Raw genomic sequence first — 144179 nt, 5'->3', positions numbered from 1 at the left:
AGGGTAAGATGAGGTTCTAGCAGGAGTGCGTGCACTTTCGCAACGTTTTCGTCATGAACAGCTGTCGACAGCCTCCCGCTTCGTTTGTCCTCATCCAACTACTTTCTACCGTCTTTAAACCGCTTCCACCAGGTGTTTGTTGTAGTAAGAGATGTGGCTTCATCACCCAATGCTTGCTGTATCGTAGAATAAGTTTCAACGAAAGATTTTTGAAGTCGAGCACAAAATTTTATCGCGCTTCTCTGTTCCATGTCGCGAGAAGTGATTATGATTGTAAAAGCAGTCGGCGGAACGGTGACTGCACTGCCGATGGGCGTGGCATGCCATGCAGCCGTGAGGTGTAGCGGCGTTTTGACGAGAGCAGATTAGAATGAGCAAGCGACACTGTCGGCGGGATGGCGACAGCACTGCCGAGGGCATGGAATACTATGCAGCCGTGATGAGTAGCGGCATTTCGACGATGGTTTATGACGTGAATGTCACGCGGTACTCTGCGATGGAGCCGAGTGGGACTAGAAGGTTTGTCCACCTCTCCCTAGTGGACCAGACCGGAGTCCGTAATTTTAACCTAAGTCTGGGGTTTGAACTAAAGTTGAGTTCACTAAGGGAAATAGGAATAAATTTCGTTGTTGCGATTAACATTTTTGGTGGTATGTGGTGTTTAATTTTCCTCGAATTACGAGACATTCACGAAATTGGCTTATAATAAGTAGAACTAGGCGCGGGGTTCGCGCTTCCGCGAGCTTGGTTAGCTAGTTAGAGGGATACGATGTAGGACATTCAAGATGTCCGGACGAGGCTTACAGCAAAGGCAAAAGCTGATTTATTAAATCACCGATGCAAATGTCTACTGAGGCATTTACATCGGCAGCATCCCAACAAAGCCAGGCTTATTAAAATGAGGTGTAAAAAGTCAGAGGGCGATAGACGACTCCCGTTAAAGCCCAACAGGGCTATTAACGGGGGGGGGGGGAGAGGTGGCGACCGGAACGTCACTAGGCTGGTGTCTACCCCTAAGGGATTGCGATGTTTCATGTCGCGAGCTCGCACAAGGTCACATGAACACAACGTACGCGGCCGAATATAACTCAAGGCTGGAGTGACGAAACGTGATGAAATTTTGTACACACACTCGTCAGAGGTCGTATTAAATAGTTCCTTAGTTGTCCGAGGATGGCGCTACTAGTATCGACTACAGAAATTAAGTTGGGAACTTTTCAGACCTACTGTGTAAACAGTATATGATGATGCAGAGGATAATTAATTCGGTCAAGCATCAGTAAACCCATCAAAATACACAAAGTGGGACACTGTAGATATGTATATATCTATATATATTGTCGCCAAATAGCTTCGACGGCACGTGGCATTTACTAACCTCACTGTGCTCTGAAAAGGGCCGTTTTTTGCGTTAGCTCTGAGAAGAGCTGTAGGGTCCGGAAGCTGGTCTCCGGCGAGGTCGGGGAGTTGCGGCTCGTCCATTGAAGTCCGACCGGGCTTTCCCTCGGCGGCAGTTGGGTCCGCACTACAGCGTGGCAGTCGTAGCCCCAGAGCCCCGCAGTGACGGGTAGGCGTTGGTCGTCCGTCGCCGGCGCGGCCGAGGCGGTTCTCCCCGTGCGATTCCATGCTGGACCGGCTCCTGCGGCTGAGTACACCGGCCAGGGTGATTGAAGCCCGGTGAGCTGGAGCGGGAAGGTAGCGTCCGCATCCGCTGATTCCCTCTGTGGGCCGGCCAGGCCTGCTGCTCCGGCGGAGATGTTTGCATCCGCCGAGAGGTCCCACGTCGAGCCGGCCAGGGAACTTCTTCTGTCTTATTCCATTTTCTTCTTCTTCTTCTTGGTCTTCTCCAGGTAGTGGTCGACGATAATTGCCATTTCACTCGTGCACCCTCTTTTAATGGAGCCTGAGAGAGGTAGGGCTGCAGCGCCGCTGTGGTGGGAGTGATGCTTGTACCCGTACGTCCGTATACTGTGCGCCCCTCTCGCATCGTTGCTACCATTATCGCCCGCCGATATTAAATTAGACATATATGTGGTAACATATATATACATATGTTGTACGTAATATATATATAGAGGTATTTTTTAAAGGTATTGAAAGCCTTTAACGAAGGTTTTAAAAACTGAAAATTTCCACCTTCTAGCATTTATAGAAAGAAAATGGCGGCTTTCAAATAAATACATTAATTTCAGATAAGCTACATTTTTTATTTACACATTAGCTGGTAAAAATAATTAAAAACAGACGATGCTACACTTAACAGCTGTTCAAATTGAATAATACAGGTTAATAATTAGTCATAACCATGTCTAATTATCTGTTTTAATTATTCTAGTTGTAATTATCATCCGTTTTTAATCATTTTTACAAGATATTTTGTAATGAATAAAAAATGTTTATCTGAAATTGACGTTTTGATTTGAAAGCCGCCATTTTGTTTCTATAAATCCTAGAAAGTTTAAATTTTCACAGAACATTTTTAGAATCTTCGTTAAACTGTCTGTAAAGTTAGTAATAGAATCGGTGGGGGAATGAGTGAGTGATACTAAATTCAAAACTTATACCTCTCTCTCTCTCTCTCTCTCTCTCTATATATATATAATGTTATCATCACAACTTTAAAACAAAATTTCCTAGAACAGATTGAACTAAGGTACTCAAAAATTGTTATTGTCAGTGACTAGCAAAAATTTTTGACATGTTGCATAAACACCTGGTATGAAGAATAAATACTGAAGATGAATAAATTTTCATATTTTGTAAACAGTTCTTGAGCATTTCCGGTTTGTATAACACAAACATATTCTTTTTAAAAAAAAACAACACTGTAATAAAGAATAAACACAATGTAATACAGATTTTTAATGTAATAGATTTTTTTTTGTTAATGAATTAATTCACCACAGAAGTTTAGAGAAAAGCTTGTATTTGCAAATATGAAAGTGGAATTTTGTAGCTTAAAAAAAATGCCATGCTTGACCTGGATTCAAACCTGGGACCCCTAGATAAAAGGTTAAGTTGCTACCACTCTACCAGTTTTTTTTTTATTTAAAGTTTTATTTTTAATTGCTAAATTTTCTTATAAGTACCATTCTGGTAGCTTTAGAGAGTGGTTTGTCATTCCAGTATCCAAACACATTGGTAGATTAATATCTAGAAATAATTTAATTATGTATTTTACCAAAATTTTGGTAAAATATTGGCAAAACATCCTTGTTAGATTTAAAGTTTTTCTGTTACTTTATATGTTTTCCTAATACTGCAAATTTCAAAAAAAGTGATATTTCACACGTTCATAAATGGATAAATCTTAAGTAAATGATGGAAGTAAAAAAAATTGTCATTGCCAAGCACATTGTATTTTTTGTTAGTAACATAAAATACAGAAACACAGTATTTTATGTCCATTAACTGTAAACTTCAAATTTTAGAACATTTTGAATAAAACAATTTTTCAATATTGTTTATATAAAATCAAATAAATTAATGTCAATGTATGTGGAACATATGTAGCAATAAATACAAAAAAGAAAATTACAGTATTGTAATATACTTTAACCATCTGATTCAATGCACTAAGTGAAAGTTTTCAAGTAAAAATATTATTATTCTTTACACCTTTGAGTGCTGTTATTATTAAAAATAAAATTTTTAGTAATATTTATGAATTTATATTCTTCAATATAAGTTCTAAATTATTAAAACTATTACACTTTTTTTATTTTACTGACTGAATTTTCTTCTTGAAGTACTGTTCTATATTACACAGATTTCTAATGAGCTTTAATAACAGACTCATGGAAAAATCAAACATATTCAGACAAGCTAGTAACTTCAAAAACAAGTACTAAAGTACGCGGGGTGTTTCTAATGATATGCTGAAAAATATTTATGTGATAGAGTCCAGGGAAGTGTGTGTCATCTTTATTTCCTTATTTGAAATTGTTATACATTTATATCATTTTTCAACATAATTATGGTCTGCAAGCAAATACATTAATGTTCCTAATAAAAATTACTTTCTTTTAGCTGGATTGACTGGAAATGAAGATATTAAATAATCAAATTAAAAATAAAGATTTTGTCAACATTAGTTTGTCTCACTGAGAAAGTGTTTTAATATTTTACTGGAGAATGTCATTACCTAGTTAACAAATTTATGGAAAATAATACATTTGATAAAAAATAGTTTGTATCATGATGTATTTTTATCATTTATTTATACATTGTTTTTATAGCAAGTCTCTAATATGTTAAATCGTGTGATTTATTTTGTATGTATATGACAAGATAATTTTTCTATTTTTCTGCAATAATGTACACTACAAAGTTACAGTCAAATAACTGACTACAGCAATCATTTCAACCTTTAGAAAAAACTTTTTAAAATATCAGTTGTAAAAATAATTAGTAAAAATGCACATCACACAAGGTACAATTCTTGCAAAATTGGTTGGGTTGAATCCTACACATATGTTTATGGTAACACAAAAATAACTATTTCTGTTAACACAAATTTCAGTAAATCAAGAAATTACCAAATATTTTTTGTAAATGTGTGTGACCAGTGAGTAGATTTTATAATTTAATGCAGAGCTATTTTAAGTAAGTAACAAAGATTTTATTTTTCAGGACCCTTTGGTGATTTAAAAGCAATGCATATGATTTCATCTTCATTGTCATCTACTAAGTTATTACACAATTTAATTGGAAGTTCATCACTTGATGATATATCTATAACACCAAGCCCTTCTCCTACAGAAATATTTCATATTTGTACAAAATCATCTGATATACAACAGTCTATTAGAGAAGCATCAGCAATAAATGATTGTGAAACTAAACCTGGTACTGTTGCAATTGCTTCATCTGCAGATGTAGTTAATGATAAAAAACAATCAGAAGTAGTTAATCATGATTCTAAACTGGATGAAAGTTGTGTTAGCTACAATAAATCTGTGTCGCCTAATTCAGTGACTACTGGGGATTGTAATGTTGAAGATGGTTCGACTTCAAAGAATTTGTTATTTCAAAGTCTTGAGCCTGGTTTGGCATCTAAACCTCCATTACCACCAACACCAGATTTAAAAAATTCAAAAATTAATGCATTAAATCAACCTTATAATAATAATAATAACAGTAATAATATTAATAATAATGATAATACTATGGATGAAGATGAAATTGTAAATTTTAAATTTCAGCGATGGTTTCCAGACTCTGTAATGAACTATAATAAGGGTTATAATGAAACAAAAGTAAATAAGAGAGAAGACATTAATAAACTAATGAAATCACAGATAGCTACGGGTAATAAAACTGAAATCAGAGAATTAGATGTGTTGTCTCCACTAGGTGGATCTTTCTGTTACAGTATTAATGATATAAATAAGGCATTTGGTGGTTACGATGAAGTATCATCTGATGATATGCAGTTAGAAAGTGTAAAAGATAGTGATCATCTGAATAAAGAAAATAGATGTTTTAAAGATGAAAGTATTAGTAGATTTCAATATGGTAATGTAATTTCAGATTGTAAATTATCATTAGAATCTAATAATGATAATATGATTACAAGAGAAAAAGATAGTGGTAAAGAATCACTGGAATCAGATAATGCTAAATATGACTGGTTATCTCCATCGTCGTTCAAAAGTAATCATGATGATAACAAATCTTTGTCGATACCATCAAAGAATGTCACTCAAAATTCAAAAATAGTTTCTCAAACTATTAATAATAGCCATAAGATAAAAAAGAAACCAAAAGGTTCAATAATTAAAACAAATGAACGACAATATTTTAAGAAAAAAACAACCACTTTACAAGTTCCAACAGAAGGTAAAGTAATTAGTGATAAAAAACAGCGATTTAAAAAACATATAAATGCAGAAGATTTGATACAAAGTAATAATAATAATAATAATAATACAATATCAAATGATTCTGGCCCTGTTGATGTCAATTATGGTACAACACTGAATTTTGATAATTGTAAAATAAATAATAATCGTAAAACAAACGATTTAAATTTTACGGAAGATAATCTTTATAATAGTGTTGTTGAGTCAAAAGCTTCGTCTTTATCTATTAACAAACATTTACATAATAAAAATAATTCAACACTATTAGAACTAGAATCAAAATTACAACAGTCAATTGAAACAACTAACAAGTATGTTAATCTGATATCCGATATACATCATAACAGAATAACAAATCATAAATCTGATATAACAACCGATTATTGCACTTCTGATTATGATTATATCGTAAATGGAATGATAAATAATAATGAAGACAATTTTGTTCATAATTTTTCTGATTCTTCTTCTACATTAATGAATAAAGGAGAACATGAAAATATTACTGATAATAATAGCAATAGTCATGAACTTGATGAAAGTAAAAATGAAGAAGCAAATGTAGCATCATCTGTCAATTTAAAAACATTACCAAGTATAACTATTACTGATGAATCTGAGAGTGCAACAAAAGAAGGACAAATTGAATATAATAACGATAACTCTAGTACAAATAATTTACTACCAAATATTGATATAGATAATAATTCTGAAAATGTTATTAGTCCTTCAAATAACCAGAACAGAGAATCTACTACAGAATTTAATACTGTTGAATGTTTTCGTAATACTGTTCCAACAGAAAATGATAGTACTGTTAGTGAAGATGAAAGTATTTATTCCAAAATGAATGTTCATAAAGAAGACAATAATAGTTGTGTTAAGAAATTAATTAAAACTAGATTAGCATTAAGTAGTGAGTATATTATACAAACTATTAATCCAAATAATACTTATGCTAAACTGAATTATTCTAATGATCCTAATGTAATTATAAATACTGATTTTATGGAGTTTGCTAGTGGAAATAGTAAAGTGTCTGATGATTGTAAGTTGGCATTGACCAATAATTCTGAAAATAATAATGGTGCTAGTAACAACAACAGTTTAATTAGAGATGATAAAAAGATGATGGAAATTCATAATCTTCTACCTTTACCACAAATGTCTAATCAACTTCCTGTTGTAAGTTTAATTTTTATTTATATATATTTAATTAACCAAACTTAATTAAATTTTACAATAGTATTATTAATATTATAAATAGTTTAAAGATTTTTTGTGTTTTTCACTCACTTTACATGGATTTTCTCCGATGAATGTCTTTGTTCTAGTTCTAGTGCCTCCATTTTATCATAAGATCCTTTGTAACATATTCAACTACTATTGTTTCACCATAGAATAGATCTACTACTGTTGATAATACATAGTGGTAAAAGTCAGTTTTCCCTGCATGCAAATTTAAATTCTGTAGCAAGTAGGACATTTTAGATTAATTGTTGACAGCTGATATAATTATAATTCAGTTCATTTTTGCATCTGCATTTAAAATAATGACATTTAAGTACATAAAACAAGATAAGTCTTTATGCTTCAATATTGGTGGACTGCTGCCATCGACAAAGAATTACATGTGAAATTTCCTAATTCTTCACTAATTTATTGTATGGACATACATGAATTTTACAGTTTTTCCATAAAAACTCTAAAATAATTAATTTTAGATTTTTTTTTCATTTTTTTTTTTTTTTGTGTAATGTTTTTATTTTTACTATATATTGTATTTTTATCGATTAGATATTCTTGTAGATCTAAATGTAAATTAGATGACTGCTAAGCCATGTCAGTATTCTTAGGTTGAAAATTTATTTAGTCTAAACATTTTCTATAATCTTTATAAAGTTTAATTTTCGGCAACTGTTGTTCTCATCCTGGTGACAGCTGATATTTATTTTTTATTAGGAAAACACATATTTTTGGAATGTGGTTGAAAATGTCTTGGATTTTAATTGTCTATTCATTTGGTATATTTTTTTATCGATGGTTGGCAAATGTTGGTATGGGAGGGCTTTTAAATGTTTTTATATCTTTGTTTGAGGGTGCATCCCATATGACCAATGCAGAACAATGTGTTACTGGAACAGTTGTTTTGTATTTTAGGGCAATTATGTTTGTGTGATTGTTTTTCTTAGTGTAATGATTTAATTTTTTTTCTCTGCAGGTTACATTTTATCTAGATTTTTTTAATCTGTGAATTATTTTCAATGAATCTTTGTTATATTTTGTTTTGACTTTATTTATTACTTTTTTTGGGTGGAGATTATCAGTGTGAGTGTGCTGTTACATCAGTTTGTGTCTGTAGATACTTTATATTGCTGTGTTCATCTGAATAACCTTCAAATGACATGGATGGGTTGACTTTGTGGTTATATTTCTACAAGCAACAGTTTATATGAAATCAAGTGGTTATGAATGGAGAATGCTTTGTCGTTAAGATACTAGTGATTGCCAAACTACATTGAGATGTACATCTGAATATTGTTATGGAGTTATAATACCATAGAAATTCAAAATCAAACATTTTAATTTAATAAATTTTAATTAATTTATTTTAAGTTTGAAAGTATGTTTTTGTTTTTATTTAGCTATGTATTTAATTTATGATGTATTTTGTAATAAGTTATTAAAAACATTCATGAAATACTTTTATATTAATTATCAAAATTATGCTGGTAAAAATTTTAATTACCAATTGTGTGCTACAAAACACAACACAGAAGCCTTGATAACAGAAAAGCCTTGATTATAAAGTTTTAAGTCTTTTAAAGTCAGTTTAACAAACCAGTTATTTTTAAATTATTAAATCCTACTGTAAAATTGTTCACACCTAAAAATACTTTGAGAGATATAAAATACAGTGAAAGGAAAATTGTTAACGCAATATATTAGCATTCAGCATTCATCAGAAGGAAGGAATAAGTTTTTTGAGTCAAGAGATGGTAAAAATAATATTTTGTGACTTTTTTCTTTGTGACATATCAATAGCTTATTAAAGAGTTCACTATTACTTAGTTATAGAGAGCAATCAGAGGTTTTTAAGTACACACAGTACATTTAAAAAAGCATAAAAACTTCTTTCGATTTGCTTTAAAATTAATTAATGGCAGTATCTTTTATCAAAAGCCTAATTAGTAATTATAAATCTTCAGAAGACATTACTAATGAAATTGTTATATTCTTAAGAATTCATTACACTGATGAAAAGAATGTGAGTACCCTAAATTAAAAAAGGAATTTGTATTGCATTGAAGTATTATAATGAAGTAATGAATCACAGAATGTAAAATAACATACAGTTATTGCTTAATTAACCATTAATAGATTGTGTATAGTTAATGGAATATTAAATTTCACCATAATGTTAGATATCAGTTTAGTTTATAAAACATTATACAACAGCATCATTTACATTTTTTATTTAATTTTTAAAACTTGATATTTAAAACTACATTAGTAATAATAGTTTCTGGAAAACAAGCTAATTGTTACTGACAAAATATAACTCTTAAGAAACAAATATTTTTTTACCATATTATGCAATTATTCTAATCCACTAAAATTTATAATAATGAAAATAATTAGTATCATCATCATTAATAAGAAGCTTTAAAAAAAATAAGAATATAATATTGCTAAATTTGTGATTAATAAATAAAAATTGTATCATTTAATTGGTGAGGAAAGGGAAAAATTAAGTACTATTTAAGCAAATTGATACCATATCAACAACATAATAAAGTTTATGTATTAATAATAAAGAGAAAGACATACTGAATTTTGAATATTTTAATTCATTAATATTTCTGGGAATTTTACTGTAAAAGGTGTTACTCCTTGACATTTTAAATGTAAATTTAATTCCAAATTGAACTTTTGTAATGACACACTGAACCAATGCAATCAATTTTTTTTATTAATTTAGTATAAATCATACATTTATTTGCTATTCTAGTAGAATATTAGCGGCAATTCAGCTTCTTTTCTAGGAAGAAATAGAACAGGAAGAATATAGAGTTTATCAAAAAAATCCCTAACTGGAAATCTGTTGTTTACTTCCTTAATTATTATGATAATTTTTTTCAGAATGAAAATTTCTGTATCATATTACATTGAGTGACTCCAGTAGAATTGGAAAACTAAATAAAAAGTTTATAGGGTGGGCAGGAAAAGAAACAGAGACAAAACCTGGAACCAAAATTCAACCTCAAAAGGTCTTTTTTTTAAATAAGAGCATACATACATAAAAATAATTGTTATTCTTTTATATTGTAGGAAGTTCCAGAAAGAGACAAATGTGGTGACAGATTGGATGTAGTTAATTCCACTAGAGATTTCTATAATAATGTCGACTTTAATTCTTCAACGTATGATGATATTGTAAATATATTGAAAATTCTGGAAAGGGAAGAACAAGCTGACTCTAATCGTTAGTAATAATTAACTGCATGCTATTATTCAGTTTTTATTAAATATTTATGTGAGTGTACATGTAATTAAATAAAACTGAAACAGAAATTAATTTTTATCTGTTGAAAACTATTTCTTTCTGTTTGATATTTTAGAGTATGAAAAAAAATTGATTACACCTATTTATTTTATTGATTTCATAATAACTCTCAATTTAAGTATTTATGATTATATAAAAGAGTGAGTCAGATATTATCTACACTTTCACCATAACTCACCTTCAAGGTTGACAAACTGCCTTCTGCACAAGCATGCTTAGAGTTGGTATAATTGCAGTTATGAAATTTTGCAGTGTGAAATTTGATTGTTGTCATTTTCCTTATGGCTATTAAAGAGTAAATATGCAGTTTACACCACTCTCTGCTCTGCTATTAGTTTGCACCAAGTAGGAACAACAAGCAGTGATCTAATTTATCTGGTCGGAGGGTGTGAAGGGGCTGAAATTCATGGTAGACAATTATCACAATATTTTATCACGTAAAAGTGTTTTTTACATGGATTAAGAAGTTGTAAAGTGGCCGGACAAGTGTGATTCATGAAGAGGTTCATTGATGCCCATCAATGAACCAACGTGATTCAGCGAGCTAAACAGACTGTTTTGGAAAATAGGCGAGTTACCATCAATGAGGAACTGTTCTTTAAACATCAGTCATGGTCCTGCCCATCAAATCATCTACGATGAGTTCGGCTTCTGAATGTCTGTGGGTACCAAGACAGCTTACTGCAAAACACAAGCTCAAATGTGTTGACTTCGGCTCGCTACACAGTTCATACCATCAACAAGTTGAATTTTGAGGTACTGGAACACCCTCCCTACAGTCCAGATGTTGCTCCCTCTGACTGTCATATGTTTGGTTACTGGCAAGGAACAGAGGGGGTGGTGTAGCGACCTGACACGCTACGAGGTGGGATCTTCTCCCCTCAGGGGGGAATCGAGATGTCATGTTTGGGCCACTCAAGGATGCTTTGTGAAGTTTCCAAGACTTTGATTTTCCAAAGACTTAGATGTGCAGGAAGTGGTGCAAAAGTGGCTTTACAACCAACTGAAAACCTTCTTCTTGAAAGGAATATGCAAGCCTGTGAACAGCTGAACAATGTACATTGACAAGGGAGATGACTATGTAGAAAAATGATGTACATGTTGAACCGCTACCTTTATGTAAATAAATTGTAGAACAAAAAGTGCAGATAATTTTTGACTGGCCCTTGTATATAAATGGCATCGTCGTGGCTTCGCCCAAGCTATATGGTTACATGCGTTTTCCATCATGGTCAGGTGATGTTCAGCCAGTCAGGGCTCACTTCACTCGCTCTTTCCTTCTACCAAGTGGCTTTGCTCCCTGTACTCTTTGTGTTCATTAAACTCATGCTTGTTAGAATAATAATGATAAATAAAAATTAAAGCCTCTTCAATTTACAAAAACTATCACTGTATTGTAATTTCTTCAGAGTAGTAGTTTGGTCAGTACAGGGCCAAAACTTGAAATGATCTGAAAAAATATGGGTTCTTTAAAGTAGTAGTTACAGACAGTTACACTTCCTTTGTACGGTAAAAGTTTATTTTTACTGTTTTTTTTAGAATTACCAGACAAACACCACTAGAAAGTGGATCGTACTTCATTTCTCATTTTTAAACTTTTTTTTTATATATTTTTTATTCAAGTAACCAGATGCAGGTGCAGCCAGTTGCGTTGCAATTATAGTAAACAAAAGGCAGTGTCTGTGTTGGTTGAGCCACTGGTATGACAGTGAGTACACTATTGTACCCTTTAAATAATCAAAATTAAACAAAACTGAAAATGGTTTTTAGATGTTTATCTGAAGAGTATTTTCAAGCAAAAATCTGTTGAACATCTTGTATAGTGTAGTCTGAAATGGGAAAGATCTCTGTAATGATTATTCAAAATTTTTTGAACTATCTTGTCCCTTTCAAAGTCGAATTTCAAAAAATTTAGAAATTTGTTTTTAAATATTCAAATCAAGATTAAACTCAGTAAAAATGAAGTTGATATCTTCAGAGAAATTCAAAAAAAATATTAAATTTAATTGTTACTTCATTTTAACCTTTGATTATGAAACGCTCACGATATGTTCTTTTATAAATATAGATTAATGTATTTCAATTCACAGAGTAGCCTTTTTTAATAAATGATGGAACAGTTGTTTCTGTTACCAAAAAGAAATTAAATACTGATGATATAAACACTTAGTGTAACTGAGTTTGCTTGAGGCAGATGATATTGTAAATTATTGCCAAAAGTTTTGATGTTAGGCATTGTATATCAAGTTTTGATGTTATTTCTAACATCAAAACTTAAGTTAAGGCATTGTATATAATATTTTGTTTTTCACATGTATTAATTCTTTACAAAATCTGTCTTGTCTTTTCTGATGACTATATTGATACATGTACAACTTGCAAGATACACATGGCAGTAGTCATCATGGCTTTCTCTGAGAGTAATGATGTTATCTATGAAGTTAGTCCATATGATAAATAAAGTAATTAGTTGTAATGATAAATATTACCTGTATCTTAATGGGCCTGACTTGCCTGCACAAGCATGTTTGGCTCAGTGAAGAAGGGTAACAGCAAACCACTTCACTATTCATATTTTGCAAATGCCTGACATGGAAACCTTTTAGTCTTCAGAATGGCTACAATTTTGAGTTTTCATGTCAGTTCACTTTTAACCACAATTCTGTTAATCATTTTTAAAAAAGGAAATTCAATCTTTTTTTTGTGTACAAGTTTTATTATTTTTTTTAAACTTGTAGAGGAGGTTTCTCTGAATATTTCCACTTAGGTTTTATCCAGATTTCTTGAGAGGAGATGTGTGAGTATGTATATATATATATATATATATATATATATTTTCAGAGGAAAATTCTAGAAAATTAGTTGAAAACATATTGTTTAAAAAAATAATGCATATTCATGCATTACATTGTCTGACATTTTTCTGCATTCTTTTTTGTATCTTTACCAGTAGATTTGTGACCAATTTCAAAATAATTTTTCTTACATATTGCTTTTATTTGAATGGTCAGTATTTTGGGTTTGCCTATACATATTACAGATAAAAATAAAATTAAAAAACAATACTTTTTTAGTTATTCTTTACATTTTTACTTTTAAAGTTATTAAATAAATTTTGAAATTTTTATAATTTTTTTGCATTTAAAAAAATCTCTGCAAAATTAAAATTGTAAAAAAAAATTAAAATTGTAAAAAAAAAATTAAAAAATACACCTTCAGAACTTAAAATTTCAATGTACTGGTAAATAATTTTTTAATTTTATTTATATATATGGAGTTGTGCACACTGTATCTGTAACTATATTAATTGAGAAATATTATGTTTATAATCTATTGTTGAAGATATCTGAAGAAAATTAATGTTCATCTATTTTTTAAATCTATTTTACTAATCAACATAGTTTAAATTGGTATGGGTTTACATGGGAGATTGCTTTTCCATCCTTTGATCAATCAATCGCTCATCAATTTGCTCTTGAGGAGTTCAGCATCAGCAAGTAAAATAAACTTCATTTAACATTTTTAGAATGAAGTTGATTTGAAGGTCTGTAAATAAAGTAATGAGACTAGTTTTTTATGGCAGCCAAAGTGGCAATACTGTAAAGTTACTAGTAATATGGTTATATGAACAGCTAATTTATATTAGGTATTAATATTTTTAGTCAATTGTTGCCACTTTTCGTGAAACGAGTTTTTGTTGTGCGTTACAAAAATGAGTGAATTGATTATGAGCAACGTTGTGCTATCAAGTTTTGTATGCTCTGAAACTTTTTCAAAATTGAAAAGGGCGTGTGGAGATGACACTTTGTTACGAGCCCAAGTTTTTAGGTGGTTTAAAGCATTTTCAGGTGGCTGGGAATCAGTTGTGGATGTTCCATGCTCTGGAAAACCGTTAACGTCAAAAAATGACGACAATGTTGAGCGAATCAGAGACTTAGTATGGTACAACCGGCGATTAACTGTCAAAATGATTGCAGAACAATTGAATGTGAACTATACTACAGTCCATCAAATTTTGACAAACGAATTTCACATGAAAAAATTTGTTAAAGTTGGTCCCAAAAAACCTCACTGTTGAACAGAAAAACAACAGGGTGGAACACCATGTCCCAAAATAGCAAAAATGAGCAAATCAGAAATCAAAACCATGCTAATCTTCAATAGTAATGGCACTTTCCATAAAGGAGTTTCTGCCTACAGGACAGACTGTAAATGAATATATTTACAGAGAAATTCTTGAAAGACTGCAGAAAAGAATGGCTCGCGTGAGACCAGCCATCAGAGACAACTGGATGCTGCATCATGACAGAAAATGCACGTTGTCATACTGCACTCTCAATTAATAAGTTTTTGGCAACTAAAGGCATTCCTGTAGTTCCTCAACCACCTTATTCACCTAACTTGAGTCTCTGCGACTTTTTCCTGTTCTCAACTTTAAAAAAACACCTCAAAGGACACCATTTTGGAACAGTAGAAAACATTTTTAAAAAATGTAATGACCATCTAAAAGATATTCCAGTTTCTGAATTCCAACACTGCTATGAAGAGTGGGAAACCCCATTTGAACTGTTGCGTGGCTTCCCAAGGGAACTATTCAAAGGTCACCAATCCTATTTGGATTGTAAATAAAAAGTTTTCCTAAACCAGTCTCATTACTTTATTTACAGACCTCATAAATTGTATGGGCTTCACTGTTCTTCTTTCTATTTATTTTTTGATAAAATATATAATGAGCAAGATAATAGTAAAAAATATTTAATCTGTAGAGGTTCAAAGTCCTGACTTGTGGTTTCAAAAAATTGTTTGTTACATTCTGCATTCCTACATTAATTAAAATTAGTGAGATTGACAGAAACAGTTTTCACTTAGAAAGGGATAGATATTTTGTACAAGATTTTAAAAAAATATTTTAGATAAAAGTTATTAATCATACATCATTTAATGTTTGTCATCAGAGAACCTTTTTTTTTGCAGAATAAATTCTATGTAGTTATCTTCCTTCAGGCAATAAAAACTTCCCAACAGAAATGGTTTTATTCAGATTGTAGACACAGTTATTGTCTCAATGTAGTACACAAAAATTTTTAAATTGATGAAAACCCTTTCTGGGTGATAAGCTTTTAAAAAAAATAAAACAATCCACCCACAGAACTTAAATTCAATATACTGGTAAATAATTAAATTTTATAAATATACGTATATATGAAATTGTGCACACTTTATCTTCCTAATCTTCTTTTGAAACTATACTAATTAATATTATGTTTGTAATTTATTGTTGAAGAAAATCTAGAAAATTTATTATTTTTTTGAAAATTCTGATTATGATATGTTTAGTGACAAAGGGAATTTTTTTCTGATAGATAATACGTCTGATAGTGATAGTTGCAAGTTTTTATCTGTTAATGGTAAGTAAAATATTGGAATAAGTATGGAAAATAGTGTTATAAGCAAAGATACCAAAAAAGCAGGATGTTTATGAAATGATTAAAGCAAAGTAAATTTCTGATACGCATTTTGTGCGTATTTACAATAATTTGTCTTAAAAATGATATCACTCAAGTTCTTCTCCCCCCCACCCTCTGCAAATGGCTTTAAAATCTCTACTTTTTTTCATCTTAATATCGCCACAACAGTATTAGTTATTTAACAATAACTTAATATATATTACATATATATATTTATCTCATGTGTGAGAAAGTTAGTAATAATACTATGTACAACTGACAATGGAACCTCTTGCTCTGACATGACACTACTGACCAGAGAGATTTGAATGCTGAAGTGGTCTGAAGCATTTATCCCTTTTCTCCATATCACCACCATCAATCCCTCTTCATCAGCCCATTCATAATTGCACTAGAGCTGTGAAGACAAAAATTCAGTTTATATTTGACTGACCCTAGTATAAAAAAAATTTCATCCTAAATAATGACATTTACCTCGAACATAAAATTGAGATTCCTTTATGTACATATGAAATTCACAAAAGCTTAGTACATGGATTTAGTATATAATATGTTTGAAAGTTTTGATTTGATGTATTTTATAATTGTATAACATAGTATGATTTAAAATGAATATTTTTTCCAATTGCAGTTATGGAATTATACAACACTGAAAAAGGAGTAAATGGTATTGATGTTCAACATTCAACGAGTACAGAACTGTCAACCAGTTCTGTTGAAAATGGGTATTACATTAATAAAAGGAATAATGTAAGGTAATCATTTTACATTAAATATGTTTTACATTTATCATCCAACAAAACATCTTTTATTTTCTTATGCTGTCATCAGCTGCAATATTAAATCTAGACACCACTATACTAAATATACTAAGCTAATAATTAAGTGTCAGTCCCCCTTTTCCATGTTAGAACCATGTATTATTAACTTGCTAATAAGTGATATGTCATTGCGAGATTAAAATATTCACTCATCACCATCTTGTTTTAAGCGGCAAATATATGAGTTTTAACAAACTCATTTTAATTGCAAGTATTAAAATAAAGACATGAAAAAAAATAGTAGATTTAGTATTGACATTTTAAAAAAATCTGTGAGAAAGGTGTAGTAAAAGATAACAAAAGTATTATTTTTAACATTGCAGTGCAATCTATTTTTTAATTTCACTTTTTTATTTTTTTACTATTCCAGGATGCCTTAGTATGTGGCCTATAAGTCTGTCTCTTCTTTTAACTATATTTTTCCAAATGCTTCTTTCTTCATCTATTTGCCGCAATACCTCTTCATTTGTCACTTTATCCACCCATCTGATTTTTAACATTCTCCTATAGCACCACATTTCAAAAGCTTCTAATCTTTTCTTCTCAGATACTCCGATCGTCCAAGTTTCACTTCCATATAAAGCGACACTCCAAACATACACTTTCAAATATCTTTTCCTGACATTTAAATTAATTTTTGATGTAAACAAATTATATTTCTGACTGAAGGCTCGTTTCGCTTGTGCTATTTGGCATTTTATATCGCTCCTGCTTCGTCCATCTTTAGTAATTCTACTTCCCAAATAAAATAATTCTTCTACCTCCATAATCTTTTCTCCGCCTATTTTCACATTCAGTGGTCCATCTTTGTTATTTCTACTACATTTCATTACTTTTGTTTTGTTCTTGTTTATTTTCATGCGATAGTTCTTGCGTAGGACTTCATCTATGCCGTTCATTGTTTCTTCTAAATCCTTTTTACTCTCGGCTAGAATTACTATATCATCAGCAAATCGTAGCATCTTTATCTTTTCACCTTGTACTGTTACTCCGAATCTAAATTGTTAACATCATTAACAAACATCATTAACTGCTAGTTCCATGTAAAGATTAAAAAGTAACTGAGATAGGGAACATCCTTGTTGGACTCCCTTTCTTATTATGGCTTCTTTCTTATGTTCAATTATTACTGTTGCTGTTTGGTTCCTGTACATGTTAGCAATTGTTCTTCTATCTCTGTATTGAACCCTAATTTTTTTTAAATGCTGAACATTTTATTCCAGTCTACGTTATCGAGAATGCCTTTTCTAGGTCTATCAACACCAAGTATGTTGGTTTGTTTTTCTTTAATCTTCCTTCTACTATTAATCTGAGGCCTAAAATTGCTTCCCTTGTCCCTATACTTTTCCTGAAACCAAATTGGTCTTCTCCTACCACTCTCCTCTCAATTCTTCTGTATAGAATTATAGTTAAGATTTTTGATGCATGACTAGTTAAACTAATTAATTGCTCTGTATTCTTCACATTTATCTGCCCCTGCTTTCTTTGGTATCATGACTATAACACTTTTTTTGAAGTCTGACGGAAATTCCCCTTCATAAATATTACACACCAGTTTGTATAATCTATCAATCGCTTCCTCACCTGCACTGTGCAGTAATTCTACAGGTATTCCGTCTATTCCAGGAGCCTTTCTGCCATTTAAATCTTTTAATGCTCTCTTAAATTCAGATCTCAGTATTGTTTCTCCCATTTCATCCTCCTCAACTTCTTCTTCTTCCTCTATAACACCAATTCATTTCCTCCGTATAACTCTTCAATATATTCCACCCATCTATCGACTTTACATTTTGTATTATATATTGGTGTATCATCTTTGTTTAACACATTATTAGATTTTAATTTATGTACCACAAAATTTTCCTATATGCTCTGTCTATTTTACCAATGTTCATTTCTCTTTCCACTTCTGAACACTTTTCTTTAATCCACTCTTCTTTTGCTAGTTTGCACTTCCTGTTTATAATATTTCTTATTTGTCGATAGTTCCTTTTACTTTCTTGATCACTAGCATTCTTATATTTTCTACATAAGAAATGTATTCTCTGACATCCAAGGTTTTCTACCAATTCTCTTTGTTCACCTAAGTTTGCTTCTGCTGATTTAAGAATTTCCTTTTTAACATTCTCCCATTCTTCTTCTACATTTTCTACCTTATCTTTTTTACTCAGACCTCTTGTGATGTCCTCCTCAAAAATCTTCTTTACCTCCTCTTCCTCAAGCTTCTCTAAATTCCACCGATTCATCTGACACCTTTTCTTCAGGTTTTTAAACCCCAATCTACATTTCATTATCACCAAATTATGGTCGCTATCAATGTCTGCTCCAGGGTAAGTTTTGCAGTCAACGAGTTGATTTCTAAATCTTTGCTTAACCATGATATAATCTATCTGATACCTTGCAGTATCACCTGGCTTTTTCCAAGTGTATATTCTTCTATTATGATTTTTAAATTGGGTGTTGGCAATTACTAAATTATACTTCGTGCAAAACTCTATAAGTCGGCCCCCTCTTTCATTCCTTTTGCCCAGCCTGTATTCACCCACTATATTTCCTGCCTTGCCTTTTCCAATGCTTGTATTCCAATCTCCAACTATTATTAAATTTTCATCTCCTTTTACGTGTTTCATTGCTTCATCAACCTCTTCGTATACACACTCTACCTCATCATCATCATGGGCGCTTGTAGGCATATAGACGTTAACAATCGTTGTCGGTTTAGGCTTTGATTTTATCCTTATTACAATGATTCTATCGCTATGCGTTTTGAAATACTCTACTCTCTTCCCTATCTTCTTGTTCATTATGAAACCTACTCCTGCCTGCCCATTATTTGAAGATGAGTTAATTATTCTAAAATCACCTGACCAAAAGTCGCCTTCCTCTTCCCACCGAACCTCACTAATTCCTACTACATCCACATTTATCCTATCCATTTCCCTTTTTAAATTTTCTAGCCTACCAAACTTTTTTAAACTTCTAACATTCCACGCTCCGACTAGTAGATTGTTATTTTTTCACTTTTTATAAAAAGTTTATTATACAATTATAATTTTATTTAAAAATAGAGATAGGCTTTAAAACAACCCCCTACTAAATAATAATGATGACAAAAAATAAAAATGTACTCAGATATCTATGCAGACAATGTGATAGTTTAATCTTCCTCTTGCTGCATGAAAAAATTGCAGTGGGACTACCAGAGTAAAACATTAACAAATGAGTTAACCAAATTAGTCTTATTTGATGAAGTAAGGTTTGAATGTAAAGTAATACAATCATATTGTACTGAATACATATATTACATAGTATTCTATAAATTATTAAAAAATATGTAACTGCTTAAACTGTAAATATTAGAAATTTGGATGAAAAGCCAAAAGATGGATCATGTTACCACATATATAACTAATTTAATATCGGCGGGCGAACACGGTAGCAACGATGTGAGCTGCTGCGCAGTATACGTACGCGCTGATACAAGCATCACTTCCACCGCGTAGATGACCGCGCAGTTCTCCCACCATAGCGGCGCTGCAGCCCCACCACAAAGCCCCACCATAAAGAGTGGTATCACTCTGGGAGAACCGCCTCGGCCGCGCCGGCGAAGGACGACTGACACTGCGGACCTTTGGGGGATACCACTCTCACGCTGTAGTGGGGACCCAACTGCCGCTGAGGAAAAGCCTGGTCTGACTTCAATGGACGAGCCGCAACTCCCCGACTTCGCCGGAGATCAGCCTCCGGACCTAACAGCTCTTCTCATAGCTAACGCAAAAAACGCCCCTTTTCAGGGCCACAACAAGGTTATGAATTACGAGCCGTCGAAAGGATTCGACAACACCCCTTCTCAGGGCTACTACCATAGGTTTAGTAAGTGCCATGTGCCGTCGAAGCCATTCGGCGACAATAAAAAATTTTTTAAGCCTACTTCTAGGCATATGACTTTTTGATCTAGGCAATAACTGGATTCAAATTTGCTTTGTGGGCATTGTTTGTCTAGAGTTGAAAGTATTCAAAATTCATAACCATGGAGCAGAGGAATTGCGGGGCAAATTTTTTGTTTCTAATACACCTGCCGCATACAGTCAACATAAATAAAAACATTTTATTAAAGTCTGGGTGGGTAGCTTTCTTTTCTTTTAACATACATGACTATACCTATTTAAATTTTATATTCCAGGAATTATGTTATTATAGCCTAATTTACTGTATATACAGATTCAGTGTATTTTTTTTCAAGTATCAAATTTTATTTTTTCTTTTAAATTTCGTAATAATGTGTATCAAACTGTTTCAGAATGGCAATACTGAATTTTTTGGATGAATCTGATCAAAAATGTGATTCTGCTTTAAATATTAAAACTGCTACAGTGTGTACAGCATCTCCGTCACTAATGAATACTAACAGGTTTCTTTTTTATAACTAGGATAATTTGTTTAATATCAGGTTTAAGTGTGATAACACTTAAACATAAATTAAAAATGATAAATGATTTAACATTACATGAAAATTGTTTCTCTAAAAGATTTTCAGAATTAATTATGTAATTCCTTCTTCAATGAGTGTGCTGATAACACTTCTGAAGAAAGAACTATATCTTTGAAAGGTTCTTTGGCCATTCGTGTAATTAAACAAGTAGTTAAGAATAATCATTAAATGGTTGACAAAACTACTGGTAGATTTTTGTTGATTTTTGACAATGTAGAAAGATTTAAGAAAAACATTTTTTAAGTACCAAATAAATTTTTTTAATGATGTTTTAAATTTCACATCCCAAATTAAAAAAATGTAAGGGACAATAAAAATTAGAATATTATAAGCCAGATATAGTAGTTAATGTTGAAATCAGAAGAGTAATGGTTAATCAAAAGAATAGCCATAACAAGAAAGTGGAAAAAACATGAATTAAATAAGATTTTTAGATTAAATAAACTGACAAGTCATTCATAATTCAGAAATGAAAAAAGATAGTCAAATGAAATGCATAAAAACACATTTTATTTGTCACAAAACTTACATTTATTTTTCCACATAGTCTCTATTATCCCAGTAGTGAACCAGTTCTCTCATTCCATCAATGATGAATGCTATTGGTCTTTCCTTGTTCTATGACCTCTGTTCTTCAGTCCATCATTTGTGCTGAAATAGATATTCTTAAATGTCAATCTTTAATTTCAAAAACAAGAGAAAATCCCAGGAACCTATTCTGGTAAGTATAGAGTGTGAAATAGTTCAAATTTCAACTTCACAAGAGCCTTGGCAGTAGCACATAATTTGTGTAGCTGAACATTATTGTGTAAAAGAATAATTGGCTCTATGAATTCTTGAACACTACATGCATGTCTCCTAAAGTATTTTAACATCTATATGAATCGCACAGAATTTACAATCAACCTGGCTTCCAGGTAGTCAGTTACAAATCTGTGTTTGGAACCCAGAACACAATCAAGAGAATTTTTTTCATAGGATTCTGATTTGAATATTTTTTACCGTGGCAAACCATAGTGCCGCTATTCCATGCTCTGCCAATTTTCTTCTGAGTTATAATAATGCACCCAGGTCTCCATTATAAAATTGAAAAGGAATTTCTTGTCTTCATTATGATAACATTTCAGAAGCTGTACACAACATTCATTTGTTGTTTGTTCTTTTCTGAGTTTGAGCTCCCACTGTGAATAGATTTTAGAGTAATCCAGTTATGCAATAATGTATCCCACTTGTTCTTTTGATACACTTATCTGGGAGGCAGCATGTTGTGTGATGCGATTGTTACTTTGAATAAATTCATCCACCTCCTTTTGGTGCTTATCAGTCACAGAAACAAGTTGACACTGTGAGGTTCAACCATAACATTCACTTTACCAGCTTATGATGCACAAAATTTTATTCCCCACCAACTAACATTAATTCAATCAAAAGTTTTGCCATAAATGGCTTTGGTTAGATGATGATAAATGTCATTAGCATTCATTTTTTTGCTGTTAAAAATTCACTGCACATTGTTTTTTAAGTGTTAACATAACAGGTGACTCAATAACACTAGCAACAGACAGAAAAATGAGAGGGCATGGGTCATTGAGTTTTAGAATGTTGTTAGTAGGGCAATGAAACTGCAAGATGGCACCATCTGTCGCTTTGTACAGAGTGGGCGGGAAGTCCCTTTACACTAGTTATCGAATTATTAGGATAGGTGCACCTTACCTTCTATGGATCTAAAACATCTGCGTGGGTTCCACCATGTTCAAAGCACAGCTGTATGCACCTCCATGTCCAGTTGTTCATTCACGACAGCACATTAGGGGTTATCATTTCAAATGCTGACTGAACATTGTCTTTGAGCTGCTTGTTGTTGACATATCTGCGTTTTCAGATATCTTTTTTTACAAAACTCCAGAGTGCATTGTTAGGTGTGGTGCGGGTCAGCGCTTCTTGTTGACAATGGAACCGGTAAGTCGGTAATGAAGTCTGGCATGGAGCCGTCAATCTTATGACCCACATTCGAAAAATGTCATTGAGGCATCTACAGACATTCAAAGCAAAATGCGCTTGAGCACCATCTTAGTGAAACGTAATGATGTCAGCAATCCTTTTTGCTGTTAATTCTGGAAGCAACCACTCGTCGATGGTGTTCAATTTCATCAAAAAAGGGAGTATTATCTTTCTCTCAGAAAAAAAATGTTGGTTGCGATAGCTTCAAGGAACACTCGTCTGAGAACATGATGTTCTTCTTTTTTTCATTTGCTCTCGGAAAGTACTCAAGCAATAACTGACATACACAAGTACATCGATCAAGGTCATTGTCATTCAACTCATTAACTATGGCTAGACGAAAACATTTAACTTTCATGTCCTTCCACATGTGATCTTGCATTGTCGATCTTGGAATGCATAACTCTGCAAAATGTTTGCGCATTGATTTCATTGGTGGTCGTTGAATGGTTGCCTCCACAGCAGCACAGGTCTCAGATCGATTGCTTGATCACCCACTGTGTAGTGCATCAACAACACATCCCTTTGCAAAAGTCTTCTTCTCCCATGTCAGTAACATTTGCCGCGATGGTGAAGATTTCCCAAAACGCACAAAGAATTCCTTTATAATGTTGTCCAATGTTTTACCATTGTGTGGATGTTCGTGGACCCACACACAAGTTAGTTAACAAATGCTCTTCGACAATGAACGTACTCATACATGCCATTGTTCCACACTGAACTATATCTAAGGTTATCTCACCATGAATGAAAACACCAGACGATCCCCACTACAGCTTATCCTCCCCACCTTTTTTAGCAGCAGTGAGCAACATAAGTGATAAGAAATGGCAGCAGTAGAGCCCGATTAAGCTGGATTTATTACACTGTAAAGGGACTTTCCCCCACTTCATATGACATTTTGTCCTGTTAGGTTCCAGTGTAGATTTCATTTCAGCTGCCTTTCATAGTAAAATATAATTTTGTTTATATATATATATATATATATATATATATATATATATATATATATATATATATATATATATAAATATATAATTATCATTTTGTTGGATTTGTGAAAATTTCAGATTATCTATGGACACATCATTACCAGTTAAAGCGGATCTAGACAGTACTAAAATCAATTTCATAAATTGTAATGGAAATCGATTGGCAGAACTGATGTTATTATCAGCTCCTGAGCTTGCACAACAGGTTGTATCTTTACAAATTGTTATTGAACAAAAGAATGCTGAACATAGCACCTTAAATGAAGAATTGGAAAATATTAAGAAGTTTTTTGAAATTCATAAAAAAGACACAAAGGCTGCTATACAGAGGCACCAATCTTTCATTGATCAGGTAATGAATTCTAAGAATAATAACCTTAACTAAATGAATGAAAAATTCATAGAACATGCATATGAATAATTATAGTTATGAAATTAGGGCCCTAAATAAGAAATTGATCCTAAATAAGAAATTGATAAATAAGAATTGGATCCTTACAACCTAATAATTCTGTAGGATGGTTTTGTAGGATGTGAAATACAATACGTTAACACTAGCAAAAACCATGACCATTCATCATTAATCATCATTTATTGTTGATCTATGGTTCCCTTAGATCAATGGAATTTTCAGTGATTACACACTTCACTTCATGCTATTTATATTACTAAAATTTAGACCAATTGATATTAATTTTTCAGATGTTTGAATAAAATTAGATATAATAATGTGACATACTACCTAAAATTACTACAAACCAGAACAGAAATCATTTTATCAACAAATTATATATAAAAGTATACTGCTGTTTAAAAAAAAAATTGATATAAAGTAATAGAAAACAACTAGGTGTTTATTACTACTTAAATGAATTGAATATATTAATTAATTATATATTTGATTATGATCGCATAGTAATTATAAGTAGTAGAGTTCTACAGAATTAAATCTATGAGTTTATAAGAATAAATATAATGAGTTTATAAGAATTACAGAAGGGAAGATCCCAGTAAACCATATTAATGTATTTTGTATATTAAGACATCAGCTATTTGGTTTGGTAAGGAGCAAGATTAGTAAACTAACAAAATTGGAGGCAGTCCCTCAAAAGGTAATTGTTTCTTCTCTCCAATCTTGTTCCACTGTTACTCTTGGTCGCCCTCTTTCCTTGATAGATCTACCTGTGGGCTTGTCTGGGGTCTGCCCTACTGCTAGGCGAAATAAGAGTGATTCAGAAAAATATCATTCAGTGAAGGTTTCTTTGCACTTTATCACAATAAAAAAAAATTAATGCGGAAACTAACAGTAACGTAGATTTACAGGAGAAAAAGAAAGCTTCATGTATAGTTTTGTTTGTTATGATTGTTCTTTACATGTATATCTTTTGTATTGTAATTAAAATATATATTAAATATTTATCACATAAATTTTTGTTACTGATTCCAGCTGTTAAATGAAAAGAAAAGATTAACTGATCAGTGTTCATCCATTGTTAAAGAAATGGATGAAAAACATAAGAATATAATAAAGACATTAGAAGAAAAACATAAAGTGGAATTGAAAAAAGCGTGTGATAAAACAGCCGCTGCTGAAAAAGTGAAGAGAGAAAAATGGATTGATATGAAAACTAAAAGGATTAAAGTAAGTAATCTTTTTGTAAAAACATTTTGCTACCAATGTAGTTACAATTAACATGATAGAAAATTGAGTGTTTTCAATAATTTGATATGCTAAATAAAAAATTAAAAAAATTAGATATCTGAAAAAGGAAAAGCATTGAAGACTGCAGATGGGGTAAAACACCAAATATGTATTTTTCTTTAAAAAAAAAACAAATCAAGGAAAAGTAGATAAGCTGTGGCTTTTAAAAAAATTAAAATACATTTGTGTTTTATATCCTGACCCCCAAAGGGGAAGATCCCGCCATGTGATGATTCTGGTCACCATGCCACCCCCTGTGCACCTAGCCCTGATGGGCTTTACCGGAGGTCATCTTCTGAACCCACAGACTGACGACTAACATCTCTCAGTTAACAGCTTGGTCTCCATCAGGATATCACCAATGTAAATGCCACAAATGACGTTTCCATCGGTGTAAGAACATATTATCAATAAACACAAGACAAAACCAAAAAAAAACTACTTGAACAGAACCGAGTAGAAATAGAATATTTAAATTTTGAGCTGTAGCCCTACCAACGAAATAAAACTTAACAAAATCATGAACTAACAGAACATAAACAAAACTACTATATGTGTTATATACTGAATATTTTATAAAAGTTCCACAACCATAATGGTTGCAGGCAGCTAACATGAGAGTATCAAATCACTCTCAAAAAAGACATAGCTATGTTCAAAAATAAGAATACAACAGATTTATTAGGAATTGTAAAGAAATGAAAAAAGAGATAAAATAAACAATTTAAAGACATCTCACTTTTTAAATACATAGAATTGTATTTTTTATATTTTTGGAAGTGATATGGCTTCTTTGACCATGTTGTAAGTAATACTGTTGTTAATATTACTTAAGAATCTGGAGAAATTGATCTATGTTGAGATCTTTTTAATTTTGTTACATATTTTATTTTATGTAATACATAAATAAGGGTGGGTGAGTAATTATTAATCTGTATCAAATACTTTGCAAAATTCTTTATGGTAGTTATAAGGTGACAAGGGATGTTGTCAGATAGTTATGGATCTAATATGTAAGAAAGATCTGCATGTTTGTGCTGTTTAACATAGATGAGTTGGGGATCAGTGTTGTCATTTGTACATATTTTGATAATATGGTTGTTGTGTATTTAATATATGGTGCAATGAAGAAAGTGTTTAAATCAATTTAGTTTTTAATTTCTCCATTCACTTTCAAGTTATTTTGAACTTAATATGTCATAACATATTCTTGTTTATATTTTTTTTTAATTTTTATTTTTATTTATAGGAACTGACTGTTAAAGGTCTAGAACCAGAATTAACTCGTATGGCTAGTATTCATCAGGATGAGTTGGCTGAAATGAGACGAGCTCATCAAAGACAACTAGAAGAAATAGAAGCAGCATGTAATAGGCGTCTAGCTTCAGCCAGAACAGAAGCAGATACTGAAAGAGAACGTGCTGTTTCACAGGAAAGAGATACAGCTAGAACCAGGTGAAATTTAATGGTTTGTTTGCCCAAAAAAAAAGTATGTCTGATAATCTGCAATAACAGACTACTTTTTTTGGTATATCTAAAAACAAATAATTTATTTTCTATAATTCACACTTTTTTTTAGATTTGATATGTAGCAGTTCATTTTTCATTATTCTTATAACATTTTTGCCATACTCATTTAATAACTTTGATACTCTTCTCATAATTTTTTACCCCACACTAAGATATTTTTCATAAAATTCTGCCACATCTCTCTTTATTTTTAAGATTTTTTTCAATTGATTTGTCATTACTCCATCTAATTTCATGACTGAAAATTAATATTCTTTTTTAACACTGCAAATCGTCACTTCCTTTACAGTTCTTTTTTTTTATTGTACAGAAATTCACTACCATAGTGATACACTTTCAAAAATTACAAGAAAAATTTTTTATGGGGGTTTCATGTTAAATTTACTATCAATTTGTTCTCAGATTAAGGAAACTACATGAATATATGAGTATATTAGTAGTCAGCTGTTGAGTTTACAATACAGTTGAATTATTGCAAGGTGCTCAATATGATCAGTTTATAATGAGTACTGAAGGTCAAACTTAATTTGGTTTTTCATGGTAAGAAAATTCTTCTACAGAAAATCACAGAAGAAATTCACCATCAGTGCTTATATAAAACTTTGACATGCTATTTTAAACAAAAAGTACAGGTTGCTATCCTGTAGGGTTGTATTTTTGCTTTTCACATTCTGCTTACCACATTCAGCAAAATGAATAGTTTTAAGAACTGCAATGAATTTTCTGGGAAATTCCTTGAACTCAAAACTTACTCTTTACGATCATTTTCAGCAACCAAATAAATATTGGTTTCTACATCAAAGGGGTGAAACTGTTGAAGAATTGAAAAACACTATAAAAGAATGATTAAACATACTGGTATGGGAAGTTTTTTAGATGGGATTAAAAGCTAGTGTAGAAATAAGAAAAAGTATTGAGGTCAGTAATCTGTGTGGAAAGATGATATATTATATATAAAGACTAAAAGTAAAACTCAACAATCCACCACAGTACAGAATCTAATATATTTCTTACCTTATTATTACTTCTTCACTTGTACATCAAAAGTGCTTTTGACGATTTTCCCCTCATCATCAGCTGATCAAAAATTTATCACATATTTTATACAAAGAAAAAAAATCAAAAATTAAACGTTCCTAATTTTTTTAAATTATGAATTTTTAATTTTAAAAAAAATTATAGAAATTTTTTTTAATTTCTATACATGCCTTTGGCCAGCCACTACATTGACAGTAGTCAGTACATTACATTAAAGTAACATTGACAGTACTGTATGTAATGGCTGACCACAGGCATTTATAGAAATGTTAAAAAATTGAAAAAAAATTTGATGTTATTAGAATGTTTAATTTTAATATTTAATTTTAATTTTGACTTTTACTTTTAGTCTTTTAATTAGTACAGAGGAAGAAATGGACAACAATAAAGGAAGAATTGATTTTACACACACACACACACACACACATACACAACACACACAACAAAATATATATATAATATATTAATATATATATATATATATAATATATTAATATATATATATATATATATATATATATATATATATATATATATATATTATATTAACATATTGACTACTGTGTTAATAAAATATAATATTATATGAAATATAAACAAATTATATATACAATATTTTATAAATATTATAAAAATAATATTTTATTTTAATATAATATTATAATATTTTAACACAATATTTTTCTAAATATTATCCAACCCATAGAGTTGAAAATGGTTAAACGTCAAGAATGTAGTATCCTGTACATCTACCTAGAGGCAGTAGGAAAAAAACAAGATTTTAACACTTTTTACCTATAGTTATCAAGTCAACAAATTTGATTAAATCATCTACAACATTGCAACAGCAGCAGAATATAATTATTTCATCAGAATTAATTATACTAGTATTTTTTGTCTTACAACATTTAAATAATTATACAATTTTTTTTTAAAACAATAATTAAATATAACAAAAACTATATTAAACAAACTCTTTCAAGAACATTTAAAAGTGAATAGGTACAAACAAAAAATATTAATATGCTTATTGCATTTGCGAAAATAATCAAATCTAAGAAATGATTTAAATATTAGAAAAAGTAATAAGTTTAAATTCTTTATACTTGTACTTGAAAAACTTACATAATAGAGAAAAGCCCTGAAAATAATTAATAAATGTATAAAATTCTAACAATGATTGATTTAGAGAAATAATATATTGAATTTAAATCCTTAAAAAAGTAATGACTATTAACAATTAGAAACAAATTATATGGTATCGTAACATTTGTTTCATTACTTACCATTAGATTGTAATAGCTGCATAATGGTTCATTTTATTTTAGTGACAGGTAGTAAACAAAGCAAGTCTTTGTAATTTTTAATTTTTACAGTGACAACTGTATAAGGAGGGTGGAAACAACAAACTGTTAAATATTGTTGATTATCTTGATATTGCAGTCATAAGTTGAGTGCTTCTCACTTGAGTTACTGCATTCAAAGGTTTAAAAAGTGCTTGTACAAATTAATATTTTTTCTTTAATAAGTGGAACCAACTACTATGTTCATATTCATCAATAAAAGCTAGCAGCATGAAGTGAAACTAGAGTATGTGTTTTTAATGTTGGTGATTAGAAAAACAAGGGGACAAAGGAGAATGATTAGGACTGGGCTGGATAGAGACAGTAAGAACATCACCTGCCACCAGGCAGGTCATGATGATAAGAACCAGTTCATTAAACAAGACTTCCCCATTCTTGTAGATGTGTGAAGTGTGATATTTTATATTCACTTCTGCTGTTGCAGAATCATATGTAGTTCATATAACCCAAAACATTTTTAGATGATAATTAGTATGAGAAGGTGAGTTACCTCTCTAATTCATCCATAAAAATATTTTCTTAAAAAAATAAAAATAAAGATTTTCAGCATTCAACAATCTGTTGCTGTTTTTATTACAAATATTGCCAGCCAGATAGAAAAAAAACAGAGTATGTTAACGAAGAACAAAATCTTATCAATGAGCTTAACAAAATCTAATGTAATATCGTTTGCTAAATGATCATAAGCTGCAAAATGCCAACAACACGCAGTGTACTGAGCTTATTCCCAATGAATCATGCAGAAACTTATTCACATCTTTCTTTTTTTTTATGATCAATTTTCCTCATCAGCTTGATGCTTATGCCATGAGAATAAGAAATCAAAATTTTGTATTACATGAAAAATGCCATACTGACCAGGATTCAAATCCAGGACCTCCAGATGAAAGACTAAGACATTGCCACTACACCACGGAGATATACAGATATGTACTTTTAATAAATGGTGGATTTGGTTACATATTTTTGGCCAGTGCTGTTTTATTTTACTTCACATATTCAGTTTCCAGGATGTTATCTTCTAAGAATGTTATAGTAAAATTGCCCGAATGTAAGGAATGCAGTTACCATCTTACCCAGCACCTGAGTTAGAAATCAATCTTGTTTTACTTCTAAGATCATTTATTATTTGATTATTTCTAATAAGATATTTTTGTATGATCTCAAAAAAATTTAATTATTTATTTTTTGTTACTTAAGGTTAGAACAAGAGATAATGCAGTTAGAAAAAAGTTATCAAGAACAGCGTAGAAGACTATTAGCTGAAGTAAGATCAGAAAGAGAACAACTTCAAAAAGAAAACAGTATGAGTATTGCTGAAAAAGAATCACAGTTACAACATAAACTTGATAAAATATCACAGGACACTCATGAGAAACTAGGGCAACAGGAGAAACAATTTCAGGTGTTAAGTTGTAATTGCTTGTTTATCCATATTTACACATGTGCGTTTAATTTAAAAGGGTGTGTTTATATACTTATATTTACATGTATTTCTTGAATATAAGCTGTTAAAATTAAAAACAAAAATGAAATAAACTACATTACAATGAAGCGCATTACTGTTTTAACTGCATTCTCAAAAAAATAGATGTAGATTCACATGTGTTACACAAATAGACCAATGAATTTTCAAATTTTGAATAGAAAACTTGTTAGATTGTTTAGGAACAGTTTAAAGTTCACTGAATAAATTTTATACTTAATTTGAGAATAAAGTAGTTAGTTGAAAAACATAGAATACAATTAATTTTGAACAGATATGGAATTAAGGTGCCACATACTAAGAAACTGGGTAATGTTAAAAACTATTGATGATTGTAGTTTGCATTTATTGATGTTAATAATATATATTCAATCTATGTAAAATTAAAAAATTATAGACTTGAAAAGTAAAAAATTTACTTATAAATTAACCTTCAGTTAATCGAAGCAAGATAGCGTATTTGCAGTAGACATCAGCTAAGCTTAAATGTCGTCACACATACAGACTGTTGCCATTTCATTCTAAACTGCTAGAGTAGTGTAAGGTAAAATACGGAGATGATTGTTGAAGCTCCTGCTAGTTGCAAGGTGTGTAGCGTCGTTTGTTATTTACAAGCAGAAGGAACATCTGCAGCCAAGATTCATTGTCGACTGTCCATATTTTACAGTAATAATATAATGAGTGATGGTTCTGTGAGAGAATGGAACAGGAAATTTGGGATAGGGTGATCTAATATGCATGACAAGGAAGGAAGAGGGTAACATTCTTTGTGAATGATGAATTTGGTGAAAAATTGATCATGCTGTTTTGATAAACACTGTTACACAGTTACTGAACTTAGTGAAAATTTCAAGGTCGTTTCTTTATGGAATTGTTAAAGACAGATTGGGTTTTTATAATATGTACTGTGTATGATTGATACTGAAACAACTTAGATGCCCACAAAGCAAAAAGAATGAGAGTAACATTGACTTCCTTGACAGTATTGTTAGTAGGGATGAGAAATGGATTTGGTTCAAAGATATATAGACAAAAGAAAAGGCCAAACAGTGGATGCACATACACTCAACAAACAAGTCCTAAAATTAAAAAAAAAATAATTATGGGAATTGTGTTTTTTCTTCATGAAGGAATTTTGTTGGCAGAATTTATGAAGCAAGGCACAACAATAATTACAGATTCTTATTGTGAAACATCAACAGAGCTTAGAAGAGTGATAATGAATAATCTGCAAGGGAAGCTTATGAAGGGGACTGTGTTTTTTGCATGACAAGGTAGCACTAAGAGTGTACAAAACAAGTTTAAGTGGCAGATTTTTATCATCCACTTACAGCCCTAATTTGGCTTCATCTGATTTTTATTTTTTTTTACAAAATTGAAGGATTGGCTGGCTACTCAACATTTCAAAGCAGTGATGAACTCATGGATGATCTCATTGACTTGGGCATTGAATGGATGGGTACTCTGGCAGTAGTTTTCTTTGAAGAGGGAATAGGCAAGCCAGTTTCACAATAAAAGTAATTGAATTTGGGTGGGAACTATGTCAAGAAGGAATATAAATAAGTATTTATGTAATTCTTTTAGATTTTAGAAATTCTTGTAAATTTAAACTTCACCTTAATTTTTTTATAAAAATTGTAGCTTATACAGAGTGATTCAAAGAAACGGGAAATTAAAAAAATTAAATAACGTTAATGAACAATTTTTTTTAGAAAATGAATTTTATTTCATGTAATTGTACAAATGTTGCCATTTTAGGATACGTACATTTTAGTTTATTTTTTAAAGATGACATCTTGCAGGTGACCTCCTCTTCTACGAGTGACTTCCTCACTCACGAAGTCTCTTCGTTAGATTGTTCATGGTTTGACGTAACATCTCAACTGGAATTTCCGCAATTGCTTCTCGGATCTTTGCCTTCAGTTCTTCCGTTGTAGCAGGTCTACTGTGGAACACTTTGCTTTTAAGGTGACCCCACAAAAAGTAATTGCAAGCTGAGAGATCAGGCGATCTGGGAGGCCATCTAATGTCACCATTTCGTGAAATGACACGTTGTCCAAACAATCGGCGTACAGCTGCCATCGATATTCGTGCAGTATGTGACGTTGCTCCGTCTTGTTGAAACCAGGCTGTGTTAAGAATTGGTGGAAATCTCCACCAATGCTTGGTTTCAAGCATGGCTGCGTAACAAGCCGACGTCACTGTAATCGCAAGACCGTTGTCATCCTCAAAAAAATAAGGGCCTGTAACACCATAAGATGACATAGCACACCACACGGTCACTTTCTGGCTGAGCAACGGACGCTGGTGTAGCTACGTAGGATTTTCTTGTGCCCAGTATCTGAAATTTTGCTTGTTAACAAATCCACTGAGGTGGAAATGCACTTCGTCTGACATTCACAGTTCGTGAACAAACTCCAAACTCTTCGTTATCATTTATCTTCTGAAGCATTACATTACAGAATTGTGCTCACACAACTGCATCGTTCGGTTTCAGTTACTGGAGTGTCTGCAACTTGTATGGATGGTATTGCAATTGTAAAGATGCTGAGAGACGACGGATTGACTGATGTGGGCTTCGTGTGACAGCATCTTGTAAAGTTTGAACATTCTGTGGTGTACGGACGGTTCGCTCACGGCCTGGAGGTTTCTTTTTCATTGCAGAACCAGTTTCCTCAAAATTAGATATCCATGTTTTAATTGCATGTGCTGATGGAACACGGTCGTGCCGTCCCAGATTAAAATGACGGCGAAATTCTCTACGCGCTCCCTCCACACTGTCATTCTTTTTGTAAAACGCTTTGATAGCAAATGCACGTTGCGCACCACTCCAAGGATCCATGACAACTAAATGGCAGGTTAGGTTAGAGAGGCTGGCGCCACTTATCAAGTGGTACCAATCGCCCACGGCTACCAACACAACTTTCAAAATTTCCCATTTCTTTGAATCACCTGTACTTGGGGCAATGTAGTTATTAGATCAGATGACAAATGACATGACAGTCTTCTTAGTATTTTTAAAAATTATTCAGGAAAGAACTCCTTCTTCATATTTGTAATTGATGCATGACATCTATAAATTTATTTAGTTTAATCAACAATAGGTTAACTATCCAAAAAATATTAAAAATTTTTCTATTTTCCAACTATCTCTTAGCCATTAATTCTGTGTGCTAATTGAAAGTTTTACCATAATACCCCATAATTTACATAATCCTTGAAGGATCTAACGAACATTAGTTGGCAATTATCTAGTTGGCAAAATTTAGAATCACATGTATGAAGAATCTAACAAATGCAAATAACAAACCATTACTTCTTTGTGCACACTGTTTTAGACTGATAGCTATCTTAGCATAGAACATCTTGCTTTTTTTGTTACATAAAATTATTGTTATACTGTTGGCACTGTTATTTAGTAGAGTTATTGTTGGCATTGTTGTTAATGGGGGCCCATCTTAAGGCTAGGAAATCCCTTAAATATGAAATAAAATAATATATTTAATCTATGTTGTGATTGTTGATTAAATTTTTTTTCAAATTTAGCATGATAATTCATTTCAAATTATTCAGTTGTGTTAGATCTTAGGTTTTATGTATTACAGTAAAATAAGCTAATCTAAAATATTAGCTATATTAAAATATTAGATTAAATATAAAATACATCTAATTACACCACACAGCATAAAAATGCAGCTTTTGTAGGCATTTTACACTTCCTAATACATACATTATTGTCAGCTGATAACTATACCAAGATCTACAGAAAATAAAATAATTAGTACAAGTTTAATGACTAACTGACTACACTCATTGACAACATACTATATAAATAACATCTCAAAATCAAAAACACATTGGTGACAGAAAATGCATAACACTAAAACACAATCTCAGTGGTAATCAGATATGAGCCTCACATACTACTGCCTAGATTCGAAGCCAATTTTATTAAAAACTTTGTTTGTATGTAGTAATTAATAATTATATACAAAATCATGCATCAAAAATCTTAACTAGAATTCTATACAGAAGAATTGAGAGGAGAGTGGAAGAAGTGTTAGGAGAAGACCAATTTGGTTTCAGGAAAAGTATAGGGACAAGGGAAGCAATTTTAGGCCTCAGATTAATAGTAGAAGGAAGATTAAAGAAAAACAAACCAACATACTTGGCGTTTATAGCCCTAGAAAAGGCATTCGATAACGTAGACTGGAATAAAATGTTCAGCATTTTAAAAAAATTAGGATTCAAATACAGAGATAGAAGAACAATTGCTAACAACAGGAACCAAACAGCAACAGTAATAATTGAAGAACATAAGAAAGAAGTCATAATAAGAAAGGGAGTCTGACAAGGATGTTCCCTATCCCAGTTATGTTTTAATCTTTACATGGAACTAGCAGTTAATGATGTTAAAGAACAATTTAGATTCAGAGTAGCAGTACAAGGTAAAAAGATAAAGATGCTACGATTTGCTGATGATATAGTAATTCTAGCCGAGAGTAAAAAGCATTTAGAAGAAACAATGAATGGCATAGATGAAGTCACTATCACATGAAAATAAACAAGAACAAAACAAAAGTAATGAAATGTAGTAGAAATAACAAAGATGGACCACTGAATGTGAAAATAGGAGGAGAAAACATTATGGAGGTAGAAGAATTTTGTTATTTGGGAAGTAGAATTACTAAAGATGGACGAAGCAGGAGTGATATAAAATGCCGAATAGCACAAGCGAAATGAGCCTTCAGTCAGAAATATAATTTGTTTACATCAAAAATTAATTTAAATGTCAGGAAAAAGTTTTTGAAAGTATATGTTTGGAGTGTTGCTTTATATGGAAGTGAAACTTGGACAATCAGAGTATCTGAGAAGAAAAGATTAGAAGCTTTTGAAATGTGGTGCTATAGGAGAATGTTAAAAATCATATGGGTGGATAAAGTGACAAATGAAGAGGTACTGCGGCAAATAGATGAAGAAAGAAGCATTTGGAAAAATATAGTTAAAAGAAGAGACAGACTTATAGGCCACATACTAAGGCATCCTGGAATAGTTGCTTTAATATTGGAAGGACAGGTAGAAGGAAAAAATTGTGTAGGCAGGCCACATTTGGAATATGTAAAACAAATTGTAAGGGATGTAGGATGTAGGGGGTATACTGAAATGAAACGACTAGCACTAGATAGGGAATCTTGGAGAGATTCAGTCAAATGACTGAAGAAAAAAAAAATACAAAATCAACCACATGTTAATATCTTGGGTAATAAAATATTAATACCAGTACCTCAGATAATGGTACTATGGCATTACCTGATATAATAATGTAATAAGACCGGTATAATGGACCTAAGTAACAAATTCCTGCCAATTAGTAGAAAATATAATAAGGGTGGAATCCAGTAGGGGATTAAACTGAAGGCTAACAGGTCCGTTTAATAACAATCATTCTTAGTAATACTGCCCAATGACACACCTACCACAGATGTTGTTGCATGAGAAGAAATATCATACCAAGGTAGGAATGTATGGGAAAATGTCTCTGAAGAACATTCTTACGCCTCAACTTGGGTCTGGTTCTGCAGGTAAAGGGGGTAGGAATATAAATACTCCAGGGAAGATGAGCGAGTTCTTTTTTTTATGAAGCAAGTATTACGTCAGGAGTTTGAAGCGGCATTGTGCATGTTTGTATAGCGGCTGGTGTATAAGCTGTGCACATTGTGTGTGAGAGTGATAGACTGATAGGACGGGTGGAATAGTTAGATGGTCATTCCTTTACAAAAACATCTCATATAGCTCCGTATACTTAACATAGTATGTAGTACATTGTCAGAATTGTTGAATAGTTAATATCGTGGTAAAGTCAGCCGTCAGCATATGTGCACAGCAATATGCCACCCGCTATACAACATGTAAGGTGACGTCACAAGTAATTCCAGTGAGGACAGTGGGGGACTACAGGGGGTTGTTTGGTGAAAGAGATAAAGTGCTAAACTTATTCATAAATTGTAGAATAATCTTATATTTGTAGTAACACCATACCAGCTGTAGAGATGTAAATATGGTTAGCAGTCATTATAATGTCTTTGGTCAATTGAACTGAATTCTGGTTTCTATGATTTACTACTTGAAAGTAATTCCTGACCTTATTATAATTCTATTTTTAAGTAATCATTGTTTATTATTATTATTATTATTGTGGTTGTGATCACTATTATTATTGTTATTGTCACTTTTATTATTATTGATTTATCTTATTTTATTTATGTTCTGTATTATTAAACTAATAAATTGTAATTATATAAATATTTCAATTATCTCTCTGAATATACTGATCAAGCTGCGAACACGCGACAATATTTTAATAATTTATGATGAATCAATGGGATTCAATTTCTTTTTATAGATGCTCATTAAGTTTGCTATTTTGTTTAATCATTGTTGATTTTTGTTAATAATTATTTACTGACTATATATATATATATATATATATATATATATATATATATATATATATATATATATATATAATTTTTTAAAAATAATTTTCATTACTGACTGTGATGGGCAAAACATAAAAAAAGCAAGAATTGGTATTGCCAAGGTTATTACCAGTCCAGAACATGTTTATTTTAAATATTTCTTTTTTATTTTCAATTAATTTTTTCAAATGAATCATTACACCAGTTTTGTTCGTTGTTTCTCTTTATGGTGGGATCCCTTTGAGAATGTTTTTTTTTTTTTTTATTTTGTACATCACTGCAAAATTTTGTTGTTTTCGTAAGTTAACAAGTTATAGCTATTTACTTTTAGATGAATTTTTTTAAAAATTAAACATTTAATGAAAAACAATGTCTACTATACTTTTGGTAACATTCCATGATGATTTTTAAATTCAAAATAACTCTCCCACTCTTGTCTCAAAAATGAAAATTAAATTATTCTTTTTTTACAAAAATGCAGCTTACAATAAAAATAGTACAAGACTGAAGATTTAATTGCATAGTATTTGATAAGGAATTATATTAGCATTTAAATTAGGAGAAATTGTTCAAAAAATAGGTAGTTTTGCAATTCCGTGTTTCATTACAAAAACTGCAAAAGATCTGTCTGGAATAAATTTTAAACCTCTCAATGCTAAATTAGTTGTAATTTAAATAATTTAGTGATATTGTGCAATTATTTTCTTTACTTCTTAAGAAAGATACGTATTAAACAAAAAAAAAATTGTTTAAAAAAAATCATCTTTTATTAAATGTTTTATACATACATTTTTCAGAGCTGTGAATAATCTTTTGCTTGTAGACTGAAATAAAGAGATTTTATTTGTATTTCTGCATGAATTTTGCACATGTAACATAATTCAACTAAAACTTCTAAATCATAGCCACATTAGTTAAATTTTAGCAGTATTATTGAGTTAAAAGTGCACAGAAAAAGTAAGCTGAGAGTTATAGCTAAAATGACCAGTTCTTTTTCTTCTCTCTTAAGCAAACATATTCAAATAATGATTTGTAAGACCAAAATTTTCATACAAAACTTAATACAAATTAACCATAAACTGATAAAAAAAAGAGATTTTTTTAAAAACACTACACCTTACTTATGTTTGCTATCTCATTTGATATAGTGAAAAACATCCAAAAATTCTAACAATTTTAATTCAAAATTCACAAATTCATATGTTACGTATTTTTCATAGGCTGAACTGGAACGAATGAAAGGTGTACTTGAGGCTGAAAAGGAAGCATGGATGTCTAGACAAAAGGGAGAATTCAGTGAACATGAGAAAGTTTTTAGAGAAGAATGTAAAAAAGAAAGAGATAGGCATATAGATATTCTAATTAAAAAATTTGAAGCTGAGGCATCTAGTCGAGAACAAATGGCTCAAAGTAAATTAAGGTACTGTAATAGTATAAAAAATACTTGATGTGTAGTGTTAAATTAATGAAATTAATTTATACATAGCACAGAAAAACAACACAGTCAGATATTAACATACTCTTACTTGAACGATGTGAAATATACTTTTTCATTAAATCTGAAAAAAACAAAATATATTAACAAAATAAAAATATATTTCAAAGCTATCAGAGCATCAACAATAAAGAAGCAAAGACCTGTAAATCTACCTAATAAAGAAAGACCTGTAAATCTTTCATTATTTCAGGTAATGTATCCTCACCCGGTTTATTATAATAATGCTGTACATAATACTGCTGGAACATCTGATTACGAACGAGCACGGTATAGCGGAATAATTAATAGACGACCCAGTCACCGTACCAGTTAGCCACCTCGTCACAGGGGTTATCTAAATGTAATTTGGTTGGAATCATAGGATTCTCGACGAATAGGTATACTTACAGTTTACACCCTGATAACGGTATTGCCAAGCCCGTAACCAACGCCCACCAACATAAATTGTTCACTATTAGCGTTCGTTATTTGAGCACCGTTTGTAATATAAGGTAAACGAAACCCGATAGGGCTTACACTGCACTGCACTCTACGTACCTCCGATGTTATAGGAAGATTCTTGAATTCGGCAGGTGACAGGTACCACGGTATGATGTCCACAGGAACGTAGGCCAGCGGCGTTGTAACGTAGCCGACGTCCATGAAGGTCGGAGCTAGGGCCGATTGTTTGTCATGCGCCGGTTCAGCCGGCGTCCACTGCATCTTACCGGTCAGGAATTTATACTAGTAACCGCAGGACCACATGAAACGACTATGATTGAATTTCAGCCTGCCGGTTTTGAAATTAGAAATTGGTTTATGCACGAAGTCCGCCGCGTTGTGGACCACCTTAGTGTCAAGCTTGGCTACCTTTGACGATGGTTCATCAAACATCTCCATGTCCTCAGCCCTACTTCCTGACATTGTTGGATATAATACTCCAACAACTGATTCCACGCCGTATTTGATTGAAAGACTTGCGGCACCAACAAGGCTGTGCCAATTCCCCGTCCTAGCGAAATCCCCGGCAAAATCGCCGATCGCCTGTCTATCAACTGCACGTAGATGATAATGTTCTGTGGCCGATTCGTATCTGAGGTCGTGCTCAAGCGCGATCTGATCATCGATGTCGACCGGGGGCCCGTTATCGATTGGGTTTCCAGGGCCGAGATAGTTATGACCGAGAAAATTCATACAATAAGACTGACCCCAGCGGTCCGAGCGACCGTCTTATATACCGGTCTCCCCGCCATAACGCGGCCGCCATCCCCACCGCCCGAATGCTAGCAAACTGGTCACCTGTTCGGATCTTTACCCCGAAAGGGAAAAGATCCAGCCTCGCGCCGAGTGACCGAGCCGCACGGACTAAATGTACCGGAAGTCTATTCTTTTGACTGCCTCTATTACTTATCTTTTTTGATTGCCATCTCCGTAGGTTACATGGACCTTTTGTGTAGTCTTATGTGCCAGCTTCAAACCACAAAGTTTTACTATTCTATTTACAACTACCACTTTATATTCAATCACTTTAAAATAAGTTATTTTGCTACAGAGACATACGTTATGATATTTACTTCATTACCTGAGCCTTGGTTCAAATGAAATTTTTTTTATGGTTTTGTTAAATTCAGCTTTTTGATACAATTTGGCTAATAAAAGTACGTTTTGTTAAGTACACTATAGTTAAAGTACTCTAAAGTATTAAATTATTATTATTAAAAACATATTTCAATTAATTTTATCAACAGGATACAAATCTTGTCTAATGTAACAATTTCTTATGGAGAAAATAATTTAATTATTCATGCACAGGAATAAATTATAGTTTTCATACAAGGAGTGGATGAAATGTAATGCACCCTAGAATGTAACAAGAGAACAAAATGTCACACAAAGCAACAGTTGTTTGCCATCTTGTAGTTTCATTACCCTAATACTAAAATTGCAAAACTCGTTGACGCGTACCCTCTCATCATCTGTCAGTTGCCATCGTTATGAAGCCAAGTGCACCTGCTATGTCAACGCGTTAATAACATGCAATGATTAAATTTTTAACAGTGGAAAAAGTGAATGTTACAGACATTCATAGTTGAAAAACAATTTATGATGATGAAGCTGTTGATCAAACTACTGTGGGAAGATGAACAATAAAATTGTGTGCATCATACGTTGATAAAACAAATATTGAACCTCACAATGGTCAACCGGTTCCATGACAGATAAGCACCAGAAGGGAAAGGTAAATTGATTCAACATCACCATATTGCCACCAGATGTGTATATCAAACAATGAGGATTACCATAAAATTTGTTTACAGTGGATACACAAATTCATGGAAAAGAACAAACAGTAATGAAATTAATGTTGTGAACAGCTTCTGAAAAATGTCATCATGATGAAAGAGATGACTTCTTTTTCAATATTGTGAAGGAGGTAAAACTTGGATGTATCATTACAACCCAAAAGAAAAACGGCAGAGGATGGAATACCAGCACGTAGTTCGCCACAAAAAAATTTAAAGACAACTACTTAGAAGTGGGGTCAACTATAAATTCTTATGATACGTAGAGATGTTAAAACACCTTAGAAGAAGTCTGTTTGACTCATGTTCGACAATCACAAAGCCAGTAACTCTGCAATATGGTAATGTTCGTGGCCATTGCATGCAACCGTCAAAGCTATTATAAAGTTGAAAGTTGAACTTATTTTATTCACTTCATAATCACTACATTTGTAAATAATTTATTCTTTGAAATAATAATAATAATTACAGACAAAACAAATGGTTCAGTATTTGAATCTATTTGAGACATCATTTAGACCAAACATATATGGGCATTGAGCCTTGGCAATCGGTCAGAATGATTATTATTCTTACAATACTATGTGCTGATCCTGCCAATAATTTACCATCCTATAGCCTAGCTACTATATAAGGAGCATGCTTGCTGTTAGGTGAGAGCACTGTCAATGGAAACACAGACATCACCTCAGCATGAAGAAATGTTGTACTAGATCTTCACACAAAGAACCTCTGCTGCTTTACTATCGTTGGCTTCTGCAAAAATTCTGCCACATGCTGATTACCACAACAGTTCATCTTAGTACCATTTTAAGGTTGAAGCTGACAACCTTGGTAAGCCTTTCGACTTCATCTGATAGCAACCCAACTCTTGGATCTAAACTCTTCAAATCTTGGATCTTAATAAACAACTTGCTCTTCTCAGATCTAAATTATTATTAACACAGGTGCCACCCTTAATAGTACCAGCTTAGTAAACAGAACTTTTTAATTCAAGTATTTTGAATATATATAATTATAATTACTTTGTTTAAAAATAATAAGTTGCATAAAACACAAACAATTAGGAACTTTCCATATAGGGTTAAAGTAAAATATAGCCTATAAATCTATATGAAATTATATTAAGTCATATCACTCATAAATGAACAAAGCAAGGTTTTACAATCTCATTATGCTATGGAGGTAGCACACAGCAGCATATATTCAATTACAGCAGCATATTTTGTACTGTCCAATTTCTAAATATGAGACATAAATCTGTCTTATATTTGACTGATGCTGTAGTTAAATTCTTAACATACATATGTATTTAGTCTAATTGATCTGAATCAAGTTTTTATGATAGAGGTAGAATTTATGATATATTTTGCATATAAACGAATATTTTACTTTTTTGAGTTTTTATTGATTTTTGAATTTCATTTTCATTGACAGGAAAGAAAAGGAACAGTTTGAATCGGAAATTAAAGATATGGAAAATGTTCAAAGAGAAATGAGACAAAAATTGAAAGATGCAAGAACAGAAGCCAATCTTTCAGAGGAGAAGAATGTACAGTTACTTTCACAAATTAATAAATTACAGACTGAATATGACTGTCTAAAACAGGTGTAGTTTTTCATATTGTTTTGTCTATAAGAATAATTAATAGTATTTATTAGGTAAGGGTATAAAATTAGTGTTTTTTCACACTTTCTTAATTTATATTTAATACATATGAATCTCTTCTTTCAAAAGATTCACTTCATTTCTCATCTTATAAATTCTTCTTTTCAGTATTGATAACAAATTAATATTCAGACTCTTTTGTTTTGTCTGATCAGCTTTACCTGAAACAACGCAATCATCAAGAATAATCATCAAGGCATACTGAATAAATAGAGGAGTGAAATGGTTTTCTGTTGCTTTCTTTACTGAGCCAAATATATTGATTCATATCAGGAGCTCAAGCCCACCAAAATGTAGGTATATACAGGCCTACTAGTGATACCTTTTACAATATTTATTTATACCTTTTACAATATTACTCTCAGAGAAAGCAACCTTGACTAGTACATCTTGTACTTAATTGCTTTACAAACATATTTACATACAGCCATAACATAATATAAGACAGATAGTGTAAATCAACAAATTAATGTAGTAACATTTTCCATTGTAAAACAATGAGTTGCATACTGTGGGACATCATACGGTGGGACATCAACTAGAAATAACTTTTATTTTAAAGATAATAACATTTTATAAAAAAATCTTTCTTTATTCAGGCAGTACAACGACTGATGGATGAAAAACATGAAATCAGACAAAATATGGAAGATGAAATGAAACAACAGTTGGAAATATTGAAACGAGAGTTGGCACAGACGCGTTTGTCTATGCGTGAACAAATTATTAATGTGCAGACAGATAAAGAGAAGGAATTGCAGCAAGTTTATTCCAGGTATTAAAAAGAATTTATATTGTAATTATTTTGTTTAATTTTGCTTTATATTTTATGTTGACTGGACCACAAATAACTTTCACTATAGAATAACTAAATAAGAGAGCTGATGAGTTTAAGAGAGCTTAGGAAAGTGGAAGAAGTCAAAGATTATCAAAATTTGATATTCTCTGCAACAATCATAACACTGTTTTTTTTATTTAGATATTAAACATATCCTTTAATTTTTTTGTCTAATTAATTTGTTTTAATTTGATTTACTATAACGTTTATTATCATTAAAAGACAATGACATTAAATTTAGTAAAACACATCTAATTTGTCTGAAGAAGTCATGATTGTTATCAAAATTTGATTTTCTATGAGATAGAAAAACATTGTTTAGTTTTTAAATAATTGTGATATCCTTGTATTTTTTTTTTTATAAAAATAATCTGGTTTGTTTTTTTTTGTAAATTATGATAACAGTAGTTTATCATTAATAGATAACATTACGTTTATTAAATAACATCTATGTGGTCTGAAGTAGATAAATTCTAATATATCAGCATTCAAGCAGATTATCAGTTTTTTAATAAATTTAGATTTAGTATACTGTATACATCTATTGCAAATGCCAGAAGTTAAGTATCACTAATTATGTATAGTTATAAGCAAGTTAGACTTTTTGTAGTTCTTTTTTTGTAATCGGTCATTTGACTGGTTTGATTGTATTCTCCATTCCTCCAGACATCTGAAGTCTGGTACAGGCTCCATACCAAACATAATATCTTGCACAGAAATCTGGTGTATAAAACACCTGCTTCTTTTAAAACTAGTTGAATATGACATGAAATACAATGAGAGTAAATTAAATAAAAATAATGGAGTTGTACTCTATAATAAAAATGAGACACTGTTGTTAAATCAATAGGTAATTTAAAAATAGTACCACTGTTAAAAAATGATAGTATAAAGATAAGTTCACTATATAGAAGTCATGATATAAAGAAAAAAGAATTTATAGATTGTTAAAATTACATCTAAGATTCAAATGCAAGTATTAAAAATCATATAATTGCTGTTCATTTTAATATAGACATTTTAAAACTGGACACACATGCTGATAACTATTTTAATAATTATCTTGAAAAAGATAAAAGATTACCTACAATAAAAGATATTACATCACTTAATGATCTAGTTTCTGGAACGTGAATATTTTTATGAAAATATCAAATCTTAACTATCAAACATACAAACTGCAATATAAAATTACTGATCATACCCACTATTTATGAATATAAACTGTGAAATACAGCAAGAACTAATTCTGAATATTTATACATTAATAATAATAAGTCATAGTGCTGCGTCCATTGAAGAACTGGAATATTTATGTTTCTGATATTGATGAAGCAGTAAATATTTTATAATAAAAGTAATCAAAAAAGGAAACCATGGATCATAGATGGAACTGTAGTTCAAAAAAAAATTTCAATATAATAAAAAAAATATTGATAACATTGAACTAATTTATCTTAAGTATGCAAATAAATTGAATAATCTCAATCAAGTATGTAAAAGAACACTATTAACTAAATCTTGTATCTAAAATCCAAAATAATAATTTAAGAATCTGAATCTTATGTAAATTCAAAAAAAGGCAAGCAAAAAAATACTAATAATACACCAAACAAATTCATCCTGATGGTCAAAGTACAGAAACTGAGATTTCAAACCAATTTAAAATAAATTTTTTAGCAAAATAGGGGAAAATTTAACCAAAAAGATCAAAAGAAATAAACTGAATACTGAATTCTAATAGCAATAACAAAATCAGATCAATTAAGGATTCTTCTATTTTTTTTTTTTTTTTTTATGTCTACTTTGTTTTGTATGATTGTGACAAGATTTTGTATAAAATAAAAAACTGAAAAAATAAAAATGGTGGGGTGGATAACATCATTTAAACATCCTTTAAAAAATCAACTGTTTAATTTGTTTTCCACTAGCTTATATAGTAGTACATTTATAGACATAAGGCAAATGTCCAACTCACTTTAAAACTGCAGAAATAGTTCAATATACAAACCAGGTAGTAAAATTAATATCACAAATTATAGACTAATTGCAATAGTATCGAACCTAGCTGAAATATTTGTAAAATATCATGATCAGTGATCCCTCCTCTTAGGTCTCAGAGCTGGTGACCCAATTCATATCTAGCTGACAATTTCCTGCCATAGCTCACGGTCCTCTGCTGTTCGAGTCAATGTGCCTAACATTTCTCCTGTCGCCTCTTCAGTTTAGTCCAACCATCCTTTCAGTGGTCTTCCACATGACCTAGTGCCCTTGATTTTTCCTGTACAATTACAGGATTTTTGCTGGGCTTAAGTATTGTATAGCAAAAAAAGCGGAGGATGCGTACTGTGGACAACCTTCTCTGTATACCCCGCTTGTTTATAATAGAGTTGTTCGTCCTCTTTTCTGTCCATGCAATGAGGAGCATTCTTCTGTAGGCCCACATTTTGAATACATCAATTCTCCTCCAGTCTTCCACCTAGATGGTCCAGGTCTCAGTGCTGTATATTGTATTTCAGCCTATGAGTCCCCATCTTTATCTATTGTGGATCCTAATTACTACAAAATGGGATCCACCTTTTCAAAATCACACAGTGCATCACTGAGTAGAAGATTGTTGGCTCTCTCTACAGTCTTAACTTTTGTTTTTCCAATCTTTAATTTCAGCCCTAGTGCCTCTCTTTCTTGCTGAACACAGTCGAGGGAACACAGTCGAGGATCTCAATTTCAACTTCAGAGCCTGCGAACAGGATCATATTGTCAGCAAACCTTAATTTGGTTATATGCCGGCCTCCTATTTGTATACTACCATGCCAGTTTTTCAGGTTCTTCTGCATAATATATCTGCTGTAAATGTTGAATAAAATCAGAGAAAGAAATTCATCCCTGTCATACTCCTCTCAATAGGTAAAAGGCTCTATTATATAATTTTCCAATCTAATCACCACGCTGTTCTTTACATAAAGGTTCCAAATGAGGGTAACAAAATCAGGAATGCCCATCTTTGCCACAGATCTTTCCACCTGAGCTATGGAAAGCCTTGGCGTAATCTAGGAAGCATATTACAAGAGTTCCACCTGACTGATGGCAAGCTTGGTATAATCTAGGAAGCATATTACATGAGGATTGTTGAATTCTGTGGCTTTCTTTATCAGCTACTTAATATTTAGAATTTACTCACTCATACTCCTTTCTTTTGACAAATCTGGCTTGTTCTGCAGGAATTTCTCTGTCCAGATAGTATCATAGACACTCATGGAGTATATACAGCAAAATTTTACTCACATATTAAATCGGAGAAATAGTTCTATAATTTTTGCAATGCTACATGTGGCCTTTTTTTATGTAGGGGTATGAACGCAGAGGTTGCCCAGTTATCAGGCCATTTCCCAGTTAACCATATGTGTTTACAGATCTGGTGTATTGTCGTAATACCCAATTCATCGATAGCTTTGGTTATTTCCACTGTGATGCTATCTGGGCCTGGTGACTTGTCTGTCAATTTCTTTATTCCTTCCATACCTCCTCTTTGAGAATTTCTGGTTCTCTCTCTAAATTTACATCTGTGATCTCTACTTAGTCATCATGATGTAGGTTGCTGCATTTCTGAAGTTCTCTTTCCATCTTCCTCCAACCTCCCAATAGTCAGTAAGAAGTTCACGATCTGCATCTTCTACAATTATAACCCAAGATTTTGGTTTGAAGGTGTTTGTAAGTTTCCTTATTTCTTTAAACATGGGTAGAGTTTCATTATTCCTATGCAACTCTTCAATTTTATTGCAGGTTTCTTGAATACACAAATTTTTACCACAACACAATCTTTGGATTTCAGTCGACAATCTCCGATAATGTAGTAAGGACTTACCAGTGATACATTTCACTCTTCTTTATTCCTCTACAAGTCAGACTGTTTGATGGGACAACCAGTTTTACATAATAGGTTAATAAACTTTTGAAAAATTAATACGGTTTCCAGAAAGGTACAGGTACCACTTTGGCTTTGGCTAGAGTTACAAATTTTAATTTGAAAAACTTAACAACAGTAAATTAATTATAACAATAACCAGTTATTATAATAATAATCTTGCTAAGGCTTTCAACACATTCAATCTCAAAAAGCTTTCTAAAAATCTGTTTGCTTATATAAAAAAAAACTATATGAGCTTGGTCACTCCGTGGCAAAGCTCACGATTTGTTAGTGTAATATTTGAAAAATACTCCAATCAGTCAAATAAAAAAAACTAGAAGTGATTCTCAAATATTAAATATTGGGACCCCACAGAGAACAATTTTAGGATTTCTTTTATTTTTAATATTTATCAATGACCTTTTAGATCTTCTACCTCATGAATGTATAGTAGCATTTGCTTATGATACTGCCTTATTTTGTTCTGAAGGCATAAGGAAACAAACATATAATAAAATAGAATATTACTTAGACACAGCTGCAGATTGGCTTGAAGATAATTTACTTTCTCTGAATGTTTATTAGAATATATATATATATATATATATATATATATATATATATATATATATATATATATATATATAGCATTTACAAACCAAAAAAACAACACGAATACATTTTCTTTAAAAATAAATGAAAGGAGTGACTAGTACTTAGTACTCAGGGATAGCTATTGATTGATATGCATATGAAATGGAAGCAACAGATGGAAAAATAACACAGAAACTAAGATTTTTACTCAGTCTTTTTACAAATTTACTAAATTTTTAAATGTTAAGACTTTATTATCCATACATTATGAACTATTGTAGAGCAAACTAGGAAAAATATAAAACAAACAAAGAAAGAACCACTCAACCTACACCAAACTTATTTTAGCACTTCTTCCGCATGTTCTATAACTGCAGTTATAAAATAAATATAAAAATTCATGTCATATTGTTTTAACATTCAAATTAAAACATTTGAATGTTTTAATTTTCACTTTTATTTTGATTATGATTTGAGTATGACTTTATTCTACTGGTTTATAAATCTTTTTCAGGATAAAAGAGGTTATGACAAAAAAGGATGAAACAATTGCGTTAATTGAAAAACAGAGAGATGCTGCTTTAGATCAGTGTAACCAGCTTGAGAAACTTTTACAAATGCAACATCAAAATAAAAAAGTAGTTTCAGTGCACAATCAAAGGAAAGGAATGTGAAGTTAACTTTGATAGTGTATTATTTGAATCAAGTTTTGTCTGTTTGAAAATGTATACCTGCATTATATTGTCCCTTTAAAAGCAATCCCCAAGAAATAGACCATACTTAAGCATGTGATTTTTCCAATGTCAAAATATTTCTGATAACTGTTAGAAGTAACTGCTTCAGTTCACTCAGCATTTGTTTAATATTCTCAATGATTGCAAATTGTCTCCCTTTCACAGGTGTTCTCATAAGAAGAGATAAAGTACTCACAGCATCATATCTTCGGTAGATATAGCGAGTATAGTGAATGTAGCATGATTATGATGTTATTTTTGCTAAAAATGCCTAATTGTGTCAAGTGGTGCAATCTCTGTAAACCTTTCTAATATATATCTTAATTTATTTAAATTAAATTTTTTTGTAGTCCGTATCTCCTCTGTACACAAAATCTTGCTAATTATACAATATAAAACTTAATCAGCCACTCCACAAAGTACAGAATTAAAGAACATTCGTACACCTTACTGTTTTTTTTCACATTACAGTGCTTTTGGGCAAAAGCCAATCTTCATTAATGTTTTTTTTTTACCCATTAGATAACATGATACGTTAAAATTTATAGAACAAATTTGTTGTCAATAAATTTTTCTTTTTTTAATTTAAAACATTAAATATTAAAATTTCCTAACATGCCATCTAAATGTTAATACAGTACTGTACCCTGATTACAGGAAATTTAAAAATAAATTGTTTTTTTAATGACCGAACAAATTTGTTATATAAATGTTAACGTATCATGTTATCTAATCTGTAAATGTAAAAAAGTAAAATTTTAATAAAAAAAAAATAATAATAATAGTAATGAAGATGGGCTTTTGCCCGAAAGCGCTGTAATGTGAAAAAAAAAACAGTAAGGTGTAAGAATGTTCTTTAATTCTGTACTTTGTGGAGTGGCTGTATAAGTTTTATATTATATAATTAGCTGTACATATGTATCATGTACATTGTATTCTATTTCCATTAAACTGCATGCAAAAAATTTCAGATTTATGTTAGAAAAATTTACAGAGATTTCAACACTTGACACAAATCATTTATATATGACAAAAAAGGCATTATAAGGCATGCCTTATAGTGACATAAAGATATTATATGACAATCATGCATTTGTATATTTATTATAAAATCAAATTTTCATTTTATCATATCATAATATTATAGAATTTTAATTTTATCAAATTATCATTTTCTGTATAATACCCCATTTGTAACTTTTAAAAAGACTGGCAGGTATATATTCATTGCTTGTCTACATCTATTCTGACTTTAAAAATTTGCATTGTGTTATTGATTAACACAGGCAAAGTTTCTAACTGGTAGGTAATACCATTACCAGTTGAGAGACTGCCCCATTACCAGTGGTGTTCACTTGCTTCTATCTTAAGTATATAAAGACTTGTATATATGATAGTTTAACATTAAATAGTGCTATTAGTACATTACTCTTATTCAGATTTTAATCACTGCCCAGTAAAGTACTCTAATGTATCCTGAAAGTAAATTTAATTTATTAAATACTCTAATTGTGAAATGTTGTGCTAACACATGATTATTGTTGTAAAGGTATCAAAAAATATTCCAAACAGTACTTAATACATTTTTATTTGAACAAAATTTTAAGCAAAACAACAAAATCGAAGTTGTTCATTGTTGTTCAATATATTTAATCTCTATAACCTTTTGTTTCAGTATTTCTGATTAAATACTGTACTATATTTTGAGTAATTTTAAACAATTTTGTAACATTCATTAAACACTTAATGAACACACAGCAGTTAAAGGAATAGTTTTATTTTTAATTTATTTTATCATTAATGATTTACTTTATTTAGTTAGTAATAAGAATGTCATATAACTTTCATATATTGTCCTGACATGTATTAAAAAAGAAGGGTTTTATTTCTGTGTGAAATTTATACCTTTCATATTTCACATAATACATTCTGGTGTATAAAAATGCAAATACGCTCTGGTCTGGGCCCTTTACAATAATTTATGTAAAAACAAATGGTTACTTTTAATTAAAAATAAGGTATGAAGGAAATCAGAAAATAATATAGATAAATAGACTGCAGTTTGAGATACATGACCTTGCATCATATTTCAGTTAGATAAGCGTATGCTGTGACTAAAGTGCAATTACATCACTAACAGATGCATTTATATGCATACAGTAATTTTGGACTTACATGGTTCTGTCTGTTTTTTAGTACTACATTATTCCCAATTAATGAGCAAGAACCAATGTAGCTGTCATTTATTTTTCAGTTAATTGTGTCTTTTATTTTGCAGTTATTTAATCGGTTTTGTTTGAACATGCTTTATGATTTGTCAATTGAGAGCAGTGTGATACAGCAAATTGTTTGTTATTGTGTCAATAATTTGAGACACATGATCGGATACTATATTGCTGTGCTGTGCTCTAGAAATCTCAAAACAAAATTGTCAGTGTAGAACTTGTCCTTATTGTTTGCATTAAGGGTACATGGTAGATTTATTACGATGTTACATCCTGCCTCTTAGATAAGTTATTTAACAACAGTCATATCATATCTTTCTAATTGTATACATCACATGGTATTAAAGTGAATTATAGTAACTCCCAAACATGGGATATATTTTCAGAAATTATATATCCAAAACAGACAGTATTATTTTTTCTTCCATTCAAGCAAAAGCAATTTTACACTCCTCCCTGAATTGTATTTAAAAGGAGTGTCAGAACTTCAGCCATTAGGTTTATTTTTTGTGCAGTCACAGAGGAAAATGGTCCCTAAATTGTTTACGACAGCCTCCAATTAGATACAAAGAATGAATGGCTCTTCAGGTTCCAGCATTCTCAGCATGGAGACTAGCAGGATCAGAAAACAATTGAACTGATGACACAGAAGAATGGATTAAAGAAGGAGAAAAATATAGGTGTTAAAAAAAGATGGCCTGTGCTTGGAGGAAAACACCAAGCTTCATAAACTGGAGCAACTTCAAACTTATAATAAATTTTTTAAGGAAAATTTTTCATTGCGTTTTGGGAGACTTCAAATTGATACGTGCAGTATATGCGAGACACTAGATGTCAAAATCAAAAGCCCTTATTTGGCTGATAATGTCAAAAGGCAAGCATTTGCAGAACTTTTAGTACACTAGTCACTAAGCAAAAACAAGAAGTAACAATTCAATGCAGCAATAAAGAAAATAAACATATAGTAGTCAAAGTTTTGATTTCATGCGGTAACATATTTACCTAATATCCCAATTCAAGATTATTTCTATTTCAGCAATCTGGTATGAATATTTTTGGCATTAAAGATCTTAAATTGTACAATTCAAAATTTATTTTACTTGTACCTTGAAGGCATAACATGCAGATCACTTGATGAAGTGTACTCATTTGTATATAATTGCATTTCTACAGAGATAACCTCCTAGTGGTCACTGAACTCTTGTGTTTTTAATGACAGCTGTAGCAGTAAAATCGTAATCATGCTATCATATAAATTTTTCTACTTTTGACACATGAGAAATTTAAGAAAATATTTCACAATTTCCCAGTACATGGGTATTTTTATCTGCAACCGGGAATTTGAGATCATCAAATTATAATGCAGGATTAAATTTTGTTAAAGAAGTTGAAAATAAGATTATTTTAGACTTTAAGTGTTGGTGGCCAGACTATTATTATAAGAAAGTTTATGTTTCAAATGAAACCTTTAGATAGTATGTGCCGGAGAACAAAAATTTCTTCTGCTTCCAAATGGGCAGTAGTGGAGAGTTTTATAGCTTACTTTGCAAAGGAAAGGAATGCTGAGGTGATCTAGAGCCCTGCTTGGATTTTTTCTCTTGTATTCTATTTTTGTTGATGTTTTGATTTATAAATTATGTTTTTGTTCCGTGTAATATCTTTATGTTTCATGTTGTGTGTTGAACTCACTTTTACCTTCTACAGGTAGGTAGTTCAGTTCCTTTGTTTTGTTAAGCCCAACTGATGTATTTTGTTTTTGGTTCATTAAATAGTAGTCCACTGATGGGAATTTCACTTGTGGCATTTGCATTGGTGGTATCCTGGCCGAGGCGACTGGAATATGTCAAAAGTCAAGGTTTCGAAGATGACCTATGGTAAAGCCCATAAGAGCTCTTATGGGTAAAGCCCATAAGAGCTAGGAAAGGGAGGTTGTGGAGGGTGCCCTTCCCTATGGGAGTCAGGATGCTCATTAATTAACAAGAAACTACATCAATGGACACTGTGTAATTATAATTTTTTTAAATAATGAATCTGTAAAACTTCTACTATCTGGACCTGCATATGATTGGAGAAAAGTTTCAATTACAGAAGAAAAATTAGATGATATAAGGAAATTAATTCTGTATATTCTGCTGAACACATGCCATTCTAAAAAAAATCTTGAAATTGCCTGCCTACTCACAAGAAAGAAGAAAAGAAAACTACTGAATTCAATGAAGATATAGAGCTTCAAAAACAAATGTAATAAAAAAATGCCTAATGTCAGTTAAAGAAAATTAAAAAATGTATTGTTCAATATGTAATAAATTAATATTTACTTAAATAGATTTATATTTAAGTTGATAATGCTATATAGCAGGTGAGAAAAAGAATAGATAAATTCAACTTAACTTATGGTACGCATAACAAAGTTATGTAAGCTTACTGGTTAAAATATAATATTTATCTGATAAAATTAGGTTTAACTATCCAAGACATTCCATTCTACCCAGCGAGTTATCTATCGCTCTCATTTCCGGCATTTTTAGCATTCCCAGCACCTTAGATGTAGTATACGTATATTTTAACAAAAGTTATGTGGTAAATAACAAAATGTCAGTCACTTGTCTGGAACTACACCTGAGATCAGCCAGTTTAGAAGCCATTGTATTGACAACAAAAACTGGAAGGAAAATATAAATTTAGGGCTTCCTTAACTTCGTAACTACATACATTTGCTTCTGCATCCCTCTTCACTGCATAATACATCCTTAACAGTATATATTTTTCCTGGAAGGCAATAAATTCATTAAAGCTTAACCATAAGGAAGTTATTGGATAGACACTGATAATCTTTAATTAAAAAAAAAGAAAGAAATCTAATAGATGCTGAAAATTAAATGTTAAAATAAAAAGATGCTGACATTAAACTGTCTGTGTTTATTTTGTTAGAAAACAAAAGGAAGTTTTTTAAATGAAGATGTCCTTTTTAGCGATGTTCAAAAACATGTTGTAGTCAGCGATACCTTTTCATCTCCAAGAAGCCCTCATCATCACTAAATATGAGGAGGTGTGTGGAATAAAAATATGATGAAAATTTATTATGCAAACCATCCACTAAAGAGAAATAATAACTAAAACCATCAATGCAGATTTGACTGAGAGCACTCAACAAAACTAAACATAATCTCAATGTTTACAGGGCTAAGAAAAAGGGCACATAAAAATTTGTTAAATATGAAAAAACTCAAGAGAATTGCTTAAACTGTATTCTTGGATACCAATTGCCTTCTTTTTTTTAACAATACATACACCCAAACAGTATTTCCTTCACTGTAACTGGTCTAATAAGATTACAACTACAATAATAATGATAGCTGGTGAAAAAAGTTAATTTTTATCAGCATTGATACAGAAAGCTACTGACTTTGTATGACAGTAGATTAAAACACAGATCTGCTAAATTACACCCACAGAAAGGGCTAAATTACAAAAAAAAAAATGTTTGATGGCAAAATCAGGCATTTACAGCATCTACATCTTATCCCGGTTCATAAATTTAAAAAATAAGTATCATTAGTTTTTCAACTATTAGAGATGTTACCACTCTGCCACAGAGATCGGCAGAGTGGCAATAATTATATTACTTATATAATTATTATAATTAAATATTATTATTATTTATGTTATGTAATGGTCTCATTGTTTACTCATAAATATATCTCTAATAACATATTAAGTAGAAATAATGTTGTCAGATAGTACCCACAAGACATATCTATACTCTACATAGGAATGTACAACACATATTCTGTTTAAAAAAATATGCAATTCGTTATGCAAGACACAACACTATTACAAAATGTTTAAGTGAACCAAAATATTTATTTTCATTTCAATACTGTTATGATTGATTGTGATAATTGGTGAACGTAGATTTTAAATCTACAGCTAGTTTCATAGGCTGATAAATCACTTGCTCTAGCAAATAAAGCTACATAATTACTCAAAAGTAATTTCCAATTGAGAAATACAACAATCCAATATTATTAAAGGTCCCCCGACCGTTGCAGAAAATACCTTCAAACTAAATACCAGGTAAAAAATTCTAAAATTCTCAGGTAAAAGTTATTTACTAGAGTAAATTAAATAAGCTACAGTCTATATAAAATAATATCCTACCCAAAATATCTGAGACTTAAAAACTGACATATTTCAGATAATTAATCAATTTTGTCCTACAGGGATTAGTTTATAGTATTAACAGTATGTGAGAACATGAACCGGTCAATATACAAATATATAAAAAAAGCGTATGAAGCAGCAGCAGCTGCCTAAGTATATATATGTGTGATTCATCATGTATTCCTTAATGCAATAACAGCTGCTACTGGACCTAAGCGCGTTAATCCCCACCGCCAGCTCAGAAGCCAGCCAAAATTAAACTGGCCACTGTTAAGGTGGTTCTGGAAAATCCTGGTCCAGGGCCTGATCTGCAATGACGGAGTTGACCCTGAAAAAGTTCCTGGACCTGAGGAGAGAAAAGTTCCAGGTCACAAGAACAAGAGACCATGGCGTCATGTTGGAGGTGGTAAGAGAGCAGCAAGCGACGGTTGCTGGAGGCTGATGTTCTGAAAAAGAATGGGCTGAAGCCTCAGTTTCTGGCCGAGCAGAAACCACAGATATTGATTTGAGATGCCAAAGGCAACAAGGGTTGAGGGCCTGAAATCCTCAAGGCCATACATGGCCAAAATCCACCTTTGGAAATGGCTGTCGATGATTTCCTCAGGGAAACCAAGGTGGTTTGGCAGCTGGGGAAGAAGAAAGTCCTGAAGATTCACTGGGTACTGGAGACTTCGCTAAAGATTCAGCAGGTCTTTGTGGCCTTGGTGTTAATTGGGTGGACTTATTGTAAGGTGGTCGACCATGTTGAAGTAGCCCATTGCTTCAAACATCAGCTTTGGTCACACCTCTCTCCGCTGCAGAGATGTGTGGTCACTGCGCCCTTCGTGGGCATAGAGTGGCTAACTGCACCAGCAAAGTGCATTGGATGTGTCTCAGTGAAAGGCTTTGATACTGGACATTGAGTGGGTAGCAAGCTTTGCAGGTCGCACGACTTAGCTCGGACGAGAGCTGTTAATAACACAGCGTATGGAGACGCCTGAAGGGGGAAGCTCGCAGGGACAGCCACCGCCATGTTGAACACTTGGGCCTTTGGCAGTTGAACTTTTATCACTCTTGGGCGACCACCATAGATGCCCATGAGGATTCTCGAGGAGTACAACCTTGAGATCCTTTTGATACAGGACCCGTACACGATTGGGGGTTGGGGTGGTCGGCTTCCGCGGGGTTGATGTCATTCATTCTCGTGGGGGACGGCCGCTCTCTGCGGTCGTGGTGGGTTTGGATTCTTTGGGTGTCTTTTGGATGTCTTGCTTGTCTGGTGAGCAGTTCACCGTCGTGCGAGTCACGAGGGGTACGCTCGATATCGTACTGGTGTCGGGATACTTCCAGCTTGGATGGAGTACAGATTACTTGCTGGCGAAGTTGGGGTTGGATTCTGGACAGTCTCCCGGGCACCAGAGTCTCTGGCTGCTAACGCCAAGTCTTCCGCCTGGGGTTTACCACTCACTGACTCCAGAGGCGCTGGTCTCGAACAGTTCATAGAAGCCAGGAACCTCTACTTGGTCAGTGATGCAGAATAGCCGTCAACTTTCTCTTCTGAACTGGGGAAAAGTTACACCAACGTCAGTTACACTTGCAACTGTATGGCCCGAGGCCAGTATAAGCGATCATAGGCTTACAATCTATAATCTAACCGCTTACGAAAGCAATCTAACAGCACCAGGTTCGGGTCGCTACCCGAACCTAGGGTCATAACCTAAGGGGTCCGGATCGAGACAGGCTGCGGCTCGAGTGCGCAGCTGCACTACAGGGGTTGGAGTGGCGCATCGAGTAGTGGAATTGGTGGCCGAGCGGTTCGACCGGGCCAGCAAGACTGGTTGCGACATAGTCCTACGGCGACCTAGGCCAATGGACGGAGTATTGTACGGCGGCTATTCTGTTGATCTAAGAGTGCCTAGAGCTGTCATGACCGCTGCTTCTGAGCTGCGGAAACTCTGAAAAATGTGGTGGTCCTCTGACCTTATCGTGCTGCGCGCAAGTTACATCTGCTAGGAAACTGTGCCAGCGCTGCAATAGCATCGATGATGCGGGCGTGAAATAACTCCAGATGTACCGGCGCGTTCGTGCCATCAAGGAAGCCAAGCTCAGATGCTGGCAGGACTCCATGCGCGAGGTGCAGAGCAACTCCTGGTAGCTCGCAGAAATATATTGCCGGCCAAGGTACTGTCGAATAATTTGCTGCCTTAGTTTAATACCTTAGTTGGGTTAAAATTATTATTTTAAGTAATATTATTTTATTATTTATATTATTTTATTTGATTATTATTTAAGTATTATTTTATTCGTTGGTTCATTGAAATAATTAGAAATCTTAATTATATAAATAGAAGTTTTAATTATATCCCAAATTATTTTTATCATAATATTCAAACTTATGCTTGATATATGTAACATTATAAATTAATTATACATGACTGTTAAATACATGAAGCCATTCTAGTGGGAGCGAGAGTAAAGTAAAGCTTTGCTTTTACCGTGGAGGGAGCCGAGGGCAGCCACCCAAACCCGATGCGGGTTTGGTGGTCGAAATCATACTTTAACACCTGAGGCGACTTACCTTGATACTCTGTTCCCGTTCCTGGATACTCTATTTCCAGGTGCTCCGGAGGGTAAAGCAAACGTCGGCGTTCGGGTGGGTGATACAGCCTTCCCTGGCGTAAGGGCTGTGGACCCCGTAGATATCGACCGGTAGTCTAGAATGGCACTGAGAAAAACACTAGTGGTTGACCAACTTGACCCGGATATTATTACTGGGATGTCGTTACGACTTGTTGGAAGATTGCATTTGTGAGAGTGCTCTCAAAACCTGAAAAGGATCAGAGTGAGGTCGGCAGTTATCGACCCATCAGCCTCTTGCCGTTTTTCGGTAAGTTGCTGGAAAGGCTAGTGGTGGAACGGCTCCAGGAAAGCATTGAGATGAAAGGTTTTCTAAATCGAGGCCAATATGGCTTCATGAAAGGGGTTGGCACCAGTAAGTATATTTCATGACTTAATCATATAAAATTTATTTTGTTACTCAAAGGGGTTGAGTAATGAAGCCATCAAAACCCCTAAAACACCGTTCTTCAACCGTGAACAATGTATCCAAAAAATTCACAGAATGTATTTTTTCAGATGATGTAGGCGTACATACAAAATATTTTGATACGTCTGTAATGAGATAGCTTATATTCTAGATAGTTTGTTACTTGTAAATGTAAACATTGGAAAAGGCTCAATTACTGTTTTGATTTCAATGTGATATGCACTAGCAACAATACAACATATCACACTACTGTGGGTTTTTTATATATATCTGTAGTTTCCCCGCCCCCCGGAGCCGGACACGCAATTAAGCATAAACTCAGCTCCGGGGGGGTGCCTTCGCCTCAAACTACCTCGCAAGGACGTTAGGCCCCGCACAGGCAGCCGGGACTCGGTCTTTTTGCATGCCATGCCTCAAAAGAGGAAGTTCCCAAAAGGGAAAACTCCACCAGGACTCCGGTCTTGACGCCTCGCCTCTAGTGGGGAACCCCCCACCGGGTCTACAGTTTTACATTCCCCCAATGGCATCTCAAAGGAGTCAATATAGTTCGGCATTTCAATACGCAGCAAGCTGTCGTACGCTGCATTCCAAAGGTCTGGTCCAAGCACAGAGTCTTACGCCGCTCTCAAAGAAATGATCTTCACCTTCTATTACGAAGATAGCCCTGAATAATCGCAAGCAAGTATGCAGGAACTCTAAAGTATGTTAAAGAGCCGACAATATATATATCTGCCCACCAAGCAGAATTAAACGTGTTTTTTACATCAAGTGTCACCAGAAGCACTAGTGGCCTTACTGTATGGTACGCCAAATCCGCCCGATTTACAGCATGCATCATTCTGTTACTCTGTGAGTAGTGTCCTACTCGTTTACATTGAAGATCTCGAAATTTCAGTTTTAAAAAAAACATCCTCTACTCGTCCACCACCAAAGGCTTTTCGTACAAAAGCTTGATTAGAATATTATATCTTATAATTCCTTAACGAACTGTCTATACGGACAGCAACAATCCGTTTTCCCTCTTCATCGCTTCTAAAAGCGGCCAGATATCCCTGCATACTTCATTGTCATTCTTGTAGTAAAACTTACTTAATTTGCAGTTGAATGCATTTTCGATAAGGGCGAATCGATTGCTTGAGTCTCGCCATTTTGTAGTGGGTTTCCCCGGACATTAACAACAAATTAACTTAACAGCTTTTAACAACAATTTTGAATTAAAAGGTGAAAATTATTAACGATTACAAAGTAACCACGAAACCTACGTATCCACTTCAGGTTACGTAGCATTAAGAGTAGCCAAAACTGCCGCTCGTTAAGTTGTGGTCGTTCATCGCCGAGGTCTCTAAACAGTCGATTCTAGATAATGCACATCCATAGCCAGTAGAATTCTCTGTAATAAAAATAAAGGAATCTCTAAATATAACGAAGATATAATTACCGACCTACCAGTAAGTATTCCCGCTTCCAATTTTTTCGGCTGTGTAGCGAGTAGTATATTTCGGAAAACAGAATGGGTTCTCACGTTTCCACTCTTATTTGAACGGGTGTATTGTCTCCGACATACTCGGGACAACCGTTCACAAACGTTGCCTTACGATCGGGAAGTAAAAGATACAATTTTAGAGCAGCTGCTGTGGACAAGTGTTATCATTCGGCATCAGTTACCACATGTACATATACATTCGGGACCGATATTACAACATACTTAACACGGCTCGTCCAGCACTTCGTCATACGTGACGTCGACGTCATGTCATTCACATCCAATCAAATTCTTTTTGTACACCCATTCTTGTTTTGATTTTAACGGAGTCAGTGGAGATGCAGTTATGACGATGGGGTCGGTGTTGCGGTAGCGACGGACGAGGCCGCTGGGCAGTGATCTTTACTTAAATGTCTGCTGCTGTCGGTCATGGCTACAATCCTGCAACCAAATTGAGACAAAGTTAATAATTGTATAATAAGAGCAAATATAGATCGGTATTGCTTTTTTTGTAAAGAGCGAGTATTATTTAAATCTAAGTGTCTAATTTTTTTTAATTTTAGTCATGTAACGTTTAGAGGCAACTCGGCTCACCTAATCGATGCGGTTGTCGTATCAGACTCTGACAAACAGAACTTAACAAAACAAATTCGTTTTCACGATAAAATAAAATTAACCATAACTACAAAGTATACGGTTAGGAGAACGGCCTAGTGGGAGTGTTACTGAGCAGAGAGAGGTCATCTACCAAAACCGCTCTATAGTCTCTATAGATCAGAATATCTGAATATTTGGCCAGTACATCAAAAAGGGATTCTTGGCATTCTTTTGTTTGAGAGCAAGGAAATAACAATCCTTGGGGTGTTCTGTATAGTCGTAGGGATAAGCGTAAGAAAGATATTCTTTTGTCGGCTCTCTCCATCCAGCAAGGTATTGTAATAAAGTTTGTTGATCCTTGTTATTTCTGGTATTAAGCCTATAGACATCCTTGCGACTGAGCGCCAGTTACGTTATGATGCCAAGAAGGTAGGCCAACTTACCTCTAGACGCATAAAAGAAACAGACAACCACGGTTTACATATATAGCAGGTCAGCTGGACTGAATCGTTCGATGGCCATTACACGCATAGTATTTTTCCTGATGTGAGAAGTGTGCAAGTTGTTAGATGGATTTCGCCCAATAAGTAGATTATTTTCTTTCTGGAAATGGTGCTTTTCGATAGGCTGAGCAGATTTAGTTTAATTCAGGATTTTATGCGGAATGTTGGGCTATTGATGATGTGCGCCATGAATGATCTTGTCTGAATGTACCAAAATAGTTTGTGAGGATCAATTCTGGATTTGATCTGCGATTTAACTGAAAAACCAAAAGGGAATGGAACATAGTTGCTGGCTTCCTGAGATTCTTAGTCCTGCGGAGGTTGCTGTTATGGATTTAGATAGAATAGCAACCCGAGCGACTAGGGGCCCACCTCGGTGCTTACGGGTAGCTCTGGTTAGCCGAGATATTCGCTGTCAGTTTGAGAATAGATGTGTGGAGAACTGTGAGCTGCAGTGTGAGAGGGTGTAAGCATTAACCTCGTTCCGGAAAACGGACCAACGCTGAAATAGGGTGTTTTTATTAGCTTATTAAATTTGTGAATGTTTCTCGATCTTTGAGTAAATCAAGTACTTGAGTAAATTGAATTGTAGGACAAAATTGTCGTTATTGCGATCAAGACTTGTTTTGTTATGAGAATAGTATATTTGGTGTTAGACATAATAAAGCAACGATCCGAGTGTAGTCTAATTGAAGTTTGATAAGGGAAGAGAAAACTGTGAAACCGTCGGTGCTAGAAGGCGCGGTGATCGCGCTTCCGCGAATCGGTTAAGAGGGATCCGAATGCTTATCCTTCCCCATGTTAACATTTGACTTATTTTCTCAGCAACCTTAAAACTTATCAACTTCAATTTTTTTCTATACTTAATTTTTTCCTTTTTAACTTTTTTAACGCAGCCATTTTTTGATTCATCAATTTTGAAGTTAGAAAAAAATTTATATTTCACAATGACAATCCCTTGTGTCTATCCGTAAAAGTTTCAACTTAACATGTATATTGTTTACTAACAAAACGGGTCGTTTACGTGTTAAAATATGGTTTTCAGAAATCTGCAATTAAAAAAATACATTACATATATATTAAATTTACCTAATACACGGCAGCTCCATAAGAGGGGCATTCGGAATCTTCTTTTTCTAACTCAGTTTGTAGTTTAAATAAGAGAGAAATTTCCCTCAATAAAAGTGAAATTTCCCGATTCAACAAAGTTTTCCCAGTGACAAACATTTCTTCAAAAAAAGATTTCTAGACCACACATTTTCACAAATAAGGTCTTAAAGCTAAAATTCAAAATCGAAAAAATTTGATTTTTTTCATTCGGACCTCCCTTAATTTGATAGTTGAGGATTGGGTTGTAAGTTATGGTAGGTGGTCATAGATGGAAGAAGCCAGATGAAGTCGATAGTAAGTTGTGTAAATACACTGATGGAAATTTCTGCCGAGGCATTGCTTCGGTGGCATCCTGACACAGGCCAAACTAATGTTATCAGGGCTATGAACGATGGTGTGGGGACCGGAATTGTCAGGAGGCGGGTGTCTTCCACTATGCAGGTTCTAACCATAACCTCCAACCTTGTTTTTTGACCTTGACCTATGGTCTTTACCTATATATGACCTTGACTTGCAGCAGGATGACTTCATGGCATCACAGCATACATACATGAAGAAAAATATTGTAAGCTAAGGTAATAATTTTAACAGAGGTAAAAAATGTAATTATTTTTCTGAAAATTATCAATATTCCTTTTTCACAGTTTAACTTTAAAAAGACCTTTTTTCTATTTAGCCTCTGGGAATCACCGTCAGATATTAACTTCAGAGGATGAATGAGGATGATATGTGTAAGTGTAGTCTTGTACAGTCTTAGGTAGACTCTTCCTGAGATGTGTAATTAATTAAAACCCAACCACCAATGAACACCGGTATCCACGATCTAGTACTCAAATCCGTGTAAAAGTAACTACCTTTATTAGGATTAGAACGTTGGAATTGTCGACTTCAAAATCAGCTGATTTGTAAACACGAGTTCACCACTAGACCAACCCAGTGGGTAACTTAAAAAGACCTGGAAAAACCTTATTGTTTTGCCTATAATGCACTTTATAAAAGGTGCAAAACAAAATATTTTTAACCTAAATACAAGAGTAAAAAGTAATAATAACTGTTCTGGCTAAAGATAATTCATATCTTCAAGAAAATACTAGTAGAGAGTAAGTTAAGTAAGGTTGTGTTACTCTTTGGATGTATGTTCCTGGATTATCACTAGATATAACAAAAGAAATGGCATTAATTAAATAAATGCAGCATATCAATATATATATTTATTTATTTATTATTGTGCAAACATGGTACAAAATTCTATAATTACAATCAAAACTACATACATACTTGTATCTACTTCTATATCTCTTTCTATACAAACATATTCGTTATTTTTAATTACCCAATAAATCAACATTAAATTAACCATCAGTAAAAAATCAGTTCATATATTTTTTAATGTTATTTAACTTTTTCATATCTTGAATATGTTTTAAAACAATACTTAATAAAACATTGGCTAACAATATTGAAGCCAACAAAAAGGTTAAAGTAGATGAAAATAAATATGTGTAATGCCCTCATTGACATCTAGTATTAATTATATGTACAATAAATATATTCTTTAAATTTGTAGTCAAATTATAAAGAGAAAAGTTATGTTCATTGACCATCTAAAGTTTACCACTTAATACCTGGAAGCACAATACTGCAAACTAGAAAATAACCTTTATAATTAAAATGGTAATTTATCAGTCACACAAAGTACATTTTTCACTAACCTACTAACTATTTCTACTTTGGTTATGGATTTACAGTTTTCATATAGCTTTTTAATTTTATTTAAAATCCCTTTATAAATGGATTATTATAAACACACCCTCCCCATTTCCTTAAAAATTGTCAACAAGTTGCCCAAGGGTACTTTTTCAACTTTTAACATGATTGGTTATTAGTTAAGAAAAACTATGCTTCATTTAGGATATATAACAATCTCTGGTAACAGACATGACTATGAAAAAGTAACAGAATATATAAATAAGCTGAAAAAATTTCAATCCCCTATCACAAGTGAATATCAAAATTTAAACACTATTAATACATTAAATATTATAACTAATATCAGGTTTATTTTGTTTATCAAGAATGCATAGACAGAGAGAAAACAGGAAACTGCACAGATTGGTCAATCTGTGTATAAATTTGAAATTAAACATAATAAATATAAAAGTTCAAGACACATCAAAGATTTTGTTGTAATATTACTGTTGTTTATCTATTGTTGTAATAGAATACTTTTTTATGTCTGGAATCACTCTATGTATAAAATAATATACTGATGCAGTATCATAACATGAAAACCTTTTGAATACCTGAGAGCAATTCAATATATTTTATTTTCTGGAGTGAACAAATCAATTTTTTCATCAATATCTTGAAATATTATTACAAAATAAAACACTAATAACAATCCTAACAACTGTGTGTTAACATAATGTAGTTAAGTGACTGTAAACAACAGCTGTGGGTTCATATAACTTTCCTGGCTTTGTGCTAAACAGATTTTTACTTAAAATATGCCGTATTTTTTCAAGAACAACTGCAAAAAACATTGATATACTACTGTATTAGGAGTATAATTGCTAAGAAAAATAATAAAAATATATATATTTTTAGTAAAACTGCTTATATTTTAAACATTTTAAACGCCAAATGTTGTATAGACAAAAACATCCAACCTCATAAGACTAGAATCATTTTTCAGTTGGGTTTAATCCCATTATTAAAACACAAAATAAACATACTTATAAAAAAACACACACACATGATGGTGTCATAAATCCAAAGTTTATTATTATGTTCAGCATCTACTTTAACCTCTGTGTGCTTCATCATGATCAGTAGTATTAAGGTTAAATTAGTAATAACAGTTGGATGACTAAGTAGTATTAAGGTTAAATTAGTAATAATAGTTGGATGACTAATCATGTAATTATTATACCTCGCTGAAAACATACCTTGAAAACGTACCTAACTGAACCTACAGTTTACTGCTCTCAAAATGATTATGATTATTTGGTGACATATAATTTATTTCTTAATATTTTTATTAAGTTGGATATAAAATATTAATAAATTAACATAATTTGAACTATCACATATTTTATATATGACATATTTTGAACTATCACTAATTTTAAAAACATTGCAAATTTGTACTTTGTGAATGACAACACTGCTACTGCTTAATAACAAATGTGAAAAATAAACTAGTTTAATATTATAGTTTTAAATATATTAAATAGGTGAAAAATATCAATTTTAGCAATTATTGTGCAGACAATTAAGTGAAAAAAAACTATGAATACATAAATATATAATAAATGTAATCTTTCATTGACAATAACTGAAATGTACAGTTAAATACAATAAGTTATCTGAAATTGAACAATAGATAACATTCTTTCCTTATAGACAAACTAGAAATGTATCTGAGACATTTTTAAAACTATGTAATGGATGTAAAAATTGTTTGCATACATTAACACAAACATATAGGATTAATTTAATTTAAATATATACATTTTTTTTTTAATTTTAAACATAAGATCTATTTAATAACATTTGCCATGTAAATCAGATAAATAGCTAACATATAAGATAACTGTCGGCTTTGTTGTATTATCTATTGTAATAGATTACTTTTTTTACATCTAGAATCACTCACTCTAGAAAATAATACACTGATAACCTTTGATAAACCTAACCTAACCTTAGTTCTGGATAACCTTTGATTGTTGTTTTTTAATACCTCACAGAGCAATTTTTCTATATATTTTATTCTCTAGTGTATAAAGCTAATGACAGCCTTCATAAAACAACAGCAATATCTGAGCGATTTTTTTTTATATGTTCTTTCAATGGATTTCACAATACAGAAGTAAAACAAATCAAAATGACACAGTTTTAAAAACTCTTGCATAACAGGTTAAATATTCAAATACTGAACCTATAGATAAAATAACTGTTTATAGTCAATAGTCAATAATCCAAATTTTCATTGTTTTTTGAGTCCAATTTAAAGGGTTTGTAATATTTTAATAAAATACTAGTAGGTTTAATCCATCCACCTCAAAATATAATAGTAAATAATAACAGTAAAAAAGTAGTAGTTATCTAAAACATGGATGGTAAATCTAAGAATAGGAAACATTTGTGTCTTTATATTACATAATACAAATAACTACCACTAAGTCAAATATAACAAGATGTGAACGATTCAGTACTAGCATGGATAAGTAATTCATGAAACCAAAATAAATCTAATGAAAAAAGTGAAGATATATGATCTTAAAGTTGTTTTAATAAACATACATGCATATTAAGTCATTAATGATTCATCTTAACTAATTTTATTACAAGTCATAATAGAAATTGAAATATTATATTTTGATTGTTTTATTCCTTTTATGTATAAGAATACTGTATGTTATAAATAGGAAACCAAGCCTCAGTCACATATAGGAACCTCACTTCCCCAGGTTGTGGATAGGGAAAGATCATGGTTAAATGGTTAGCTACAAATAAAAGTACAATTCAAATAAGTAGTCATGGATAAGCAGTATCAGTACCTGAGGTGTGGTGGGATTAAAGGGAAAGACAGTAGCCTTAAAAAAAGCCACAAATTTGATAAGAATACTGTGTCACAGGTGATAATCAGCCACCAGAAAATAAGCTGACAAAACTTGCATACCTTTGAGAAAGCAGAGGTCATGGGATAGGTGCTACTACATCTTGAAAGGCCAAGTAAAGAAATAGTTGTTGCAAAAAGTAAGCCCTTTCAATAATGTTCGAGAGCCAACTAACTAACTGATGGTTGACATAGCCTGAACAATAAATAAATTTAAAGCTCACCTATTTTAGTATTTCAATAGTGAAATCAGTGAACAATTAAAGCTATATATTGATAAAAAAAATTTTTTCTCATTTTTAGTTTTTATTAAATCCTTATGATAACTTACTCTTGCACAAAACATTCCAGAGGTATTACAATTTCACAGCAGATCTCTTGACAAGGACTATTCAAGAGGCAATATAGCAACACATTTAAGTACCATGACAGTCTTTAATTCACAGTATAGAATATCACAGGTTTAAATAAAAGTGGTAAGCTAGACAATTTAAAACATAAAAAAGATACGTTTGTATATGTAATGTAACATAAAGCTAAATATTGAAAGGGATTAGTGAGGTGATAACTAGGAACATACTGTGTAAAAACACACTTTAATTCCTAATGAAGATGACAGAGCAATGACAGAATGAATTTTTACAAAAACATTTCTAAGATGGATTCGGCCGATTTTACAAGTGTTTTTAACAGTGAAAAGTGAGCATCATTGTTGTGCTGCATAGTCTACTAGTACACAGAATAGCTTAAACCTGTAATGTTCCTGGATTTCTAAAATATAATGGAAAATTTTTAAATAACTATGAGTAACACAAAATATTATTTATGTTCGGATTGATATTAGTGGTGTTTTATAGTAATAATTTGTTTGGATAATATAAGTTTTATCTGAGAAATATCAGTTAAAATGAAACTGTTTTATTGCCGATGTACATGCTGCAGCTGTTTAAATAAATTTTTATATATATAAAACACACATGCATGTACACGTGTACATGCGCAAATTTTTAGATGTGAAGCCATTCTTTCTCCAAGAAAGAAAAAGAGAAACAGAAATAGTAGTAGTATAAGTAATTGAGACCACATATTATTATCTATACTGTATTAGCAGTACAGAAGACAAACATTGCATTTGAGTCAACGAGTTAATTGCATCAGTGCAGATTCACAACGTGGCCATATCTATGTACAACATTATAATTATTACTCATATATAATCACCATATAATTAATCTGGTCAATGTAATAAAAAGTTTATATAACATTATGTCTTCTCAGTTCTACTAAAACCCTTGATCTTTTCACATGATCACTCTTTTGTTCTCATGTTCAATTTTTGTGTTTCTGTTACTTATCTACTCTAATGTTATCTAAAGTTAATATAATGCAAATTCTTTTAAGTATACTGGAATGTGAGTGTAGTGTATTTCAACACTGGTGTCTGTACAACTTGAGTCATACCATTCTTTTGACACCATGTTTGATACTGATTCAATCGATAATAGTGCACAATTACTGATATCCCCTCTGAAAAAAGCCCTTAAGTTAAATGGAAAAACATACCATTTTAAATGCTTACAAAAGTGAATTATAGTGATTCAACGGCGTTGATTTCAGATGTCGTTAATTAATTGTTAACATAAGTGGAACTTGTGCTGTTTCAGTGTAAAATGTGATTGATGAGTGTGAATCTACTAATGAATTACAGTTTCCTAAAAAACAAAACCTCGCAGATCAATTACAGAAAAAGTTAGCGATTTTGATAAAAACACGATTTATAAAAATAAACATAAATTTTATTTATTGAGAAATGATTTAGCGATGTTACCTTCTCTGGAAGATAATTCGGTTATTATATTAGATAATGCCCCTTATCATTCATGTAAAAAGGAAAGAATATCAGCCGGATCTTGGAAAAAGAATGATATCAAAATGTGACTTAGTTCAAAAGGAGTGATTTTGAAGAGGATTAACTTAAGGTCTGATTATTGCAAAGGGTTTCGTGTATTAAAAGTAATTTTCATGTGTATGAAATGTGTATGAAGCATATAATGGATACTATTGAACCAAATTACTGGGAATTGAATAATATAATAGAAAACAAAATTGAGCCTCCCATTGCATCCCTTAATACTGACAGCAATACGATTTCTTTCTATCAAATGACAAAAACTGAATTATTTTTTTATCATAAGACATTAGTAAAATTTTACTGTTAATGCACAACTGACAATTTCATAACTCTTAAAAAACTCAAATAAAATGCTTAATTTATTTAAATTAAAAATATATATAATAATTTAAAATATAATAGTGCATGGTTACTGAGTACTTAACATCGTGTAGTTTCTTTTATATGCATCAGGATTTACAGATGCTTGTGAATCGGCCGCCTGAACACTCGTATGTGCAGTTTCTTTACTTGAACTCTATAAGATAACTGAATAAGACACCCTTCCTATGAAGTTACCCAAGAGAAACCAGCAATTTTCTCTTATTTATTTCTCTTAAGATATAGTTCCTTAATGTAACTGTGGCTCATTCACTCCCAAAGAACTACTTTAAATATTCATCCATTTATACAGAACTACTTGCCATTTTGAGGCATTAAAGATAACATTAATGTTTTGTAAGCTTGATTTTTTTTTAATAACTGTGGAATCATATGAAATTTAAGTTTTCACATTTATCAGACTCTTTTCAAGTTTAGTAATTCAATGACTTGAAGTCATTGAAATTACTAAATTTGAAGAAAATGAAATTAATCTAAATCTTTCTAAAATGTCTCTTCACATGTCAATTGTATTAAAATGTTTTAACCAAAACTGAGTGCACGACTAACTTCTACAGATCCAATATTAACAGCAACAGTGAAAACAAAACAGGAACTGGTTTATGTCTTCTACCACTGGCATTTTATCCTTACTTTAAAGCTTTTAATTTTCAGGATGCTAATTCCTGAGACATTTCAGGTGGTGTAGCAAATCTATCAGGTTGTAAGGTTTTGAACCATGTTGACTAATATATATATATTCAGATTAAATAAGTTAATTACATTAATAAATTGAAATAAGTTGTTAAAAATAATGTTTAGTTTTAAATAAAATAAAATTTAGAGGCACTTTTAAAAGAAAACGTTTTAAGATCAAAACTAAACCAGAAAAATAAATAATCTTTTTTAAGTAATTACACACTAAATATATATTTATTACATTATTTTGCAATATAATTCAGTTTATTAATGGCCTACATGTTTTTTCTCTCTTACTCCATCTACCTATCAACCAATTTCTCGTATTTTATATCACACTTTGAAATTTTTTCTCTCTCCTAGTCGCTTTCACACAAAATTAGGTTAACATGAAAAAAATTCATCTGCTTCAGTTCAGTTTGTCTTAAATATTTTCACTGTATTTCAGAAAAGATGCTACAGAACTTACTGCAACCTAACCTACAGAAATGACAATAGTAGTTTTGGAAAAAAAACAAATTCCACCAAAATGAAAATCGTAATCATTCTATTGATAAGTGCTATCAAGACCTACATCTGCAATAATGATCAACATACTAACAGTAGCATTTAGCATTTAAACCATTCCAAAAATATAAATACACAAACAAAAGAATAAATAAAAGATATGCAAAACATTTTATTTAACAAATGTGCTCTATTTAACAAGACCCTCATTACAAGATATAAAAATTCATAAGCATATAAATATGTAAAAGTACTTACATAATTTTTTACAATGTTTATCATAATAACATGAGCAAGATTGTCAGGTAAAGTAACAAAATATCAAAGATCAATATACAAATGTAGTTAACAGCCATAATATTGCTCACGTGTTGGCTAGAGGTACATGCAACAATAAAATGTTCATCCAAATACAAATACAAAAACCTTCTATTTAGTTATTACCATAAGAACAATAGAGATGTAATCTTGGATACTAAAGCATATACTGTCATGACCAGCAAAACTGTTCACGTTATACAAATAATTTCATTAGTTAACACAATAATTACTAGCACATTTTTATACCTTGTTACTTTAAGAATACTTTATCATTTAAACAATTACTTATGTAAAAATAGCCCAACTTCAATGAATGAATATAAAAAACTTCATATATAAAGATTATTTTTTATATATAAAGTACTTTATTTTTTGTAGTCTTGTTTGTAATAAGAAAACATACCAGGAATACCATAAAACTGTCACCTGCAAAAAAACATCATAGAACATCCACAATAAAATGAGCGCATTGTGCATATACAAAAAAATATTTTTTAAATGGTTATATATAAATTTTTCATTCATATAAACAATCAACCAACATAATGAATTTATATACATTGCTTTTTATTAAAATAACTAACAGAATAAATCAATTTTTGGCTGCAAAAAAATTATTTGTATTATTTGAGATACATGAAGCAAGACAAGATCTGTCAACACTGAATGCTTAAAAGAAATTACTAAGCCTAGATAGAATTGACTATTAAATGACAATGGAATAATATTTGCAACCTTGAAGTCATTGTTTGGGACCATTGTACGGTTAAGCTTATAAAAAAGAAGCAAAACCGTAATTATTATATTAATAATAAATAAAAGTTTTTATAACAATTCTTCAATATGTTAACTGGAATAATATCTGGAAACTGGACGTTCAGACCGAAAATAAATTAAAAATCCTAAATAAATACAAGCAAATAAATTAAAGCAAACATGGTTTTTACCTAAAATATTTTATTACGAAGTACTTACAATACACGCACAGTAAAACATTAACAGAATCAGCATATTATATTATCATTTAGGGAACAATGGAAACCAGACTCTAACCTGTAAAATATTAACTATAAATAAATTCCATAATGAATGATATTTCAAATAAATATGGACAAAAAATTAGTCAACAAAACAGAGAAGTGATGCTTTTGGAAAAAATGTAGCATCAAGAGGGTAGGATTGTTTTTAACACGGAAACTCTGAAAGTGGTTGGTTAATGTGATACAAGATCTTTGAAAGTGGTTAATAGTGACAAAAAAGATCTCAAAAACAACTAAAAAAAAAAAGGGTAACCCTATCAAGCATTTGGTATGGACAAGGAAGGTACCAGAAAAGATCAAAGTTGAAGTATATAAAGTTTATTATCTACTGATAACATATGAAAAAAATCACCGAATAACAGAATGAGAATGGTACAGAATTAAAAGCATGAAAATTGAATTATTCAAACCAGTAAATGGAAGTGAAGAAGTTATAAATGAGACATCAGTAAAATTTTAAGATTTATAATGATTAATTTTCATTATTTTTATAGATTTATAAAACCGCAATAAAAAGTTTAAATTGGTTCATCCCAGTTAATACAAACAATCTTACTCTAATAACATACAATAAATTCCAACTTTTCTGAGTAAAAAAAAAATGTAATAATTTTGCTTTTCCTTGAAGTTGAAAGTTTAATTTTTCTTAAGTGTACAATAAAATAAGATTATATCAATGCAATTATATTTTATTACAATAAAATATCATAAATAATAAATAAAAGTTATCAACTGTCACTTGGACAAAAATTAACAGCAATAAAATATGTTAAAAACTTTTTCTAATATTTATCACTGCACAAACTAACAAATAATCAAGGAAAGAGCAATAACAACCTCAAAAAATCTCTTAAGTAATCTTCATAAACTTTTATAAATAATCATAAATAATAAATAAAAAAAGGCTAAATTTAATACAAAATATCATTAAAAATCTATCAACTTATCTGTGTATCTTTGCAATAACAATAACACAGAATATAAAAAATTATTTTAGGAATACATATTAGTCTAAACTAGAAAAAAATGTTAACAATTAAATTGTAACAACAACAACAACAACAACAACAATAATAAACTGACAGCTTTAGTAATACACTAAGTACAACTAAATACTAATGAATAACATTACTTTCCTAACAAAATGCAAATTCATTAAAATGTAATAATAAACAAATTAACCCTTTCATTAGTGAAAATATTTCAGCTTTGTAAAATACCTTGTCATGCATGACAATGATTAATAATGACTGAAATAAACTGCTATATTATTTGGAAAAAATATTACTGTCCTAAAAAAATAAGACAAGCCTAAAAATATGCCAGGACAATTCATGATGCACTCTTCTCTTCTGCCATGTATAAAAGAAATTAAGACTTAACTTAACACTTTATTTAAGAAAAAAAATGTTTTTTAAGCTGTAACGTAAAAATAAAGGTTATAAAATTTATAACTTCCTGATATGAACTGTGCCGTTCTTTTAAAATGAATGAATATTCTAATATAATTAGTACAGAAAAATTCTTGTGGTTGTTATATTTGGATGAGGATAAATTTACAAATTATTATATAATTACTGTTATGAAAGGGTATCAGGAACACATGCCCAACATACATAAATCACACGGCTTACTGTGTACTTCCAGAAGACTAGCGTAATCTGTCCAGTTCTTTCGTATCTAATGTCTGCCAGAACCCCGTCCTCAGCAAGTCAATAAATAAGTCACATCTCTATACAGGAAGATTACAGAGGTGGTAATGCTTCTACAAAGAGGCTCAACATTCTAGAATAGTGTGTTCTATTTTGCAATCACATTGAAAAAACTACACTGCACGCTAGTTTCTAAAATGGCACAAATCCAGTGATGAAAAAATGGAATCCAGTTAAAGTATATCATACCCATCTGGATCAGAAAATCTAACAGAGGACATATAAGATTAAAAATTAACATCTTCCAAAGTATACATAAGCCAACTTCAACAGTAGTTGGTTCCCAATATGTGCTCCATGTGCACAGGGACTCTGCAGCTGCTTCAGGAAAATAAAATAAATATAAAATGAATGAAATTAAAGAATAACAAACAAACAGGAGAATCAAAATAAGCAAATTAGAAATTACATTTTGAACAGAAACCTGCCAATTTGAATTTTATATCTCCTCTAGAATCTCAAAGACACATGCTGATTCTGCTGTCACTAACTGTGAGGTCAATTGTAACGTGAGGCATAATGAAATACTGCGGTAAACTCAATACAATTTCATTGAATGACATTGTAAAATTTCTAGATATCTCTTTATTTTAAATTCCCTTATCCTTCCTCCTTTTAAATCTACTCTTACCCTTCCGCACTACATAACACTACTTCTAATCATTAACTTGGTAAGCCTAAGGAGCTCCACCATAGAAATCGATTTTAAAACTGCCTTCCAGAGTCAAAAAGGTTGGGAACCACTTTCTAGTGTTCATTTTTGCCCCACTTAAAAATCATAGTTCTAGTTTCAGTTGAAGTTGTACAGATGATGAAACTATACAAGGACAAAATATTCATTTTTAGATAGTAAGTTATCACTCTCAAATTTGAAATAGTATCACACAATTAGTTTTAAATTAACTATAATTATACATTAAACTGTCTGTTTATTTTGTTACAAAACAAAAGAAAGTTTTTGTTAAAGATTTTGTAAAAGATGACCTTTTTAGTGATGTTCAAAAACACATGGTAGTCAACAGTACCTTTTCATCTCCAAGAAGCCAGATCATCACTAAATATAAGGCTGTATAGAAATAAAAATATGACAAAAGATGCGAACCATCAAGACAGATTTGATTGAGAGAACTCAGCAAAGCTGAACATCAACTCTATGTTTACAGAGCTAAGTAACAGGCACATAAATAAGTATATTAAAGAGTAAATAAAGAAATATAAATTTTAAATAAAATTCACTTTTAAAAGGATTAAAAATATACCACAACAGTGTATTTAAATAAAAAATAAAATTTCAATATAATATCTAACACTAATACTACTTCTTTTAATTTTTCATTAATTGTCTAACAATTTTGTTTGATTATAACAAGATTTCTGAATAAACTTTACTTTTCAGAAATAACAATAAAATAGAATTAATAATTATTTAATATAGTTGCCCCAGCGAATGTACAACTTGTGATGTCATGTGCTGATATCTCATTATATTGTTTTCCAAAACATTATTTTTGCGCATAATTATTATTTTTATTTTTAGTCCAGTTTATATTGTGTTCAGTGAAGGTATTCAGATAGCATTTTTTGTGCGATCATATTATTTTATCATTACATATTTTTTCACAAATTTTTTGTAATATATTATTTTTTGTTTTATTTTTGTTCATGTGTTATTAGTGCGATTTGTTGTGGCAAAATTTAGATCCGTAGTTAAGAAAAAAAATTTAGGATCAAGCACATGAGATTATCAATAAAGTTTTTTTATGAAAAAAGAAACTCTAAAAGTACGTAAATTAATTGTCGACAAACATATATAATTGGCATTCAAAAATGCAAAGAAAGAACTGCAGCAGCTTGTGGGATATCAAGAATACAAGTTCAAAAACTCAGAAGACATAAAAAAGACATGATTGTTCAATCAACATCCAATGTTCTTTCAGCACGCCGAAAAAGTATAAACGACGTTTGAAACCTGTCACTGGACTAGAATTTTGATTTAGGTGTAGTTAAAAGAACAGTTAATGAATTTCATTCAAAGAAGAATGAATTACCTACTTTAAAAAAAATAAGGCAAGAACTTCAGTCATCTATTGATTTTAAAGTGAATCAACTTTGCTGTTATTTTGAAAGAGTTAGGTTTCAAATGGCATACTGTAAATAACAGAGAATTTTTTATTTGAGAAATCTGAATCATGTGGAAGAGATTGAATATTCGTAGGCAATGGCGAAGTACAGACAAAGCTACAATTGTTTATTTGGATGAAGCATGCATTTTAAATATGCATTTTTCGACAAAGTCGTGGTCTGATGGTATTGTTGAGGAACTTCATGTGCTGATTAATAAAGGTGACAGTTTAATAATAAATCATGCTGGAGGAGAAGTCAGTTTTATTCTGAACACATTACTAACTTGGAAAGCCAGTTCGAAAAGTGGTGACTACAATGACAACATGAATATAGACAATTTCATGAAATTGGTGCGTGAAAAATTGATTCCAAATCTTCCACCAATGTCGGTAGTAGTTGTTGATAACACTACTTATCACTATACAGGTATTGATAAAACACAAAATTCTAACTCCATAAGAAAAGATATGACCGACTGGCTGGAGAAACCCATATTCTGTTCAGTTCAAAAATACTGAAACCACAGTTATAAGAATTAGAAAAGTTACATAAAACAAAAATATCACTTGGATGAACTTTTTAAAAAACATGCGCATTGTATTCTTAGACTCCCACCGTACCATCCTGATTTGAATCCGATCGAGACGGTATGGTCAGCCGTAAGAAGACGTGTGGTGAGTCATAACACAAAATTTTCTTTCACAAATGTTGAAAAATTAACTATGGAGAAAATTAATTCCATGAATGAAGATGACTGAAAACCATCCCTATTGTGAAGAAGTAAAAAAATATCGATAATGAAAACTGGAACCACTGACAGATGAAATGACAGAACGTTATATCATATGTGTAGACTCTGATAGTGAAAGTGAAAATGAAAGTAACAGTGACAGTAATTGGTTTAGCGAGGATGATGAACTTGCTAGAAGTTTGAATTAGATACATGAAGAAAATTCAAGTAAGCTTTTGTTTATTATTAAAAATTAATAATTTAGTACAAATAAAGGTTATAAAAGAATTAATTATGTATTTTTTATAATTAGTAAAATGTAAATATGATAGTTATAACCACATACAATATGATAATAAGTAATACTTTGATTTGATATGCAGAGTTGATATTTTCAAGCCGAGTAGTAATATCCAGTCTGCTTGTGAGACGTCACAAGCTTATACATTGGCTGGGCCTAGTATAATTAAATAGTTATTTCAATTATCATATAATAATTAACTTATTTAATTATTACACAAATAAATTATTTATATAATTATAATTAAATAAAATAATTATTTATGTATGTAATGGTTTCATCATTTACTCATAAATAATGTACAACTAATAACATATATTCAGTAAAAATAATGTTTTTTTCAGATAGTAGCAAGATACATCCATATTCTACATAGAAAGGGCAGAGCACATATTCTGTTAAAAAAATATACAACTCCAGTACGCAAGGCACAACACTATTACAAAATCTATAAGTGAACCAAAATATTTGTTTTCATTTTAATATTGTTACTTAATGATTGGTCGTGATATTTGATGAACATAAATTTTAAATCTTAAGCTGATAAATCACTTCCTCTAGCAAATAAAGCTACATAATTACTCAAAGTAATTTCTGATTACGAAATACAAAAATCACAATATTATTCGTAAGGTCCCTGACCAATGCATAAAATACCTTCAAAGTAATGTTAAGAAATTCTTTAAAGTTAATGGTAATTTTTTTAAAAGTAAAGGTAATGGTAAAAACCTTTTAGAGTTATTTACTAGAGTAAGTGAAATAAGCAAGAGTCTGTATAAAACAATATTCTACCCAAAATAGCCGAGACTTAAAAGCTGTAACATATTTCAGATAATTAAATAATTTTATCCTACAGAAATTAATTTATAATATTAATCTGTTAGAACATGCATTATTGGCAATATACAAATATATATTAAAAAAACATACACAGGTATCCCTGTATAATATATATGGACCCAAAATATGTTATATACCTAACTATTACCATACTAACCAACTTTTTAAATTACAATTTAATTTTCTTAATGAAACTTCAATTTTTTTTAATCTCTAAAACCATAATAAATTTTACAAATAAATGAAAATTTCATTAACATGTAAACAAGTATTTTAACACTAAATATTGCACTTTTATATAAAGTTGGGGAAATAACACACTATACTGAAACTATATGGTCAGACATAGTAAAATAAAATTAAAATAACAACATAATTTTATCAAGAAAAAATTCTGCGTTTTACAAAAAATGAAAATGATGTCATGAATTGAATATTGTACTATCCTTTTCGCACGACATGTGACTTTGACTGTACAATTATCCTTTATGGAAAAGATACTTGAGTGAACTATTTTAATTAGGAACGATCACTTAAATTTTTTGTTGAAATGTTTATGAAATCAATACCTTCATTTATTGTTAAATGTTTTATATTAATCAACTACGATTTGAATCATTAAAAAATAACTCAGGATATTAAAGTAGTTTTTTCATGGTTCAAATTCTGTTATTTATAAGTGAAATTAGAATTAATAAATGTGTGTGTGTTACTGTGCATTTAGTAATTTTAAAACTCTGAATTTTAGTAATGATATACATAAATTTATCTATGTTTATATTATCTACATCTTTCACAATAAGTAGTTAAACAATTAACATGAATATACATGTATTATATAATTTTTTTATGAAAGAGCAGGCATCAACAGCTATGGTCATTAGCTTGGTGAAAATTGGTAGTGAATGAAAAGATGCCGTGTCTGACTGGGCTTCGAACCCGGACCGCTGCACAAAATTCTGAAACACTACCTTCTCAGGCATAGTAATGGAGGTTAACCTCTGTTATTAAATTATATTCATATAAACAATTAATTTTTTATCACATTCTATAATTTTGCATTAAGTTTTCTGTATTATAAAATATGTAAATAATTCTCATACACAAAGATTCATCACAAACAGAATAGTTGTTACAGAATAACTTTTTACTTAATAAGATTGTTTCAGAATAATTTATGTCTATATTATTGTTTACAAACATTTAGTTTCTACTTTTCGCCCTTCTTTGCAGAGCATTTCCAAAGGTGATATCCCAAATTTCTATGCGTCTAATTTTTTTATATTTTTTGTCATCTGATCTTTCTCTTCTACAACCAGGACAATAAAATTCCTTTTAAATTTGTCAAATACTTCAAAGCACATTTTAATAATCATTCCATGAATCTTGAAAGTAATTTTAAACAATAAAAAAATGTCTGAGTATTTTTGGAAAAATTTTAAATATTTTAAATTTTCTGTAAGAAAAACTGGAAAAGTTGGCAATTATGTTAGTCAATAACATCTTACTAGAAAAAAAATTAAGAAAAAAATATATAAATTCACAACTATTTTAAATTATAAAATCATAAAATACTTTTCTATCAATTGTCATTAATTAATGCTAATGTATAAAATTATTGCTAAAATATTTGTAATTACAAGGGCTAATCAATACACATTTGTTAAAATACATATTAATAATAATTGACCCCCAAACAAAATATATTGCTAGTTAAAAAATATGTATTTTAAAATTTAAAAAAAATTATAATTCAAAGGCGTAAAGTGACTATTTTTATAAACAGCTTTTGTGAAGGTAATTTTTAAGTAATAAGTAAATAAAATTTAATTTAATAATTGACAAGTATAAGGCTAAATAATGCAAAGAGAAGTTTGATAATATTAAAAAAGCAGCTCATATCTTAAAGCAGACTGTGCTTTTTTTCTCATTAAAAATACATTAAAATTGTTTAAAATTAAATATTTAAAAAAAAAATCTAAGACTACTATTATCTTTTAAGAGGCTGTACTGTATAACAAGAATAATATCAGACATACTTACTTGCAACCATTTTTTTAAATAATAAACAAATGCAAAACAATATGCTATAAATGAATTTCCCAGTACAATGATTCTCTGGTGTGAAATATCTCTATTCATAAGACCAATTAGGTTTACATATATTATGTACAGTTTAGTATGTTCTAGCAAAAACAAAATTAATAAATAATATAAAAGTAGAAATTATATTTGAATTAAAAAATATATACTTCATGTAACTTGATTTTTTTACATTTATATTTTATTTATTAACTTAACTTAGTAGATAATTTTAAATAATTAAGAAGCAGGAAAACAATAATGGCAAAAATGGTGAACTGAAAATTAAAAATTAAGAATGTCACCAGATAAATGAGAAAGATATTTTTATATGAAACTAATAAAAAAATTATACATTCACTGAAATCTGAAATATGGACTAGTTCAACATAGAGCCATCATTTTGTTTACATCATTACAACCAGAATGATGGCTTTTAATAAGCAACTATTCGGCCTTTTTAATAGTAGAAAAGAATTTTTTTTTTAATTATCTTTCATAATATAACTGATAGCATATAAACTGATTAGTAACCCTTTAAGATACATGTTTTCAACTTATAAAATGCTTTCTACAATTTGTTTTATTTTATATCATTAACATAAATAAATCATTTTAAAAAACTTACTCTAGAAATTTATAGAAGAGTTTTGCACATATCTGTCTGCATAATAACCACTCAAATGAATGATATTTACATTTATAATTTTCTTCTACAGTTACTAAAATATGACAATTCTTTATCCATGTTAAGGTTCAAATACAAATTATAGATTATACACGAACATTAATTTATACGGAAAATAGAGTGTTTTGTAATCAGAATAATATGAAAATTACACAAAATTCAAAAGGAAATGCTGGTACACTTATTCTAAAGACAATTAAAGAAATACATATAAACATGATTTAAAAAACAAGTCTGCTTTTTTTATTGACCAACCCTTGTATACAGTCTCACGCTTACATACTAAAAGCACATAACCTATTCCTGACATAGATGTGCTAGTATTTATTTATGAAAAATAATTACGAATGAATAATATTAACAGTGCTTTATCAACTAACCCACACATACTATAACACAAATACAGTTAACCTACAGTAAATACATCATTACTACATTTTACACATATCTGTTAATAATTAGTTCTATGTAATATCACAAATTAAATATTATTGCTAATCTATACAGTAAAATCTCCTTTTTTATCCAAAGCAGCTGAATAAGTGGATGATTCCAATACTAGAAATTTCAGTCAAATATCTTGACTTAACAATTCAAATGGATTTAATTATGTCAAAATAGAGATATTTTAATACTAAAATAAAATATATTTTAAAAATTATTCAAAATAAATTGTAAATATAATGGAAGTTTTCTTACTTGCATCATAACATTTTCATCTACACACACGAGTATCATTTATCAGTGACTAATACTTTTGTCTTTGTATTATTATTATTAATTCTGGCTGTAAGTTATTGCAGATATTTTTTTAAATAAGAAAACAAATAATAGTTTAAGACAACTGTTTAAGAGACATCACATGTGAAGTGTTGGCTAGTTTAGTATAATTATAGAAACAGTTTTCTATCTGTAAAAAAATTCCACCAATAACTTGAAGAATTACAACACAAATTAAATTTCTTAGTAGATTTCACCCAAGCAGCAGAATGTAATTATTTTGTTTAAATTAATTACTTCACTCTTTGATTTTTATTTTATCTCTCTATTAAGTGCTTTTGTATAAAGCTTTGCTTTTTAGAATATACTTTATTAAAAAAGATGATATATTGAAGTAGATGTTATATTGAAGTAAAATAATTACTCTTATGAACCAGAGATCAGTGAAACAGAGCTTAAAATTAATAATAAAAAAAAGATTTAATTAACTAATAAGTAAAACTATGGTTGAAGCTATCTAGATATAGCTGGAAATGTTTTAAAATTAGTAAAAAAACTGTTACATTTCAAATATTGTCAAAAATATGACAATAATGTTAATGAAATTTCATAAACTATCAAGGAAATCAAAAATCAGTGGGAAGGAAAACAAATAACCAAATTGTAACCACAGATAACTATTTCTATTGAGTTTAAATCAAATTAAATTTTTAAATTTTCTTTAGCAAATTTAACTTTTTTCTTTAGTCCACTTTGAAATATGCAGAAATTTTATCAACATTCTTTTTACTTTTTCTGAAAAACAGTATAATAATTTGTATGTATTATAGGCCTTAAATATTGAAAAGGGAAAAAATTATATACACAGAAACATAATAAAAAACTTTTCTATAAAAAATGTTGTTTTACAAATACAATAACAAGAAAACAGAATAACAAGATCCTTATTTCTGTTCTTAAATCATCTATCTGTTAAGGATTGATAGATAAGACATTTTTTGCCCTAATTTACAAGGCAACTGACTTGCAAATTATAGTTTGCATAGCAGACAGGAAACATACAAGAAGATAAATGTAACCAAAAGAATAACAGAAATCACAGTAGCATGCAAGTTCAAGTTAGACGCTACAACAGTGCATTTTTCACTAGGAAAGTGTGATATTAGCTTAGAGAAGAACAGCAATCTGAAACACAAGATTTTAGTTACTAGATTCGTTAATTGCTTTCACAAGAAACAGAAATTAATATTAGAAAAGCTGACGAATGAGAAAGAGAAGAAAACATTTAAACAGAGTTTCAATATTTTTGGTTGATATATTTTTTTTATAAGACTTTTTCTTAGTTTCAAATCTAATTTTATGTAATTTGGAAGGAAGAGAAGTACTACAGAATCTGGAATCTGTTGCATAAAGAAAATAAAAAAAGTTTTATTTTACTCCTTTTTATTTTATACTACCTTCTTATAATACAAAAGACAAACAAAATCTAAAACTATAATTTACAGTTTACAAACAATTACATCAAGTATGTCACTTATTTGATCTCGGGTAGTAGTCTACCAGTTAAATGAAAGCATTATTCACAATCTTTGGAGAAAATGTTCAGAGAATCACTATTTTTATTGTTATGTCACAACAGATACTAAATTAAATATAAATTTACTTATTTCTTACTTGCTTTTATGCCAACTACTGTACATCTATTTTTTGGTTTTCATTTTCTATCAGTTCATTTCAGTAAATTTAGATCGGAATACATATCTACAACTTTTGTAGTTCATCATATTCTACATTAAAATTTAAATCACTGATCCTCCTGTATATGTAATTCACCTCCCTTGTTTGTCTACTCTGAAAAACAAAACAAATAATTTCTCTCTCCTTGTTTACCAAATTCATTCTTTCTTTCATAACAACATAATACAATATGACTAAAAAATAAATTTTGCATTTGTAAAATACTTAGGAATCTGAACATAACTAACTTGTAAACAATGGATTAATACAAAAATATTGGCATACCATATTTCTGAAATAAAACAATGAAAATCCATAATACAGTAATAACAACTGATAAAGCATTTCACCTATGCATATACAGTTGCATATATAGTTTATTACTATTTTAACTGCTAATCACACAAATATGGGTAATTATATACAATTAGGAACTCACCTCCGATCTTGATGAAACTTATACCTTATTTAGGACCTAAGTTATTCATTACAACTGAATTATTAGTCAAAAATGTTTTTCACAGAGTTAAGTCCCTTGTAAATTAAAAAGTACAGTCACCATACATTTTGTAATTCAGCACTGTGTAAGTGTAATATACATTATTTTTGGACTAAATAATTGGTTACTATATATAATCATGGCCTAACAATCTGCCAATTTAATATTTAAGGTTAATATTAAAACTATAATTTACAGTTTACAAACAATTACATCAAGTATGTCACTTATTTGATCTCGGGTAGTAGTCTACCAGTTAAATGAAAGCATTATTCACAATCTTTGGAGAAAATGTTCAGAGAATCACTATTTTTATTGTTATGTCACAACAGATACTAAATTAAATATAAATTTACTTATTTCTTACTTGCTTTTATGCCAAAGGTTAGTGAGCCAAGTGATCATTAGGTTATGAATTAACATGGTTCGGTACACGGTACATGGAATTGTTAGTTACCTCCACAGTACATTATTCAGTACACGGAATTGTTAGTTACCTCCTAACCTAACATAACCTTAACGTAAACCTAACTAAACTCAATTGAATTTCACTTAAAGCAAAGTTATTTACTGTGTAAATATATATTGTACTTAACCTAACTTGCACCTCTAAGCTTAACCTAATTTAATTTAGCCTTTTAACTTAATTTAATTTAGTCTTCTCATTCTTAATTAACAAACTTAACCAAATTATTTGGTCCAAAAATAACATATATTACAATTGTATGGTGCTGAATTACAAAATTTTTGGTGAGGGTACCATGTAAATTACGAGTGACATAACTCAGGTAAAAGGAGTTTCAACAAATATTTCAATTGTAATGAATAACTAGGTCCTAAATAAGGTATATTCCAAATTTCATCAAATTTGGATGTGAATTCCTAATTGTGCATAATTATACAGATCTATTATGTATAGTCTTATTTGAATGCTCTGCATATTTATTAAAATCTAATCCGTACAAAAGTTAATGGAGTTAAGTTAATCTTTAAAAAACAACTCCTAACTTTCAGAAAAATGAAATTTTTTTTTAAACTGATCTAATTTATATTTATTGTTAAAAATGCATAGAGCAAAAATGATAAAACTGTGCAACAAAACTTGTCAACTGTGCACATCAAAAAACTGATAGATTGAAATTTTAATTAAGTAAAATTTATCATTATATGCACCATAAGTAATCATATGGAACAAATATAATTTCCAGAAGTGGGAAAAATGATTCCAGTAGTTTCTCTTATCATGTCACTTTTTACCACTCATTTGCAGCTAAATTGATATGTGGCTCTGTTAAGAGACCTTGGATATAGGAGACCTACTGCATACATTTTTATAAAACGCAATACAGTGCAAACATAAACATTTTATTGTTATCTCTGACAATAATAAAATATAATAGTAATTACTAATAAGTGCAAAATTATTACAATTACAATATATAGAGAAATTTATTAAATATATTCATGTATACCAAGTATGTTACCAATAATCTGTATACTTAACAAATAAGTTTTTACATCATACATAATTTTCAAAAATCCGTTAAAACTTCTGAACCTCAAAAAAAATTTTAAAAAATACTACAGTAAAGTAATACAAGTAGATCCTTATATTTCTCTAGATGAAAAAACTTCAGACATAACAATCCTTCCACTTTATTTCCTGAACCATGAAGGGCGTATAATAATTTAACTCCCTTACTTAGCACATAGAAGAAACTATGAGAATAATAATTCAATACACTTAAATCAATTTATTTATGTATACAAGAACATTATAATTCAAGTACATTATAATTCAGTCCAAGATAAAAGATACCTTATCTGTAGTTACTATTCAAAGTTTAGAGAGCTCAGTTGATGCACAGTGTGGGGGTGGATTGCTGGACTACCAGCTGGCTCTTGCTACCTACAATGTTTAGATGGGGCTCATTATCCTCTCTAATGTTATAATTAGCAATGCCAAGACTGCTTCAGATACTCCAGAGAATACTATTTAAAATCTATGTGTTTATTTTTTCTAAACATTGACAAGTAAAACCTTTAGGTATAATAAGTTGTAGACCTATCCCAAAGTTTTGGTCTTTAATTATATAAGACAAAATAATAAGTATAACAAAACTATATTTATAAGCTTCAAATAAAATCAGGTTTCCGTTTTTAAACCTGAATTTATTATTATAACTGACTGCTAATAGAATAAAATTAATTGTTAATATTTATTTATATCCTGGAAAGTAACACATCCATTTAAGTTAAAAGGTGTGTCTTGGCTAAATAGAATAGGATTAGCAGGATAGTAACTACCTTTAATAAAACAAAAAGTTTTTAAATATCATTTGTATAAAATTTATTTATTTTTTAATATTTTAATACCAAAAGCACTTGTTAAGCAGTCTTAAATAAAATACATGATATAAAATTTTAATTATATGATCATTTTTAATCATAAAAACAATTTTTTTTTAAGAAACCTAATGTAAGTGTTTAAATACAATTATTTTCATTTTAAATATTAATCAAATCGTAATGGATGTATATTAATTAGACAGAATATAAAAACACTTTATCTGGAAATGTTCCAAATACTAGTCAGCAGTTATGCTGCTGGATATAAAAAGAACTGGCTATACTTGAAACAATTGACCAAATATACTTTTATAGTACTGCCTAGGTGTTACATATATCTACAAAAGCCACTATTAGAGATAAAAAACCTACATTTGTTCCAATGACAATATATATTAAATATAAATTATATACTGCTCATTACTACTGCTCAAATTCAAAATAAAGAAAACTACAAACAAGTATTAAATTTATTCACAATAAAGAACATTTTTATAATCGATTCAGAAATGCTTTTATTTTACTGAGAAAGATGAGAAGATGTGAAAAAGAGCAGAACCCTGTTAAGAATTGAACTAATGTATTTAATTGATTAATGTATTTACTCTTAGAACAACAGGGTGACAATGCATTTTTTAGCATGTGAAAAATGTCACGTCTGACCAGGATTCATGCCTGCACTCTTCAAATGAGACAGAAACACTAGTTAGATTATAAAATAATATTCACACTAATCAAATATGAAATGTGACAATGCAGGCTATAATAAAACATGCAGGTTTACTACCTGAGGGCACAAAATTATTAAAACAAAGAATAATTTAATTTTTTTTCCAAACTAATAATGAGGTATATTTTTAAATATTGCAAACTGCTACATCTTTTACAAATGACTAGGCTGCACACAAATTTATATGAATAATATAATAATTCCTCACTATTCTTTACAAAGGAGAGAGAGAGAGAGAGAGAGAGGAGTCAAAAAAAATTTTCTGAACTATATACTAAACATAAAAAAAATGAATTTTAAAAAGGAGGTTTTATTACTAAATGAAATGGTACGACAAAATTACTTTATTTAAGATATAAGGTAAATAATCTCTTTAAGATTAACACCCCAATAGCTTGGAAAGATGCAAAGCAGAATTTGACTGGAATCTTATGAGGGATTAAATAAACATAATTTTTTATACATGTTTTAACCTAGCACAAGCACAAATCTTCATTTAATAGATGGTTACTGTAAAAAACTATAAAGATTTATTGTATAAAGTTTGGTTTAAAAATGAGTGTCACAAATTTAGAACTCAAAATTTTGCATGAAAATTGTGAAAAGTCAAGTGTCTTTGAGTGGAATAAGAATTCAAAGACAGACAAAAATATATAAACTCCAAAAGTGGACAGCCAAAATAAAAAATGACAAATGGAAATGTAAATACAATGTAAGATTTGGTACTGTCAGATAGATGATCAAGTGTGCAATTAATGATACTGATGAAAAGATTAATGGTGCTGAAAACATTATAAAATTCTGTATGGACTAAACAACAAAGAACAAAAATTCTGCACTAAAACAACAAAGATTTTCTGACATTACTGATATCCAGTATAAAATAAAATGATAAAGGAACTCTATAATATTCTGAAAAAATGTTTCAGGCATGTTTTCAAAAACAAGACTGAATAAAAGCACAAGAGGAGAGCTTCAAAGATGAAAGTGAGCAACATAAGGATTAAATTGTTGTATCATGTTTATTATTTTGAGGAGTAAATTTCAGTCAACAACAAATATTCTTTTAACTAAGATTCTACAAAGTTAATATTACTAGAACAGTTATAATTGTTTTTTTCATTTAGACATTCATTTATTACAGTTCCATTTTTGTTAATAAAACGTTTCTGAGCTTAGTTTATTTACTTATGTTATATTTTGAAAAGGTTCTAAATAGTTTCTCAATCACAGTTAAAAAACAAGAAAGTGCTCTGAGAAATCAGAGATTAGTCTTATTCAAAAGTATATGGCTTTACTACAATTAAATGGTGATTTTTTTTTTTTTTTTTTTTTTTTTTTTTTTTTTTTTTTTTTTTTTTTATTCGTATGACAATTTGTTTATCAATGACAAAAATATATATAATTAATTATCTCAATTTTGTTAAATGTTTAAATCGACATTTGTGTAAATATTTGTAAATTACAAGTGTAATGATAATCTTAATAGTCCGGGAGGCCGTGACAGTCAAAAGTGACTCATTTCGCACCGCTTCATCTTTTGCCTATTGAATGCTTTTTATACACATACATTATTAGTGCCAGTCTGCCGGCGCGCCTGTACAACAACAAGCGACAGGAATTTTGCAAAACTCGCAAAATTTTGTAAAATTTGACTTATTTCGCCCTTGATGAAACTTTGTATACATTTTGTCTAGATCATATACGAAGATATTTTGACAGTCTGCCAATCATTGTGTACAACATAAGCAGTCTGCCACCCCTTTGAATACGAAAAAATTAAGCAAAATATAAACTTATTCCGCACCACTTGTAATTTTGATATTTTGTATTTGAATATATTTGAAAGCGTATGATAACAGTCTGCCAAGATTTTTGTACAACAAAACCCGTCTGCCAAGCCGATAAAGGTGTGATGCAGCAGCAGCGTTTCAGCATACATAAGTAGCGGCGCTTCACCTTTATCTAGCTGACAGATTGCTTTTATTGTATTGGATTTTTGGCAGACTGGCATATTAGTTTTTCACATTCATTGAATAATTGTTTATAATAATTTGACCGATAGCATTATGAGCCTACGTAAATTTTCATTGAAATAACTGTTGAAAAATTTTGAGTCGTTAAACTCGATCTAAAATTACCGTTGCTCTTGCATCTTTTAATTAATTTGAATAATTATAAAAATTTCATAAGCATTGATTATTATATTGAATATAACTTTCAAATGTGGCGCTAGCTGTGCGCTTGGTCTAGCATATAGATTTTCTACGCGCCTGCGTGAATTGGACCCTTCGTATACCTGGCGGACTTACCTGGGTCTCTATTGTGTTTGAAATAGGCAGCTGACGCGGCCGCTTACCTGTACCGACGCCCGACCGTCTGGCAGTTGGCATTTGGAAGTTTCCAAGCGAACACGTGTTTACGAAAGCAAAAATTCAAAAATGTCAGTGTGCGTATTTTGTAGTAAAAAAAGTGGTGCTTTGAAAGATTTTAGTGATCAAACATTGGAGAAAGCACATTTTATTCTGAAAGTTTGCAAAAATCATGGTTTGCAATATACCGAAGTTATTCTTCCTTCTGTTGCGAATGATAGTCAAAAATATCACGTACCATGCTACCGTCAGTTTACCGCAGTGAAAAAAAAATATACTAATTCAGATAAGTTATCTGGAAGTGATTCGGCATCGAATTCTTCAACATAGTAAGTTCACACGAATCAATTTATGCATTACTTTTAGCTTTTTTTCTTCTCCCCCTCGCTCTGTCTCATTCATACTCTCTTCCTCGCTTTCCCTGCCGCGTCCCTTAGCTTTCTCTTTTTCACTTTCTCTCTCACTCTTCCTTATTCTCCATCTTTCTTCCTCACTCTGGTTCGTATCTTAACTAGAATTACCAAATGGCATGAAGGCATGAATTAGTTTTGCAAACTAATCTCATCGCTTTTTTGCGCTCTTTCTCACTAATAGTTCATGACTCTTAATTATTTTTTCAGTGATAGCAAAATTGAATCAAGTGAACATGCGTCCGTCGAGTGTATACCATCAACTTCAGCAGAGTAAGTTCAATATCAATTTAATCTTAGCGTTATTGACTATATAATTTACAAAGGCCTGTGCTACAGGTTGAATGGTATTCAGTAATTTCTATCACTCTCTGTAATTGTTCCTCTGTACAAAATTCTTTTCTTATGACTAATTGCAATATTCTGATTTTTCACTATCTTTTATTTTCAGTAATACTGTTGAGTGTGAGCAAATAGTGGAAGAGGGAGAAAATGTGGATAAATCATGTATGGAAAATCCAAGCCAAGAAAATTCTGAAAACGTATGTATAATTTGCGATAAACATCGTAAGTTTCATAAAGGTCACTGGCAGAATTTGAGTTTGTTTACTTCATGAGAGGTGATAAATGATTTGATATTGACAGCTAAGAATTTAGATGATCAGGCTTTGGTAAATAAGATAGATTCGGCTCTTTCAGAAGATGAAATGATTTTAGAAATTTATTATCATAAGATCTGTAAAAGGAATTATGAACACAATTTAGAAAAATTGCATAAAAAAGAGACTGAAAGAACGATTTGGCATTTTAAACGCGATGCCCACAACATTGCTTTTGAAGTTTGTGATTTTGTTGAAGATAATATCATTCAAAAGAAAGTTAGTTATTTACTCGATGCTCTAGAAACAATATACAAAGATAGCTACAGCCGAGCCTTAAATAATGAGGGAATCGAAAATGAATTGGAACTAGATGATAAAATAGCGCGTTCTCACCTTGAAGATAAATTGTTGAAAAAATTTCCGAAGAAAGTATCTATTGTAAAAATGAATACTCGCAAGATAATTAAGCCTTATATAGGGATTCTTATCAAAGAATGTGACTTGAATTCACTTGAGAAACAAAATATATTGCAGAAAGCTGCACTCATTTTACGAGATGAAATCAAACGTATAAAGCATAGAAAGTTGCCAAATCCATTAAATGTATTAGATCTGATGAACGGAGAATGTGACATCCCTAAGTGCTTAGATAACTTCTATAATATTATTTTAAGCGGTCCATCGTATTGTAGAAAAAGTAGTTCAAAAACGAAGCGAATATCCAAATCTTTATCATCAGATCTTATACACGCAGTTACAAATGGTAATGTAAAACCATCTAAACATATTTCATTTGGTTTGGCATTGAAAAGCTTAACTAATAGTAAAAAGATAGTAAATTTATGTAATAGATACGGCCACTGTTGTAGCTATACAGTATTAGAAGAATTAGAAACGGAAGCTGCATTTACATCGACTCGTCAAGAATCAGTTTGTCCCGAAGATATTTTACAAACATCATCTTTGTGCACAGGTGTGGCATTCAACAACTTTGATAGATTTGTTGATACTAGAACAGGAAAGGACACTCTTCATGATACGGTTGGGATAATTTTTCAAAATGTTTGTGCTTCTGTTGAAATCAATGCAGAAAATAGAAGGAATGAAATCGGAATTGAAACTGATTCTTCATCGAATAAGAGAAGAAGGAGAACTTTTGATGCAATTACACCTGAATTTGAGCCGTATACGAAAAAACCCAAGTTGATTGAACCTCTGTATCCTATTTATCACCCTCTTCATGTTATAAGAGCAAGTAATTTACCAACTCTGCAACAATTGAATTTTTCTTGGCTTATTTCTCATATTTTAAAAGTGCCAAAGACTCCAATGTGGGTAGGGTATAATAGTTTAATTCATCAAGATTCATCTGTCATGCAAAGAGTATCATATTTAACATCGATCAATAAGTCACCAACAGAAAATACTGTAGTACTAGAAACAATGAAACAAGCCTTGAAAATCGCTGAAGAATGTGGAGAAAAGTATATGCAAGTTACGTATGATTTAGCAATAGCAAAAGTAGCTCTTCAAATTCAGAGTACTGAAAAGGGAGATTATAAAAATTTATTCATACACATTGGTTCATCATTTCACGTAATGCTTGCATATTTCAAAACAACTGGTAAATTTATCAACAATTGTGGAATAAGCACTATAATGATTAATTCCGAATTATTAGCTAGTGGATCTATGAATGGTTTCATTGAGGGTAAACATTTTAATAGATGCAAAAGATTATATCCAATTGTATATTTAGCAATGAAAATTTTGCATTTTGAAAGCTTTTCTCAGAAATATAGTATTGAAATACCAAATGCAGTTAAATTATACTTGAGAAGAATTTATGATGTCCAAATCTGAAAAGCCAAAAATAAGTAACAGCAGACTAGAAAATTTATTCAGTGAATATCAGCAGTATACACAACAAACAATCGAAGGCGAGCATGGTAAAACTCCACAGTTTTACATGATATTCTGTCAACTTATTGAGTATTATTTCATGTTGAATTGGTCTATCCGAATGCGGGATTTAGAATTATTTATCTATGTATTACCCAAGCTTGCCAACTTATTTTTCATATTTAATCAACATAATTATTCAAGATATTTAGTTAGATATTACGATAATCTTATAAAAGTAGATGAAACTCATCCTGGTTTACGAATGGATTTAGAGAAAGGATCATTTGGCATCAAAAGAACAGAAAAAGATTTTTCCGCTCAACCAATCGATTTAACATTGGAACAGACGATAAACGCCGATGCTGCTAATAAACTTACCGGTATTATTAATTTAACCAATTCAGCTTCAGCTAGACAGCGATGGTGTAAAAGTCACAGCCTTCGAACAACGATCATTAGTCACGTCTTAGATGAAGTTGGTTTGAAATGTCGACAAGATATTACTGCAGATCTTCAGCCAGAAAGAATTAAAATTAGTGAAAGGCAACTTGAAAAACTTCTGAATAATATACGTCAGAATATAAATCCATTTTCTCCAGGTATTAATGAAAATTATCTGTATAATATTTCTACTGGACAAGCGGCAAATGAAGATATAGCAGATTTTCTCATTAATATTGAAATAAAAGGAAACGAGCAAAGAGAAAACTTCATTCAAGAATGTTTTGAAAATGAACAGAGATTTGAACTGCCTATAAAAAAAAATAAGATTCTCAATTTTGCTAGTTGTGTTCCCAAAAAAAAAATTGCTGTCACGGGAAAAGTTGTCGAAGTTCGCATGCAACGTGATTTGTTTGGACAATTATTGAGAATATCTTTGGAAAAATCCTTAGATATTGATAAGGTTTTAATGTATCCTCTTACTCCAATGCCTTTTTCATTATGTCACGCAGATGGATCAATTTGCAAGACTGATAAATCTATTCTAGTTAAAATTTTAGAAAAACGTGTGGCTCATGATCAACCACAGAATGTTGATACGTATATCTATGATGGTTTCTTTATGCTTCATTTAATGAGGGAAATTCCCTTAATCTTTGGTCATATATCAGAAAAATTTTTCAAGATGTGTGCATCAAAAAATGCTAGTACGGTAATAATTAACTTCGATCAGTATTTTTCACCATCCATCAAGGATACTGAACATTTGTTGAGAGGTTCGAAAGATCATGTTTTTCACATAACTGGATCGGATCAAAGAGCGCCGTCGAATTTCCACGCTGAGCTTAAAAATATCAACTTCAAAAAAGCTATAGTAGAATTTTTCATACAAGATTGGGAAAATGATCATTATGCGCCTTTTCTAGGTGTTAAAAATGTTTATATAAATTATGACAAATGCTACAAATATGAAGTTATAAATGGAAAAATTGTAAAGTCGCTTTGTAGTAAATATACTTGTTCATTGCATGAAGAAGCAGACACAAAAATTTTCCATAATTTATGTGCAATAGACTATGATTCTAATGTAGTTATTCGATGTTCCGATACCGATATTTTAATAATTTTATTGGGCAATATGGAGTATCTCAAAAACAAATTACAAATATTGATGCATTTAGGAGTTGGAAATCATCAAAGGTTCATCAATGTAACCAAATTATACAATAAACTAGGAGAGAAGTTGAGCAAAGCACTGCCAGCATTTCACGCATTCACTGGTTGCGATTATAACCCTGCATTTTACCGCAAAGGCAAGAAAAGACCGCTTACAATCTTAGAGAAATCAGAAAAATATATTGATGCTTTCATCAAAATTAGTGATCTAAACAACGTTTTTGAAGATAATTTTGAAATTATACAAGAATATACTTGTGAGATTTACGGTTTCAAAAAAATTCAGGATGTGAATGAGGCTCGTGTAGCCGCATTCAATAAGACTTACAAATTTGATAATAAAGAACAGTTTCCAACTGTTATCAAGAACATTGATGGATCAACGCTGCCACCTTGTCAGTCAGAATTAGAACAGCATTTGAAAAGAACAGGGTACATTTCACATCTTTGGAGGCACTCTCATTTATCAGTACCTATACAGTTCTCTCCAGTTGAATATGGTTGGGAAGAAGTTGACAATAAGTACATTTTCAAATGGTTTGAAGGAGATGAAGTTCCTCAAACAGTCAGCGAAGTAAGCATTCAGAATGAGTTGGACGAACCTGAAGGTGAGAAAACTACTGTGCATACAATATCAATTCATATCCTTTTTTCATTTTTCATGTTAAAATTGATAATTATATTTTACTGTTTAGTTCCAATGAGTCAAGAGCTTACTAAATATTCAGATGACGAGGATGAAGATGATAATGAAAGTAATCTGGAAGAAGAAGAAGAACAACAAGACATCTGTGAAGAAACGTCAGAATATGACACAGATACTTCATCTGTTTTTTAATTCCATTTCAGAAATGTTTTTATAAATAAATTGTAATATTAATAAAGTTTAATGTCTTATTATTAAAAAAATCCTAGATATAATTCATAATAATGCTATGCTTCTTCAAACATAGTTAATTCATTACTATCAAATACAAGATAGAGCAACGGAAATTTTAAATCGAGTTCAACGACTCAAGTTATTTCAATGAAAATCTACGTACACTCATAATGCTATGGGTCAAATTATTATAAACAATTATTCAATGAATGTGAAAAACTAATATGCCAGTCTGCCAAAAATCCAATACAATAAAAGCAATCTGTCAGCTAGATAAAGGTGAATCGCCGCTACTCATGTATGCTGAAACGCTGCTGCTGCATCACACCTTTATCGGCTTGGCAGACGGGTTTTGTTGTACAAAAATCTTGGCAGACTGTTATCATACGCTTTCAAATATATTCAAATACAAAATATCAAAATTACAAGTGGTGCGGAATAAGTTTATATTTTGCTTAATTTTTTTGTATTCAAAGGGGTGGCAGACTGCTTATGTTGTACACAATGATTGGCAGACTGTCAAAATATCTTCGTATATGATCTAGACAAAATGTATACAAAGTTTTATCAAGGGCGAAATAAGTCAAATTTTCCAAAATTTTGCGAGTTTCCCAATTTTCCTTGTTGGGGTTTTCGGATGGCAGACTGTTGTTTTGATCATGTATACTAGTAGTAAAATGAGAAAAAAATAATTCGAAGTGGGGCGAAGATCAGTCACGAAAACTGTCACGGCCTACCGGACTATAACATATACAACTTTACTTCTAATTACCACAGAACAAATATAAACATGCCTTTGTAAATACATACTTCTTATTTATCTAATTTTTAATTACACTTCTAGACAACTTGCATTTTATATTTTTTAAATAAACAAACCAATGTTTTTCTGGTTTTTTTAATGGCAAACACCAAGATATGTTATAATCTGGAAAACAAGCAACGGAAGTATAATGAAATGAGATAACACTATACTGGAAAATGAATTATTAATTAAGCAGGAGAACTGAAATTTCAATATTAAGACTGACAATTTACTCTACCTAAACTCTAGCTTTCAAAAAATTCTGCAATAAAAAGACAATGCTCAATAATATTTTCTAGAAGATAAAATATATGTGTCTTAATGAAATTTCATACTTTTTAAAATGATTTTGATATTCTAGATATAATACTCGCATGAGAACACAGCCATATATTGTAACAGCTTTAAAAAATGACAGTCAAATGTGGTCAAAATTGCATTTGTTATCATGCAACTATACAGGACACATGTAATATATGTAAGTACACAGTATTTGATTCACCTTATTTAATTAATGAAAGATTACTAAATAAAACTAATAACTTACCAAACTTGAATTTACTAGCATACTTTTGATCAATTTTAAATAAAATGGCACAAATATATCTTTCAAATGATTGATTATCAACCAATCATCTCACAAACTTTTATCTTTTAAACATTATTAACCAACCATGGCTTGTTCTCAATAGTAGTATAAAAATTTACTGAAAAGAAGTTTTGAGCAGCAGTAGCTAATATGTCTTTACTAATACGTAATAATGTACATATATATGTATAATATGTATTATTACATGTCTACTAATATGTAATTTATTAATGAACTAAATTTATTATTTTAATTTATTGCAGCAATATAAGTCATACCGAACAATTTGATAACAGGTATACAATAAAAGTTAAAAGCACCTTATTCACAAAATCTGGAAATTTTAATGCCCTAACTACATTGAACCTATTGAATAACTCATTAATAAAGTGAGTATTTTACCAGTATGTAAATTCTTTGTAATTATATATCAGATTAACAGATTTATATTTGTTTGGACCGATATTACCTTTAGCAAGAAACAGCACTGCACAAATACATACATATTTTGGCACAACCTATGCATTCATTCTAAATTATTGTTCCAATAATAATAATAGTAAATATATTTAATTATAATATTTCACTTTATCATCACTAAGAATTTAGCAAAATTCTTTTATGTATTTTTGGCATATTCATACAATTATTAAAGAATAATTATATTAAAGAGAAAATTCTACTAGTGTTTAAATTTATTCCATATAAATTTAATAATGATAACTCAAAGCAATAAATCTGATCATATTAAGGAGACTTATATGACAAGTACATAACTACATTTAAAAGTGAAGACCAAAAAATGATTAAAATAATTATAACAATTGCATAGTTGTGTAACAATAAACTTTTACTTTACATAGTTTTTTATCATGTCACATATAACTTTTAAATTATCTTCTACATTTTATAGTGTACATTACAGTTTTGTCTTAGTTTTTGTCAGTCACAATGTTCATGAGTAGTCATATTGTCATTTGAACATTAAATGACAGAATAGCATTATTAAAATAAGACAACAATAAAATTAAAATAAGATCAATATAGTAATAAAGAACAAAAAATATTTCAATCATATGCGAGGGGAAGGTCAGTATAGTACAGTGGAAAAGCACTAGGCTTTCTCAATCCAAGGGTTGCTGATTAGAATGAGTCAAACATAGATTAAATATTGTAGTCTAATCTAATTAAATGTTTCAATCTGAACAACTAATTAGTTTATTAGATTACATTTTTGTCTGTATTTACCTCAGCACAATTTCATCTTTTTGTGCAACCACTGAATGGATAAAATACATTTCTAAACAAATCATATGATACCACAAATGATACATTTTTACAATAAATGATACCAGTGCTCCCAACCTGCTTATATACCAAAGGCTGTGAGATGATATGGCTTTATCAGCCTCATTTTACTCCAACAACTTATTATGCGTTTTAGTAGTGCATTCAGTGCATGAGATACCTAGCAATCCTGTGTAGACAAATCTCATCATAACAAGGATGACCGATTAAAAATTAATAAGCATAATATATGCTTTAAGTTATTATTACATAATGTAACACAGAACATACATAATTAGTTTTCCTTCTTTTTTTTTTTTTACTGCTAGTTCAAAAATTATTACATCTTAATGTCAGCACAACCTTTTTTTGTTATATATTTAATAAAATATATATAATTTTAACTTAAAAATATATTGTGCTGAAACAATGACATGCTTCTAAAGTATGAAGTTAACAACCAAATTTCTTCAAGATCAAGATGCATTCTAACTATATATGACCTAAAAACTTAAAATTCCTAATTAAGTAAAACCAGTTCTAAGAGAATCCTGTTGCATTAATTTTATCACTATACTTAGTATATCAAGCTTTTGTATCTTGAAAACTCAACAAAATTTTTTATTAGAAAAAGCTCTAAGCAAAATTTTTACAAGAAATTCAAAAAAATAGAAAAAAAGTTCAATAAAGCAAAAAAATTAAGTATAAAAGTCTCCAAATTACATAAAATAGCACAAATCATTCTACTATTATATTACAGAACAACAAGTAAGGTATATAACAATCAGGAAAACTTCAGGTTATTTGGTAAGACTGTATTTAATTGAGATTCATAGTACTGCATCCTTTACCCACAAAGTGACAGGATAAGCAGTAGTGCTATAACCAGGGTTCACCAAACTAATATTTGTTGTTAACTGGAACAAATATCAAGTAATACCTAACAGATTAAACTAGTAAACTTAAAATTGAAAGAATAAGACTAGGCATTAATCTACCAATCTTCAACAGATGTTTAACTACCACTGTACTACACTAACACAAAATCTAAAACAAATATTCCTTATGCAAGTCTAGATTGTGAATCACACTACAAAAAATGGTTGTCATATTTTTTTATAAGATATACATATGACTGAAGACAGAAAAGGAAGATCAAAATGACAGATATAAATAATGAGATTTAGATAAATTTCAATTTTAGTAACTTAAGATGGCTTTTAATTTTAAAATGTAACCAAACAAAAACACATATTTTTTTTAATAATTTATAATATTTTATTTTTATATAATTTCTGATAATGATGTTATTTTCTAAAATTTTGAAAAACAATGTCAAAGTTAGGACTGTAACAATTAAAATAATAATTTAATAAAAACAATGTGTAGCCTACTTTAAAAAAATTAAAACTTGAATGTGAAACACTGACTGAAGAATATAAATAATACTAAAACAATAAAAAATTACTGCAAATCACTGAACGTTAAAATTTATAAAAACATATTATACTCCAGCACAATGTGCTTATAATGATAAATGGAACAGACATATGGATTTAATGTGAATATGATCTAATTAAAAACAAAACAAAAAAATACTAAAAAACTAAAGTACATATTTAACAAAATGTCATTCTTTATATTTCTTAACTCTAATAATAATTTCCCTACTGGTAACATAAATTTGATTATAAATAAAAACAGGTACCATTAACAGGCTATGTGTATAATGAACATTATTTCTTATGCTATAATAATAATAAATTATCACAGGTGTGCAAAAGGAAGATTTACAATTTTGATGCAGCCAAAGCAGCTCCCCATGCTGCATCACCACCTTGTACAAATACAACAGGTAACTGGTAACACTGTCTTACTTCATTTTGCAGTACTTCATTTCTCAGCAAAGCAGAGCCAATGCCTAATATACGAGATATATTTGCATCCAATAACATCTCTCTTGGTATAAAGCTGTAACAAAATCAACATATTATAAATTATTTACTTAATACAAGGACAGTTAAATAAAAAAATTAGATAATTACAAGGCATATGTTCAGAATCAATCATACAAAATAGCTTCAATAGGTTCATTAAACAGCTATTGGTATTTTGTCAGTAGTCTGTGGTCATTTGCTGACCCATAATAGCAAAATAATGTTAGCTACAACAAAAAATAATTCCACTAGCAGTAAAGTACAGCCTTTGATTCAAGCCATATTCACAGTTTTAATGCTGGCAAAAGTTTTCATGTACCATGTGAAATTTATGGGAATACATTAACAGTTTTTTATAGGTAAGGTAAGAGGATTTTGTAAATTACAGCAATAACAATAATATTTTTAATCAAATAAATTATTTAAATTCATGATCAAGGGAAAAGAGGAGGTACAGTGTTCAAAAAAATGATTTTTGTGAATAAAAAGTGAATAAAAAAAATTCAGGGAAAAGTGATTGTAACAGAGTTCTTCCCATACAATTCCCAGATATTTCATACAATAAAGTGTACAAAACTGTTACTGAAAAGCTAGGCAATCATAAGCTATGTGCATGGACAATCCCAAGATTGGACTGCTACAAGTGCGAGGTGGTAAGGGGTAGGCAGAAGGAATGAGAGGGGGCAATTTCTGTCCCATACTGGAGATGAGATATGGATCCCTTATGACAAGATAACAAATCAAAACAATAATCCATGCAGTGAAATCATTCAAGTTAATCAAAGGAAAAATGTAAACAAACCCAGTTAGCAGACAAGAAAACCATAATTGTAGTTTTTAGGGTCTAAAAGGTATCTTCTTAATAAATTTCATGATCTGGAACAATCATAGTATAAGGCATACCATTAAATACTTTCAACACTAGGGGTGCAATTTAGAACTGAGGTATGCAGAAGGTATATGAAGCTTGTTACTTACATTAAAAGTACTTAAATCACAATGATGATCATGTAGAAAAATAAAATAATGTATGTAAATACTAAATACATAATAATTTTTTACTCTTTTACCTTCCCAGCGAATATAGCTAAATAGCTGTATTAAAGGAGAAAGTATGGTGATCATGTCAAAAATCGGATTTTTTGCAAATCTTTATATTTTAGAATCCAACTATTTCATCTACAGGAAAGGACATATGTATGTAAGTAGTAAGTAGCATGCAAATTAATCTAAACACAGGGAATATTTTGTTTTTTCTAAGTTGTTGGCTACACTGCTTAACCACATCCATTCTTTAAGTTGTCTATGTAATGTGAGGTTATTGTTCTTTGATTATTTACCAATTTTCATGTTATAATAATATTATTTTGTGAAAGTTTATTCTATTTTTTATTAAAATAATATTTTTTGTTCTTTGTGCCTTGGACATGTAATAATGTACATAACTAAAAGAACTGTTCAAAAACTGTTTTTTTTTTTTAGTACACCGGTAGACACAACAACAAATAGCTTCTGTGGGTGGTGTTAGACTTAGACTAGGGACAGTAAATGCTATTTTAAAACAATTTAAAGAGACTAGTTCCTTTTCACTTCAAAGGAAGGAAAGGCAAATGTGGTCGTAAAAGAAAGACTACTCAAAAACATGATCGGTTATTAGTGAAAAAAAGTAAACCTGGTCCAAAATTATCTGCTGTGGATTTAAATTGAGAATTAGCAGCCAATGGAACAGAACATGTGAAAACTGTTAGACACAGACCTCTTGCAGCTTGACGGAATGCTTGTCGGCCAGCTAAAAAACATTTTTTAACACCAGTAATGTCAACAAAAAAAAAAGAGGCTGTTGTGGCCCAAAGAACACTGGAAAAATGTTATGTTTTCTAACGAGTCACATTTTTATGTTCAGGGGCAAAGGTATCCATATGTTAGAAAAGCATCAGATGAAAATACATCATCGGCTCATATGTAACCATCAGTTACATCCCCAGAAAAAAAATGTTTTGGGATTGTTTCACATTTGAAGGGCCTTGTCGTTACGTCCAGCAGATGGTACATTGTAAAGTGATGGATACATCCCACAATCAGAAGGAAAGAGTTGTGACACAATTTCAAAACAAATTCCCACAAGGCAACGGAGGGTTTAAACAAGATTTGGTGCTATGCCACACCGCCAAAAGAGTGGAAAAATTTTTCGAAGAATGAAACTTTAAAGTGTATCCATGATCAGCTAACTTCTCAGACTTAAACCAAACTGAAAATCTTTGGGCAACAGTCAAAAAACGACTCTCAAAAATTACTTGTACCACAAAAATTTACCTTTTTAAAGCAATATCTATATGGTTTTATGAAGTAACCAAAACAATATGTAGTACACTTGTTGAATCGATGTAAAATCATGTGCATGAAGTGATTAAGGAGGTCATATAAATAACTAGATATTCACAAATTGTACAGATGATTTAATTTCTTATTAAGTAACATCTGTGTTCAAATTAATTTGCATGCTACTATAGGTATGTGCATATGTGTCGCACTGCTTTTGGCCTTATATCTTAGAATTCACCGAACTGATTTTCTTTAAATTTGACTCAAATATTTCTGTACATGGGGCAGTGATCATATTAATTCTTTTAAAATTTATTAAGAGGATGGGGTATATCGCAAAAAGCAATTGTGATTTTTTCAGTAGGAGTTTAGAGAAAACTATGTTTATTACATTGTAGTTGTTTTAATAAAAAAGATTTTCAAAAAATCAATCCCCACATCTTAAAAGTGAAATATGTTTTCTTGTTCTTTTGCTCAATTTCCCTTTGGTTTAACTATTTTTTTAATTTTGAAAGTTTATACTCCATACATAGAGCTATCAAGAAATGTCTACAACTTTTTAAAATTATAACCTAAAATGAAGAGAAGTTTTTTGAAAATTTTATTTTTTGTTTTGGCCTTTATTAAGAGGGTGTTAGGTTTAGAAGAAAACTTTAAAGCAAATTTGTTTAGCTTAACCTACATAACTTTTTTTTTTAATTTTTCTTAAAATTGATTGCCCACCTATAAAAATTATATATTCTGCTTTTTTGTTTTTTTATTGCATTACTTCCCCACCTCAGCATTACAAATGGCGAATTCAAATCTTAACACATAGATTTCAAGTTCAATTTCACAAACGCTTGACATTTTTCATTAATAATTTCCATTCCTTTTCTTAGGTTGAGTGAAAATCCTCACATTAGTGGCTAATGACTACAAGATAGATTTTTTATATTAACATTCCCAATCAACATAACACTCAACCATGTATAGTCAGTATGAGTGTACTGATTACAGGTCATTATCACAATAAAAAAAGCAATATAATAATCAACAACGTTCACATGTACTAAACTATTTTCACTGAATAATTCTTATAAATAAATACAAAAAAAAAACTGTTATCACAAAGAACAAGGTTTCAAATGGTAGATGAATTAAGTAAGTTTCAAAAAATCTATAATAATCTGATTCTGAACTCTATTCTTAAAATTCTTAATTTTTCCCCACAACAGGACATTTAAAAAAACCAGTTTAAGTTTTTTTTTAGATGATCTATAATTCCTCTAAATAAAATACCATGCCCCTATAAATTTAAACAGTTCAGACTTAATCAAGTTAAAGCAAGATATATACTGGAGCCAAAATGCTGGATCAATAATAGATCTCTCTACGAGTTCACTATAGTGCATTAATAATCAATATTAACAGATAAGTTTACAAAAAGTGTTTTATTATGAACACTTGTTCATAAGACTAGATAATAATTAAAAAGTAAAAGCAGAATGATGTGATGTGTACCTGTGCAGATTGGTAATGATGCCCTTACAAATAGCTTTGAACATTTTGCTCAGCGATAGATTGCCAGGATCAATATTGAGAACAGAAGCATTCTGTTGAGGAACATGCCTTTCACCCAACAAAGTAGGAATAACAACCAATGATGATTCAGCTGACAGTTGACTACCCAGTTCTGTTACTTTCGACCACAACGTACCTAACAAGTTAACAGTTTTATTAATTACATGAATATTCACAAACATTTAAAAATAATTTATACTGTAATCTAAAATAACACAAAAGCAGTTAGCAGTTATATGAAGCATCACTTATACAACAATCTGCTAAGAATAGTGCGCTATAATGTTATACTTCATTAAAAAAAAATTAATTTCAACTATATATAAGTACATTATTTTTTAGATCAATAGAGAGTAAATAATTATGATTTTAAAATTATAACCACAAACAATATAATACTGTATAATACAGAATGAGTGAAAAGTTGTGCAACCCAACTGTAAAAAAGAAACATGGAAATCAATATCAAAAAAAAATTTATTGAATTTCAAGAAATAAATAATCTCATAACTTACAGTACGTTTGTCATAATAAAAGATTGGAATATCTTCCATTTGCAGCTATACGAGCATCAATATGTTTCTTCATGTTAGCAGCCATTTTTTTAAATGTTGCAGCACTGATGTAGGATATTTCAACTTCAATGTTCCATTTGAGTCAATCAATTATGCAAGGATTATTTCTGAACACTCTTCTTTAAAATAACCCCAAAGAAAATATTTGTGGGAGATAAATCTGATGATATAGATGGCCCCATAAGCTACAGGAAATAAATTTTTCTCCAAATAGCTCACATGGCAACATTGTAATTCACATGTGGTCTGTTCCACCATCTTGCTATAACCAGAAATCACATTCATCTTCTTTTAGTAGAACTACCTATGAAGTCAGTTATAATCTGCCAGAAATGTTTATATGTTTATGATATATTTGTTACAATTTCAATAAAAAATAACAAACCCCACTATTCTTTTCCAAATTCTATTTTTTTTTTTTTTAATGTAATGAAGTCTCATTACATTCACGTGAGAATCCAGAACTAAAATATAGGTTGTTCTGGCTGTTTAAACAGCCACTTAGATGAAACCATGCCTTGCCATTTACGAAAATGTTATCCAAGATCTGAATATTGCTGCAAACAAAGCACATAAATCATTTACAATATTTGAGTCCTTTCTTCGATTGGGTTCTTGCAATTCCTGCACATACTGAATACAATATGGACAAAATTTTAATTTCTTTATGGTTTTATGAACACTGCACATGACATTCCAATCAACTGAGATAGACTTGACTTATTATTGAAATTCTTGGTGATAATTCAAAGGAGGCACGGATACTTTCTAAAGATTCATCATTTAAAACTGTAGGTCAGCCAAACCGTTTTTATTCATCTACACTACCAGTTTTTCTAAACCAAACGATCATGCATGAAATTGGTGACTTGCTGGTTATGTTGATAGAATAAAAGCTATACCAGTCTTCCTGACACTTTAAAAATGAGAGTTAAGATAACTCTCAAGAATAAATATGCATAATACTGCATAAAATACACAATAATGTTTTTACAACACACCTACCATTGACTAAGTAAGAAATTAATTATGATTATATGTTATTCCAACAAAATCAAGCATTACCAACCAACCCACTCATTAGTGCCAACCTAAAGGCACCCAGTTCAGTGAGTTAATGAATTCTGAGTTGCACAACTTTTGTTCACTTATGTAACTACAAAATAATATTTGGCAACACAAATTGTTGTTAACATTTTTATGAAAGGAAGTAACGTGTAAAATGGTTATATCTATACTATTTTTTTTAACAACATGCAGCTAGTTTTCTAGACAACTGTATGTAAAAATAAAAGTATAATTAACTAGGCCAACATATTCATAACCATCCAATTCCATTAGTAAATATAAGATATAATCTAACCTTTCTACTCATCATCAATCTCACTTGTTTTTTTTTTTTTTACAATATCTCAAACCCTTCCAATAACATTTTTAAATTGATAATTTTACTAATATGTTTATTTCAATGTAGTGATATGTTTTTTAAACATTAAACTTCAGAATGATAAAAGCTAGATAAAATTAGTTGCCTTCAGTCATACTGTTTGTTTATAACTGACTTCTGTATATGGCTATTATTAAGGATGTGGTTTTTTAAGACATTCAGTCTACAATTCTTAACTGGATATGAGTTTATGATGATTGACAATGAAAATTAGTTGAAAATATAAAATTTTAAAACAACAAACCAAACCAATTTTATAAATAAAATTTTTTTGGTGATTTACTTCAAAACTGAAAATATTGTTCTTGCAACCAGCAACACAAATTTAGAACATGATTGAAAAGTGTGTTGATTTTGAATTATATTTATTTATTTAGTACACCATTCAGGCTTTTTTATACAAAATTAAAAAAAAATATTGGGAATTTAAAGCTATTTGATATCATAACTTTGACTTACAGTAATGAATCAAAACATAAACTGACAGAGTAACTTTTACGGTTTTTTTATACAAGTGTTCAGTGTGAGCACCTTTCATCACATAACATACATCCAACTGGAAGAGTTCACCCCATATTTTAACCAGCATGTCTGAAGTAATGGGAGTGACAGTTGTTTCAAGTGACCTTGGACGCCTCTGCAAACAAACTAAAAAGTCCTTGTCAACAGATTCAGTAATTGGGGAAATCATCATTCAACCACTCCTACAGAGTTATGCCAGTGAGGAGGCACATCTGTTGCCAAATAAAATTCTCTAGTCCCTCTTGCAGTCGAAGAATGAGCTGTGTACACAGTATATCCAAATAAGGAACTACTGTTGCACTTCCTTCAGGGAAAAAAGGCCCATAATCTTGACATCTGGATGTTCCACGAAAATATGTAATTTTGGGAAGGCTCGTTTGCATTATAAGAGTCCATGGAGATTTTCTGACAGATATGGTCATTATGGGTGTCAACTTTTCTAAAGATGAAATATTAACTCATTGCTACACATAATACAATCAAAAAAGCCTTCATCTTCATGCTACAACATTTTGATTGCAAAGTTGGCATGCACAGAGTAGTCTGTAGGATTCAAAGCCTGAACCAGCAGTAAATGGTATGGATGCATATGTAAGCACTTCCTCAAAACATTCCACACTGTCATCACCAGTATTGCTAGTTTGCGGTTGGCCTTCCTAACAGATTTTTTTGAACTATACAAGAAAGACTCCTTGACACATTCAACAGTTTCTTCTGACACCCTCGACTGTCCTGAACTCTTCTCTTTACACAGAAATCAGGTCATTTTAAACAGATAATACCATCCATGAATGTCATCATCACTTTGAAGTGAATTAAAACTTTGTTATCAAACTTTCTATGGGGCGCATGTTAAACTGTAACTAAAGATTCACATTTAACAAACTGCAAAGCACAGAAGGCTTCATGTTCTGGAGTCACCATCTTTGCTAATGACGCTGTTAAACCAAAAGGTAGGGAATCAATCTACAGCCATACATGAAATTAAAACTGTCCTTTTTAATTCTAGCCTTAAATCAATAGTATACATATATTTTATATCTCATTCAAAAGATATAAAAAATTAAAACCCAGGAATTCTTTTTTATACACCTATTATTTTATAATGTTCAACTGCATTAAAAAATTGTCCTTTAGTACTTGAGTACATATATAGAATAGCAAGGTTGTTTTCAATGTTGATGGACTTCTGATTGTCTATGAGATGGCTGGCAAATGTTGTCTGTATACTGACATAAAAAACTTTCATGTTTTAGTTTGAAACCAATTTGACAAATATAGAGCATTGTCCTATCAGAACAGTTCAATATATATGTTCCAGAAATTTGTATAACTTCTTTCGGTGATTATTTTATGTAGGTAATGATTTATTTTACTGTTCTGAAGGCTACACTGTAGATTTTATTTTAGCTATTTTTTTTTTTTTTTAGAGCCATTCTACACATGCATAAACTCATACCACATCTAAATACAGTGTATTTGGAAAGTTGCTGTACAGTATGCTTTAGAATTATGTGGTGCATTCTGTTCTTTTGACATTAGGTTGGTTCCCCTGTGGGTTTGTTGGGCATTGCCCAATAATAAACAAAGATGTCGATGGTTGAGTTGTGACTGAATGCACTTCGTTTCGTGTTTTCTTGTTGAACACAGTCTTTCATGAAGGTATCAATTATACTGATTTAGGGATGCTCTTTTTCTGAAAAGTTTCCAAACACTGCCGTTCCTCACCACAATGCAATTCAAACTCTTATAAAAAATGTCAGCCAACAGGCTCTGTTGAAGACGCTGATTGAGCGGAAGACTACCTAAACTAAGAAGCTGCAAAAAATATTTCAGATGCTATGGTCAAAAGCCCATCAAAGTCAAAGCATAAGTTAGCACAGCAGCAAGATATCAGACTTGCTATGGCACATAACACTATAAGAAATGAAGTAAAACTTTTGCCCTACAAAGTAATATATGTTCAAGAACTGAAAACTACAAATCACATTAGAAGACTAAATTACTGTCAATGGTTTAAATGTTTTATTGACCAAAAAATTCCATAGGTACCTTTGACATTACGTTTTTTTACAAATGAAGTGTGGTTTCATCTGGGAGAGTATATTAAATTCACAAAATACATGAATACGGTTGACAACTAACCCTCATGAATTACATGAACAATCTTTACACAAAGTGAAAATTGGTGTTTTGATTGGTGTGTGTGAGTAGAACACGCAGCATGGGTCCAATCTTTTTTGAAAATACAGTTAATAGTGATCATTAGTGATCATAGTGGCCACAGTGCACAAAGCTAACAGGTAAATGACTTTTTTATGAAATGTGTTTGGTGAATGAACTGAGAAGTTGTGGCCTGGTCTGACTCCCTCCAGAACAGACCAACTAAAAACTGAAATAACAGCATATGTACCAGATATTCCAGTACATCTGCCGGTTAGTGTTTGAAAACAAATTAAAACATGTGTAGTGTTGTATTGATGTTGGAGGAGATTTATAAATTATACTTAGTTATAATTATTTATTTATAAATTACCTTTATAAATTATCTCAGTTTTGTAATATCCGTTTCTATAAAACAATGAAATAAAAATACAAAGTAATAATTAAGAAAGTTCCATCATTACACTTCCATAATTCCAGTGCTCAGCAACTTTCCAAACGCACTGTACATTAAGAAATAAATAAATGTACATAAAAATATAACACTATATAAACAGCACACTTTTCATCAATTCTAAATAAATTATGGCTATCAAAAATCCCATTAGTAATAACATCAGCTGACATCGGATGAGCACTGATCATTGAAGATGGTTACAAGAGCAACTGTAAACCTTTTGAAGTTTGACAATTAAAAGTATTTTATTATAAAAATCAATTTCATTTGTCAATTCAAAAGTTATGTTTTAAATAACTTTTTAATTAGTAGCATTCTTTTTGTTTTATTTTTATTTCTTTTTTATTATGAAATAATCACATACATTAAATTTTTATGTCATGATACACCATATTTTACCATATATGTAATTTATAAAGAAAAAAGATAATTCAGTAGTAGAACATGCTATCATCAGTAGTACTGTAGAATACATTTTACCAATAATTTTATACATACTTAAAATATGCCAAATGGAAGTTAAATATCTTCATTTTCCATTATCTAGTAACCTAGACCAGAATATGGATCATAAATTACCAGCTTGATCTATCCCTTTTCTCTCCACAATCTTCCTTTAATACTTCCTCTCTCCAATATCCCTACTAGTAGATTAACTACCTAGTTGGCCAATATTTTGTTTTTTTCACAAATTAATTAATATATGTTATGTATATTATATGTTATGATTAATATATGTTATGTACATTTTTTACGTAACAGTTTTCTTTACACTTCTAGACAACCTACCTGACAAATAATTAAATCCTTAAAAAGTTAAATCATTGCTTTTCTTCCTTAATAAAAAAAAATTGGTAAGAGTTTTAATTTTTCTGGAAAGAAAGGTTTATAGGATAAAATATCTTAAAATTACAGGAATATAATATTTTGTTGTAATTTTATTACTATTAGTTCTCACACTTTTTAGTACTCCTCAAAAAAAAGTTTAAACTCTTAAGAAGTATATTGGAAGCCATTAGTTTCTGAAAGTAGATTAAACAGAAGTACGAATGTTATCAAAAATCATCTAAAGAAAAAATAAAGCTTTAAGACAGTTTGAAGTGGAAATGGATGTGATGGGGTACATTAATCTGTTGTTTTACACTATCTGTCATAGTATTTATTAACAGTATAATGAATATAAAGTAAATAAATGATAAGAGGCATCAATTATAGTTCTTTTCTCTGAGTTATGATGTACAATACACAGCCAGACTTGTGTTGAACAGAATGCAGTAATTACTTGTTGGTCCAAATATTGCCTACATTTCTGTAAACCTGACATGTGCATCTGCAACAACACATTCAGTTAAAAGAAAGCAATGAGATCTTACTTAAACCTTAAACCTGACACATGGTTCTTGTTAATCTTGAAAATGGATATATTATTTTTCAGGGAATAATTTGTGGCTCATGTCAAGTCCTATTATCATTACAGTTATAGTACCTAGCAAATAAGTCTAAAAAAAAATTATAACTATTACAACTAGAAAAGTTATAGTTACTTATTTTTTTGATATTACAAACATTCAGATAATTTAGATGTTTGAAATTGATTTGTCAATTAATAAATAAATGTAATGAAGGAGAATATGTATCACCTAAGTTAAAAATAAAACATATTATAATTATAATAATAATACATATCTGTTTATAGCCCTTGTTATTTGTTATGCTGCTATATTTTCTTTCCAGCTATGTCAATTGAGTAAACAATACTATTTAGCTAGAACTAAATATCAAAAATTTGACCTTACATATAAATGTGTATTACCAGTATTATTTAAACTACAAAACAAACAAAATTCAACAAGCTTGCGTATATTAATAACAATGCAGCACCAAAACTAATGAATCCATAACTTATATTTGATTACCTTGTGGAACATGGAATCCCAAATCTAATGTCCACTGTTGTAGCATAGAAATAAACGTAGCAAGTGCATTACCCCCATTCAATGATGCAGCAACAGCCAAATATTTTCCATCAAAGTATGGAAAATATTCAACAGGCCAATTTTCTAAAAAATTAAAAATATATTACACAAGCAAAGCAATAAATAAAAGTAAGAAAATCGCATTTAAATGTAATCCGAGACTAATGTAATCCACACTGTATCTAAGAGTAGTTCACAGAACTACTAGTATATCTTATTCATTTTAGCAAACCATGATTAACAACAAAAGAAAGTAAGTGCATAAGTGGAATTGTCATTTTTAATTGATCTTTAAAGGTTTATCCATTATTGTTCACAAAATAGTCTTACTGCAATAACTATATCATTACTGATATATCCCTAGTCACCAGAAAACACGGATTGTTGCCCAAGGTTTTTCTTTTTGTATTTTAAAAAATTTTTGTAACTACAGTACAGTTTTTGTAACTACAGTTTCACAGTTTTGTAATATAGTGCAGTACAATAAATATATATATATATATATATGATAAAGTATTAAATGAAAAATAAACCACCAAAACACAGTAAACAGGTAAATTAAACTTACCATATTAATTCCAAGAATGGATTTTCACACGATCCTGCATTTTCAGTAATTATTAAATTCTATAATTACATTAAGACATATTTATTTATTTATGATTTGTTAATTTATCAAAACTGTTTTTTTGAAAATTTTGAAATTTATTATGGATGAATACGCAAATTCTGCTGTCCAGTACTGGATTAATATATTTAACACATATTTTCCTTTGTTCTACTGTCATTGTTGCCAACCGTTACTGTTGTATTTTAATATGTTCTTAATTAAATCATTGTTTTTGAATGTGATTTGGTGGTTCATAATTTTATATTTTTGTTTATATTTATAAATGTAATATTTCTTAAGTATATTAATTTTTTTATCATTATTTCAAACCTGCAAAATCTAAATTATTTTTTTAATCAGTAATACTATGTATGCATTCTGGCAAATGGTCAACTACATTAGATATACCTCTTTTTTGTTTTTGTAAGCTGTGAAATGCTCTGTATAAATAACTGAATAAATAACACTGGTCAACAAAATTTAATTTTTTGTTTATTAAATGAGAGTGAATGGCTGATTCTTGAAGTATTTTATTTGCTGATTTCATATGTGTTAATAATTTTTTTTTATCAGGCTTAGTTTTTTGTAATTGAAATTTCTTTTGAAACAAAAAAATGTTTGGTGAATGTAATATGACAATACATTACATGTATTTTGCACTCACTTAAAATCTATTTCTTTTGGATTTTCTGCTGTAATTTTCTGAAGGTAGATCCCGCTTTAGATTCCAACAGTAATCAGCTAACATTTTTGGGTTCCATTTTTCCTAGTATCGTATTTCCATTGCAGATATGTCCTGGTGAAAGCATTTTCCATGTTCATCACTGATAGCACCGAAATTGTTAAGGAAAAAATTCAAATGTGAATGTAAGAAATGGATTTTGAGTGACAAGTGACACCCAAGTTCATTGTAATTTTGAAGGAATTCACTCACAAGTTCTCTGTAATTACTGGCCATATGTAGTTTCCAAGGAAGTTGTTTATCACATTTTGAAATGATTTCCATGCAGTAACCTCCAAGTCATTCAAGCATTTTTCAAATGCTAGATCACTCATTAGTTTTCTTATTTGTGGTTTAACAAATATACCTTTGTTTATTTCAGCATCGCTTATATTAAGGAATTTGTTTTTTAGAAACTGAAACCCTGCACCATTACGATCCATTGCTTTAGCAAAATTTTTGAATAAACCTAGTTTAATGTATATTGGTGGAAGATTGGCATTAGTTAAACCAGAAAAATTTTCTGGTTTTACTAAAGCCTGACTAATAACATTCTTCTCTCCTATAGTCTTACCTCTCCCTTTGGTCACTGCTCTTTTATGTAATGGTTTTTCCTATCCCAGCTGTCCCACTCACACAAAAAGCAGTAGAACTTGGTGTATCCAAGTTCCAATCTAAGTAAAAGCACGATTACTTCCAGATCTTCAGAAATATGCCATAAATATTTCCCATACTGAATCCTGGTCAATAGAAGTTTCATATTTTCATAAGATTCCATGTGAACAGTGTATGCCAATTGTACTGATGGGTATTCATTTCCAATGTAGAAATATGCCATAAATATTTCCCATACTGAATCCTGGTCAATAGAAGTTTCATATTTTCATAAGATTCCATGTGAACAGTGTATGCCAATTGTACTGATGGGTATTCATTTCCAATGTAGAAATATGCCATAAATATTTCCCATACTGAATCCTGGTCAATAGAAGTTTCATATTTTCATAAGATTCCATGTGAACAGTGTATGCCAATTGTACTGATGGGTATTCATTTCCAATGTGAAGTAGACCAGCTTTCAAACTAAGCTTTGACAAGTCAATAAAAAGTCGTCAGTTGTCAGGATGGTGCATATGTCCCAAAGCTTCCAGTAAAGAATCCACATCATTACAGTATACTAAGTTTTCATACTGAGAGAAGAGATGTTCAAATTCTAACTGTTTGTCACAGAAAGCACTTATTTTAGTGTTTGGTTGTAAAAAATGTCATCCTTTCAGTCTTGATGCCAGTATTTCTGCTTGATTTTTTGATAAATCTAGATTGCAAACCAGATCATTTAATTCTTACTGATTAATTAAATGGGGTTCATGTACCTACTTTCTAAAAATTTTGGATCTCTTTCTTCATTGCCTGATATGTCACAGCCATTTAATTATTGAATAACATTTATAGATAATGTTAATACAGAAAAAAACTGAATTGCTAAACAGTTAGCAAATGAATATTTATTCATTCATTCATACCAGTAACTACAGGCTGATTTTCAGTTGTATTGAGAATAAGAAATGAAATAACAAGTTTAACTGTGCTTCGAACCCAGAACCTTCCAGACGAAAGACAAATAGACTACCAGTTTATCACAAGACATCAACATAAAAAATATTAAAAAAAGCAAAAGAATCATTCTGATGCACAGGTTGGCAAAGATATAATGGTTTTTTTCAGAATTTGATGCATGATGTACTTTTTTATACTTCTAACTCTAATTATGAAATTTTCCATCATATTGTAAAACAACCACAATCATAATTATATAGATAAACCACAACATCACTACCCTTTATACAGTCTCGAAACTTGTAATTAAACATTTTTGCACTTTTTATACTTAAATTTAAATTTTTAATAAACTTTACAAACCACAATGTTTGCCTTTAAAAAGAAAGTGTACACCAAACCAAAACAAATTCAAAAGTGTATGAATTGACTTTTAAAAAAATTCATAACTTGATTTTTTAAAAAGCAAAAAAAGTGACAGAAAAAAAATTAAACACAACACCAACCTCAAACAATTCAACAAAAAGGAAATGTAAATAAAGACACTCACATCAGTCAGTTTTTCAAAATTATTATTATTGCTACTACTACTACTTAAAACCACATTTTCACTTATGGATATAATCCCTTAATGTAAACTGATCAGCCTGTTAGCGTAAAATGTGATCATTGAGCTCGGTTTTGAATGAGTTGGTCTAGGGAACAATTTCCAATAAAAATATGGATTATTTTCATTTATCTTTTCAAACCAAAAAACATATTCAGGTTTAAAAGAAAAAACTAAGTTTCTCAGATCTATAATTACATACATTAACATATTTTACAGTGAATAAATATATTTTAACATTAAAAAATTTGAAGAACAATTGTTAAAACTAAAGTTATTTAAAAATGATTTTTTATTTTGACAAAAAAGTTACCATCAGCCATTTGTGGTTGAAAGTTGTGTGCGATGAAAGCTAACTGTGCTGATGTGGAAATATTTAATACAGCATCATCTACATTTTTTAGTGTGGATAAAACTGAACACTGTAGGTCACCAAGAGCAATACCTATTACAAAAAAAATTATACAAATTATAAAAAGAACACTATAGTAAACACAGAAGCACTAGGAAAATCAGTAATTCAATTGTTTAAAAATACATGATCATTGAGTGATTTAAAATTGTTAGATTCAAAAATTGAAAACAAATATTATATCTTAACCATTACTCAAATCAAATAAAAAAAAAAAACCATTACACCTTTAATTAAAAAAGCATATCATTTGTATTTTCAGTGTAAAATTGGTGATCAGAATAAGACGTAGGCTCCTCATATAGTATGCACTAATTGTTCTGTATATTTAAGAGGATGGCTAAAAGGTACATGGAAGGCTTTGCTATTTAGTGTACCTACCTATGGTTTGGCGTGAACCTAAAAATCATGTAACGATTGTTACTTTTGTTTAACAAGTGTGTCTGGAATTTCTAAAAAATGTAAACATACTGTAAAATATCCTTCATTGCAGTCTGCAATCAGGCCTGTACCTCACAGTGAAATTATTCCGGTTCCTGACCCACCTGTGAATGTATGTTTCGAAAGCAGCGATGAAGAATCAGACAGTAGTGAAGCAGACAGCAAACAATTAAGATTTTTAATTATAAGCCACATCTTATATCACAAGGTGAATTAAATGACATGGTAGGGAATTAAATTTATAAAAAAATCAAGTTGAACTGTTAGGCTCAAGACTGCAAGATTGGAATTTACTTCAAAAAGATACAAAAATTTTCGGCTTTCGAAGCCAACATAAAGAACTTTCTCAGCACTTTATTGATGAAAATAATATGGTTTATTGCACAAATATTGATGAGCTTATGTTGCACTTAGGGCAAGTTCATAAACCTGAGGACTGGCGCATTTTCATAGATTCATCCAAATATAGTTTAAAAGTGGTTCTACTATACAATAGTAACAAATATCTTTGATACCAATCGCTTATGGTATTAATTTGAAAGAGACGTACGATGTGATGAAAGACATTCTTGAAAAAATAAATTATAAAAAACAGCTGGAACATATACGGTGATTTGAAAGTTATAGCTACTTGTTAGGCATGCAGCTAGGCTATACTAAGTACATGTGTTTTCTTTGCGAATGGGACAGCCAAGCTAGGGATAAACATTATGTTACCAGAGTGGAAGAAACGAAACAACTTAACTCTAAATGGGAAAAATATTATTCATGAGCCCTTAGTTGAACCCCAAAAAAATATTTTTACCCACTTTCCATTTCAAGCTAGTACTAATGAACAAATTTGTACAAGCAATTAAGAAGGATAGTGCCGAATTTTTGTACATCAGGCAGAAATTTCCAAATGTAAGTGAAGGAAAAATTAAAGAAAGAATATTTGTTGGTCCTCAAATAAGAGAGTTGGTCATAGATGATGTATTTAACTGAATGTTAAATAATATAGTAAGTGCAGCTTGGGCTTCATTTAAAGAAGTTTGCAAAACGTTTCTCGGCAAACAAAAATCCGACAATTACCACGATATTGTTAATAAATTTCTTACTTCATACAGAGCTATGGGATGTAATGTCTTTGAAAATGCATTTCCTCCACTCACATCTGGATTTTTTCCCTGACACCTCAGAGATGTAAGGGACAAACACTGTGAACGTTTCCACAAAGATATTTTGGTGATGGAAAGCTGCTATAAAGGGAAATGGAATACTGAAATGCTAGCCGATTACTGTTAGACATTAATTCGGGATATGCCTGAGGCTATTTATAAAAGAAAAGCATCAGCAAAATCATTCTAACACAGTTATGGCCATGCAAAATTATAAATTTTAGATTTTAACTATAGTTTCCCTTAGATTTTTTGAACCGTAATTTATTTAAAACTAAGGATGGTAGAAAAATTGTATTTACAGATCTGTGATGTATGCAAAAAAGCAATTTAAGAAATGTTATTACACTTAGAGAAACAGAAAAAATTTTTTTTGTCTATCAGTAATTATTATTTATACATCATTGCTAATAACATCTTATAATTATAATAATTTATAATTTGTTTACAAAAATGGTAAATTTTAAAAATTGTAATATCAAACAGAAAAATACTCTTTCATTCATTCACTTTCAGCACTTTACCATATTGACTGCAATATAGGCCCAAACGTTTTACACAATTTTTTTTTTTAAATTTGTTTTCATAAATACTATAATTACATTCACATTCCCAAATATTGAATATTTTTGAAAAAAAAATTAATGAGAAATTCTCTGTAAAGTTATCTCAATTAATGATCTGACAAATAATTAATTATATCCTAATTGTTTGACACTGAATGTCAAATGTGCAGCTACTGAACCTTTATACACATGTTAACTGTTTTTTTTATATTTATCAATTTTAAAATTTTGTTAAACACAACAAATATATGAAAATAAGCAACTAATTATTAAAAATGAAACAAAAAACATTTTTTAAAAAGCTTTTAGAATGCAAATGAAAACACATAAAAGACTGTGAAACTTACACAAATTTCCTATATATAGAAGTTCCATTTACTAATTTAAACATCTATTTACAAAGTTTTAAAACAAGAAATATTTATTTTTTTAACGCTAAAAACAAAAAATAAATATAACTTATGCTGTAAAAACATAAACAAATAAAAACAGCAAGACTATGAAAACCTGAGCATTCAAACGTCATATTTCATTAACTGTTACAATGTGGGACAGCACATGACAGTTATATAATTTTTTTTAGCTAAAAACTATAGTTAATAACACAATTAAGGGAGGAAAAGATCAGTGGTCATGAACTAAGTCAAATTAAACACTGATGGAAAATTCCGCCAAATTAGCTTAAGTTGAAGAAACAGTAATTAAATCCAGTAATAAAAAGGGTAAGAGATTTAAAACAACCAAATATCATTTCCTCTAAATAAGCAATCATAAGTTACTGAATCTATTTAGTATATTTAGCTAAAATAGAAAATCCTAAGTAAAAATTAATAATAAAGAACAGTAAAAAAAATTTAACTGAACCACAAAGTTTTACCAATAAATGTTTTAAAGAAAGACTTAATCACAACAAACTATAATATTCTACTTTTTCTTGTTAATAAAATGAAACAAAATTTAATATAGAACCACTATGTTTATTTTTTATACGTAATGGTATGCAAGATGAAATAAACACATACATACATATAATATTTTATTTTTTTTAAAAATGTACTACTTATTAAAACCATACATTTGAAAAATAAATAAATTGACTTCAACTCTTACAATTTAAATGCCTGCTGTATAGATTGATTCCTTGGTCTAGCATCCCTGATTCAATGTTACACTTCTGAAAGTTATTTCCCACAGCTTCTTCAATCCTTTATTAACATGTTCACTGTTGGATGATGTACTTCTGCACTGGTGACAATAAATGAATTGTACAGATGACTCGCAAGCGAGTCATCGACTGAAAAATCATGCACTTTTTTCCAGGTAGATTACATCATTTCACATCAATAATGTCAAAGATGTAAAATTACCGGTGCAGACAAATTATTTAAAACTTGTTTTGGAGAGTATATGTCATTTGACAGATTTCTGTTAATTCTTCATTGTCTTCATTTGGTAAAAAATGATCCAAGCAATGACTGGATACTGAAACTAGAACCTCTCACCAACTATTTTAATAACAAAATGTTAAGTGTATACAACCCAATTAAAGAACTTCCCCTTGATAAAGTTGTGGTGTTTTAGAGAGGTTGCCTTGTTTTTAGACAATAAAAACAAGGCCATAATTATGGTATAAATATTTATTTGTTATGTGAACCAAATGGCCTACTACTGAAATCTGCAGTGTATGCTGGGGCACTTGATCCACTTGCAAGCAAAGGACATACAGAAAAGGTAATCTTGCATCTTTTGGAAGTAAGACTTGGAAGGGTCACACTTTACCTAAAAACTTCTAAATAATAAAACTTATGTAACTGGAACCCTCTATACAGACAAGAAAGATACAGAAGTGACATAGAAAACACTACAAGAGGCAGAAACGTTTGTCAAGTATAGCGAAGGCATAATGATAGGAAAATGAAGAGATGAGATGTTTTGTATATTTCAAGCCAATACGAAAATATAATGGATATAGCTATAAACAAAAGACGAAGAGAAGGAAAATCTCTTCCCAATAATAACATATAATGAATACATGTCGGGCACTGACAGATAAGATCAACTGTTAAGTTATTACACCCTTATGAAAAAAAAACATTAGGATGGTATAAAAAAATTTTCATGCATATCCTTCAAATTTTTGTCCTGAATTCATTTCTCCTCTACAACAAATATCAATCTGATGGGAAAATGGCATTTTTTGACTTCAGATTCTCAATCATAAAAAGATTTTTGGCACCACCGGATCAAAAGGAGAGCATCATTACCAAAATATCCACAATGTGACCAACAAAGTTACCAACTGGTCCTAGCAATGAAACACTTATGAAACGATGCGTCATTTGTTATTGAAACGAAAAAATGTATATGCGCATGTGCATTGTCTGCATATCAAACAAAATATAAATGCCATGTGCTGATGATGCGCAATTGGGTCACGTGTTTTTTATCGTAGTAGGAGGGATTTAAAAATTTAGAGAAATTTTCAATCATACCAGTGCTGATTTAATTTTTTTTCTTTTTTATTCATCTAGAAAATACTGTAATGGAAATCAAAGTTTAAAACAAAATTTAACACACTCTTTGCTCCTTCACATTATATGTCAGTAACAAGGTATCACTAAGAACATAAAGCTCATTTCATTGTAATCAAATACTGAATTCTACAATAATGGTAGTAGGCACAATATCAGTATTGCTAAATTAGCACCTCTTTAATAACATTAGAGGAAACAACTAGGGGCACAATACTTAATTCCTTTGAGATGGGAATTAACAATTTTTTAGTACTGGATGGTAACCTCTATGTAACATATATAGTCATACTGAACATTTAATATTTATCAGAATCTTTTTTTTAAATCTGTAGTATTTTAATTATTTATTTTTATAATAATTTGTAAGCAAGATTATCAAACATTGTCAAGAGCACTAACTCTTACAAGTAAGATTAATAATAATTACAAAGTTTTTATTAACTTCAACGTCTGTTCAAATTATTAAATATTCAGTCACACATAAAAGATGCAAACAAAAAGATTGATTTCATTTTGTCACCAGGACAAGAGAGCCAACCAACCATTACAATTATTTTTTTTTTTAATTCAAAATGTTTATGAATTAAATAATAATTACCAACTGGGGTTCCAGCAGGTATTCCATGCCATGATTCAGCTAAATGTCCAGCTAATGTTCCAGATTCTTTTACAGATGGCAATAAATTTACAGGAAACCCAGCATTTTTAAGTAGATCAATATTCCATTCATTTTTAACTGGATCAAAATAACCCCAACTAGCTGCATTTTGTACACTCATAACTGGTTTCTTTAAATTACATAACATGGCAACAGCAAAATCTTGCACAGTCCCAGCACAATTAAATTTTTTCATCTTTTCCGGTCTAAAAAACAAATTTATAACAGATTAAATAGAATACTTAAATTATTGTACTTTATTTATTACTTAAAATTCAAAAAGTCATAGATAAAAGTAAATGGAAAAAGGAGTAGAAATCAACTGTAATGCCAAAGCTGTTATTAATGTTATACTTGTGTACTTGTACAAAAAACATTCTAAACCCTGCTGGTACTTAGCAAGGTGAAAACCCATGTCGCCCCCCCCCTCCAAAAGTAGGTACAACAATAAACATTTGAAAATATATAGTAATGTAAGAAAATTACAAATTTGAAAGCATTAAGATATTTTTGTACATTATTAAACAGATTTTACGGAATTTTATTGTTATATATGTTGGTTTTGTTGCTTAAAATAGAAGCTTCAGAAACATAACTCATAAATTAAGCATTTAATTTATTATTACTATTACGAACATTTTTTATTAGCTAAAAAATTTTAATCCACAAAAAAGCAAATTATAATTAAGATTATTTAAACAAATTAAAAATTTATTCTCCTCATATTCTTTGTCACATATTTCAGACATACTACTTTTTTAAATATTCATTTTTTATAAAGTTAGATAAATGTATCACACATAATATTTATTAGTAACTTACCTGTTTCTGGCCAACCAGAATAATGTACTACATCCATAACCAGAATACGCATGTAAATAAGATTGCGGTTTAGGAAGTTCAGATAAAAATGATGGAGTACAACGAGAATCTTGCCACGTGTACAGTGAAGACACATGATCGGGTATCACATCATAACGTGATGAATCACAATCAGCTCGTTCCCAAGGTAAACCACAACCATTATAATCATCTTCTTCTTCGCCATACCTCCATAACATCACTCCATGCATCTGACCACACACTCCAATGCTGACTACCTATAAGAAAAATTGTTAAAAAATTAAAACAAAAGAAAAATTTGAAACAAATCCAAACAATTTGAAACTGAAAAGCAAAGTCAGGAAGTTTAAAAATAAAATCAATAATAGATTAAAAAACTAAACTGAATTATTTTCAGAGCACTGATAAAATGCCTGTTATGAAAAAATAAAAAATCGTAAATAATGCTTGCGGTTGAACCTCAGAAAAAATGCCAATTGATAAGCTAATTGAAAGCGATTCAAATTTCAGAAGGTATGAAGTTGCAAAGTTGCTAATAAATCTTCATCAAATATTTTTGATTTACTTTCTTTCTTTCTTTTTCCTGTTTAGCCTCCAGTAATTATCTTTCAGATAATACTTCAGAGGATGCATAAGAGTGGCTCTAAGGCAGACATTGGAAATTTCAGGCCTATATCCCTGTTATCAGTTTTTTCCAGACTACTAGAAAAAATTATTAAATTAACTTTAAATTTTTTTAGCAAATTAGCATTGAATGATTTTAAAGTAAAATTTATAGCACTTTTATTAAATTACATGGAGAGAAATCAAATAATAGTTATTTATTGATACAAGTGTAGTCCTTCAGCATTGACAATCTGTTTGTAGGAAAGTTGCATGAACTAGCCATATCATTTGCAAATGATGTCATTTTAATGTATAGTTTAGTTACCAAAATACAAAACTGATTTTAATTTATTAGTCCTTTGGTTTTCTCACAATAAACTTGCAATAAATGAATGTAACATACAATTTTTATTCTAATTTTAATTTTTACGTTTGGCCTTCAAATCTCTGATGCCCCTTATATATCATAAAAGAGATTGTAACTCGTTATCTATGCTTAAATATCTTAGTTTACGGTAGATAATAAACTAAGTTGGAACATGCACAGAATCTAACAAAACACATGTTAATTATGTTAGATTTTTTTTAACATTTATACAGCTAATTACAGTAATTGCTTGCTGCAGTGGCTCTTCTTTTAACTTCATTACATCTTCTGCCTTTAATTTCATCTGATAGAAATCTGTGGTGCTTGTAATGTACAAATTAAAAAAAAATGCATTCTTTACAGATTTTTCAGTATGCAAATACTTCTTCTTAGATATACTTATGTTTATAAAGTCTTATAAAATGAATGGAATTTTGGTTGTGTAACTGATTAAATAAAGTAATATTATATAGTACTATCAAGAAAACAAATAATTTAATTGGCCGAGTCCTTTAACATTACTTTTAAAAAACATTTGTTTTTTCTTGGCTCTAAATCCTACAAGATACTTCCTTTAAAAATCAAACAACCAAATTCACTAAACATCTTTCAAAATAATCTAAAAAAAGGTAGTTGCTTTATTTATAATCTTCTGAGTTGGATGGTATGTTTAATATTACTACTTGAGAATGATTTTATGTGGTTAAAATGCTGCAAGTGTTTCTGAAAATTAAATTAGTAAAGAAAATAAATTTTCCAGTCTCAAAAAACATCATTGATGAAACAAGGCCTTAAAAAATGTATTGGTAAAAAAAAAAACAAATGATTCAAAAATGTTGAAAAATTTTATGAGTTCAAAGATAGCTCTATTTTATCTGTTTGTTAATTAGCAACAGGCCTTAGTAGTACTCACTTTCTTATCATAATTTTTAACTTATTTTAAATGTGCACAACATTCTATATTTCTATTATCATTATTATAAAAATTACCAGCAATTAAAATATTACCAAGTTAATATAATTAAGTTTAAAAAAATATAAGCTAATAAGTATGAAATTCAGTAAAATAACATACAAGTTTTAGATATTGCAATCCTTTTTATACTAATTAAAAATTTAATTTTTTCACTAAATTATAATCAATACAATCAAATGAACAAAAAAACACAAAAAAAAAATATTTATTTAAACCTTTTAACATTTCAATAATATTACTGTGAAAGTGAAATAAACTATGAATATGAAATAAATTATTCATGTCACATATTATATATCAGAAATGGAAGCAATATAAGCATCTGTCATGCTATATGAATTATTCATACCAAGCACATGCATACATACACACACATATATCCACACACATGCGTGCACAAAGTTAAAAAATAAAACACTAACAAATAAAAGAATTCATACATATAATACAATTAAACATGAAAATATTTTTAATTTAAAATTAAAACAAATACATGCAATGAATTGCCACCCACAAAACTTCCTTTCACAAATTCATTAGTACAATGAACATGAATGTACTTCAGAATACACATCCTGAAGTAATAGCAGTAATGTAGTCACAAGTAAAAGGCATGCATAAAACAGAATAAAATTAGTAAGCTTTTATAAACAAACAAAAAAATTAAAGATTTTAAAATAAATGATGTAAAACTAATATGACTTCTTTTAAGCATCATACTGCTATGGTCATTACCCACTAACAAATACAATCAGCTTTAAGTGAAACTGCACCCAAAATTGTATAATTTCAGTGTTCATCAGAATGATTAATTAAATGTCTTTTTGGCCATTTGCATTTTATCCTTACTTTACTCAATACGTTTTGGATTTTCTGCAGGAGTTCTTTAATGATCGAATAATAAGCAAGGGCTTATGGCCTCGAAGGTCCCAAGACCTCACATCTCCTAACTACTTTTTGTGGGGCTATATTAAGTCCAAGGCCTAACGAATATTTCCAATGCAACTCTTAAAAAGGTTTCTGCTAATATGCTGAAAAGAGTCCGTGCATGTATAACTGCAAGGGATGGGCATTTTGAGCACATTCTTTAACAATTAAATGAGCTTTTTATTAAATCTCTTTTGTAAGTAACAAATACATTTTTTTATTCCACCTAAATTTTCCTAATTTTCTTAAATTACATTTAAAACTGGATAGCAGGACTAAAAAATCACTCTGTATAATAAAACTACAAAAAAAACTTTAAACATAAAAAAATGTTGATATGATAAAAGAATGACATGCCAGTCACCTATCATTAATTTCAAGGATGATCTGTTATAAACATATCTCTATTATAAACATCTCTCAATAGCCTTGTTGAATTGTTAACATGTGACAATATAATAGATATATGAATTGTAATTTAAGGTCTTATTTAAAAATTAACCTTATGATTAATGAATCAATTTTGGTTGTAACCACCATGAGCTTTGTACCATTGATTTACTTAAAATATATATATATTTTAATATATATATTCCTCCTCTATGAATCATGAGACCTTGCCATTGGTGAGGGGGCTTGAGTGCTCAGGGATACAGAGTAGCTGGACCGAAGGTGCAACCATATCGGAGAGGTATCTGTTGAGAGCCAGACTAAGGAATGATTCCTAAAAGAGGGCAGCAGCTCTTTCAGTAGTTGTTAGGGGCGTGAGTCAGGACGACTTAAACAGCCGTATCAACATCACTCAGTCCTCTGAGTACTGCGCAGCTGAAAGCAATGGAAAACTACAGCTGCTTTTTTTTCCAAGAAAATGTGGCTCTCTGCATTTTCACATAGCAATAATGGAGGCGCCTTCCTTGGTAAAATATTCCGGAGGTAAAATAGTCCCCCGTTCGGATCTCCGGGTGGGGACTACTAAGAAAGGGGTCACCAGAAAATTAAAAAATAGCATTCTACGAGTCGGAGCGTGGAATGTTAGAAGCTTGAAAAAGGTTGGTAGGCTAGAAAATTTAAAAAGGGAAATGGGTAGGACAAATGTGGATATAGTAGGAATTAGTGAGGTTCGGTGGGAAGAGGAAGGCGACTTTTGGTCAGGTGATTTTAGAGTAATTAACTCAGCGTCAAATAATGGGCAGGCAGGAGTAGGTTTCGTGATGAACAAGAAGATAGGGAGGAGAGTGGAGTATTTCAAAACGCATAGCGATAGAATCATTGTAATAAAGATAAAATCAAAACCTAAACCGACAACGATTGTTAACGTCTATATGCCTACAAGCGCCCATGATGATGATGAGGTAGAGTGTGTATACGAAGAGATTGATGAAGCAATTAAACACGTAAAAGGAGATGAAAATTTAATAATAGTTGGAGATTGGAATGCAAGCATTGGAAAAGGCAAGAAAGGAAATATAGTGGGTGAATACGGGCTGGGCAAAAGGAATGAAAGAGGGGACCGACTTATAGAATTTTGCACGAAGTATAATTTAGTAATTGCCAACACCCAATTTAAAAATCATAATAGAAGAATATACACTTGGAAAAAGCCAGGCGATACTGGAAGGTATCAGATAGATTATATCATGGTTAAGCAAAGATTTAGAAATCAACTCGTTGACTGCAAAACTTACCCTGGAGCAGACATTGACAGCGACCATAATTTGGTGATAATGAAATGTAGATTGGGGTTTAAAAACCTGAAGAAAAGGTGTCAGATGAATCGGTGGAATTTAGAGAAGCTTGAGGAAGAGGAGGTAAAGAAGATTTTTGAGGAGGACATCACAAGAGGTCTGAGTAAAAAAGATAAGGTAGAAAATGTAGAAGAAGAATGGGAGAATGTTAAAAAGGAAATTCTTAAATCAGCAGAAGCAAACTTAGGTGAACAAAGAGAATTGGTAGAAAACCTTGGATGTCAGAGAATACATTTCTTATGTAGAAAATATAAGAATGCTAGTGATCAAGAAAGTAAAAGGAACTATCAACAAATAAGAAATACTATAAACAGGAAGTGCAAACTAGCAAAAGAAGAGTGGATTAAAGAAAAGTGTTCAGAAGTGGAAAGAGAAATGAACATTGGTAAAATAGACAGAGCATATAGGAAAATTTTGTGGTACATAAATTAAAATCTAATAATGTGTTAAACAAAGATGATACACCAATATATAATACGAAAGGTAAAGTCGATAGATGGGTGGAATATATTGAAGAGTTATATGGAGGAAATGAATTAGAAAATGGTGTTATAGAGGAAGAAGAGGAAGTTGAGGAGGATGAAATGGGAGAAACAATACTGAGATCTGAATTTAAGAGAGCATTAAAAGATTTAAATGGCAGAAAGGCTCCTGGAATAGACTGAATACCTGTAGAATTACTGCGCAGTGCAGGTGAGGAAGCGATTGATAGATTATACAAACTGGTGTGTAATATTTATGAAAATGGGGAATTTCCATCAGACTTCAAAAAAAGTGTTATAGTTATGATACCAAAGAAAGCAGGGGCAGAAAAATGTGAAGAATACAGAACAATTAGTTTAACTAGTCATGCATCAAAAATCTTAACTAGAATTTTATACAGAAGAATTGAGAGGAGAGTGGAAGAAGTGTTAGGAGAAGACCAATTTGGTTTCAGGAAAAGTATAGGGACAAGGGAAGCAATTTTAGGCCTCAGATTAATAGTAGAAGGAAGATTAAAGAAAAACAAACCAACATACTTGGCGTTTATAGACCTAGAAAAGGCTTTCGATAACGTAGACTGGAATAAAATGTTCAGCATTTTAAAAAAATTAGGGTTCAAATACAGAGATAGAAGAACAATTGCTAACATGTACAGGAACCAAACAGCAACAATAACAATTGAAGAACATAAGAAAGAAGCCCTAATAAGAAAGGGAGTCCGACAAGGATGTTCCCTATCTCTGTTACTTTTTAATCTTTACATGGAACTAGCAGTTAATGATGTTAAAGAACAATTTAGATTCGGAGTAACAGTACAAGGTGAAAAGATAAAGATGCTACGATTTGCTGATGATATAGTAATTCTAGCCGAGAGTAAAAAGGATTTAGAAGAAACAATGAACGGCATAGATGAAGTCCTACGCAAGAACTATCGCATGAAAATAAACAAGAACAAAACAAAAGTAATGAAATGTAGTAGAAATAACAAAGATGGACCGCTGAATGTGAAAATAGGAGGAGAAAAGATTATGGAGGTAGAAGAATTTTGTTATTTGGGAAGTAAAATTACTAAAGATGGACGAAGCAGGAGCGATATAAAATGCCGAATAGCACAAGCTTAACGAGCCTTCAGTAAGAAATATATTTTGTTTACATCAAAAATTAATTTAAATGTCAGGAAAAGATTTTTGAAAGTGTATGTTTGGAGTGTCGCTTTATATGGAAGTGAAACTTGGACAATCGGAGTATCTGAGAAGAAAAGATTAGAAGCTTTTGAAATGTGGTGCTATAGGAGAATGTTAAATATCAGATGGGTGGATAAAGTGACAAATGAAGAGGTATTGCGGCAAATAGATGAAGAAAGAAGCATTTGGAAAAATATAGTTAAAAGAAGAGACAGACTTATAGGCCACATACTACGGCATCCTGGAATAGTCGCTTTAATATTGGAAGGACAGGTAGAAGGGAAAAATTGTGTAGGCAGGCCACGTTTGGAGTATGTAAAACAAATTGTTGGGGATGTTGGATGTAGAGGGTATACTGAAATGAAACGACTAGCACTAGATAGGGAATCTTGGAGAGCTGCATCAAACCAGTCAAATGACTGAAGACAAAAAAAAATATATATATATATATATTAATAATTCATAATAAGATAGAAACTTGAAAATATGGAATAGAAATTTTACATCAGATGAAGAATGCCTCTAGTATCTGAACCCAGGATCTTCCAGATGAAGGCCATCGCTCCAGGTAAAATGTATGAAACTTAGTTTTGAAATTGAAAAAAAATTAAGTGCCATTTAATTATCACTACATGGATAATATTTTTATTTTTATTTTTAATTATACTGTGCTATCATTAAATTTTATGTTATACTGTCCACTTCCTCTCCTAACTTCAGCAAGACCTAAGTATCAAAAGCATTTTATACTAAAATGGGTTGAAATTATAAGTTTTCTTCTTTTTTACAATACATAAAGGAATATCTATATGAGATCAAAAGAAAACATTCTTTGAAAAATGTCAAATTAATTAATTTTATGATAAAATCAATGGCAACAAACAATTTCTTACAATAGATTATTTTCAAGAAAGGTTATTTTCTTCATAAATGGGTTCTAAATTATCTGAAAAATAGAATCTTAGTTTAAAATTACATTAAAAAAATTATAGGAAAACCATACTTTTCCAGAAGACTAATTAACAAATGGTTGAGGGATCGGCTTCTTTTTTAAAAAAATCATAATACATGAAATAAGTATAACAGATAAGTTTCAACATATTATTTTTCCCCCAAAATTGAAACTGAACCACATAATTTACATAACACTTTATAACAATCACCTAAAACTTATTCAATAAAATAGGGTTAGATCAAGGGCAGGTTAATTAACTTCATCACTTACACATTACATATAACTACAGTTGCCCAGAAGTTATAGGCATATTTTTTTCAGATTGATAAAGAGTATATCAAGTAAGAAGGCTGTAATGAAGAGGGGCTGCAAAATAAAAGTACTAAAAGAGTTTTAAAAATTATCACTTTACTGGCTCACATACAGAGAGCATATTTGTGGCATATATCTACCTAATAAAATACAATCAAAATATAGAACCTTGTACCTTTGTTTTTCTTTAAACCGAAATTTCTTCATTAAAATAGTAAACAATTTGTCAGATATAAAAATATGTTTTAATAATTTTGTAAAAAGAGAACTACAGTTTAATCAAACAATTATTTTTGTATTGCCACTAGAGAACTAATTTCAAGTCAATTTCTCCTGGTTCTAGTCAATTGACTCTATTCCTAAATAATAGACATCATGTCAACAAAACCTTGTAAGATGAAATGTTTCTCATGCCTTCTAAGTTTTCTCAATTGAACAATTGGGTATCTGCACATAAGCAAGCAACCATGCATACATGCATGGATACACACATTCATACATATACAAAAACACAATATGAAACTAAAAACAGCAGGTGTGTTGAGAATATACTAGGGCAATGTACTTCTTATTTGTCTCAAAAATCAACTAGTAGCCTGTATTGTAATAGCTCTTTATAACTACTAGTAAAATCCACTTATCTGATGTTGCCTGATGATAGCAACATAAGCAAAATTCAAACCTGCATTCAGGAAGACATAAGAACTATATACATTTATATATCCATACACCATCATATTAAGGCGCTCAATTTTATAAAAGTAAGGATAAAATATAAAGGCTACAAGTGATAACATTAAATGACATGGAGGTAGGTTATCAATGCCACTATGATATCCCTTTATTGCTGCGGTATGTAGCTAGTAAGAAGTTACAACAAAATAAACCAAAAATACATGAGAAAAGTACAAAATAGAAACTAACTAAAAACATAATTTTGCAATGGCAACTGGTATCCAGAGTGAGACAATTTTGTGACAAAAAAACAAAATAATCAAAAAACATTATCTTGCTGACAATTATTATTCTCGACCTGACCATGTAACTGTACCAATTGTTTAGTAAGTAAACTTCTTTCATTTTACTACTACAATAAACAATTGATGGCAGACTGCAAAAATAGTGATACTGTCAAGTATATCAATCAGTATTACAGTCTGTTTGTGATTTGTCACCATGAACACAAACTGAGAAAATTGTGTCATTTAACAATTTTTTGATTTTCTTTAATTGTTTTCTCATCACAATTTTGTTTTTTTAAATTAGTTTTAACTATTTTTTATATTATATATTTATATTATTTTATACTTACATATATATATCACATAAAGCTTGTTTTCACAATACAGATCAAATTTTTCAAACTGACAAGGGTATAAATATTCTAACACCTAACAAAACATAACTTTAGGCATATTATGTAAAGTACAGTGGGAATAAATTACTAATACAGAACCGAAGGGAATGGATAATTGAATAAAACTACTCAGGTAACTAATGAGTGGGAAAAAAAAATCATATTACCTGTTTAAGATATTCTTTTGGTAGTCTAGAGACACAAATATGCAAGGCAGACATTATTTTGGGCGGATTTTGTTTATTACCCTCGCAACCCAGTTCACTTGGAACATTGGCTTGTGTATCCTTCGACTGATGAGCAATTACTTGTCCATGTCCACCTTCACCCACATCTAACACACACACTTTAACAGATGTCGTCCCTATGTCAAGGCCCAACACTAAACGCTGATTATTGCTCATATTTGTGAATTTTTTTTTTTACCTGTATTTATAACAATTAAAAAAAAATAAAAGTACAAAAAGCAGCAGTACAAAAAGAATACATTTTTTAAAATCCTAAGATAATAATTAATCTTAATTACTTAACACCTTTCAATCCAGCAGTTCATATTTTGTTCTTCCTAAATTGAAACTAGTTTCAAAGAATGTGCTTATCCCTAATCTAAATAAGTATAATTTACTTCATATAAAACACAAGTCTGAATAAATAAAAATTTAACATTTTGTTAAAGCAATTTCCTTTTCTTTAAATATTTTTTAACGATTATTAAGTATGTGCAATTAAAGTAATAATACTATTATTAGCCACCAAAAAAGGATATAAAATAAGTTATTATGTAGTTATGCCATTTAATACAGGAACACTTAGGATACCCTGATCAGCTGTAGAGTTTATTAACATTATACTGTCAGATTATTAAGAACACTACTACTCTTGGTCATAAAATTAAAATAGTGAAGGTTGTTTCCAAACATCATAACATGTTTGTTATGATAACACTATTGCTTACTGAAGTAATTTATCACAATTCTCTTAGTTAGTTCACTAATTAGTTCTATTTTTACATTTATTAATGTATCGCATTTTAAACATGTTAATTTTTATCACTGTTACAAATGTCCTAATTATTCTCAAAAGTTTTAATTCCGTTTAATTCAAGAAATATTTTGCAGATTTCTACACTACGTTTATAAAAATCTAAAAATACACAGGTGGAGATAATGTTTAACTTGGCGATACAGCTAAACTCTGAAGCAGAACACAACATAAACGAATACAAATGATGTAATTATACAAGAATGTGGGACCATGTGCATCTAGGAATGTATGCAACACAAAATATCCGTAGCAAGTAGAGCTTAAAGATATCTGCTCGCAAAACAAAGGTAATGAATGGCTTTCTACATAAGTACCCAGCAAGATCAAAGCTAGAGATAAGCGGAATGATATTTAACTGGAGAAGGAAGTGTTTAGTGTCCATTATTTAGTGTATACAGAATCTTTTATATATGATCAAGATATGACAACTAAAGTTAATAAGTTTAGTAAGGTTATAAGTCAGTAAGTTTAATAAGGAATTTGTTGAACAACTCATGTAACACTAAAGCAAAAGACCAGGACAGAAGCTACACTTAAGTTCTATAAGACCATGGCAGTATCAGGTTTGTTTTATGGAAGTGAAACATGGATACTCCATAAAAGAGAAAACTATGAAGACAGAGCTGCAGAAATAAGATTCCTTGTAGTGGTTGCAGATTGTAGGAAAAAATGAATGAATACGAAATAAATTGGTATAGACATCTGGCAGGCAGATCAATTACATCGCCTGACTTTGGAATACCAGCCAGGTCATAGAAACATTCATCTCTAGACAAGATGATTTCCAGAACGGGTAACACTCCCTAATCCTTGAAGTGAAAACATTTTACTACCTAAACATATATTGACAGATTTGCATAATTTTTTATATATTTCTGTTCTTGATATTAGTTTTATTTCTAATAAACCATATTTCTCTATTTTAATTGTAAATCTCAAGTGTTTATTGAATGAATTTAATAGATAATTATGCATGGTTATTTATTATTTTTTTTTAGACTCCATTAATCTGAAAAAATATATATTTAGTTTATAGAACAATGTAATTTTTACTATTATCCTTTACTTATTAGATTACATTAATTTTAAGTTGAACTTCATATTAAAGAAATTTCATGTCAAGTTAATAGATTTGCACAGAACCCCTGATGTTGAGCAGCAGTTTAAGCATGTTCCACCCAGTCCACTCTGTTATGACAAAGTGCACTATTGTGAATGACTAGTGCTGTAATAATCTAAAATTCAGTTAGAGAATGTAGTTACAACCTAATTAATTCAAGCTTGAAGAGGTGTAAAATGAAAATTTGTTGTAAGGATTTTATTCAAAATGGTTAACATTTTACCAAAACAAAAGCAGTGTGAACATGACCATGAAATGGTGTTGGGCTTAAGCTGGTGTTGACAACCATGAGAGATGGAGGTGTAATAAAAGAGTCATTTAAATGTATAGTTGTATATAAATACATGGCAGGGAAAACCCCAGACACTTTGCAAAAGTGTTACTTTTTATTAACAGTGGGAGTTTTAAAATAACAAACATAAAGTTCTGTGATCTTTACAAGTTACTGATTGGAATAATTAGCCACAACAGTTGCTAATTAGAATAATTATTTATAAAAAGTGTGTGCGCTAAGTTGTTACATCACTGCAGGTTTTAGGAGATGAAGGTTTGACAGTTGAAATCAATGAATACAATGGTATTAAAAATACAAACTGTAATTTCACACATACATTGTCAATCACTGCAAGAACTTTATTCATCCTGTCACTGTGGCTCACACAGAGACAGGATAAAATATTTATGTTTTTAATATTTATTTAGATGTTTTGTTTTCATTTCAGTAAACAACTTTAAGGTACAGAATATTATTAGTTTTCCATTTAACACACAATATTTCACTACTATCAAGAATGACTAGAAATACAATTGTTCTTAAAATAAAGTGTGGTGGGCAGCAGAGTATATTATAAAAATAGACGTGGAAAGCTAACAGAACTTAACTGATTTCATTATATCAGCACAGTGATAATTAAACTGTTTTCCTTAGTAAAATAAGAAAGCTATACAAGAAATATGTTGATTTACATAATTACAATAATATAATGTATATTAAAATTAATTTACTGTATGCTTTCATATAAGAAACAGATTCAAGGAAGCAATTCTTTCTTAATAAATCAAAATAAATTAGTAAAATCTCATCATGGTTAAAGTAATATATTAAAAAAATCATGAACACGATTTAATTCCATACAACTTTCTGTTCAAAGGGATCTTTTATACACATTTCTTACAAAACTGAAAATAAAGAATTTTTCATAGTTACTGGGTTACATGTTATGTTTATTTAACAAGCTGGGATATATGCTGTAATTAATAATAATAATCACCACCTATGCAAATCAAAACAGCAAGCTAACATAAAACTCACCACTTTACTTAAACATTTTGGTACTTACTTATTAACGCCACCGCAGCTACAGCTTTATTTAAAAACAAAGTAGTCAATCGGATTTTGGTGGAAATGGGCTGATATAGAGTTTAACATAGATTCAAAACAGTCTCTTTATTAATTTAATAAATCTTTAATAAATGGTTATTTATTTATTTTATAAATATAATTTAACCAAACTTAACCTATGCTCGCTTCACTCGCTAACCTTGACTAATTAACAGGGGTGTTTTGATTATTTAAATAATAAGTAATTGCAATAAATACTGAATTTATTAAATAAATACTCAAAAAATTACAGTGTTAATTAGTCAAGATTAGCGAGCGTAGGTTAAGTTTGATTAAATTATATTTATAAAATAAATAACAATTTATTAAAATTAATAAAGAGACTATTCATTTTCCACCAAAATCCGATTGACTACTTTGTTTTTAAATAAAGCTGTAGCTGCGGTGGCGTTAATATGTAAGTACCAACATTTTAATGTAATGATTTCATTATGAGTTCAAATATAGTATACTGATTTAAATTGGTTACAGTTAAGGTGCTATCGGTGTACCAATTTAAACAATTTTCAAAAGGTCATTCATAAGTGTGTGAATTTATAAATACTATTTTTCTGATGTTCAAAATCAAAAACGTTATCTTTTACTTCCAAAATGGCTATATTATTTTCTATTATTCTACGTCCATGTGTAATGAGATGATCAACAATAAAAACTCTTTTATTTTTTTTTTGTATTCCCTAAAATGTTCAAAAAATCTTTGCAAGGATCAATATAGATATACTAAATATTTTATATTTGTTTAAAAGTAATTCAATTAATTCTACAAATGCTATTAGTATCAAATTTATCTTCTGAAAAAAATAAAATGTATCAGGTAAACCACACAAATGCCATAATTTTATGGATAATATAAAAGATAATAATTTAAAAATGTTTAACTCTTAATAAAAGCTTAACTGTAACTTAACTCTTAACTGTAAGAAATATTGTAATCAGTTGGTCATAAATACTATCAGTTTTTACATGCATATAACAATTGTAATGCACCTGATATTTTTTTTTTAAATGATGAATTATATATTAAAAACTTACATAATTTTTTTAAGTTTTCTTATATAGCTGAACTAAACTAGTTTTGTACATTCATACTTGGTTTATTATCGAGTTAAATTATTGTATTAATTATAACAATTTAATTAATAGTTATGCCTCCCCACTTACTAACATTAAACAAAAATATATAAAACATATGTTAACACAAATGAAGACTTGTAGGTAGAAAAGCAATTAAATAGCAACATATACTAATTTCTATACATATCCTTTACAGTATAACTCAAACTTTAGCAAATTATCTACTTCAATCAGAAGCATGGTGTCTAATAGGAACCCAACAATGGAGTTCTCAAAGTACTCAATTTCAAATTTTCCTTTTAAATAATTTAATTCAGTTTTCAAATAATTATTAATAGGAGTAACTTGGATAAAGTTAAGAATTTGGTCATTCTAGTTGACATGAGCATTACAAAATAGTCAATAACAAATTACTATGGTACATTATTATTAGTAAGCAAACCAATTTATTCTAAAATGCTTTCAAAATTATTCTATAGCTTCACTCATAGATATAAAAATAATTAACTTAATCCTTTCAAATACTAAAGAGAAACACTGTAATTTTAAAAATATTAACTACTCTTAACGACAAACTTACACTAGACTACAGCAGTTAACTTCAAGAGAATACTGCATTTGCAACAGTTACTACTCATTCAATTTTGTAACAATCATTAAAATCAATTCATCTTCCACACACACTCAGATGTAATCAGTCATGAACTACCAATCAAAGACGTCTATAAGTACAGTCATTACTATTTCTGACATCATTATACATCACAATTTAAATGAATTAATGAATACTATTATTCACTAATACTTTTAAAAAGTTTTTAAAAATTACCTTTGGTTTTGATAAAAGAAATAACACATGTAAGAGTGAAGCGATTATATTTTGATGTTAAAAAACCTACACAAATATTTTTTTTCACGATATAATGAACTTCAAAATTTTTAACAGGAAAGTTTGTTTCTTATTTGTAGTATAGATCCTTATGCCAACTCTGTCACCAGATGAATAATACATTATTATAATAAAGCTAGTTTAATACCATTTCCCATTCAATGAACGCACACATTAACGAGATTCGATGATGCGTTCAGCATTGTAATCATTAAAAATTATACCAAAATTTATAACCTAACATCACATTCACCATACGATCACAAATACGTATTAAAACATTCAACTCCAATAAAAACTGTTTAGCTACTGCAAGAGCATTATGACAAACTTCAACCACATTTAGTAATAAGGTAACGTCATGCATCTAGCATCAGACTACGCAAGGCAGACTTTTTCTCCTGCACCCAATAACAACCGACACGAAACAGAGGACATTCGTTATCAACCCTCCGCGCAAGGAACCGGGGATTGCACAAGCTACCGATTAAATCAGACTGCAGCCGCACTGTTAATTTTCGATTACTTAGTTGCTAAGACAACACTACTTACTCACGTAAATAATGTAAACATTTTCAAAAATTATACTAAAACAATTTACTTTACCATCACAGCATTTTTCTTAGTAAAATTTGATAAATATAAATTGCTTATAAAAATTATGTATCAACAATTATTGTGAATTTCATTTGATCTTAGTTGGCATACCTGATCTTTGAACCTGTTCATCTTTATGTAATATATGTTATTGATTACATTTACTTTTTATGAAGAAGCTTAATACTGAACATAATGTAAGACGAATCTAAACACGTGTTATAATACATAAAAAATTTCCTGTGTACCTGATTTGGGTTTTTTTAAAGTATTAGCTGTATTGAAATAATTTTCAGTGTTTAATTAATTAAATACGAAAAAATGCTTAAATATAATGACTAAAACAACAAAAGAAAGGTTAGAATTTTAACAGTAGGCAGATTTTACACAAAAAAAATCAGCGTATGAGTAATACAAAATTAATATCATGCAAAAGAATAAATGGCCGATTTGCGTGAATTTACGCAAAACATTTTTTCAGTAAAATGTTTCAGAAAAACCTTATTTGCTGAACTCTGTCCCAGATCAAAGCCATAGAAATGAATACCTCAATAATGATCTTTTTCAAAATGTCATATACACTAGAAATTAAAAAAATTGTTTTTAATTTTTTTTTTAATTGCTCAGCCTTAATAAAAAGCTCTGTTGGGTTTTTGGCAACTGCAGTAAAAAAAAGTAATTCTCTTTGGCTGTAATTCTCTTAATATCTCTCTTAATATCTTCTCTTAATAAGTAATTCTCTTAAGCATTGAAATTAATATAAAAACACAAACTAAAGGCAAATTTATTAATATAAGTAATTTATTCATAACTTTTAAAATGCCATCTTAAGCATTCTTTGCCACATAAAAGAGATCCACTTGTAAGAAATTTTCATCCCATTTAAACAAAGATGTTTTTTTATACTGAATATAACAACATAACTATTATCAATATTTATTGCAATGGGTTCTTCTCAAGATTCGTTTTAGTGGTAAGGTCATTAACCATTAACGGTAACAACTAACCCAATAGATAAATGCAGCATCTGTTGTCAGACTTTGGAAGATTTCAAAGACAGACTTATTAAAATTATTTAATAAAAAAGAGATTCTATGAACATGCTTCTGATGTTATAAACTTAACATCTTTAATTTTTTGAAGATTACTTCCCACAACATTCCAAATGTAAACACTACCGGACAGTGATAAAATTTCATTGTTTTGAATGAATTGATGTCAACAACTGACACTAGTAATACAGGCATTAATTTGTTCACCATAAACAAATTTCATCTATTTCACAACCGTAGAACTTGCATAGATATTACAGAGTAAAATGTACCACAAATAAAAAAAATAGCAGTCACAGGACTGGCCAACAGAAGTGAAAACTTCAAATAATGAATAACGATTTGTGGTTTATAATTATATTTAATTATATTACTATTTCTAACTTGTGCTAATTATATTAAAACATATATTTAAATGATTGTATATTGAATTGAAAAATATTATCAATAACATTTAAATTAATTTTATAGATTAATTATTGGTAACAATAATAAAATATTTACATGTTAATAATGATGTGTATGTACTATGGTTAACAATGATACATTTTATTCTATTTCTAAAATGTTTACATTATTTGTATTATCATCATGTTCTAAAAATGAAAGAATTGGTTTGTGGTAACTGAAGTATGAAATAAATACTCTCGAATGAAATTTATCCAAATATCTTGTAAATACTGCATCTATTGTTGTGCCATATCTTGTAGTACTTATATTTTTATCATTTGACATTGTTATATAATTTTATATATATATAAAATACGTATTATGCCGCATATGCTTTTTGAATGTAAGTGTCACGTGCACACGTTATATAAAAAAAAATAAAAACATGAAATACATTTTTGATGTACTCTTTCTTATCCAGTATTCTTTACAAATATTATAATATGTTACATTTACGCTGAATTTAAGCATTTTTTTATTTATTATGAATACAAATTGAAATATTTCATATAAACAAACTCTTAATATATATAAAATATTATAAACAAACATTCCAATGTATATATATATATATATATATACAAGCACAACCGAGAAGCAACATGGTATGGCTAACTATAATTCACAGTCTATCTTTACCATATACTAATCTATACGTATACACATGTATATTGAAAGAGAGAGATAGAGAGGGAGAATTATTGTGTATCACCAGCAGTTTTTTCTCCCACCTCCTATCCTCTGCTACTACGTATTATTCTCTATATGTGTATATATATTCTAGCTCTATGCCTTTTTCTCTTTCATATATATATATATATATATATGCTTAGCGTCTTGCGTTATGTTACAGATTTTGATAACGAGTCAGCGATTTTTTTTCCCATGTACTTCATATGTAGAAAAAATTCTGACACAACGCACCTAAAGAAGTTTTCACTTCAATAAACATTATAATAAATTTTTTTGTGTTTATTTTCTTTTATAAACTACGGGCTAATCTCCAGTTACAGGAATTTATGAATGTGAAAATAACCAGCCTGACTAGGATTCAAATCCAGGATCTTTCAGATGAAAGCCAAAGAGATACTACCATTCTGTTAAGAGATTGTCACTGAGGGGGTGATGTGTAGCAGTGGCCATCGAGTTCTGAATTAAGAAAAAATAAATGTGTAGTCATTCATTATTACTCAACTGAGAGAATTAAATACCGATTATCATCATAAATAAACAGTTGTAAGACATAGTTTGATGTATAGTTACTAAAGCAACTTCAGTAATAACTAAACAGTTATATTACCACAGTGTTCTAATGGCTAGATTTAATTAAAGACTGCCTTATGATCTGGTGGTCTGGAGTTTGAACTAGAGGCTGAATATATATTGTATAAATCAAACTTGCTTCACAGAATGCTTAACCATTGGCTACATGCCTCCAACAGAATTGATTTAGTAAGTTTATTCCTACATCCAATTTAATGTCAGATAAAAAATAGATTTTTTATTAATATCATTAAAAATATTATTTTTTAAAATTTTTCTACAGGCATTTTTTTAATTTATTGCCCAATGTGACAAAACATAGTCTTAAGTTTGTTCTTATCACACCCAAATTATAAAAATATCTCTAATCCTTGACTTATTATATTGATTTATTTCTAATCCATTGTACACTTACATTAATAACTTCTAATTTATTGAATATTTTTATCACAAAATTGGTTGGTACAAATGATAATTGTTTGATGGTAGATGACTTCTAGTAATTTTATATTTAATTACATGGTTTATGGTGAGGATATTTGAAAATCTTATTAATTTCTACTATTTTGCTTTATATAATTGTGTTTAGCATATTAAAAACCAAATACTCAATTTAGTATTGAGCAGTTCTCAATACTAAAAAAATACTTTTCGTGGTGATGAATGAACATTCTGGCCCCATGGATTGAAGAAATTTTATTTTTTCTATTCTTAGGCTTTAAACCCTAGTTCTGGATATGCAAATAGCTGCAGTTCTCTCCTCACACATCTTTATAACAAATAAATGCTTGTCTTTTTTACTTCCTTGTACGAAGTAAAGGAAGTATTGTGATTGGGAAAAATTTCGGTTTTCAGATTTCAACAGAAATATCCATTTTGACCAGTCCTGAATCCATTTTGACTAGTTTCGGCATGATGTCTGTATGTATGTACCTCGCATAACTCAAAAATGATTAGTCGTAGTATGTTGAAATTTTGGATTTCAACATACTACGACTAAAATTTTGTATCATCTAGTTGTGCACTTCCCTCTTTTGATTGCAATTGACTGAACCAAAAGTGTACAAAAAAGCCAAAATCAAAAAAGAAATCTGAATTTTGGACTTTTTCTCAACTGCAGTAATAAGCCCTCATTGAGAGCTTTTCAACAATATATCATAAGTGATACTTATTTTCATTGGTTCCAGAGTTATAGCCAAATGAAATATAAATATTTGTTTTAATTAATGAAATATTTGGATCTTATAAGAGGAAGGAACATCAGTTTGAATCAGACTTCATCTCCCTTTTTTTAACATTTTTTAATAAATTTAAATATATTGATTTATTAATAGCCCACCGATTGTAAAAAATGTTTTACAATAAATAATAATTCAATAACAATAAAAAAAATATGGCAAAATATATTAATGAAATAAGATTTTATGTACTTTTCATTTAAAAAAATGTATATATGTAATTTTATAGGAGAACAAGTTATGTAGTGTCCGCATCAGATTTGGTGAAACATCTGTTTATTCGTTTTTGTTTTCATTTTGTTGATGGTTACATCATAATAGTTTAAAAAACATATTATTAGATACACGTAAGACTTACATTTATTTAAAGAGTAATAAAGGTCACTTTTACTCTATCCTAATATTTCAGGTAAGAGTGCTTAATTAATAATTGTATAAATATTTTATGTTAAAAAAATATATGTATATGAAGTCAGATTCAAACTGATGTGTGTATGGTTACGGATTCAACATGTTCTCACTTACACCACATAACTACTTGAGGGACATGAAACAAAAAAGTAATATATAAACTAATATAAAATGGTAATACGGACACCACAATGCAATTGTGCAGCTGAATTGGAGGATTGTATCTCACTTTTAAATGAAATTAGTTTAAAAAGAAGTGCAGCAAAAAATGTGTATATCTAATTTAAAAGGCATACAAGAAAGTCATGTGATGTCCACATATCAGATTTTTTAATTTTCCTAGCTAATGATTCTATCTTCATGAAATCATACATGTTTACAATTTCACACATCTGTCTTTGAAGTTTTTTCATCTTTCACAACAAACTTAAATTCATTGTTCAAACTTAAATGTTTGAACCATAAACCACAATAAAAACTTTTTAAAAAGTATCATATCTTACGTTAATTGACTATGTAACAAAATACATGACACATGCACAGTTATAACCACAGATCTGAACTTTATATACATTGAAAAGCAAAAGAGCATCATGTTTATGCTGCTAAGAAATGACTAATCACAGTGTGCCAATGTTTCAGAGAACATGCAGTGACTTGTGGGCTGATCATCCAAGCTTGCTGTTGTGGGGGCTACTGTACAAGATTCCACTAAGATAATAACATTTCTTGATGTTTCTGTGATTTCATGAACATAATAAAAGTAAATCAAGCATAAAAATTTAATCAATCATATCAAATTACTATATTATTATAGCGAAGTGTGATAGGCCTTACTTCTGTAAGATGGTAAAAAAAGATTGGTTCTCTAGGATTTATGATCCAACTCTAAATCATTATCTAATCCTAAAATTCAGTGATTTCATGTTATTACAGTATAGTTTTAACAAACCATTTTAGGTTTATTTGCATAACTACAGTAAGGTGTACAGAAAAACATGACTCAAATTCTGGTAGGATTTATCAGATCATCTGCCATCTGCTAAGCCCTGATTGTATTATCTGCAATCTGTAATCTGGTAGTTCTGAGATTTGTGGTATTTCTCAAGAGAGAAGCATCTTGAAAACTGAAGGGGGTGAAGTAAGATATGATGACCAAAGTTAAGAATGTTGATAGCATTCATTGCATGCTTTTTTGGTAACGAATTGCTTATGAATATAATTAAACAGAAGTTACTATTCTAACAATAAATTTATATAAATCCGACACACACATTGGTGTATGTCAGCCATAATGTTGATGTGTATGTATTAACATACACATCAACATTATGGCTAACCTGCCCAAGATGCTCCATATCAGATGAATTTTCATGATAAGAAAGTTTTGGTGCTTCTCTACTATACCGGCACAAATAAAATTTTTCCATTTAGTACACCCACAATCATTTAAACTATTAACTTTTTTAAAATAGACTTGTAAACTTAAATGAAATAAGAAAATGATAAAATGACAAGAAGATAAAATTTACTTATTTAATTGGTTATAATATTCATGACTCGGTAATGTTCTTTCCTGCTTGTCATTCTATTTGCATTTACTTATGCATCATATTTGATTGGTGCAGTATACTTCATGACAAATTGTGAAACTCAATATGAAAATACAAAGTACTGAGGAGACTGCTGTTGTGTTCTTACAGCAAAAGGGTATTCTTTTGATAAAAAGAAAATGCAAGTAAAAAATGGGGAGCAAAGAGTCATCTCTTATGCCAGCACAAAGCTTTCAAAGGCAGAGAAGAAATATCATTCCAATGAGCTTGAATGTCTCACCACGGTGTGGGCAAACGCTACCATCCATACCTCAGAGACCAAACTTTCATCCTCAGGACAAACAAGGCTTTGAAATGGCTAATGCAGGCCACAAAGTAAAAAATAAAATAAGCTTGTTGGGCCTTATTGGTTCACAGTTTCAAGTTTACATTAGAGCACTGTCCTGGCCGGGAGAATGCAAAACCTATTGGTATATACTGTTACAGGTTCAACGTCATATACTTTTAACAGTAACAGGAGGCGATCTTGGTGATTGCTGGCATGAAACCAATAAACTTAATTGCGTCTGAGCGGCAACATAACGCTGTTGCCTCTCAGGCAACAGCATTATCTTGACTTCAGAGAAGATTCAGGAGATAGAGTGATATGGCAATGTCTTATGGGAGGCCAGATGGGATGAGACATAGGCTGGGCATTATTAGCACGATCTCTTTCCAGATGTTGTTAGTTTGCAGAGCTCCTCTTGGATGAACTCCAACAAGTATGTGATGCAATTTCTTTCTGGGCATGTTGCCTTCAGGGACAGATTGCAGCAATTTGATCTGGTAGATTCTGGTATGTGTCCACAGTGTGGACAACTGGATCATGCTTTCCATGTGTTGTATGACTGTGCAAAGTACAAGTTAATGTGCACAGAGACTATTTGTCAACTCGATATTATCGAGTCAACGTTGGATTTCCAAGCGAATTGGAGGAACCAGGCCAAATGAGCAATTGTGGAAAATTTTATTGCCTACTTGGCAAAGGGAGGACTGTGGAAGAGGTCTAGGGTTATGCCTGGGTTAACAGTGTTTTAGATTTGTTTTAGGATCTAAGTTTTTGTTAACGTTTTTCTGATTTAATTTTTTTGTTTTATTATTAGAGTATTGTTTTCGTTAACTTCAATGAAGTTGCATGTTGAACTCACCTTATATATCCAACATCGGGTAAAGGTCAGTTCCTTCAGTTATCAGATCAATCTTGTTCAAGGCTATGACAAGATGTGTTCTGTTTTCAACGTGTTCTTTAGGTAGTAGTACACCAATGGGAATGTTACACGTGGCATTCACATTGGTGACATCCTCACTTAGGCAACATCAAGGGTGAAAGATGCCTTTTGTTGAGGTTTTGAAGATGACCTCCACTAAAGTCCATCAGGGTTAGGAACAGGGGATGGCATGACGTCCGTAACCATCAGATGGCGGATGTCTTCCCCTACGAGGTCAGGATGGCCAGATGAATGAACTACCAGATCTGTTGTCAAAAGAACCAATTCCCTATTTCAACAGGTGCGGGAGGCACAAGAAGCTAATACAGAGTGCCAACGATTACGCTAGGATCCAAATTCGGCCTCAGGCACTCACCTCAAGAGTGGTTCATGATGGCATTGTACGAACAGCAGAACGTACACTAGGGCAGGACCCCGACCAGTGGGAGTGTACGTCCCACCCGGCAACTGCTCGACTGTCATAGACACTACCACAACACTTTAACGTTTCACAACACTCGCAAACTAACAAAAACCTACAAATAACTAAAAACTTAGCTACAATAAACTTATAACAAAACAATAAAACATAAAATTAAACTAACCAAAAAGAGAATAAACAACATAAGAAATCTACACTAACTCCTATCATTAAAATCAACTAATCATAACTTTAAAACCTAAGCAAAACAAAATAACAAATATTACAGCATAATCAAAGCATCGAACATATAATAATTCGTAAAACATAAAACTGAAAACTTAACAAACAAAACACAAAGGATAAATCAACAAAACGAAACCTACCTGAAAGCCAGGAAAACATTTAACCCTACTAACCACCTATATATAGATTCTGCCGCTCAAAAGTTCCTGCACATGTTTGTACGCAGGGTATTCCTTGGAACATTAATGATTCGCCAGCTTCTGAGCAGAGGACCACTGTCCTATCTAACCTGACAATCCTTCACCAGATGCCCATCCTTGCCACAGAGGGAACAAAGTTCCTTCTTGCAAACCCTGGCTACATGGCCAAGGCCCTGACATTGAAAACAGCGATATTTATATAATCTTTAATTTTACATTACTGATAGTCTATAAACAATCTACCGGTTTCTAGTAATTTCGCTTGCAATTGCTTCTCACATTCAACTACTTAATGCACTACATTAGATTATCTGTTGCCAGCCTAGAATACCACCTTAAAAAGACTTGAAAATTCTTCCACAGACTTATCTGTATTTTGAACTCTCAATGCGTCAACAAACCCCTTCTCACCGATATCTTGTGGAACATTGTACACAATCATCCATGGCCTCAAGACCTTTGTGGTGACAGTCGTGATGGGATATTTACTTATTTATTGTTTCATTATTTCAGATTCCTTTCTCAGTTTCACTATCATTTTCGTACACTTTCAGGTTATCCCAAACACTATCTTCAGTCCTTTTATCCTGGCTTCCATGCTCTTCACCACCTCACCCTTACAGGAAGAGTAGGTGACACCTTCTGTTTTGTCAATCAATATCACCTTGGGTTTCTGAGCTTCACAACTTCTGCTGCTGTCCTCTTTGTCACCATCATTTCAGTAATTGTCACTGTCCCATACCAGCCCTGAAACCCTCTATGCACCCCTGTAGTCTATCAACATGCTTGGCTGTTAAAAGGTGTAAAAATCGTAGCTTCCTCATTTGTGTCAATATATACATCACACTCCCCTCCCTAATGTTCTTTGAGTCACTAATTGCCTCTGTCACCATGTCTTCCACAGTTACATCATATGACGACAATCATGCTTTCAGATCTTTTATGACTGCTACTTCAACCTTTCTGGTTTTCATCGGTGGTGCAACATGTTTAGACTGGCTTGTTTGTAGGACCGAATATTTCCTCCATTAATTGTAGTTCTGCATCTACATCAGGACTCTGTGCATATCTCTCTTCCTTTTCTTTCCTCTTTCTCCTTTTGCCTCATTTCTGTCTTCAT

The 144179-nt window shown here is 30.6% G+C and overlaps 1 protein-coding gene across 4 annotated transcripts; it reads right to left on the bottom strand.

Annotated features, from left to right (window-relative positions):
* Nucleotides 1-82532: 82532 nt before the first annotated feature.
* On the bottom strand, nt 82533-134845 carry LOC142323980 (sedoheptulokinase-like). Of its 4 annotated transcripts, none has more exons than XM_075364442.1 (9): nt 134322-134845; nt 129020-129278; nt 119920-120197; nt 119038-119303; nt 113643-113774; nt 109775-109918; nt 102635-102830; nt 98667-98843; nt 82533-82941 (listed from the first exon to the last, which is right to left on the bottom strand). In XM_075364442.1, exons 2-9 carry the CDS (start codon nt 129254-129256, stop codon nt 82920-82922), a joined length of 1452 nt encoding a protein of 483 aa, XP_075220557.1. In that variant the 5' UTR covers nt 129257-129278; nt 134322-134845; the 3' UTR covers nt 82533-82919. The 4 variants fall into 4 exon arrangements, with proteins under 4 accessions (XP_075220557.1, XP_075220555.1, XP_075220556.1 ...); XM_075364440.1 differs by having other exon boundaries at nt 82533-82936; XM_075364441.1 differs by having other exon boundaries at nt 82533-82936; nt 134392-134845.
* Between the last annotated feature and the right edge of the window lie 9334 nt (nt 134846-144179).

Source organism: Lycorma delicatula, chromosome 4 (genome assembly GCF_047948215.1).
Source record: "Lycorma delicatula isolate Av1 chromosome 4, ASM4794821v1, whole genome shotgun sequence".
Classification (NCBI taxonomy): domain Eukaryota; kingdom Metazoa; phylum Arthropoda; class Insecta; order Hemiptera; family Fulgoridae; genus Lycorma; species Lycorma delicatula.
The sequence above is the reverse complement of the archived record's forward strand: the minus strand, read 5'-3'. Positions and strand labels throughout refer to the sequence as shown.

Excerpts from the sequence above, each read along its gene's own strand:
- LOC142323980 (XM_075364440.1), bottom strand. The coding sequence starts at position 129,256 with ATGAGCAATAATCAGCGTTTAGTGTTGGGCCTTGACATAGGGACGACA. Across the intron at positions 120,198-129,019 it reads CAAAAGAATATCTTAAACAG|GTAGTCAGCATTGGAGTGTG; the intron begins GTAATATGATTT and ends TTTTTCTTATAG. Across the intron at positions 98,844-102,634 it reads ATCATTACCAATCTGCACAG|CTTTATACCAAGAGAGATGT; the intron begins GTACACATCACA and ends ATTTTGTTACAG.